The 144,179-nt window shown below is 33.3% G+C and overlaps 8 protein-coding genes and 2 long non-coding RNA genes across 10 annotated transcripts in view; 5 read left to right on the forward strand and 5 right to left on the reverse strand.

Annotated features, from left to right (window-relative positions):
- Positions 1–6,091, reverse strand: part of LOC109817935 (PHD finger protein ALFIN-LIKE 4) — a 7,608-nt gene extending 1,517 nt beyond the window's left edge. Inside the window, exons 1-3 of the mRNA XM_020383288.3 lie at positions 5,907–6,091; positions 5,761–5,793; positions 1,178–1,406 (exon numbers count right to left, since the gene is read on the reverse strand). Of these exons, the coding sequence (XP_020238877.1) occupies positions 1,178–1,406; positions 5,761–5,793; positions 5,907–6,003 (359 nt within the window). The 5' untranslated portion in view covers positions 6,004–6,091. The remainder of the gene's footprint in view (positions 1–1,177; positions 1,407–5,760; positions 5,794–5,906) is intronic.
- A 30,225-nt stretch (positions 6,092–36,316) lies between these two features.
- LOC109817929 (nuclear transcription factor Y subunit C-3) lies at positions 36,317–36,985 on the forward strand. Its single transcript, XM_029268737.2, has one exon. The coding sequence runs from the start codon at positions 36,317–36,319 to the stop codon at positions 36,983–36,985; it is 669 nt and encodes a 222-aa protein (XP_029124570.2).
- An 11,062-nt stretch (positions 36,986–48,047) lies between these two features.
- On the reverse strand, positions 48,048–49,385 carry LOC109817928 (uncharacterized). The gene is made up of 2 exons (XM_083064353.1): positions 48,448–49,385; positions 48,048–48,147 (listed from the first exon to the last, which is right to left on the reverse strand). The coding sequence occupies exons 1-2, from the start codon at positions 49,383–49,385 to the stop codon at positions 48,048–48,050; spliced, it is 1,038 nt and encodes a 345-aa protein (XP_082920479.1).
- Positions 49,386–62,155: 12,770 nt separating this feature from the next.
- On the forward strand, positions 62,156–63,597 carry LOC109817936 (protein BIG GRAIN 1-like B). The gene has a single exon (XM_020383289.3). It carries the CDS (start codon positions 62,168–62,170, stop codon positions 63,509–63,511), a length of 1,344 nt encoding a protein of 447 aa, XP_020238878.3. The 5' UTR covers positions 62,156–62,167; the 3' UTR covers positions 63,512–63,597.
- Positions 63,598–71,961: 8,364 nt separating this feature from the next.
- Positions 71,962–75,799, reverse strand: LOC114914949 (uncharacterized). The gene is made up of 2 exons (XR_003802787.2): positions 75,139–75,799; positions 71,962–74,745 (listed from the first exon to the last, which is right to left on the reverse strand). It is a non-coding gene; the product is annotated as an uncharacterized LOC114914949 (long non-coding RNA).
- A 2,518-nt stretch (positions 75,800–78,317) lies between these two features.
- LOC109817927 (uncharacterized) lies at positions 78,318–79,337 on the forward strand. The gene has a single exon (XM_020383281.1). It carries the CDS (start codon positions 78,318–78,320, stop codon positions 79,335–79,337), a length of 1,020 nt encoding a protein of 339 aa, XP_020238870.1.
- A 13,148-nt stretch (positions 79,338–92,485) lies between these two features.
- Positions 92,486–98,331, reverse strand: LOC145951631 (uncharacterized). The gene is made up of 3 exons (XR_014429453.1): positions 98,167–98,331; positions 93,424–93,632; positions 92,486–93,204 (listed from the first exon to the last, which is right to left on the reverse strand). It is a non-coding gene; the product is annotated as an uncharacterized LOC145951631 (long non-coding RNA).
- Positions 95,229–102,496, forward strand: LOC109817926 (serine/threonine-protein kinase STY17). Its single transcript, XM_020383280.3, has 5 exons — positions 95,229–96,322; positions 97,711–98,013; positions 98,536–99,046; positions 99,865–100,007; positions 100,160–102,496. Exons 1-5 carry the CDS (start codon positions 96,089–96,091, stop codon positions 100,337–100,339), a joined length of 1,371 nt encoding a protein of 456 aa, XP_020238869.1. The 5' UTR covers positions 95,229–96,088; the 3' UTR covers positions 100,340–102,496.
- Positions 102,364–102,913, forward strand: LOC109817934 (uncharacterized). Its single transcript, XM_020383286.3, has one exon. The coding sequence runs from the start codon at positions 102,417–102,419 to the stop codon at positions 102,765–102,767; it is 351 nt and encodes a 116-aa protein (XP_020238875.1). The 5' UTR covers positions 102,364–102,416; the 3' UTR covers positions 102,768–102,913.
- A 1,325-nt stretch (positions 102,914–104,238) lies between these two features.
- Positions 104,239–109,300, reverse strand: ACL5 (S-adenosyl-L-methionine-dependent methyltransferases superfamily protein). The gene is made up of 10 exons (XM_020383285.2): positions 109,044–109,300; positions 108,752–108,818; positions 108,162–108,256; positions 106,939–107,041; positions 106,286–106,374; positions 105,956–106,112; positions 105,667–105,742; positions 105,491–105,549; positions 105,031–105,167; positions 104,239–104,617 (listed from the first exon to the last, which is right to left on the reverse strand). The coding sequence occupies exons 1-10, from the start codon at positions 109,193–109,195 to the stop codon at positions 104,539–104,541; spliced, it is 1,014 nt and encodes a 337-aa protein (XP_020238874.1). The 5' UTR covers positions 109,196–109,300; the 3' UTR covers positions 104,239–104,538.
- Positions 109,301–144,179: the final 34,879 nt, after the last annotated feature.

The following is a 144,179-nucleotide window of genomic DNA, read 5'->3' on the forward strand; positions in this document are numbered from 1 at the left end:
TCTCTCAAGTTCTAACCTCATAACTAGTACTTTAAAGTTTTAACCTATCGTATTCATATGTTACAACCTAGCAAGTATTTACAAGAGTAACAGAAAAAATTAAGCCTCCTACATCTCTTATGGAAACCCGCACATTTATGATATCCAAATCCTTTCTCCACTATCCTTCCATTTGATTTTTGTTAAATCCGATAGTGAAACCAACAGGACTAACATGTAATCATTCTCTCATGATTGAATACCCAGATAAATTCCATATTACCATCCAGATATTCCATTAAATCAAACATTATGATTGCAGAATAGATCAAGGGAAAGAGGACTACGATTCAAAGGATTGAAGGAAAGAGGACTTAAACAGTTACAGTTATGCCAGAGATCCCAAGTAGTCGTGGTAACCCTATTATAATGCCAAACCACAGATCATAAGCCATACAATATGAAAATTTTATAGATTATTAGATATTTGCATGCAGCTCTACAGTTTTATCTCTCACCAAAACCTTAATATCCAGCTTTTCTAGTCATGGTATAAACTCCGGTTCGGTTTTCAACTAAAATTGGAACTGAAATTGAACAGACCCCCTGTTCATTTATTCTTCATTTCAGAATGAGCATGCTGACTTTGCTCGGCCTTGCTCCGAGCAATATTCTTTTGTCTACACCGTCAAAACTCAGAAACACTATGTACTAAGAATTATAGTTTAATTTTAATAACATCTTCAAAATATTCAATTGAGTTGCATAAATAACAAGACAAAAAATAGCTTGTGCATAGCATGGGTTCCACACTAGTAACATTACAAGAGGTAATTATGGACATTCAGTAGCCCATACTAGGGAATCAGATACATCGTACTACTTTTATCTTTATTGCTTATGCAAGCACCTCTTTTATGTCTAATCATTTATTTCTTATACCCTAATATTCCATATACTAATTACACATGCGAACAAAATACCGAGATAAATTTGTTCCTAGAATATGTTCAAAGTTCAAACAATCCTATTCTAGTAAGTTTAAAATTTAGAAATAACATGAAAACAAAGTCCAATATCCAAACAGTTGGACCAAGCCAAAGCTACCTCAGATCAAAATACATGCACCATTTAAGAGAAAAAAATATATATATTATCAGCTAAATCCATAGATTTATTGGAGAGAGAAAATATGTACCTATCAGCCTTATCAAATCCAAACCTAGCACCAAAATAAAAAGCCACAGCAAGTAACCAAGCATCACTGTGTACAGCAACCAAAGATAGCCAGTCCTTTTCTTGCATCCCATCTCTGGCAAAGTTAATGCCCAATGCTGGCTCCGGTAGCTCTGGGGGCACCTCCTCAGCAGGCAGATTGACTTCCCACAGCTCATTAGGAAATCCATAAAGGCAAAGATTTTCCTTCTCTGCATGACAAAAGCTCAAGTAAATCGACTAAAATATCTCAAGTTTAAACCCAAATTTTCAACAATACAAAGAAAATCAAATGCTATAAGAACAAAACTATAATCAGCAATTGAATTATGGCAATATGGTAGCATGGTGAAACATTTTATGTCCATCACTCAGGAGATAAAATATCCAAAAAGAAAATATTTTTATTAGGCACTATATTGGACACGAAAATGAAATCTCACAAAAGATGTCTGAAATTTGTTTCAAGGAAAACAGATAACCTCAATATAGATCCAGTATCATAAGTGAAAACTGAAAATGTCCCCATGGAAAATTAATTATGAAGATGCAAATAACAATTTGAAGTTTCAAATAGAGAAAGAATTTGCCATGGTAACATACTACTATTGCAATCCATACTACATTAAAACCATAGTTGTCAACCAGAATATCAGAGCAGAGCAGTCAAAGCACAAAAGTGGGATAGCGGATAGCAAGATGACCACTATTCTAATATTATATATATGTGTTAAATAATTATAATTAATAATTAATAATTAATAATATATATAAGCTCAAAGACAGAAAAAATACTCAAAATTCATGCATTATTCATTTGGTCAGGCCGTGATTTTGCTGACCAACGAAACCACACAAGTAAAAAAATATGAAAAGAAGGAAAGAAAAGGAAAAAAAAAAACTACAAACAGGAAAAGGGAGACTCACTGGAGTCGCAGCAAGAGGACCTGTCACATAAGAAGTTAGGGCATGCACCCACTAGGTCGACACACAACAAGAGAAAAAGGAAAAAAGATTTGAAAGTGGAAAGACAAAAATACTCTCATTAAGGCTTTGTTTGGATTTGAAGATAGAAAAGGGGGAGTGGAAAAGGAGAGATTTGAAGGGAAAGTGAGTAGAAAGTGAGGTTGTTTGGATTAAGGGAAAGTGAGTGGAAAGTGTAGAGAAAGTTTGTGAAAGTTTGTGAATGAAATGATTGATGTGATAGATAAAAATAAATTTTTTAATTGATAATTGTGAAAGATTACTATTTTGCCCTTAGGCTAAAAAAAGTTTATAATTATTATAATTAAAAGATAAATATATAGATTTTAACTAAAAAAATTATAAAAAATTAATTTAAAAATAAATTAATTTAAATATTTGGTTTAAATTTAATGATAGATAAAAAATAAAAATTTAAGAGATGAATATGTAATTTACACTTTTACCCTTGGATTAAAAATGAGTATAATATTATTTATTATAATTAATAATAATTACAATAAAATTATATTAATAAGTATAATTTATTAAAAATATAATAAATAATGATAAAAATAATAATAAATATTATCATAATAAATAATAATGATATTAATTATAATAAATAATAATATTAATATTAATAAAAATGAAAATAATAATAATTATAATAATAAATAATAATAACAAAATATATTATGATAATTATATTTTGTAACATTATTTTATTAATGTTTATGAAAGTGTTATTATTATAATTTTATAAACATGTATTACTTTATTTTTTTTATATTTCCACTTTTTAATGTTAATATTTAATATATAATACCTAAATTAAATATAATTATTTAATATTAATATTTAATTTATATATATATATATATTAAATATTTAATATTTAATATATATATATCAATTAAATAATATTTAATTGATATATATATATATTAAATATTTAATATTTAATATATATATATATATATATTAAATATTAATATTAAATAATTATATTTAATTTAGGTATTATATATTAAATATTAATATTATATATATATATATAAACATATTAAACATTAATAACAAATTAATGTGCCCAGAACGGCCCGTTCCGAAAGTGGAACGGCCCATTCTGCTTTCGCATTTTTCTCATAACATGCATTTTTGGAACGGGCCGTTCCGGGGCCGTTTCGGATTCCTGCATAATCGATTATGCTTAGCCACATAATCGATTATGGCCTTACATAATCGATTATGCCTCACCCATAATCGATTATGCAAGGCCATAATCGATTATGTGGCCAACCATAATCGATTATGCTCCTTCGTTTTCTTTAAATGGAAGACCTCCTTCCACAATCACTCACCACCAACACCCACCAGCCACCACCAGCCACCCAACGTCGAGAATCAACACCAGCCCGTGGAGAACGTGAACGTAAATCCTCTGCTGCATGGCACATGCATGGAAGGGGTATTTTCGGATTTTTACAAATCCTACGTGGCTTTCAGCTCCTTTCTTCCCTTTTGTGCGAGGAGAGCAACAGTGCTTCTCCTCGCTTTTCTTCGCCTTTCTTTCGTTCCAAATCACGGGAAACAAACACACACAATCCACGCCTTTCTTTGCTCGTGAACAGTATTTCACCGGAAACAAACACTACCTAAGTGAGGATACTTTCAGAATTTCACAGACTGCCCTAGACCCGGTCCACTCTGCTTCACCAATTTGGGTTGCTTCAGCCACAATCACTGTAGCAGTAGTTCTAGGCTCTGCTCTGCCATGATTGTGGCTGCTACAGTCACTATTGACAACATGGATTAAAACTATAAAAACTAAAAGGATAGAATAATTTATGTATAAAAATGCCTATAACGAACATGATATATAATTTTGTTTGTTACATAAAAAGCAAAAAAAAACTTCAAGTAACCTAAACAGCACTCTTCTGTTCGCACTCTCTCAGGTACTGATGGTAGCTGATATTGGCACACAAAAGCATGTAGCTATAATATATGAAGATATATCATACTATCATACGCAATCAGATGTAATTTTCTTTCATAATAAAGTGAGATTACACATTTTGGGAGATATGAGAAGAAAAAATGCAGTTGTGCTGTGTGTGTTGTCATTGTTAAGGGTCCAAATAGAAAAGCCTAGGTGTATGCGTACCAATTTAAAAGAACAGATTACTATTTATTAAAAATATATTTGAAAAAGTAGGTTTGAAAAACCAGGTGACAGCGAACACTCATAATCTCATCCATAAGCTAACCGCAAGCTCAAATCCAATGCACTCTGCTCTGCAGAATGATGAAGACACCTACCGTCCATCTCTGCAGAACAATCCTGCTACCAGTGCAGTAGCTGAACTGCGGTGCAACATATATCACAGCAACAATGACGGTTATGATGACCTCTTTTGTGGACTCCACAACACAATGGCATCGCGATAGCATTTCTGAAGAAAAAAGGCGAGGCAATAGTGTTATAGCAACACTACTGCCGATATTTAGTAACATTGTTTTTTCAAAAATATTACTTTTGAAGTACATCCATATTAATTTTATTTTAAGATTTGTGTCAAGAATACCAATGTAGAAATATTATATTAAAAGGCATGTTTTAACTTGTATTGAGTTCTTTCCCGGATTGTGCATCCTATCATATGTCCATACATTAATAGTTGTGTATGTTTATCCTTAAAATATATCAAAGGTTTTCCATATAATGTGTTCTGGCTCCAACCACCTCATATCCCATCAATTTTAGAATTTTCCATATAATGTCTTTGGTTCATATTATTTTAGAAAAGTAATTGTTTTTTTCAATACCTTTTTTAAGAGAGCTTAAAAAAATTATTTCTACAAATTTAAGCATTATCAAACATGCATGCACTCATTCAACATCATGTCATATTCATGCTACCCGGGTGGGGTAAAGAATTAGGACAAATGATCCTGAAAGAATCTAAAGTGGGGAAAAAAACAAGCTCCCTGTTTTGACCCAACAAATGAAATTCATATGAATGGACCGATGGAAAATTAATAAGAAACAGCAAAATGAAGCCATCTAACATAGACCCATTCTGCCGTATTTTAACTAGTGTGAAGTCCAGAAAACCAAACAAAATCTGAGTCATGTACACTTAAACAAAACGATGCAAGCTAAAATTGAAAGCTAACATCTGAACAATTCAATTTGAGATTCTTCCCATATATAGCAGCAAATGCCTACTTCAGCCATGCTACATTAAAGCTATAATAACAAAAATAGTAACAGAAACATAAACCCACAAACAACCGCATCGAACATCAAACAAACACAGTCCCGTTATTATTAGATAAGAAGAATAAAAACTTCAAGCACCCATTCACAAAGTCACGAAAGCAAGCAAAGTAGCAGCTACACAGCGTTTATTCCGAACTTCCAAAAACCAAGTTTGAAAACCCACAACCCCAACACTCGACAAAATTCAAAATTGAAACAAACCCAACAAGATTCTCACTTTTCACTTCAGAAATCGGCTCAAGGAAACAAGATAGGGCATAAACACGGACCCAAAAAAAAAAAAAAAAAAGTAATTTTTACGAAAGAAACGTTACCGGGATCGCACTGCTGATAGAATTCTTCAACATCTGGAGCGGAAGCACAGAAAAGTGAAAGAAAAAGAAAAAGAAAAAAAGAAGGTCGGAATTAATTAATGAATTAATTAAAGAAAAAAAGAATTGGAATGGGAAAAGATAAGAACCGGAGGTGAGGGCTTTAATCAAGGCAGCTCTGCGACCCTTGAAATCCCGGAAGACCTCTTCGACGGTACGAGGATTGTAGGGAGCAGCAGCGTCCATGGTGATGGCGGTGAGGTGTTAAAGGAATGGAGGGAAAGAAGAAAGGTAAACTATTTGACCTCTTTCTCTTTCTGGCACACACTGCAGCCTTTTTATTTACATGATTTCAATCGGAACCAAATGGATTTCATTAACCGGATTTCATAAAAGCCCATCCAGTCCGTTACGCTCACAATTTCACAAAAGCCCCTTTTTACCTTTATCTTTTTTTTTTTTTGAGTCGGGTACTGCAGCTACTGGTCCGGGTTAGGCCTTTATTATAAACCATTTTTAGTTCAATCACATTCACATTCAACAATATAAATAGTTAGGTTTATGAAATATTACTGTACTTTTTATTTATTGTTAAATATTTATGGAAGAAGCGAAGGTATTATTTTGTATTAGAACTTACACATCGATACAATAAGATTAATAATTGATGATTAGTAAGCACATATTGTCACAATTTTTAATAGGGTAAAAGATAAATAATAAAATTAATATTTTGCAAAAGTTGTAAAGTGCCTTATAAAATGTCCATTATGTTCTTTAAATTGGGTTTTATAATAAAGACCAGATGAAATGACAATTTGTATATGTTATATATATAGAGGATGAAATTACATTTATGTAACTTTTAACAATTATTAGATTATTCAGTAACTTTTAATTGATCAATTATTTTTTAAAATTTACTACTATATTATATTTTTATTTCTCTAAAGATATATATACAAAATTTTATATTAATTTAAAATTGTTTGATAAAACATTTATATATATTAAAATTGATGTAATATATATTTTAAAATATATTAAAATATGAACAATTTGATTATCTTTTTAATTATTGTTTAATTTTAATAAATTTTAACATACATATTCAAGATAATATAAAGTTGTAATCCAACAGTTGGATCAATAAAATTCTCTTTTTATTTAAAGTTATTAAATAGTATAATAATTGTAAAAGTTACACTACTATAATTTAATATCTCTCCATATAATAAATTGAATATCTATACACACACACCACATACATAATTATTATTACAACTCTTAGATCTTCTCAACTCCTACTTGCATTATACTTTTTTCAATCCCTCTTCCATATCAATTACTGCCAATTATTCATTCACATTACCTATTTCTTACTTCTCAATTCACAAGTGTTTGAAATCATTGAAATATACTCTTATTTGGATAGTAATCATGGTATGATTGTGCTCCATTAGGCAATAACGTGCTTCACTCAATAAAGCCACAACACAATCATGGCGACTCCCAACACGGGCATACTTCCTTAAGCATGGGTGTGCTCACTACAACAAATGTGCTAAATAATGGAGATTATTTTTGTGTTTAGTGGAGGTTTTTACCCTTCGCAAAATAAATCGCAGAGGTTTTCAAAAACCTCCACATGTAGTTACATTCGCCACAAGCAATTAGCGGCGATTTTTAAAAACCTCTGGTATCGATAGTATTTTGCAGAGGTTTTTTTGTGGAGGTTTTAAACCTACACTAACTGTGGAGGTTTTCTAAAGGAGGTTTTAAACCTATGCTAACTATGGAGGTTTTTTAAAGGAGGTTTTAAACCTACACTAACTATGGAGGTTTTTTAAAGGAGGCTTTAAACCTAACTATGGAGGTTTATTAAAAGAGGTTTTAAAACTATACTAACTATGGAATTTTTTTTAAAGCATTCTAACAATAGAGGTTTCACGGTTGAGTTTCTAATTCTCCTTATTTTCTTGATTATGAAAATTTTTTATACTCATTTTAATTTCATAATCTACATGTATTACAATTTTCCACTTTCTTATGATATCTCTAAAAAAAATGTAATAAAAGAATACTCATAATGTGGACATAGAAATTATATTTCGAATAATAAAAATAACAGCGTATAGTTCAAAAATTTATAATCCAAATTTCTATTGTAAATCAAAGTATGACATAAAATCCATAACAAAGTAATATTAGTCTTGTACTAAACTTTTAAATCCAAAATACATTATAAGCAAACTAAGGGTTGCTAGCACCAGAAGATCCTCTTGCATCCAAAAGTGTATTAGGAACACTTGAAACATCATTTGCCTGAAATAAGAAAAGAAAAAGTAGTTAGTTATATATATTATATACAAGGGTGTATCACACATACTATATCATAATGACAATCAATAAAAAAATAATCAATTCTAAACAATTATTTTAATATTCCAAACTTATGCATAGTTATTACTTTGATCATGTATGTTTACTTATAGACCTAACTTGAGATAAAGAGTATTAAGAACTAGCCAAAATGAAAAAAATTAGACAATGATGTTAATGAAGAGATGCGGCTCAATATTGTTGGTTAACTATAAAATCTACCTACAAAACTATATATTAGCTTAATAAGCACCTCTACCAATTACAAAATATATTTCCTTAATAATATGAATAAATTAATTAACTATAGACTTATGTAAAAAAAAAAAATTGTTTTAAGAGAACATTGTGTATTACACTAAAGTTTTAGGGATACCTCACATATACATAATGCACATTAATTACTTACATGTGTTTCAGGAGTGAAATAACTAGCTAATTCTTCAGGGATCCTTCCTTCCTTCATTATCATGTAGGCCTTAAAAGTTGATTCTAAATTGTTGTATTTCTCTTGCCATTGGTTTGAAGATGGAAAGGCAACACCAGATGAAGAAGAGCTCAAGCTAGAAACTCGAAGTCTTGTATTCCTGAAAGTATTAGAAGGAACAGCTCCCAATCCCATGCATCGCACTTTCCTAGAGTGCTCTGACCTTAACACTTTACCAACAGCATCAAAAGGACAAACTTCATATTCATCAACTGTGCTTTGAGTCAATCCTACTTCAATTTGTTCCTATAGACATGTAACAAAATCAAATATAAAAGTTTTAATATTAGGCACAATCCTTGAAAATAATGTTTCTAAAGAAAAACATACCACTATAATCTTTGCTATTTCATTTACAAATGATCCATCTTTCCTTTTATGAGTTTTAATATATAATTGTCCACGAATTAGTACCTTCCCAGTTTCTAACAACTAAGATAAATAAAGAGTAAGTAAACATTGAACTTCTTTAAATAGTAAAAGTTAACATTTAGTGTCATTACCAACTCATTTATTCTTCTAGGATTAGCTTTGGATCCACCAATCTGTGGAATAACTTGCTTGCTTTGAATTTCTTTATTTCTCCTACAAAGTTCCTATAGGCTAAGTAATTTGAAGGTTACAACTTGTAATAGTAATCATATAATTAGCTATAAAAAAACAATTTAATAATTAAAATAATCTAATTGTTCCAATGTTGATGGTTTTTGACGATAATGAACAAAATGAGCCCATTGATCTTTATCTATGCCTATTGGCACATTTCTTATGATTTCATCTCTTATTTTGGATGGATCATTGAATTCATTCCATAAGCTTTGCCTATTTGCAGCCCATTTTCTTCCCATACTCAATTTACAATACTGTTTTGCACTAGCTTCATTAATCTTAAAATAAAATCGAGGCTTAAAAAAAACAAAATTGTCAATATCATATGCAAAATAATAGAGATATATATGAAAAATAGTAAAGATAGCAAAATATAAGCAATGTAGATATACAAAGTTATATATAACTAATTAACATACCTTTAAAATTGTTTCAAAGCAATCATCAAAATAAGCTTTAGGTACGCCTGAAGGTCCAGACCACCTATCATAATCCATAGGAAATAACTTGCAATCAGATGCCAGTGTTCCAAGAAATCCTGCAAGCAAGGCTTGTGCTTCACCAATTGCTTGGCCTTGTGATGGAATCATGCTTTGGAGTGCAAGAGGTGACATACTCAAAGATCCAAGAGGAGTTGGCTAGACATGAAGGTTTGGGCCAGTCAGGGCCCAATGGGCCCGATGGGCCTGGGAAGGCCCAAGTTGAACTTTTCATGGGCCATATTTTGTTATAGCTATTTTCATATGTTTTGTATACATCATGTTAGTATAGGTATCATATATTTTGGTCTTGTATTTTGGACCACATAGAGTAGCATTTTAGGTTTTAGGCTTGTTGGGCCTAGTTTTGGGCTTCATGGGCCTTTGGGCTTTTGGTACCCAATATTGGGCTCATTTTCATTCTTGTAATTTTTCCTTTCCATTGTATTTGTTTGACCATTGTATTTAGGTCATTAGATTAGGAAAATACAAGAAATACTAAAGTAGGCTAACTAGGTTAAATTAGGTTTAATTTGGAAGCCATTTAAGTTACATTTGAGTCACATGTTTTGCACCAATTGGTGGCTGAACATGTGACCCTCAAATTAACCCTAAATGACTCTCAAATCAGACCTAGATGCACATTAGGTACCTAAAATTTCGGAGTAGCACATGGGAGCCAAAATTTGAATTCAAATTTCAAATTTGAATTCAAATTTTGGGCGCCACTTGTGAGCTTTGACTTAGGCGCCCAAATGTTTGCAAAATCGGATGCTACTTAAGTGTTTCTTCTACTCTTTGTATTCACTTTTGAATATATGAGATTTCTGAATACATTTCAGCCATCTTTCAAGAGTCACCGAAATCCAAGAGAGAGCCATAGAGAGTGCCTTCAAAATTTCTTAGGAAAACCTAGTTTTCTTCTCTTTGAAGTAAGCAATCCCTTGAGTTCTTGAGCTTGGATGCTTCCCTCTATCATTTCCGCGAGTGTTCTTCCTTTCTAAGGTGTTCAACATCTCGGTCTCATCTCCATTGAAGAGGATCCGTGCCTAGAAGGAGCTTGGAGGAGTTCATTCATCACTTCTCCTTCTTACTTCTATCATTTTTGGTATCAAGAGCAAGGTCTTCTTGCTTGTGCTTATTTTGATTTAATTTGAGTCTCTCCATTCTTGTATGTGTCCGTGATTGGACCTCATGCATTTGCATTAGTTTCTGGTTTTTAATCCTTGTTTTGTCTTAGAGTTTGTGTTTAGTCATTATATGTTCAAAAATTCCTTGAATAGCATGTTGACCTAATTTTCTTTTGTGCATTGTTCATCAATTTATTGCTCTCGGTTTGAGTTCTAATGTACCTACCTATATGTGCTTTTTATTTTACCTTATTGTGTTCATAATTTGTTATTAGTCCTAGCAAGTTTCTTTAGAGTTAGGTTTCCTTTATGTACTTAAGTTTTCAATTCACTTTCCTTTGAAAATTCTTAAGAAAATTTGTGTTACCTAAAATCTCAAGTGCTTAATCTTACTTCTAGTGCTGAAAACAGAGATAAAACAGAGCCTAAAACAAAAGAAAAGTTCTAAAGTTCAAAAGAAAAGTGTGCAAAAAGAATTCAATACAAAAACCTAAAACTAGTGCACTAGTTTCCTAGTTTCACTTGAATTTTTGACCTAATTTTGTAGTCACGGTTTCTATAGCTTGGAATCAAAGAAAAATTTGAAACAAAAGGCAAATACCTTCTCTGGAATCTTAATTTGAATTTAGAAAAATAAAGAATAAAAAAAAAATTATATCGAGCAAATTAAAAGGAAAAAGTCGAGAGGTGTACAAGCTGAAAAATCCACTTGATTCCTTGTTATTGTTTTGACTACTATTTGTTCTATACTTATCCAATTGTTTTCAAAAAAATTTTGTTTTGTTCATCTACTCTAGTACCTATCTAGGAACCTTCCTAACTGTGTGCTAGCTTTATTTGGAGTCTTAATTTTCAGTTTTACTTTGTGAACCTCTTTGAGTCTTGTCTTATACATAATACTCTTTACTTTGGTATAAGTTTTTCAAATTGTGATTTTGTTGCTTGTCTTGTTTTCTTTCTTTAAATTCCCTGTGCTGGAAGTGGCCTCAAATCCTTGCTCAAGGATCAAGCATTGCTCAACAAAGAGTAGGAAAAGTTTGGACACTAAGAATACAAAATTTTGACCTAATTTAGTGACCTAGCTTTTCCTAAACTTCCTTCACTTGAGTGACCATTCCTTTCACCTTGTGAGGCAGCCACCATTAATCTCTTTTGCTGTGTTTCTTTTGCAGGTCCAGGAGCATCATATTTGAAGGATTAGTGGCGGATTAAACACTTGAATAAGTGTTAGAAAATTTGAACAACAAATCCGTCACTAATTGGTCACAAAAGCTGCCAATATTTGCTTTCTAGTTTAGTTTAATTTTTGTCAATTCTCTTGTATTTTTAAACCAATTTGTAAAGCTTGGAGGGAGTATTAAGAAGCTGGTCAGGTATATCTAATTCCTTGATAGCCTCTCACGTGTAGTACTAGTGAAAGTGGCTTGGAAATTTCATATGTTTCAAGCTTCCACTTAGGGTATACGACTAGTTGCTTATCTTGCTTCTTCTAAGTTTCTTATTCATATTTGTGCTTACTTTGTTGTCCTAAAACGTCTAGTATTGTGTAGTTTTAATTGCTCACGCTTAGTTTAATCTCAAAAACAAACAAATTGTGAAAATCATACAAAAAAATTTTGTGAAAAGTTTTGGGGAATTGGAAGTACCACAAAGGAGTTTAGTGATTTCCACTTGAAAAGGCTTGGTTATTAAGTGGCTCTTTGTAGCTCACCTCCCTTGATAGTGCAACTTGTACACTTAGACTTCCAAGTGCTATTTTTGTTCCTAGAAAATCCCAAAAACATTTTATATCTTTTTGCATAGCATATAAAATTCTCCTTGCTTAATCATGAGTCATATTTCTCAAAGTAGTAGTGACTTTGAATCTCCTAAAAGTTTTAAAAGAATTGTTAAGGAGGTTGAAGCACTAAAACTTTTGAAGCAACAATAGGTACTTCAAAAAGAAAAAGAAAAGATTGAAAGAGAAGTACAACTTATTGCTTTAGAGGAAGAGATAAACAAGATTAAGCAAAGAGAAGAGAAACTTTTAAAAAAAATCCATAAAAATAAAAGTCAAAAAAATTCTTCAAAGAGTTCTACCAAAGGTTCCAATGTCTCTTCTAGCCAAGAAGATATGGGTAGTTTGAAAATTGATGATTATTACCAACCCATACCTAGAAAAGTCATTAAGGAACCCAAAGTGAGGGAATCAAGGGTTGATCTCCCTTACTTTCATGGAAAAGAGGATGTGGATACCTATTTAGATTGGGAGATGAAAGTGGAGCAAATCTTCACTTGTCATCAAGTAGGCGAAGAAAGAAAAGTTGCCTTGGCCACCCTAGCTTTCCAAGGACAAGCTATGTATTGGTGGACATCCTTGGAGAGAGAGAGAAGACTTCACAATGACCCTCCAATCACTTATTGGAATGAATTAAGGAGTGCTATGAGAAGAAGGCACATACCTTCTTATTATAGTAGGTGTAGACCCCTAAAATTGTCCGGGTCGGAAATAAGACTCGAAGACTCTCGAAGACCGAAGGAAAGTCAGCCGAAAGGACTCCTGGAAGACCCTGGAAGACCCTAGGATGATTCTTCATAGGTTTAGAAGTCTTAGAGTAGCTTAAAATAAGGATGTAGGAGGATTGGAGCTCAATACGGCCTCCTAGAAGTTCAGTACGGCCGTACTGAACAATTTGAACTACAATACGGACGTACTGAAACCAATACGGTCGTACTGAAGTTTTTGAACTTCAGTACGGCCGTACTGAATTCAATACGGCCGTACTGTAATTCAAAACTTCAGTACGGGCCGTATTGATGTCAGAGGCCGTACTGCGCCTCACTCCTATATATAGGACGTCATTCCACACTTTTCCACACCTTTTCCACCCTCTTGCTGAGTATTCTGGGGTTTTTGAGCAGTGTTCTGCCCTAGAAGTCTCTCCAAGAGCCGATCCGACAAAGTTCTTGAGTTCTGAGCATTTAGCTTGAGGATTCGAACTAGTCGAAGGAAAATCTTTTTGATTTCCATAGTAAAAATTATCTTTTAGGAGAGAAGCGAGCGAGCTTGTAGTGGGAAGGAGCGCCAAAAAGCCTCCTAGACTTCATCCGAATATATAAAAGCACGCTTCAAAGGTTTCTTATCCAAATCCTTTCTTTTACCGCTTTTATTTACTGCTTTCTAATTGTTGCATTACACGTTTATAGCTTTCCATCATGTAAATATTTAATTCGTAATCGTTCATAATAAATAGGGGTAATTTAGTAATTTTACACTGTTATTTATGAAATAATCCGTCATAGGGAACCCTAAAGGGGCGTTGTGGGGTGCTAACACCTTCCTCACACGTAACCGACTCCCTTACCCAACTCTGGTTGTAATGGCCGAAGTTGATTTATAAAAATCAATTGCCTTATATCTTTTTCCAATGTTTTGAGTAAAACATTGGTGGCGACTCCAAGAACCCTTCTTTTGTGAAAACCACTAGCCCATGGAAGGTCCCGCTTGGGATTAACATGGATTGGTGAATCATTTTAATAAAATTGTTAGTTCGATGAGATCTCAGTTTGAGAATAAGTCGTTCTAACAATCCACCACTTTTAAAAATTAAAAAGAGTCCAACCATCGTCGCGAATGCCATAGTCCGTTTCGGCGGGTGGCGACAGATGGCAACTCCACTGGGGAAGCCTCGAGAGTGAGTCCCATTTAGTGATGGATTATTTCTAAAATAATAGTTTAAAATTACTTCATTACCCCTCGCTTGTATGATAATATGTTTTATCTATGTGGCTTTTAATAACTGTTGAATGTTTAAATTTTTGCAATTGTTTGAAATAAAAACTGCACACAAACCTTTGCACACAACAGTTCCCTCTATACCCGGGGGCATGAGTGGAAAGCCATAGGGAGTGGATGTTAGTACGGCCGGTTGTCGAATGGGACTATAGGTGCCCGTAGACCGTTGTCGGAAAGCATCACTCAAGGTGATAACCATGAACTCAAGTCCGACAGTGCGTTGGAACTTTCCATCGACTTACGACGAGAGGAATTGGGTCCCTATAATGGGGGCACTTTGGGGGCCTCAGACCAGTGAGAACAGTTAGAACCTCCTTGAATATGCACTTTTCTGCAGAATACCCCTACCTCGTGATTCGCTCGTGACTGTTCGTGGATGAGTGAATTGTTTGTGCATTGTTTATGTGACATTGTTTGAGCATACATTGCATTATTTAAACATACAATATTCCCTTTTAAAATAAGAATAAATAGGAATAAGAATCTTCCATTACATGGTGTTAACATCTACCTTCATCACATTCATATAGGTAGTTTCCCTTTTCACCCAAAAAAATACAAAAAACAAAATATCCCAAAAAAAAAAGAAAAAGGGTTATTTATCCAAACCAAGCAATATCATGCATCATCTTAGGAGCATCCCGAAAACATGATAATGCTTAGTTGAATAAACACAATGCATGCATATTCAACGTCATCATCTCATATCATGCATTCTTATCAAAGATCATGGAGGGATCTAGGTTTACATTTCATACATCCCTCCTAGTAATTCATTAATAATAGTAATAAAAAGAAAGGATTAAGCGATGCGTATGTTCAGAATGGATCGCACGCCATTTGTTATTAAGTGTAAGCCAACAACCGCGCCAAGCGAACGCACATCAACTCCGTTGTTGGTAATCATGACAAATAAAGGGGAAGGTCCGACACCGTTAAGGATCACTGCTCCAAGACCTTTCCCCTACGAATCAAATAAGGCTGTGCCGTGGATATACGACATCCATTCTTCTGCCGACAGCGATATCTCTAACATCGCTGGACTTGGGGGCATGTCTAGGAGTGGCAGGATCTACACTCCCGAAGATCTTCATGATAAAGCTCCCAAGAATAAAGGAAAAGAAAAAGAAAAAGACAAAACCGAGGAAAATAAAGAATCCGAGGAGGAGACTGACGAGCTGTTAAAGTTTATCCGACAGAGCGAGTACTCCATCGTGGATCAACTTCATAGGACACCAGCAAAGATTACTCTGTTGTCGTTGATCCTAAGCTCCGAACCGCATCGGCAAGCTCTGTTGAAAGTCTTGAACGAGGCATATGTGTCGCACACTATCTCCCAAGACAAGTTTGAGGGGATTGTTAGTCACATCACGGCTAGTGATCACCTCACTTTCACCGATGAAGAGATCCCCGCCGAGGGACCGAATCACAACAAGCCCTTGCACATCTCTGTAAAGTGCAAGGAGTATCACATCGCTAAAGTCTTGGTGGATAACGGATCTTCCTTGAATGTGATGCCAAAAAGAACGTTCGATCAAATGGCAATCAAGGGAGTCCAAATGCACCCGAGCAACATGATCGTTCGAGCTTTCGACGGTTCTAAAAGAGAAGTGGTGGGAGAAATCAATCTTCCAATCCAAATTGGACCCACCGTCTTCAATGTCGAATTTCAAGTGATGGATATTACTCCCGCATACAGCTGTCTCCTCGGCCGAACTTGGATTCATGATGCGAAAGTTGTTCCCTCTACGCTCCACCAGAAAGTCAAATTCATAGTGGGTGACAAGCTGGTGACCGTACAAGCTGAAGATGACATACTCATCAGCAAGCCATCCGCCATACCTTACGTGGATGCAGTAGAGGAAGCTCTAGAAACCGCCTTCCAAGCATTGGAGATCGCCAATGTTGAAACGTTTCCCCGAGAAATGAAGAAGGTAGCCCATATGCTCACCAAGAATGGATACTTGCCCGGACAAAGACTTGGCAAGGATCCCCAAGGGATTCCCGAGCTACCCATCATCAAAGATAATCCGGGGAAACAAGGGCTAGGATACAACCATAATAAAGATCAAAGGACGAAGAGGAATCAAGATCCTTCTCGACGTTCTTTAAGCCAGATCTTTAGGAAGGCCGGTTCACAAGCGTCAAGGCCGGTCGTCGTCATCAAGTACTCTTCTCCTTCCGATAGGGATGTATAGACCTGATGACTGTTAGAGATTACTCCTCGGGGACAGCCCGACCCCCGAGCCTCGATAGGGCACATGTTTCCGCTAGAATTATAATAAAATCATTCTTTATTATTTCTTATTGCTTCTTTTCTTGCTTGCAATAAATCTCTAGACCACATTATTTTAACCCTGTTTGAATAAGCATGAACAAGGTTAAAATCGTCTTAATAACAATAAACTCGCATCATTTTTATGTGGAAGTGTGCGTGACAACTTGGAGCACCTTTCCTTGGCCTCGACAAATGCCATCATGGATAAAAAGAAATCCTTTAAAATAAAAGAAGCTCGGCAGGAAACCCAAAAAGGGGGCTGCGCAAAAATAAGAGCAAAGAACCCGCTAGGAATCCCACAAAAGGGTGACCTAGGCAAAAATTAGGGTTGCAAAAATAAACAAAAACAAAGGTCCGCTAAGACGCCACAAAGGGGTGTTTTAGGCAAAAATAAGGACAATCAAAAAAGCAAAAGAAACCCATGATGGTACCATGAACCGAATTCAAAAAGAAAGGTTCAAGGAAAGCTATCTAAGTTGTCAAATCACAACGTCAAATAACAAGACTTTCTTAACTTCATAAGTGTTTAATCAAACAAGCCTAAACACATGAGCCTACCTTGGCCAGCCATTCTTACAAAAACCATTTTCAAAATAATAATAATCCCCTCTAAAACACAAACTTTTGAACAAAAAGAATATCTTTCCTTTCTTTTCTCTTGTCCCAAACGATTTTAGAATAATCTAGTGGAAACATGGAGATATAGTGGTCAATAGGAGGGTTGACACATCTTCTAAAGGAAGGGAAGGATCACTTGGTTGATGACACCAATCTCGATATAACACGCATCATTCCTCGGTTACAGAAATAGGCAGCGCACAGCCCGTCTAGAGGAATGGCAAAATCCAAGCAAAGAAACGCATCGGTTAATTCTTTTGAAAAAATAAATCAAATAGAATTAGGTGCATCATACCGCATACATGCATACAGATGATAGGTGTACTGGAAGATCACTTATTCTCTGTTTATATCAAAAAAAAAAACTCAATACGGCCGTATTCCATTCAATACGCCCGTATTGAAACTAGGGTTACGGGCAACCCTTCAGTTCAATACGGGCGTACTGAACTGAATACGCCCGTATTGACCCCAACGGTCACACCAATACGGGTGTATTGAATCCAATACGGGCCGTATTGGTCTCCAATTTTGTACAATAACGGCACCGTCAGTACGGCCGTATTGAATTCAATACGGGCCGTACTGACGTAAACTTTTCTATAAATAGCCCATTTCCCCTCTCATTTCTGCACAGCATTCTTCATTCCTCTGCATATCTTGTCTGTGAGTGAGTCTGAGATCTTCCCAAATTCCGAGAAATGGCCGAGTCATCGAGAAAAAGGCAGAGGGTTCCCGCTCAACGCGAAATGACCGCGCGGCATCTAGAGAGGCTGGAACTTCTTGAGTCGTTTGTCTTCATGCCATCAAGGGTGCTCGATTTCAGCATCCTCCAAGCAATGGAGTGGGAAGACGAGGTCCGGGGCTACATCGCCGCCATAGGATGGGGGTTCCTCCTTAACCCCCATCCTAAGATCTTCCCGACTGCGACAAAGGAATTTTTGGCTACCGTCGGCGTCACAGAGTCGACGAACAGCTTTGGAGAGACGGTCTACTCGGTGGACTTCTGGATGAATGGAGGATACCGATCCTTGTCGTTGGACGAGTTCAACGTCCAAGCCGGCTTCTTTCCATGAGCCGATCAGCTGGAGTATCGGGACGCCGTCTGCGAGTACCCTGATAGTCCGACCCAGACTAAGATGTGGAGAGAGATTACGGGTCAGACGGATTACCATGCTGGGGTGAAGGGTACTCGGCTCCCGACCGCACTCCGAATCTGCCACAAGCTGATCACCGGCTCCATTCACGCCAGGCCGAAGAGTCCAGAGTCAGTGACGCGGCAGGATCTGCTGGCTCTGTATTGCATGGCCACTGGACAGAAGGCCAACCCCGGATTCTTCTTCCTCGAGCACATAAAGAATCTGGGGGCAAGAGAGGGAAGTGAAGCTCGGCGAGGATACATTATGGTCTCCACGCTCCTTTCACAACTCGCCGAGATTTGGGGGTGCCCCGATGGCGTAGACGCGGGGGAGTTGGCGCCCAAGCCCATCAATGCTGCCACCCTGATCAACATGAAGATCATCGCCAGGGCAGGGAGGCAATACGTACGGGCGACCACCCAAGACACCATCAGCGAGCTCTTCGCAGATATCGAGCTCCCGGGTGATGTGGACCCGCAGCCAGAGGCCAGCACCTCGCAGCAGGACAGGGCCTACTTCGATGCTCGCTTTGACGCCTTGCAGCAGAGCATCGACGCTCGATTCGATACTGCCCAGCACAGTATCGACGCCCTCAGACAGGATTTTGACAGCCTGTCAGTCTGGCTGCATCGCCGCTTCCTAGACCCTCCACAGGACCCGCCGGCAGAGGAGTGAAGACCGGCTATTTTTTCTTGCTTTTTGTGTATTTGTTTGATCGGGCTTTGCCCCACTTTTTCATTATCATTGTACAAATTTAATTTCATTAATGAAATTTTCCACTTTTGAATTCAAATTCTTTAGCACTTTAATTTCTGTACAGAAAAAGCCGAAATCAACAAAAAGGCAAAAATACAGAAAAAGCCAAAAATCGACAAAAAAGGCAAAATATAGAAAATCCACAAAATCGTACAGAATAACTGAGCCTGGAGAGGCTTGCCGAAATAATACTCCCCAGAGACATCTCAGCTTCCACTCTTGGGCCAAATTCCCCAGTAAGAGCTATCAGAACACGATCAGCAAGATTCCCCAATGGAAGCTTGACCATCCAAACTACATATCCGAGTCAAAGGACTTTGACTTCCTCAGTGGAAGATAGCTTTCCAACTCAAGCGACGAGTGAAGCTAAGCCTGAAGAGGCTTCCTAAATAATACTCTGGGATACATAAAATCCTCAATCCCCATTCGCCTACTCAGAGGCACCCCTTCAAAAAAAAAAAAAAAAAAATCCAAAAAGATCAATAATCATTCCCCAAGTGGAATTCGGCATTCAGCCAATCATTGAACGTCAAGATGATCCGCCTAACAGAAGAGGCTAATCAAAATCAACGACAAAATCCCCCAGCGGATAATAGCCTACGCAGAGACAACAAAACCAGAAAATCAAAAAGAGTCACCCGAATAAGGATAACCGGGATACTCCACCAACGTCGAAAAGACGTCAGCCAATCATAAGGCACCGCTCATCTCAGAACGAGCATCTTTGTGTCTGCACCCCAAGGAATCAGAAATTCCCCAGTGGGCACCAACTACGCAATGGAAAGTTGGGACACAAGAACCTATGAGTAACTGCACATCCCCTAGACGGATCCCTGCGTTATCCAGCCCTCAGCGGCACCAAAATCAAAAACAAACCGTCGAAGCAGTATCGTGGACTGTGGAGACAAAACCATCACAAATCCCTGGAGAGGGCAAACTCACACTGCCAACGTCGTCAAAAACACGGAGGCAGACCCTGGGGAGGGCAAACTGTAGACCCTGGAGAGGGCAAACTCACGCTACCAAAGTGACCAGAAACACGGAGGTATGCAACCCTGGGGAGGGCAAACCGCAGACCCTGGAGAGGGCAAACTTACGCTACCGAGGTTGTCAGAAACACCGAGGTATGCACGAGCCTGGAGAGGCGACGACTAATACTCAGCTACCCCGTCGTCAGAAACAACGGAGGTATGCAACTGTCAAGGTTGTCAGAAACATCGAGACAGAGCCTGGAGAGGCGGTACTCAGCTACCGAGGTTGTCAGAAACACCGAGGTATGCACGAGCCTGGAGAGGCGACGACTAATACTCAGCTACCCCGTCGTCAGAAACAACGGAGGTATGCAACTGTCAAGGTTGTCAGAAACACCGAGACAGAGCCTGGAGAGGCGGTACTCAGCTACCCCGTCGTTAGAAACAACGGAGGTATGCAACTGCCAATGTCGTCAGAAACACAGAGGCAGAGCCTGGAGAGGCGGTACTCAGCCACCAACGTCGTCAGAAACACGGAGGTGTGCAACTGCTAACGTCGTCAGAAACACGGAGGCAGAGCCTGGAGAGGCGGTACTCAGCTACCGAGGTTGTCAGAAACACCGAGGTATGCACGAGCCTGGAGAGGCAACGACTAATACTCAACCTGGAGAGGCTACTCAACAATTTTCCACCGGAAGACACTACAAGTCGGAAGGATGGCTTATTCCCTGGACAATTGGGTCAACTCCTTTACTTGTCAACCGGTACACCAAAAAGCCGTTTGACTAAGTAAAGGGGGGGCAGCTGTAGACCCCTAAAATTGTCCGGGTCGGAAATAAGACTCGAAGACTCTCGAAGACCGAAGGAAAGTCAGCCGAAAGGACTCCTGGAAGACCCTGGAAGACCCTAGGATGATTCTTTATAGGTTTAGAAGTCTTAGAGTAGCTTAAAATAAGGATGTGGGAGGATTGGAGCTCAATACGGCCTCCTAGAAGTTCAGTACGGCCGTACTGAACAATTTGAACTACAATACGGCCGTACTGAAACCAATACGGCCGTACTGAAGTTTTTGAACTTCAGTACGGCCGTACTGAATTCAATACGGTCGTACTGTAGTTCAAAACTTCAGTACGGGCCGTATTGATGTCAGAGGCCGTACTGCGCCTCACTCCTATATATAGGACGTCATTCCACACTTTTCCACACCTTTTCCACCCTCTTGCTGAGTATTCTGGGGTTTTTGAGCAGTGTTCTGCCCTAGAAGTCTCTCCAAGAGCCGATCCGACAAAGTTCTTGAGTTCTGAGCATTTAGCTTGAGGATTCGAACTAGTCGAAGGGAAATCTTTTTGATTTCCATAGTAAAAATTATCTTTTAGGAGAGAAGCGAGCGAGCTTGTAGTGGGAAGGAGCGTCAAAAAGCCTCCTAGACTTCATCCGAATATATAAAAGCACGCTTCAAAGGTTTCTTATCCAAATCCTTTCTTTTACCGCTTTTATTTACTGCTTTCTGATTGTTGCATTACACGTTTATAGCTTTCCATCATGTAAATATTTAATTCGTAATCGTTCATAATAAATAGGGGTAATTTAGTAATTTTACACTGTTATTTATGAAATAATCCGTCATAGGGAACCCTAAAGGGGCGTTGTGGGGTGCTAACACCTTCCTCACACGTAACCGACTCCCTTACCCAACTCTGGTTGTAATGGCCGAAGTTGATTTATAAAAATCAATTGCCTTATATCTTTTTCCAATGTTTTGAGTAAAACATTGGTGGCGACTCCAAGAACCCTTCTTTTGTGAAAACCACTAGCCCATGGAGGGTCCCGCTTGGGATTAACATGGATTGGTGAATCATTTTAATAAAATTGTTAGTTCGATGAGATCTCAGTTTGAGAATAAGTCGTTCTAACAATCTACCACTTTTAAAAATTAAAAAGAGTCCAACCATCGTCGCGAATGCCATAGTCCGTTTCGGCGGGTGGCGACAGTAGGGAGCTTATGGATAAGCTCCAAAGACTCCAACAAAAGAACATGAGTGTGGAGGAGTATAGGCAAAAGATGGAGTTGTATCTCATGAGGGCTGGAATAAGGGAAGAGGAAAGATTGACCATTGCTAGGTTTTTAAGTGGTCTAAATTTTGATATAAGAGATAGAGTTGAGTTACTGCCTTATAGGGACCTTGATGATTTGGTCCAACTTTGTATAAGGGTAGAACAACAAAATTTGAGGAAAAATTCTTTCAAAGGTAAAACTCAAACTAGCTCTTATATCAAGAAAGAGGACAAAAGGGAGGGTCAATATGACTCTTCTAAAAACTCTAGTAAGGGTCAAGAAAAAGAAAAAGAAAATGATAAAAATAAAAATGTTGTCACTTCTAGTAGTAAAACTAGTGACATCAAATGCTTTAAATGTCTTGGGAGAGGCCATATAGCTTCTCAATGTCCAAATAAAAAGGTCATGATTTTGAGAGGACAAGACATTTATAGTAGCCTTGATGAATCTAGTTCTACCACTTCAAGTGATAGTGAGACTAGTAAGGAAGACCCTCAAATTGAAAAGCTATATCCTGTTGATGGTGATCTTCTTATGGTCAAAAGGCTTCTTGGAAGTCAACCTTGTCCCACTTCACTATCACAAAGAGAGAACATCTTTCACACAAGATGTTTAGTTTCTAAAAGAACTTGTTCTCTCATTGTTGATAGTGGATCATGTTCAAATTGTTGTAGTACAAGGTTGGTTAACAAGTTAGCACTTATCACCATTCCTCACCCTCACCCTTATAAACTTCATTGGCTCAATGAAGGTGAGGAATTGGAGGTGAATCAACAAGTGAAGGTCAAGTTTTCTATAGGGGATTATAAAGACAAAGTTTTATGTGATGTGATCCCTATGGAAGCTTGTCATATTTTTCTTGGTAGGCCATGGCAATTTGATAAACAAACTATACATGATGGCCTCACTAACAAAATATCCTTCACTCATAAAAATAAGGAAATTATTTTTAATCCTTTAACACCACCCCAAGTGTTTGAGGATCAAAAGCAAATGAAAAAGAAAAGAAACAAAGAAAAGAAAGAAGGAAAGAGTGTGGATAAAGGGGACTCCACTAAGACCTTTGTGACAAAAGAGAGTTATTTTATGACCAAACAAGACTTGAAAAGAACTCTCTTTATTCATAAAAGTCTTGACTCTTATCCTAATGCTGCCACTTATCTTAAAGTTGAGAATGAGGAACAAAATGAATTTCAAGCAAAGAATTCTTCTCAACTTCGAGATATAGTGAAGAAGGAATGGACTATACCTAGTGTTACTCCTTATACTACTTCCTTGAAGGTGCACAAGGAAAGAAGTATTTCTTTGGATTTCATAAAGCACCCAATTTTCGGTTTACATTGTTTAGTAGATATAACTTGTAATAATCTATATTCTATGTTTGATCTTATGGGAAGTTCTTACTCTTTTGAACTTAATATGTTTCCTTCCCTACAAGATAAATATAGCTTATATGATTATGAGTATCTAGTAAACAATCAAATCCAAAATTGTCTAGGGCGTTTTCTAGTAATTTTTTCTTTATATTTTAGGAAAAGCTTAGGTTACCATTTAGGGTACTTTAGGCAAGATATAGTAGTGTTTAAAAATCATTCTTTTCATTGTTTTAGTTATAATGTCCTTACATTTTTAGGGTTTACTTCTAGGTTATGCTTAGAAGAGGAGCCTATTTTTAGGGATTCTAATTTTGATAGTTTATTTTTTCTTAGGCTAGATAGAAGGACTCCTCCTAGGATTTCTGAAAGTTTTATCTCTTATCCATTGTATGTTGTACATGTAGGTGTTGAGTTTTCTTCCATTCATCCTCGAGATTTGAGGACAAATCCTTTTCAAGAGGGAGGGGATGATGGAATCATGCTTTGGAGTGCAAGAGGTGACATACTCAAAGATCCAAGAGGAGTTGGCTAGACATGAAGGTTTGGGCCAGTCAAGGCCCAATGGGCCCGATGGGCCTGGGAAGGCCCAAGTTGAACTTTTCATGGGCCATATTTTGTTATAACTATTTTCATATGTTTTGTATACATCATGTTAGTATAGGTATCATATATTTTGGTCTTGTATTTTGGACCACATAGAGTAGCATTTTAGGTTTTAGGCTTGTTGGACTTAGTTTTGGGCTTCATGAGCCTTTGGGCTTTTGGTACCCAATATTGGGCTCATTTTCATTCTTGTAATTTTTCCTTTCCATTGTATTTGTTTGACCATTGTATTTAGGTCATTAGATTAGGAAAATACAAGAAATACTAAAGTAGGCTAACTAGGTTAAATTAGGTTTAATTTGGAAGCCATTTAAGTTACATTTGAGTCACATGTTTTGCACCAATTGGTGGCTGAACATGTGACCCTCAAATTAACCCTAAATGACTCTCAAATCAGACCTAGATGCACATTAGGTACCTAAAATTTCGGAGTAGCACATGGGAGCCAAAATTTGAATTCAAATTTCAAATTTGAATTCAAATTTTGGGCGCCACTTGTGAGCTTTGACTTAGACGCCCAAATGTTTGCAAAACCGGATGCTACTTAAGTGTTTCTTCTACTCTTTGTATTCACTTTTGAGAATAATGAAATTTGAGAGCTTATTCAGCCAAATTTCGTTCAAGAGTCACCATGAGAGAAAGCTTCACCTTAGAAACCCTACTAGGTTTTTCCTCCTCTTTGAAGTGAGCTTTCCCTTGCACCTTAAGCTTGGATGCTTCCATCCAAGGCTTAAGCCTATTCCAATCCGTGTTTCATCCTACATCAAGTGTTCATCACGTTGGTCTCCATTTCCTTGAAGAAGATCCGTACATAAGGAGAGCTAAGGAGAAGAACAGCATTCACTCCTCCTAACCTCTTCCATCACCTTGGTCATCAAAATTCACAATGATGCGTAACTCCCTAGGTAAGCTATTGACTCCTCTAACTTTCACCTTAATCTTCTTGATCGTTTCTTCAGAGTCTTTGACAATAAAAGAATTTCTTAATAAGAAAATGTAATATACTTCATATGATGATAATTACAAAAAAAAAATACAATACTTATATACCTATTGCCTCAACAGTCCAACATTGTGTAGACTCACGTCCAACATGAAGTCTAGTTGTTTCATCTTCTTGTGGAACTTCAAAAGTTGATACATGAGAAATACGAACATTAACAGTTGGGACTTCAGGAGCTTGTGAGGAATCACTAGGCGAGGAAGAAATTTCAGGATTCATTGTTGGAACAAAATGTGTTGGAGCTTGTGTTAGAGGTGCATCACATTATGGTTGAGGTGCTGATTTTTGTGGATTTCTAAAACGCTTCACCTTTGGCATGACTACATATTCATGACAACAATATTATGAGAAGAATAAATAAAGAACAATAAAATTAAACATGACATACTATCAAAATTAAAATAATATTAAAATAATTAATAAATGAAATAATAAAAACATTTATAAGTCAAATTATTACCTTTAAAGAAGTGCAACAATAAATAATAATATTTAGACAAGTGTGAACTTCTTACTATTTTAGGAGTCAAACTTCAATCAACTATATCATCATTTAGATGGTCTGTAGCCAATTGTACATACTGATCATCAAGCCTAGAAAATTATTAAAAAATAGCGAAATAAAGAAAAATATATAGTATTTTCACATTTTGTTAGTACGTATCTTCGGTGCATATGAATATGACTATACATGTTTAGTGATAAAACATTTGTTATTCGTATTATTTAAATATTAATATTTTAATACAACTTATTAGAAAAAGGTAAGAAATTGAATTAGATTTAATTTTCTAAAATAAGATTTTGAAATTAAATCTTATGGATTGATAAAAGTCTACATATATCATTATTCCAAGTTCCAACCAACTTAACAAATGAAATATCTTAATCAAGGCTGATTATCACATGAAAATAGAAGAAGAAAAATTGTATAGGTCATGATATATTAACAAAATTAATCATGCTCTAACTTAAATATGGCCAGTTTAGTAATTTCATAAAATATAGAGATAGATGTAGACTTACCACGCAACAAAGTTACCATAGACTAATGCAATGCAAGCATTCCACCCTGAGGCACAGTAGACATGAAAATGTTTTAATTACAATAAATAGCAAAAAATTCAGAGCATAAAAAGTGGACTACAAATCAAGATGACTCCTAGATACAACAGATTTTCAAGTGAAGTTAAGGATGCATGCCAAAATTAAATGACCAAATGAGGGTGACCCAGATGGGGGATAGAGGTGAATTTGGAAGACTAAACTTAAAGTGACATATTCCAAAACAAGCACCCTACAACAAGAGAAAAAGCACAAGCTTTATACTAAAAAATCAATTTTTGGCAGCAAACTTTTTTAATAGAAAAAGGGTTACGAATTGAGAGTTTAAAACAGTCAATTATAATGTATTATTTATGTCTAATTTGTTAAATTTTACAATTTTATCTTCAAAGTTCTATCAATAACAAATTTTTTTGGTCATCAGTATAAAAACTTTCACACTAACAATGACATATGACCATAACTTATTTATTAACTAATATCACTAAATATTGTTAATTCAATCAACTAATTTATAAGTTTGTAGCTTAAAACAAAAACTAATTTTATCTCATAAACTAAATATTATTTCTTTTAGTATACGAAAACAAACAGAGAAAAAGAAAACTGAAAATTACAATCTCAGATAGAATGTGCCAATGCATTAGGTTGCAGGAGAAGCCCTGAACTCTGAGGAGGCCTTTCATGAACACAAAGTAAAATAACAACGAATATTACAAAGAGGAAATTAAAAAAAGAATACAAAGACTAAAAAAATTGTTATCTTTATCCAAACTTCAAAAAGATATATATTAATAAAATACAAGTCTCGTACTTATTTCGTGGGTGAAATTATGATATTGATGGAATAGGTTATCTAGTGGCAGCTTTATGGGATTTGAAAAAGGAGGAATGAGTCAAAAGCATTGTGATTGGCCATGTATTCAAATGTTAAACAATCACCACATTCTTCCTGATTCCATTGAGGCCAATATATGAATAGTGATTTAACGTTCCAAATAAATCAAATATCATTGCAAATGAAGCTTGGAAAGGTGAAGCTAACCTTGTTGAATTGCACGTGCAATAAATACAAAGCAGAGGAAAAGCATACAAGGCAGAAGAAATCAAAATGATGCAAGCGGGATTTAGGGTTCACTTTGGGGGCACTTGGAATCATTACGAGATTTTAGGATACATTAAGGAGCTATGTACCAGCAGAAAGGGTTTAGAGATTTCCTTTTCTGATTTCTTTTGAGAGGGAAATGAAAAGTTTTTTTTTTATCTTTTGAAAGGGAAGTACTGGTAGAGCCACATACTAATTTTTTTTTTGTTTAATTTTTTTAGAGAAAAAATGTTTAAGCGGAAAAATATTTTTTAATTAGAGGAGGTTATAAACCTCTATAAATTAAAATAATATTTTAATTAGAGGAGATTATAAACCTCTACAAATTAAACAAAAAAAATTGCAGATTTTAATAATTTAAGGAGGGTTTTGAAACCTCCGCAAATAACCTCCATTATTTACCATTTTTTTTGTAGTGTCAAGTCTCACACAATACAACAAACCCAACACACTCAAGCTATGGTTGTGTTACTTATCAAGGGCATACTCAACCATAAGCATGGTTGTGGTTCACCCAGCACGAGTGTGTTCTATAGCAAAAACAATTATGGTCCTTTTAGCACAAGTGTGCTCCTAAACAAACACAATCGTACTATTAGAACAAAATTTGATCAAACAACATTGAGACTCATCTAATAGGCATTAAGTCTCTTCCCACTCTCTTTGATTTTCAACTATTTGTAGATTAAATATATTCTAACATCTCAACAACACATAGTAATCAAATAAAGCCAAACCAATTTAAGCATGCAAGAACCCTAATGTTCATACACACATGACATAGCCAAATTATGTTAATCAATTAACAATTAACTCAAATCTCAACAATGACAAGTAATTCATACCACTAGCACTTTGTTTTCGAGGTGTTCGTAGCCCCTCTATACATACATCAACAAACCTAAAGAAGTTTAGATAAGGTAAGCAAAGTCATTATTCTCCAAAGCTCTTGAATACATCGCAGGCGAACTCTCACCGATTCCTTATAAGTTGAGTCACATTGATACCTTTATGGAAAGATTATCTATTAAACTCACTTTTCTTTTTCAATGGTTTAAAAATCCCTCAAAGTTCTCATTATTTTAGGAACTTTTACATATTCAAATAATTAATTATGGAGGATTTTGAGAGTTCATGATTTTTTTTTTTCCACTTTTCATTAATTTTATAGCAAATAAGGTCAAGGTTTAATAAAAATATTTCCTTTTCATCCAAAAAATTAAAAAAACTCATGAAATTTTTTTACCTGTGAAAAAAATTATGAATATAAAATAAAATATCATTCAATTCATTCCAAAAAAACATCTTTAATATACCACTAGTTAGGTTATGCATTAGAAAATTTTAAAAATTCAATTACTATGGCAATGGTGACAACGAAGGCAACAACGACAACAATAAAAATATTGTGATGGGTAACAACAATAATGGTAATGGGTTGCAACGATTGTGGTAGTGATCAGGGATAATGATAGTAGGAAACGATGATGGTGGTGTTGGGCGACGATGGTAAGGGTCGAAGTGGCATTGGTACATCATGATAGTGAATATTTTTGTACTTTGAACAAAAATTTGTCCCTTAGTTTATTGAATAACAAAATATAGGGTTTTTATCCTTTCCTTCTTCCTCATTTTTATCTTGCCTTATAACTCTTTTATAAATCTAATGCAGAACAATTGTAATTATCCTGTTCAGTAACATGATTTTAGTGAATCAAGTAGACATTTAAGCTTGTTTCTTTTATATAACTTCTTATTTAAATAGAGTAGTTAGATTCCTTTCATTTATAAAACTCTATATTTTGATAATGTATTAAATTGAATTTTCTTAATTTAAAAAATATCCACTTTAATAATCAATTTGGATAATTGTTTTACAAAAATACCAACTACTTGTTAGTTTAAATGATATTGGACTCGATTTTCTTCAAAAATACCAACTACTTGTTAGTTTAAATGATATTGGACTCGATTTTCTTAAGTAAAGTCTCGAATTTGATTATTTTGTGTATGGAAAAAAAGTGATTGATAAGAGAGACCCTACTAAAAATAACCACCAAGATTTTTTGACAGAGATTAGTCACCAACAAAATCAATAAATATTTTGTACCAATATCATATGTACTAAAATTAATTATCATTATTTGTTTACCTATTTTAAATTTTATAAGTGCAACGTCAAATGATATATAATCTTATCACTGAATACCATTCAAACATATTTTAGTAAATTTACTTGGATACTAAGAGAAAACTTATTTTCCTTTTTGTCATCATTTTTATACAATATTAATATAACCTTCAATAAAAATTAAAAATCAAGATGAAATTAACCAATAATTTTTTACTTTGGGAACATATCACCATAATAATTAATAGAGAAATGTTAGCATATTTTTTCTTCAAAACACTTTGTATTTGTTAAAATTTATTAAAAATCATAAAATTTTGATAGTTTGCTTTCTACTTAATGAAATCCATTTATGATTATGTGATTTTCAAACAAAATTGAAAAAGAAAATGAATCAAAGTATGCTGCTGGCTAGTCTAATATATATATATAGAAATCTAGACATTTTTCATGCAAAAGGCACATGTATCTATCCATAATTGGTGAAACTCACATTTTATGACCAAATTTCCAAAATACAGGATTTAAAAAAAAAACTTATAGAAACATATTTTAAGTACATATAATAAGTTGTTAAAACCAAAAGATTACACAATTTATAACCATATCTGGATTTTTTTATTAGGAGTTTTTCAGTTTTTTTTTTACAAAACATTTATTGTGATTTAATGTCATCAATGATAAATGAATGGAACAAATTTATTAAATAAAAAAAAGTAAAATTAAGTATACATAATAATGTAAAAATGGAAAACATTTATTGTAAATTAATGAATATGTTGATTTTGTTGTTTGTTTTAGAATTTAATATTGAAATTTAAAATAAATTACTAAAAGATATAATATCTATTTATTTGAACCATGGTTTTTAAAGTTGGATCAAATTGACCGATTCGACCAATTTGATCGAGAATCGGTTCAAGCCAGCTTCATAAAACTGTTTTGCAATGAATGTGTAGAAATTTGGTAGAATCGATCTAGAGAAGTGAAATTGGTGAAAATCAACGATTCAACCAATCTTGGCAATTTTGCAGAAATGAGCAATTGTTTTACTTTTTATTAAATGCATTGGTTTTGAATCCACAATGTAATTCTTTAATAATGAAATGTATTTAAATAATAATTGTAATATCTCTTGTAATATAATATAATGATAATACCAATAATATAATATATCAATCATTATGTATTATTATGTGACAGTGGAGTATTATTATCAGATAAAAGAATGGTAGCAACACACTTCTTTTAATATATTTATTTTTATTAATTAAAATTTATTGAAAACTACAAAATTATTAGGAGAGAGAGAAAGAAAAAAAATCATTAAATAAAATGTGAAACCTATCAAATTTTGTATTGTTTAATAAATTTTGACCAATAAAAGAGAGTATGTTTAAAAGAGCATGTTAGAGGGTGTCTTGCTAGCATTTCTCTTATGAAATATTATCGGTGATGTTATATATTATCTTCTTTGTTTTTGTATCATTTTTTTCTCTTTTTTTTTGTTACCATGATATTGATACAAAATGTTCACCACTAAAAGTAGTGGTTAAATTCCTTTAGAAATCATGAACACATATAAGGTGACACTCTTTTTGGGAATTGTGAGTGCTTATAAAGTGATTATCCCTTTCCCAACATAATCTATTTCATATTCATATTAAAGATTTAAACTATAAACAACTTAGTTATACAAGTCTCTACTACTAATGTTAATCGGTGTTGGTTTTCATATACGTACTAGAATAACATGCATGAATGAAGGCATTTTTTTAATAGTTATTGTTCAATGTGAGAGTTTTTAGAAGATTTTGATGAACAAGAATGTTTTAAAGATTTTCTTTAAACTTTTTTCAATCTTTCCTTTAATTATTTCAAAATTTGAATCTCAATATTTAAAAGTAGAGTTTACCAATATTTAAAAATAACAATGAATCACAATGTAATTTTTTTTTATCAAATAAAAAATACAATTTATATAAACAGTTGTTTACTATATATTTTAGTTATAATATAATTTATTGATTATGAAGTATTTATATATTTTAAATTTAATTATAAATAAATTATTTATCTTTTTTTGACTAGTAGGAATCAAACTTGATAGCAAATGGGTTACAAGCAATGTTTTAAAACTCTAACAAATAATCGACTCAATCAATATACTTGATCAATGGTTCATTGAACTAATCCGTCATTAATTGATTTGCATAAATTAATATTTAATTAAATATATAATTTTAAAATAAATATATATTATAAAATTTAATTAATTTATTAGTTCTATGACAACGAAATGAGTTAGCTGTTGTCGCAACCCGAAAATTTCTGATCTTGCGACCTATGGTTTAAACGTCCTTTTAAAGATCTCATCAATTAAGAAATGCTCGGACACCAGACTAATCCTTAATTAATGATTTTGAAAATAGGTTCTTGGAGTCCCCACCAATGTTTTACTCAAAACATTGAAAAAAGAAAAAGTTTTTAAAAATTCAATAATGGCCTTGATAACCATAATTGGGTTCAGGGGTCGGTTACGTGTAGGTAAGGTATTAAGCACCCCTACAGCGCCCTCAATCGGTACCCTATGATAAAGTTAATGTGATACGAAATAATAAATTAAATATTAGATCCCCTTTATGAATTACTATTTACATGCTTGAAATTTAAATTACACGGTTGACCTTAAAACGTCTACATGATTGCTTTTGTTATAACAATGTATATTAAAAATAAGAAATAAAAGAAAGAAAAGAAGATTAAATGAAATACCTCATGGCAAGCTTTGTTAGATCTTCAGATATGGAAAATTTAGGTGCTTTGTGACAACCTTTCACACTACAATTGCCTCACAATACTCAAAAAATACAATAGGAGAGAGAGAGAAATTTCGAGCTCTAAAAAGTCTTGGACAAAATTTTTGGAGCCCTCAGAACTGTGCTCGAGATTTCTATTTAGAGGCATTAAATGTGGGTCGTTCCGGCCCGTTCTAGATTCGGAACAGCCCGTTCCAGATCCGAACGTTATGTGTTAATTTTGCACCCTAGAATGACCCGTTTTGAAATGAGAACGACCCGTTTCGGGGTACAAATTAACACTAAATTTCCTTCCCAGAATGGCCCGTTCCATACAAGGTTTGTTAGGTCTTTTAACCTTTTGGAACGACCCGTTCTGGTTTAGGAACGGCCCGTTCCAGACCAAGTTTTTTAGGCCCTTTGATTGGTTTGGAATGGCCTGTTCTAGTCTGGAACGGCCCGTTCCAACCTACAATTTTTAGACCTTTTAGGAGTCTCAGAACGGCCCGTTCCAATTCAAGAATGGCCCGTTCCAATTCAAGAATGGCCCGTTCCAGACTTGGGAACGACCCGTTCTAATTTTGGAACAGCTCGTTCCAGGCTACTAAAAATAGTTGATTTGGGCTTTTGGGCCCTCTGATGTCCTATCTTGTTGTTTATATGCCCCCGGACAAAATTGGGTGTCTACAGCTGTCACTAAGTCTTGTATTTTTTTCTTATAGACTTTTTAGAGGCTTGATGGCAAATACAAAGTGTTACATAGGACAAAACAAAGTGTGTGCAGTGAAATGTACATGGATAAAAGTGGAAATGTTTGGATGGGAAAGTGTAACATACTTCAAAAATAAAAACCAAAATAAATCAATCTAGGTGGTTATTGTAACACCCCTCAAGTTTGATGTCTCAACAACTACATTCCACAACATTTTACATAGTAATATTTCTCATAATTTTTTGTTGGTTAAAACCCTTCACCAATCAAAACCTTGCGTGGATAGCACTTTCTGAGATGTTTTGTCACCTTTAGGATTAATGGCTATCTTCACAGACCAACACAAGACTTTTCAACATGTTTTATCCTCACTTGCACTTTCTGAAAAGCCTCCTAGAAGATCATTCATCCCTAAATCGCTATAAGTCAAACATGCCTAACTATAGAGTTCTTAAGTGGTAATCTATCAAAAAGTAGATGTCTTGTTAGTATAGATAGTACAAATTAATTTTTTTAAGTTATCCTCAACTACAGAATTTCACATTTGTACAAATCTCTGAATTTCTCTCATTCTGGTGTGTCCAAGTTGTTACAATTATTGCCCAATTCATAGGTTTGTTTGGAAAACTGACCATATCAAATCAATTCTTACCAGGTTGTTCTAATATTTGATATAATAAGATATTTGATCTGTTTAAACTACTAATTTCCAGTTCAACTAGCCAATTCGAACTAATTTTTAAAATCATGGTTACAACAACTCAAATCGAGTTAAACCCACTTGATAAAAATATTATATTTTACATTACATAAACTAAACTACTTGCTTATATATATATATATATATATATATATATATATATATATATATATATATATATATATATATATATAGGAGAATTATAATAATACCGACGTAACTTTTACTAAGTATTATACCGTTCAATAACTTTATATTAAATATGAATTTTGTAAATCCAACCGTTAGATTGAAAGTTCATATTATTTTATATATTTATATCAAATTTTGTTAAAATTGAATAACAACATAAATGTAATCAAAGTCTTCATATTTTAATATATTTTGAAATGTATATATTATGTCAATTTTGTTTTATAAGAATGAAATATCAAATCATCTTGGATTAATATAAAATTTTGTATATATGATCTAAGAGTAAAGAACTTTCAATCTAACTGTTGGATTTACAAAATTCACATTTAATATAAAATTATTAAACGATGTAATACTTAATAAAAGTTACAATTGTGTTATTATAACCCCCATATATATATATATATATATATATATATATATATATATATATATATATATATATATATATATATAAAGAATGAAAAGGATTTAAAAAATTGCCAACTGGTTTCAACAGTGCTATTAAAAATATTTTATTGCATGTTTAGCTCATCAAAGATTGTTTGTTTTAAATTTGGATGCTTGCTGCAACTTGACTTCGGATAATACGGCATGCTTGCCAATTTTTATTGTAATTGTAAATGTATTTATTAACTGATAACTTATAAATGTATATATTTAATAATAACAAGTAACAGTTTTCTAATAATGAATGTGAAAAACATTATTAAGTTCCAGCAATGCTAATAATATTATTTAATTGCGTGTTTGGATCATCTAAAAGAATTTGTTTTAAAGTTGGATGTATATTGCAACTTGCCACCGGATAATATGGCATGCTTGTCAATATTTATTGTAATTATAAATGTATTTATTAATTGATAACTTATAAATGTATATATTAAATAATAATAAGTAACAATTTTTAATATTAAATGTAAAAAATATTAATAAAGTTTCTTTTGATAAATTATTACAATGTTTTTATGATTTCAAATGTATAATAAATATATGTGTAATGGGGTAGAAATATTTTGAGAGTTTATTGAAATATTTAAAAGATCATATATATATATATATATATGCCCTTTAACCTTACAAAAAAAAAAAAAAAAGAAGAAATAGTTTCATACATTTTATATATTTAATTTTATTTAGTCATTTAGACCAATAATTCTGCAAGAGATTCCATTACACATTGTGATAATATTTTCATACAACACATTTGATATTTTACTGGTTTTTAGGAAATAGATTATTTTTTTAAGAAATTTATGTTTTTTTTTTCAAAATTTTTAGGTTAAATTAAATAGATTTTACTTAAATTTTGTAATCAGCTATAAAAAGCTTAAGTGAGGGCACATTCTTCATACGAAAAACAATACTGTAGTGTGAAGACAAACACAGGTGCTTCTTTCTTTTACTTTCATTACCACCTTTATATTCACTTTACCTTTCTTTTTTCCTCTTTAATTTAGAACTAAAATCCTAATCTAATCAAAATCAAGATGAGGTATATCTTCTCTTATATTTTTTATGTGTGTCTAAGTTTTTTTCTTGCTTTTTAACGATCAAATGAGATTTAATTTCATACATCATATTTGTGTTTATGTATAATGTATATAATTAGTTTTTTTTTCTTGTGACATTGGTTTTTTTCTTCTTCTATAAAACTATTAAAGTTTTGCAAGTTGCACATATAAGCCCACATAACAATATAAAGCTTTAGTTTTTAATTGAACTTATCAAATTCTCAATTTTGTTAGTTGGGGTTCTGGTTGTGGATAGTGAAAAAAATCCTTCTAATCTAAATCAAGGTTAGACACTTTTGATTTGATTTACACAAGTCTCAAATGGTCATGCAATGGGTTTGTGGATAGGGTTTAATCATGTTCGAACTAGAAACATAATGTATGGATCCAACTTATTGTTCTACTAATTTTATTTTTCTAACAGCATATATGATGTTTCTATTTTATGATTCTTTTTAGTTACAAGTATTTGAGGTGTCTTCTTGACCTATAGAACTATAAAATTGCAGTACATGTGCTCTCGCTCTATATGACATGATTTGGACCAATGTCAATTTTTATCTCTAGCACTTTCTGTTTAAGTTCCACAATTAGTTTTTCATGCAACATATATATATGATATTCATTTTTCACAAATCCTTTTGCTTATATTGTGAATGGTTGGAATATTTAGAAGCATGGATCAAAATCAACATGGTGAAGCAACAAGAGAGGTTGGTCCACCAGCTCATACCAATCCTCCAACTCGAACCGCTGGTCCATCTAACCCTTCATTCTACTCTAGAGAGCAACAATATGTTCCTCCCCAATACATGTACCAGCTACAACAAAACCAATTGCAACAACAACTTGATAATGTATGGGCAAAGCAGTACAAGGAAATTGAGGAGACCACTAATTTCAATACTCACAGCTTGCCTTTGGCCAAGATTAAGAAAATAATGAAGTTTGATGAAGATGTGAGGATGATCTCAGCTGAGGCTCCTATAGTGTTTGCCAAGGCCTGTGAAATGTTCATTCAGGATCTTACAACAAGAGCTTGGGCTAATGCTGACAATAACAATAGGAGGACCCTTAAAAAAATGGACATTACATCTGCAATCTCAAAGATTGATGTGTTTGATTTTCTTCTTGATATTGACCTTAATGATGACATAGCGGAGCATCAAGTGTTTGCAGGTATACCAGCTAGAATGAGCACTACACCAATTGAGAGTGCTCCAAGAATGTCTATGGGAAGGCCTGTTGTTGATCAGATTAATCATGGGCTGCAAAACCATCCTTTTCCATCTCCAATGGGGCCCATCCCTAATCACCAAAACCATTCTTCCAGTTCAGACAAGTGAACATCAGATAGTTACTTAGTGAAGGCTCTAGCAATTAAGGATGCAATGCATCATCAATTAATATGTTCAGATTTAAGTAATGCATGCAATTGTTTGTTTATTTATTTTTTTCCATAATAGTTTGTAAAAGTGAATTTAATAGTTGTGACGTGGACTAAATATTAATGTATGGAACTATTTTCTTTGTCAAATACTTCCAATGTTCACTACAACAAAATTGTCATATAATGACACATACCCTATAGTGACACTATATATGTCACTAAAAATTACTTTTACCTACACAATAACTACAATATATGTTGGTATATTATTAAAAAATGTGGGTATAGGCTATAGTGACACACAAAATATATTGTTAAATCTCATTCAAAATCAACACTAAAATTGTGGGTAACTATATGTCAAATAGACATATACCTACATATATTATACCTATAGTGACACTTTTTGTATGTCACTATATGTAACATTTCTTGTAGTGGTTGTTTTTATTTATTTATTTATTTTTAATTTATAGATTGTGAATACAAATATAAATCTAGAGAAATATGAATACTAAACTTGCAGAATATGCCTAGAAACTTGCTAGACATGGCCAAGGACTAGAAAAGTTATTTGCCATGCCCAACCATGGAAGGACCGAGAGAGAAAGAAGAATTACTCAATGAGTTCACTACTTGCTTTGATATATATGTTTATAATAAAAATAAATTAAATCAAAACTATTTTATACATGATTAAAGATATTTTTAATATATATTTTTAAAGTGTGAATATTTGTGAGTGCAAATACTTTACTACTGTCCTTGCACTATTATTAATTAAGTAATCACCTATTTAATCATCTATTTATATAATCTATAGCAGATTATATCCGAGAATACATGTTTATATTTCATCCTACTTACTACACGCTTTGATATTTCACACGTAGTATAACAATTAAGGCAATTTCTTGGTTCTCCTATAACCTTTCATTACAAGTAAGCTCAAAATCTTTCACTATATGAAATGATACATTGGGTTGGATGTCTTGACTTTAGACACCCCATAAGTGCGATTACTAGTTTTTCATGGAGACTCACTAATTTGTTGGCATTCTAAGAAAAAAATCGCATTTGCTCAATCATCTTCTAAAGCCAAATTAATGTGCCACATGTAGGGCAATGGCTTATACAACTGGTGAACTTCAATGACTCCAATTTATACTTAATGATTTCCATACAAATAGAACCATAAATGAACTAGAAGACAAGACTTCTATGATGCAATACAAGTTGATCAAGGAAGACAATGGTGGTCACCTGTAAAAACTACAACGCCTAAGTCACCAAGAATTTCAATAAAGTAACAGCAAGTATAGAACGTGAAAATACCTAAAGATGATAACGTTTATAGGCGTAAAATGTGACATAAAACATGAAAATTTGTTTGAAATTTATTAGGATATTTAATACGTAACGCATGTTTAGGCACGTAAAGTGTTAACTGGTCAGTTTCTAGGAGTCGATCTTGGATAATATATCAGGCAATGTTTCAGGGCTTATGTCATTTGAGTGTTGAGTCTTTAAGGTTACAAAAAGTGTCAGGTGTCAATCATCAAAAAGGGATATTCCAATCATATTGAAACTTTTTTCATAACATATTGGTTGTGCAATGTTATAATCAACATGCAGTTTCCTATGACAGCCAAAGTGCTTTTGATATTGCATCCAACCCTGAATTTCAATGAACACACCAAGCACCTCGAATTCATAAATATTAGTTCATTGTTGTTAAAAATACAAAGTAAATTATAAAGCCAAATAAATAAATAAAAGCCTGGAACTAGGATATATACTACCACTTCGAATCACAAAAACTGAGCTTATGATAGTTTCACTATTAGAATTTCTCTTATTATATACGATTTTTATGTGTATTTTGCATAAAAAATTTTAAATTTTTCTACAAAATTTTATCTTTAGGTATTACCTTCGTGGATAATATGTTTTTGCAAATTTTAAAATTCGTAAAAAAAAAATTCTGCAAAAAAAAATTCACAGGAAAGTTTCCTACGAAAAATTTGCAAGAAAGTTTCATGTGAAATTTCCTACAAATTTTTTTGCAAACAATTCTAAAGGAAAATTTCTTACGAAAAAAAATCAAAGAAATTACTATTTGAAGGTAATTTTTGTATAATTTCTATTAATAATTTTTTAATTTTTAAATGCTTACAATGAAGCCATATGAAGCATTAAGAAATTTGCTTCCATGTCTCTAACATCTGATAGATAACCTTTTAAACGCATTGTAAATTATAAGTCTAATACTCAACCATACAAAATCAACTTGTAAGGTGGATGTTGCCCCAACTTATATACTCTTTAATTGTTTTATTTCTAATTGGTGTGAGACTTGAGAAAAATCTTTTAATTCTTAAACTTATAAATTTATGTATATAGTTTTTTTTATTTTTCCTGCGGATTAAAATTGATAGGAAAATCTGCAAGAAAAGTTATCTGCGAGAATTCGCAAGAAATAAGATAAAATTCTTATAACATTTTCTGCAAAATTTTATCATGGAAAAAAATTTCTATAATTATTAAAATTGTAGCAAAATTTACAAAAAAAAAATTATAGATTATTTTTCATAAAAAAATTTGTAAGAAATTTTTGTAAATTATTTTTCACTAATAAATTTACAAAAAAAAATTGTAAAATTATTATTGCAAGAAAACTCATAAAAAAAATCTACAAATATTTCTTTATAAAAAAAATTACAGGAAAATAACACTTTTTTAATAATGTTTTTTTTCATTAGAAATTGTTTATGCAAGCACGAAAGTAATGTTGCTATGTAGCCCAATTGGTTTTTCATTATTAATTCACAAGATCTCTTTTAATTTAACAATGAAGGACTCGGCCCAATTTGTTTTGCTGCTCCATTTGTACTGCTCCACTTGTGTTTTACTTACCCCTTTTGTGTTTTTTTAGGCTCATGATATGTACATCTCATTTTTTTTTTATAAGTACACCTTCTTTACACTTTTTTTTAAATTATAAAATATTATAGTTTTTTTTTATTTATAAATTTTATAATTTTACACCTTTAACTTTCAATTTGTTATTTTTTTCTGTTTTTTTCACACACTTTTTTTTCTTTTAATTTTTACATGCTACCAAAATAGGTGGGGTGAAGGAAAGGTAAGGAGGTGCATGTAAAAATTAAAAAAAGGAAGAAAGATGTATGAATTTTTTTTACTAAATTAAATGTTGTTAATATAAAATTAAAAAATTAAAAATTAAAAATTAAAAAATTAAAAATATTTTAAAATTTTAATTTTTTTTTAAAAAGATGTGTACTTATAAAAAAAAGGAAGTATATATATCATGAATTTTTTTTTACTATTTCTTCGGCCTTGAGCCCAATCTGCAAATCATTTTTATCCTTTGTTCATTTTATTACTTGGCCAAAGTTTTTGGTGTGTGCAAAGAATAAAAAGTTAAGCTCAAAATCTTGTTTATTGTAATAAATTATTAATCTCATCAATGATAAAACCCATTAATTGATCCTTAAAATATAGTTAATATTAATCAATCTTTCTTCATGTTTTACTTTTCTTTTATCCTATCATTATATTTTGATAAAATTTAATATTAATTAATCTCATATTTATTGTATCTGTTTAGTCATTCATATATATATATATATATATATATATATATATACTTTTTTCATACTCTCATATGATTTTCTACTACTCAATCTTTAGGTCACTTGGACAATAAAATTTTTACTAGTAAAACCCATTTGGCCACTATTCTTCTAGAATATCACTCGAGCTGATCTTCATATTTCACATATAAACAATACTAAAATAAGTTCATAAAAAAAGAAAAGAAAAACTAAAAAACTAACACAATGTTCTGGATATTTTGCCATATTTCTAGAATTATTATAATATTTTTAATCGACTATTTTAGTTTTGTTTATATAATTAGATTATGTTGGTAAAGGAAAGGGAAATATGATTTGTCCCAAGATATTAAATGTGATCCATGAAGCTACTCTGATGCGTATCCATGTAACACCACGTGTCAGTGCCTAACAACTTCACTTCACGTGCCAATTTGTGGTCCAATTCAAAGATATATATGGTTGTATCTTATAGCAACACGTGTCAGGACCATTTGCAGAGTAAATGGTTGACGACTTCACGTGCCAAATCGTGGTGCACTGGTCCTAGACCTAGTTCCCTAGAGTGAAAGAGCTACCTGTTTTCTTTTCACATCATCTTATTGTCCAATCTGTTCTAACTTCTAAGAGTATCTCCGACCAACTCCCCACCACTTTAAATGGGTCCCACTGTATCACGTCACTTATAAGCAATTCATACTATATTTTTATAATTTTTATTTCAATAGAAATTGCTTATAAAAACTCCTATTTTTTTACAACTCATACTACACTTTTTGACATCTCATACTATATTTTATAATAAATTTTTATAAAATTAATTATTATAAATAATATATAAATATAAATAACTAACAAAACAAAAATTATAATAATATTTAATTTCAATAATAAAAAAATATTACATAATAAAAAACTATAAAAAATTACAATAATAAAAAGAAATATAAAAAATTATAATAATAAAAAAAATACAAAAAAAAAAAAATACCAACGTCTCTTGTCTTTTTTTTTTTTAATTTACGTCCCTCTTTCTCTTCACATTTCTCTTTCTTTTTCCTTTCACTTTCTCTTTCTCTTCACTCAAGCTTTCACCGGGGGTTAGTCGTGCGATGAGGCGCGCGCACGGAGGGGTTAGTCGTGCGAAGCCGCACGCGCGGAGGGTTCTGTCGTGCGGAGAGGCGCGCGCGGAGGGGTCTCTCGTGCGGAGCTACGCGCTGGAAGGTTCTGTCATTCGGAGGTCCCGCGCGGACTGGTGGGTTCTGTCGTCGGAGGTCGCGTGCGCGGAGGGGGTTAGTCGAGCAGAGGTGCGCGCGGACTGGGGGTCTCATCGGGCTGGTCAGGCGGTTCCGCACCGGTGAGGTCTGGTTCAACGGAGTTGCGCGCGCGGAGGTACTCATGACGGTGGAGTCGCGCGGGTTAGGGGGGTTGCTCCATGGCCTGGACGGCTAAGCACGGCCGGAGACGCGCCGCCGGCGACGCGCGACCGGCGACCGGTTGCCGGCGTCGACAACCCTTCCTCCAACGTCCAGCAGCCTTCGCACATGCCCAATGTAGGAAGAACCTGAAGATGGAGGTTTTATTTATTTTATTTATTTTCAAAACCCTTTTCATATTCCACTTGGATTCCTATCAGCCAATCACATTTCTCTTTTTCAAATTTGTCAGTGCTAAGCACCGTTCCTTGGACAAGCAACTGAAAAAAAAAATTAAGCAACCAGGTTGCCACCTAGATCCACTCCAATGGAAAGTTTTTATAAGCAACGTTGCTTGTTCTTAAGCAACATAGTAAGCACCCTCCGTTGGAGGTGCTCTAAGAGCTAAAACTTTTAATTATGTAATAATTTATAATTAAATAACAATATAAAATACTTTCATATTATTAATTTCTTTATTAAAAACATTCTTAAGTCATGTTTATACAAATTCATTTTAATTTTTTTATTTTCATTAAATAAAAACCATATAAACAAATATTAAATAATGGTTAATTGTTAATATATGGTGTTCTTACCGGAATTTGGTCGTAGAGGTGACCCGTCCAGTAAGATCGGTGAGCCTCCTTTGTCTGATGTATTGGTGCTCCAAGATGGGGGAGGTACCTGCAAAAGAGACTCCGATGCCAAAGTTAGGGTTTGCCTGAATAATGGTCTCATATATATAATGCACGTACCTTGAGGTGATCTAGGTTTTCCTTGGGCTTTGGGCTTGAGATAAGATATATCATGATATAATGTAACGTGATATAATATGATATAGCTGAAGGGTGGATCTGACCTGGGGCGAGATCCTCGGAATCAGGTGTGATTCGCCCAAATACCGGGTTGACGTCGCGCAACACGTGCCCGAGGCCGCCCTCTTGTATTGCTAATCCGGGCTCGGAGCCCGGGTGCGAAGTACGGATAGTACACTAGCCCCCCGAGCTCTGAAGGCCGTAGGTCGAGGAGTTAAGACCGGGCTCGTTGGAGGGGGGTGGCTTTTCATGTACGCTATCTGAAGGTCTGCCATGTGTCACAACTGTTCGTTTCCCGAAGACGTTCGAGTGACGCGTTAAGAGAAGTGGCGGTTATGCAATGATAATTTTGCAATAAATGTGTCGTCAGGCGTGCTCCTGGGTCGACACGTGTCGCGTCGGTTTTGAATTTTGGGGGAAAGCTTTTTCTTTTCTTTTACTCGCGCCTCTTCGTCTTTACTCTTTGCCTTCCTTCTGACTTCTCGAGTACGCGAGTGTTTCTTGCTTCCTTGCTTCCTTTCATCTCCCTTCTCCTTCGTGCTTCCGTCGTCGTTTCCGGTAACCCCTTTCTTGTTAGGGTTATTTTCTGAGGAGGAGTACCAGGTACTTCCTTTTTATTTGTTTCTTCTCTCCTTTTCTCGGATTCTTTCTGGGAGTTCCTCTCTCTTTTTTCTTTTTAATGGCTGGTGGAAGTGGTGTCGGATCTTCTGCACCTGCCGGGGGTAAGGCGCGTGGCAAGGCGGTGGCCGCCGGAAGGGTCACTGTTGAGAAGAAAGACCCGCCGCTGCCTAGGGGCCCGGAGCCGGGCGTTCCAGGTTATGACTGGGTTAAACGCGAGGTGGCTGAGGTTCAGAGCATTTTTCGCTCTTTCCTGGAAGTAAATGCGCTTCGGAGGATGCATAGGGTTTGCGATTCTTCCATCTCCCATATGATTCGGCTTGAACCCTGTCAGGCCGATGAGGGTGTGTACATGGGGAGGTCTACTGATCCCCCCCATTTCTATGTGTATCAATGCTTTTTCAAGGATTTGGGTGTCTGTCATCCCTTCACTCAGTTTGAGTGTGATTTTTTGAATTTTATCAACTCGGCTCCTTGCCAGTTGCATCCCAATAGTTGGGGTTTTTTGAGGGCTTTTCAGGTCCTGTGTACAGTTCTGGGTATAGAGGTGTCTCTTCGCGTCTTTCTTCATTTTTATCAGTTGAAGATAGGCGCTCCGCCTTACGGTATTTTGTCTTTGAGTGGGAGTAGGGATGGGGGTTTGTTTACTCCCTACTCCCAATCGTATAAAAATTTCAAGCAGGAGTTTTTTCGGGTCGTCCTTGTGGGTGTTGACCCTTTGGAAGATGAGGTGTTCTACTTCGGCGGTTTGCCGAGGTTTCCGTTCTATTGGTGTCCCAAACCGTCTAGGTTTCACGGTTTGAGGGATCTGAAGGTGACGGCCGCGGAGGCGGCCGCCGTTAAAAATCTTGTCGCGCTTCCTCGTCCGTTGAATTGCAAGCTCGTTTTGTCGCTTGCAAATTCGCCTTACAGGGAGAGGGGCCTTGAGAGTGAGTATTGCGCGTTTTGGTAGGTTATTAGGGCTTGTGTGGTTGCCTCTTATTGATGTGCTTCTGTTTCTTCTGTGCAGGCATTATGTTGAGAAACTTGTGGCGTCAGCTTAAGCACCGCTACAATGTTACTGAGCTCAAGGTTCCCGAGCCTCCAGAGGAGGATGTCACCCCCCTGAAGATACACCGGAAGAGGAAAAGGGGGGAGAAGGAGGTTGGGGGGACCTCCGCCCCTCGCAATGCCGAGGAGCTAACCTCCAGGGTTGTGGACGTAGTGGATCTCACCGAGAGTCCTCCGGCCAAGGAGGCTTCTCCAGTGGTTATGGGGGAGGCGGCGCAGAGTGTTGGGCCCACTGCGCGGGACGCCGAGGTAAGTATTCTATTTTATTTTTTTCTGCTTGCGTTTTCCGTGTTAGCTTCGTTTTAGCTTGCTGAGGCGGGATGGGTCCCCTTGTAGGGCGGGGCTGGCGTTGCCGAGGTGGAGGCCCGGACTACCGGGCAGGCTGTCCGAGCTGCCAAGGTGGTGAGTATCGTCTTTCTCGGACTTTCCCTTTGCCTTTTGTTATGTTGTCCGGCTGTCCGATCTGGGTGGTTTTTTTGCAGGCAGGAAATGCCGCTGAGCTTGAGGTGCAGGCGGGAAATGCCGCTGAGCCTGAAGTGCAGGCGGGGAATGTCGCTGAGCCCGAGGTGCAGGTTGCTGGGCTGGTTGCCCAGGCTGCTGAGGTGGGTGGTGTTTGGTCTTCTTGTTTCCGTGGTTTCTCGTACGTCACCTTGTTTATTTTTGACGTGGGACTGGTTTTTGCAGGCGGGGCCGGAGGTCCCTAAAGTGGACTCTTTAGGTGCTGAGCAGGGAGCGCCGACCTCTGCCGCGGATTCGGCGCCGCAGGCGGGTTCGTCGGAGGAGCCTGCCCGGACTCGATACCTATCCGATCGCTTTGGGAAGGGTATAGATAAGGTGCGGCTGGATCACGTGAGCACCTCCGCCGACATGGATTCATTGTCGAGCGCGGGGGGTGACTGCGGAGGGGTTCTTCCCTCAGGGTTCGCTGAGCTTCGAGGACCGGGGATTGATTGACAGGGTCGGTCTCGAGGACAGCTTTGATGTTGTCCAGGTCATGCTGCAGAGGGTGATGGGCATAGTGAGCCACTAGAAGCCTAAGTGGGGCCAGCAGTGGGAAGATCTGGCCAAGCAGCAAGAGGAGCTGGCTAAGATGAGGGGCCGCCTTCAACCGTGGAAGGAGGCGAACAAGATTCTGAGGGAGGACAACAAAGCTCTGAGCGCGGCCCTCGATGAGGCGAAGCGGCAGGAGGCCGAGCTCCAGACTGCGCGTGGCGACCTTTCACGGGTGCAGAAGTCTCTTGAGATTGCGTTGCGATCTAATGAGACTTATGTTTCTCAGGTGGGGGAGCTGCGGGAGCTCGCCGCCTTCTCCCGGGTGTGCGCGCGCTCTCTGGAGGATGAGGTGACGTCTTCCCGTGACCAGGTGCGGGCCCTGGAGGATGTTGTAACCTCTCTCAAAGGAGAGTTGGCGGCGGCGGCTGAGGAGCGTCTCCGCAGTGAGGTCGTTCTGGGCGGCCGGGAGGATGAGATCGCCACCCTGAGGGTAGAGCTCGCGGAGCTGGCGGCGGGGAAGGCGATCGTGGAGGGGAGGCTCGCCGAGGTGGAGCGCTCCGTCGTGGCGGAGCATAAGAGGGGCTTTCAGAAGGCTGCTCGTCAGGCACGACTTCTTGCTCCTGGGTTCGACTTCTCCTCCACGCATGTGGAGAAGGTGGTCCGCTTTGGGAGGCTGGTTCAGGAGGACGATGTCAACGACAGTTCTAGTGAAAGTGCCTCTGCCTAGGCTGCCTTTGTAATTTTTGTTTCCTTTTCTTGGATTCATGTATTGAACTAGTTGTGAATTTATGTATATATGTGTTTTTTCTTCCTTCGCGGCTGTGTTTGATTTTTCGACACTTGTGTGTTCTAAGGCTTATGTCCGATGCACCTGGTGTGCTCTGGACCTGTCTTAGGTTTTTATTGTTTGTCTGCTTTTAGGCCTTCGCTTGGCGTCTGTTGTGTGTTTTTCGTGCATGGTGGTGTCTTTGCCTTGTGTTGACTGGGTCGAGGTTTGAGATTGACCTCGGCTTTAAGTGAAGCGGGTTGGTGATGGCTCTATTCTTTGCTTTAAGTGCACTTATGGCTTGTATTCATTTTCGAATATGAGTGAGGTGACTTCATTAAGGTTCGTATTCGACTTTTGACGTGATCGTCAGGGTTCGCACTCGTTCTCAGCTTTACTTGCCTGAGGTTCGCATTCGACCTTGTATTTGCGTAAATGGTCTTGACCGTTCATGAAGGTTCCGAGGTCCGTGCGCGACCTCGGTTTTGGTTTGTGCTCGACTTGGAAATGGGGCGTATCGCAATTTGGGCTTGGATTTGAGTAGACGATTCAGCTATGGTTCGAACTCGACCTTAGGTGAGAATATTGGGGTTCATACTTGACCTTGGAGTTACATACTTAAGGTTCGTACCCGAGCTCGGATTTACATGCTTGAGGTTTGTGCTTCGACCTCGGTGTGAGGTGAGCGATATAGTGAAGGTTCGAATTCGACCTTTAGGTGGGGATATTGAGGTTCATGCTCGGCCTTAGACTCAGATGAATGAAGGTGTGGACTCGACTTTTTACGAAGGCGTCGAGGTTCGTTGTCGACCTCAGCCTCGGGCTCTCAAGCAAGTTGATTTGGTTATGGTTCGGACTCGACCTTAGCTAAGAATATTGAGGTTCATGCTTGACCTCGGTTTTACATGTTTGATTTGACCTCGGGTTTACGTGAAGGATTTGATCAAGGTTCGTATTCGACTTCTAACGAGAATGCCAGGGTTCGTATTCGACCTCGAATGAGAATACCGGGGTTCGTATTCGACCTCGGGTTTACGTGAAAGATTTGATGAAGGTTCGTACTCGACCTGTAACGAGAATGTCGGGGTTCGTATTCGACCTCGAATGAGAATACCGGGGTTCGTATTCGACCTCGGGTTTACGTGAAGGATTTGATCAAGGTTCGTATTCGACTTCTAACGAGAATGCCGGGGTTCGTATTCGACCTCGAATGAGAATACCGGGGTTCGTATTCGACCTCGGTTTTACGTGAAAGATTTGATGAAGGTTCGTACTCGACCTGTAACGAGAATGTCGGGGTTCGTATTCGACCTCGAATGAGAATACCGAGGTTCGTATTCGACCTCGGGTGTACGTGAAAGATTTGATGAAGGTTCGTACTCGACCTTTAACGAGAATGTCGGGGTTCGTATTCGACCTCGAATGAGAATACCGGGGTTCGTATTCGACCTCGGGTGTACGTGAAAGATTTGATGAAGGTTCGTTCTCGACCTTTAACGAGAATGTCGGGGTTCGTATTCGACCTCGGGTTTACGTGAAGAAGGGTGGTTCAATTTCGATTTTTACCATAGGTAAGAAAGTAATAAGTAAGAAGATGGGTTGAGCAAAATGGAGAATATTATTAATTAATTTTGTGTGCCTCGTTAAAAACCCTCTCAGTTTGGGACTAAGGCGGGAAAAGAGTGCACGGTTTCGTTTATACATAGAGGGGGAACAGAATCTAATGGGGCGCGGTGGGGGGATTCCCCTTGCTTTCCTTACCGGACGAGGAGATCCTCAGGCTCTCGGCGTAGCATTGCCGAGCTGTCTTTTGGTTTGCTCTGACGGAGATAATCTTACCGTCATTCCCTGGGAATTTCATGGTGAGGTGCGGAGTGGATACCACCGCACCGAGGTGGTTTAGGGTCGGCCTCCCGATGATGATGTTGTAGGAGGTGTTGGCCTCCACGACGAGGTATCGAACCATGACCCTCCTTGCATCCGGAGGTGTTCCGAAGGTTGTCAGCAGATCCACGTATCCGCGGGTGTGAACCCGTTCGCCGGCAAAGCCAACTAGGGGCTCTGTGTGTGGTTGGATGAGAGAATGGGGGACGTCTAGCCTGAGGAACGTTGGCCAGTACAGGACGTCGACCGAACTCCCTTGGTCGATGAGCGTCTTTTGTACTTCCCAGTTGGCGATCTCTACCACGATGACCATGGGATCATCTTGGTTAGGACTGATTCCTGCATAGTCCTCATCGGAAAAAGAGATCGGTGGCGAGCTCTTGTGCGAGATCGAGGCGGTGGAGTGGAAGCAGTTGATACTTCGAAGGTGTCTTTTCCGGGCCGAGCTGCTGGCGCCTCCTCTAGCGAAGCCGTCTGCGATTGTGTTGATTATTCCCCGCAAGGGGGCTGATTCTGTCTCCTGACCTATTTCAGCCTGTACTGCGCCATTGGCATTTTGATGGGACCCTGTGGATAAGTCTGTGCGAGTTCCTGACCCGCGGCCTCTCCCGCGTCCCCGGCCTCCAAAGCCTCCTCGGGAACCTTGCTGTCGCTGGACGTACTGGCCGAGGTGGCCTGCCTGGATGAGTTCTTCGATGCGATCCCGGAGCGTGCGGCAGTCATCCGTGGTGTGGCCATAGTTCTTGTGGCACCGGCAGTGCTTGGACTTATCGGCGCTGTTGGGAGTGTGGCCGGGTGGTGGGAGGGCTAGTAGGTTACTGTTACTGGCTTCCTCCAGAATGTGGACTCTTGGGGCGTTCAGGGGAGTGTAGAAGTCATACCTCCCGCCTCTGTTTGCCCTGGCCGACTTCTTGAATTGGCTGTCATTATTGACTTTTACCTTATCTTTGTGACCCTGTTCCGGTTTCGCAGGGCCCTTCCCGCGAACTTGGTCGCGGAAGGCCATCTGAATGTAGCCGGCGGCGCGGGCACGCAGTTCGTCCATGTCGCGGGGGGCATCACGACATAGACTGTCGACGAATGATCCGGGTTTCAGTGCCATGAGCATGGCGTGCAGGGTGACCTCCAGGTTGAGATTTCGGATTCGAACCGAGATGTTGGAGAAGCGTTCCATGAAAGCTCACAGAGGTTCATCGTCGTTCTGCCTGAGATTGGCCAAGGCGGTCGAGGTTGTGTGGTGAGGTCGACTAGTGGCGTATTGTGCCATGAATCGCTGCACCAGGGTGCCAAAGCTGTCGATGGATTCGGCTGGTAGTTGGGTGTACCAATGGAGCGCGGGTCCCTTGAGCGAGGTCGGAAAAACCCTACACAATATAGCGTCACTGTTAGTGTAGAGGTTTACCTGAGTTGTGTACGAGTCGATGTGCTCGTCGGGGTTTGTGGTGCCGTCGTAGCGGTCGAGGTGGAGGGGCTTCCACCCGCGGGGCAGTGGGGTCTCCATGATGCCGTCCACAAAAGGATGACGGCGGAAGGGTTCTTGGCCCTCGGAGACATGGGTGGGGGCCCTGCTAGTACCCTACCCTGATCTGTGCGTTGATGCATGAGACCGGTGCGTGGCGGGCCGTGAAGTCGGTGCCTTGGTCGTCGCTCGGGATTGGGAGGCCGAATGTGCCTCTTCCTCATGAGTGTCGCTCTCGTGTGGAGGTTGTTCGGAGTGGTGTCGAGGGAGCTGGGCGCGAATGCGCTCATTCTCGGCACGTAACGCTGCGAGGTCTGCTTCATTAGCGATCTGCATCGCTGCAAGGTCGTTTTCGTGCTGGGTGCGCATGTTTTGAAGGTCGGCGTCGTGCTGTTTTCGCATCTACTCAACTTGGTCGATCAGCCGCCTTAGGGTTGCAGCGTCGCTGTCCATGGTGATTGAGTGGCTTGTGTCGTCTGTCGCTTGTTTGATATGGCTTCTAGTAGAAACCATGCAGGTGGCCGATAAGAGCTGTCTTGATCGGTCCCACGGTGGGCGCCAAATGTTCTTACGGGAATTTGGTCGTAGAGGTGACCCGTCCAGTAAGATCGGTGAGCCTCCTTTGTCTGATGTATTGGTGCTCCAAGATGGGGGAGGTACCTGCAAAAGAGACTTCGATGCCAAAGTTAGGGTTTGCCTGAATAATGGTCTCATATATATAATGCACGTACCTTGAGGTGATCTAGGTTTGCCTTGGACTTTGGGCTTGAGATAAGATATATCATGATATAATGTAACGTGATATAATATGATATAGTTGAAGGGTGGATCTGACCTGGGGCGAGATCCTCGGAATCAGGTGTGATTCGCCCAAATACCGGGCTGACGTCGCGCAACACGTGCCCGAGGCCGCCCTCTTGTATTGCTAATCCGGGCTCGGAGCCCGGGTGCGAAGTACGGATAGTACATATGGTATTATTTTAATATACATAACATAAAAATGCCTATAAATAGGAATATAAACATTATTTTTTTTTGGGTAGGTTATCTATCTACCAAGAGACTAAAATAACTTTTCAAAATATATAGATCTATATTTATATTTTATAATAATTTTTCACATATATAAACCTGAGAATTAATTCCTAATACATGCTTAATATATATGATTATGTATCAACCACACCGCAACATATTGGTAAAGGAAAAAAAAGTTATGCAAGGAAAATATGAAATAATTTTATCCTGTTAATTAATAATAATTACATATGAGTTTTTTTTTATAAATATTATTTTAAAAATTATATTAATAATAATTTGATAATTTATTAATTTTATGAGGTATACTAATGATGACTTGACTTTCTATTAGTACAATGTATGTTTCAAAACACGTTTAACAAAAAACATGGGGTTTAAAATGAAAAAAAAACAAATATAACTTTTCTTTATATATATATATATATATATATATATATATATATATATATATATATATATATATATATATATATATATTGTTGGTTTTCCGAGCAAGCGCACTCAATTCTCTGAATATAGTATAAAGGTTGTCGATCTTCAGGGACTTGTGAAGTAGATTTTGATTTCTATTATACTAATTGTTACTTGTAAAATTAAAGCTTCAATGATCACACATGTTAAATATTTGATGTGAGCGGTACATTAAACTAAGTAACGAAAATCAAGTTAAATTTAAGAAAAACAGATATGAGAAACAGTTAGGATTAGATTTCATCAATCTCCCTCCTATGCATTCCTATTGATTCTTTCAAATGATTCCATTACTCATTGCCATTGAGTTCTCTATATTCATTCAGACCCAACTCCTTGGCATAAGAAATTCTAAGATATTTAACTCAATGAATGATTCCTCACTTCATTCAGTTAAATGTCTTGCATTATGAATCAGAACTTGTTGCAACTATTAATTTCGAAACCATCCCTGACTTTCAAAACTAATAGGTGATTTGTTTCAAATCTAGATTCATAAAACATTTTCCAACCAAATTCCAAATCCAAGATCAAAGATAAATGATCGGTTTATCAAAGCATTAAGAACAGAATACAAATAACTAACATTGAGTAATAGATGAGATATATATATATATATATATATATATATATATAAATCAAAGAGAAATACAGAGGAGTTTGATGACTACATCAATCCCAACCCTAGAGATTTAGCTCTCCATAGAAGAAGAAAGCACAAAATAACAAGAAGAAAGGTAGAAGAACAAGATCATCCGAAGAACTGCGTTTCCACAAGCTCCAGGGTGCTCTATTTCCTTTTCTCTGCTATGTTCTTTCTCTCGTGCAACTTCTGATCTCTGTTCTCTCTCTCCTCTGCCCTTTTATAGGTGCTAGAATTAAAACAGAGTAGACAGGAAAGAGAAGAAACTGCTCAGCGCCTTGAAACGGCTGAGCGATTTGGAGAATTCTTCAACATGAAGTAATCTGAAGAGTTAAGCCCCTCAGATCCGCTGAGCGCCTGAGATGATTCTTCACCATTAAGCAAGCAAAAGGGGTTGGGCGCTTCAGATCCGCTGAGTGCCTAGGAGGTAGAGAGCACTCATTCTTCCAGGGCCAAAACCGCTCAGCGCTTGGGAGTGGCTGAGCGCCTCTCCTTTGGTGCACTTGTTGAGCTCTTTGACTTAAAAGCGCTCAGCCCTTTTAAAGGGCTGAGCCGTTTGCCTCCAGACTTCAAAACCTACAAAATAAGCACAAAATTTGATCAAAAGACTCATCACTCCCTATAATAACGTAAATTAAGAGTTCCTCTTTGATTCTAAGTATATTGGTCAAAATAATATTAATATGTACAAAAATTGTGCTAGATAAGTGTCTCAAATTTATATTTCATCAGACTAGTTATACACTTATCATATAAATATATATATATATATATATATATATATATATATATATATATATATATATATAAGAAGTGTTATAATAACACCAGTGTAACTTTTATTAAGTATTACATCGCTCAATAACTTTATATTATATGTGAATTTTATAAATCCAACTGTTAGATTGAAAGTTCATATCACTTTATATGTTTATATAAAGTTTTGTTAAAATTGAAAAACAACTTGAAGGTAATTAAAATGTTCATATTTTAGTGAATTTTGAAATGAATATATTACGTTAATTTTGTTTTATAAAAATGAAGTAACAAATCATCTTGGATTAATATAAAATTTTGTATGTATGATCTAAGAATAAAGAAATTTCAATCTAACGGTTGGATTTTCAAAATTCATATTTAATATAAAGTTATTGAGTAGTATAATACTTAGTAAAAGTTACACTAGTATTATTATAGAGTTAATCATCCATAAATTGCTAGTGTAAAGTTTTTTACACTGACAACTAATCACATCTTTTAAATTATTTTATTTATTTATATTTAATTAAATAAGCAAATGACATGGTACTATTAAAAAATATGATTAGTTATCAATATAAAAAAACTTTACATTACTAAGTGATTAACTCATTAAATTTTAATAAATATTCCATCGTTAAATGTGTAAATTTCAATCGTTATATTAAATATTGTTTACTTTATATTAATGGTCATGATTACCATTAATTGAAACTCTTAATTGAAATAGCAGTGCGCATGCCCTCGGTTTAATATAGATCACAATAATTGCATATAATTTTTTTTCCTTTTACACAGAAAAGGTCAATGCTATCACGATTTTAGGTTCTTATTATATTATTGGTATAGGATTAACTTACCACTTTTTGAAACAAAATTATCAAATCCGTGTGAGCACTTTCTATCACAATGAGCACCCTCGAACAATTATATCCCTATCTCATTGACAAGTACAAGATCAAATGAATAAGATTTGTGGATACAGTCTGTAAAAAAAATTTAGGGATCCACACCCTTGGCCATGTGTTTTAAGAAATAATAATGAATAAGAAATACTTAATAAATTAAATTTAAATATATTCTTAATAGTTATTTAATTGATCAAAGACTAATCTCACTTATATATAATATTTAACTGTTATTGATTCGACAAATTTTCATATACATTAAAAATCAAAATGATTTTTTACTAAATAAAACATTATCACAAAGTAAAATTATTAGGAAAACCAAAAGAATAAAAAATCTAATTAAGTTTTGTTTTATTTGTTTTTATTAGAAAGTATTAAATAAACTTTGAAATTTATAATAAATATAATAAAAAATAGTTCAAGTGGTAAGTATTTTATCTCATAAGTCAATTGCTACAAACTTGAATTTTATGTTTCATTATAGATTCAAAATACTAAAAATATTTGGCTAAAACCCTATTTTGATCCTTTATATTAATTATTTGTTTCAATTTAGTCCCACTTTTATTTTTGGTTTCAATTTGGTCACAAACTAATTAATTGATTTCAATTTAGTCCCAAATTAATTAATTGGTTTCAATGTGGGACTTCCGTTCAAATTATTTAAACGGAGTTAACTTTTGGCCACGTGGATGCCACGTAGATGCATACGTGTATGTCACGTGAATGACAATTTTTTTGAAATCACCTGGATCAGGAACGACACGTTCTGAAACCAGAACGTCACGTTCTAGTTGCACTTTTGGTATGTTAATTTTGCAACTGAAACGGCCGTTCTAGATACAAAAAAATTAACACACCACTAATGCAGCAGAACAGACTATTTTGAAACCAGCACGGACCGTTATAGTTTCAGAACGGGCTGTTCTGATTTAAGAACGGGCCGTTCTGGACCGTTCCAAAACTGAGAATTGAACGGCCCGTTTCATACAATATTACAACCAGTAACTTTAAATTAAAAACTACCATCTTTTCTTTCTTGTAATATTTCACTTTATTATATTGATTTCTTGTCCTATTATATTCCTTTCACTAATCTTTATTAAAATTTATTTTTCAGCACAATACAACAGTTATATAATAAAAATGACATTGAAATATAAATTCTAAACTAATAAATAAAAATATTTAAAAATATATAAAAAATAATACTAAAATTTCTCTTATTATATGCGACTTTTCATTTAAATTTTGTATTAAAACCCGCAACAAACATTATTCCTACAATTTTTTTGTGAAATTCTATCTGCAGGTAATACCTTTGTGGATAATATGTTTTTGCGAATTTTAAAATTCGCAAGAAAGTTTCCTGTGAAATTTCTTGTGAAAAAATTCGTAGCAAAGTTTCTTGTAAAAAAAATTCGCAGGAAACTTTCTTGCGAAAAAAAATTCGCAAGAAAGTTTCCTACGAATTTTTTTGCAAGAAATTCTGCAAGAATATTTTTTATGAAATAAATTAAAGATATTATTACAAATTCTATCAATAATTCATCTGAAGCATTTGTTTCCATGTCTTCAACATGTGATACATAATCTTTTAAACTCTAAGATTGTAGATTATAAGCCTAATACTCAACCACACAAATCAACTTGTAAGGTAAGTGTTGTCCTAACTTATATACTCTTTAATTTATTTATTTTCAATCGATGTGAGAGTTGAAGTTTTTTTAAAATATTAAACTTATAAATTTAAATATTTTTTCCTGTAGATTAAAATTGGCAGGAAAATTCGCAGGAAAAGTTATCTGCAAAATTTTTCTACCATTTAGTAAACATTACTTGTGAATTTATTTTTGTAAGAAAATCTGCAAGAAAAAAAATAAAATTCTTACAATATTTTCTGCAAATTTTTACCATGAATTTTTTTTCTATGATCATTAAAATTGTAACAAAATTTGCAAAAATTTATTGTAGATTATTTTTCATAAAAAATTTTAAGAAATATCTGTAAATTATTTTTCGCAAATAAATTCGTAAAAAAAATTTGTGAAATTATTATTACAAGAAAATTTGTAAAAAAAATTTGCGAATATTTTTTTGTAGGAAAATTCGGAAGAAAATAACACTTTTCTAGTAATGAAATAATTTAGATAACAATTTAATATGAACATAAAAAAATAAATTCCACAATAATTTAACAAATATGTACTAATACAAATATATGATACACTAATAGAAAAAACACTGTTGATGTTGGAGTTTTAAAATCAGTTAACAGAAAATTGATTTAAAAAGTTACACAGTGTTACTTTTATAATTAATGTCACCATTTTTAAAATTGATTTCTCAGTGACTGATTTCAAAATTAGCCACAAAATTGGTTCTTTGCAAATTTTTAAAAATTTGAAAAATATTTGATACCTTATTTTGTTAATTCAAATCAAGATATAAAATACTTTTATAATTATCCATTAATTTAAATTAATGAAATAAAATATCAAATAATTTTTAATTTTTTTCAAAAATTTACAAATTTGATTTATGCATTAAAAATTTTTAATTTCATAATTTAAGTGTGACAATAGGAGTAAAAAACTCTAAGAGTTTGATTACTTAATCAGCATTGTCACACTCTTGGTCACTCCTTATTGTAAATCTCCGAGCGGGTCATGCGAGCATGGGATATGAACTTTCTGAAACTTGCTGCCATCATACCACATTTCATTTAGCCTTATTGTAAATTTCTCAGTGGGTCAAACTTCTCTCGGATGTTGCGTTTCTTCCAACTTTGTGGCCAAATTTAGAACGCAAAAGAACTTTCAAGGGTCAGCCAAAGTCGAGCAGGATTAGAACAGAGATGGACATTAGAGAATAACGTAATCGTGTAAAAAATTGTTCCTATTATCACACTACTGGTCACGCCACCATTGATCTTTATTGTTGTAATGAATTTTAACAAATTTATTTAGTTATATTTATAATGTTAATATTCAATAAATTTAATCACTTGATGATAGTCTCTGAGTTTTGGTATTTGATAAGTGAAAATCGAAAAAAAAACCTGAATCTGTAGGCCTGAACAGCCCGTTCTAGTTCCACTTTTTATGTGCATTTTTTGAATCCAGAACGGCCCGTTCTGATCCATTCTTCATGTATTATTTTTTTAATCTGGAATGGCCCGTTCTGGAATCAGAACAGTCCATTCTGGAATGTGAACAGTAAAAAGTGTTAATTGAGGAAATAAATTTGTATAATTACTATTTAGGTAAATATTTTTTAAAATAGTATTATTTGAGTAAAAAACTCAGTTTAGGACTATATAATTTCTTTAGATAGATATGGGATGGAGCACCTCCAATCATCTTGTTGGATATTTATTGGCAATTTCACAGGAACCTGAAAATTAAAATGATTGAGGTTGTGTGGGTCTCGTGCTGAGAAACAACAATGTTTTCCTTTTGCCACACAATTTGCTTATTGATCAATTAATGAAAATTTCTATTTAATAATGAAGTCCATCAATTTCCACCATCTTTGACTCCATTGCTTGGCCACTCTACCATGTATCTTCAACACTGACCCTACCAAATATTAAATACTCCCGAAGATCCATTGCCATCAAATGTCGAAAGTACATAAGATCATTGTCCAATTGTTGGTGGAAGCCAGCCTCACCTTGCCTTCTTTGGACCATTTTTCACTACAATTCAAATTCGCCATCACACCCCTTGCGGCTCAATTCACAGACCAAATCAAGGACCTTTCTGTGTCAAGCTTTTTCTTTTTCTCCAAAATAGGGTGCACAATGGGTCATGGATGTTGTACATATCATACTTAATGTCTCGAGCCTCATGAACATAGGGGAAACCAAATATTGGGTGCATGTGACCCTGACTATGCTGTGGGTGCAAATCCTTGATATGCATAGACCTAATGCCATGGTGGGGTTTGTTTGATCTTAATATAAGTCCGATATATCATTCTCACTTCTCTTAGTCATTTGGTTTTTACTTTCCATATCTACGTTAGTAGATGCACCAACAAAGTCTAGTCACCTAAACAAATTAATCATGTGACAACAATTGCTTGCTATGATGGACATGGCAATAAATATGTATTGGCTTATTATCGATCACATCCATCCAAAATGGTTAATTAACATGGTTTACCCTTATATCAAAAGTGATAATCAAATATTAATTCATAATTATAGAACATAATTTTTGTTAATCAAATAATATTTTAATATTATAGAAATCAATCCTAAAAACATATCATGTCGGACCTTCCATCTCTGATAAACTCTATAACTACTTAACTTAGAGATTTGGTTTTCTAATTAACCTTTACATGACTTATATAGTCAAATATTCTAAATTTTGTTTCGTGTATTAAAAATAAATAAATACATATAATGATTAACTATGAACACAAATAGTTACTGATTTTAATCTAGTTAATAGCTTCTTCGGTCATCCACGCACACAATTATTGATTTCACTAAATTTGTCAGTTGGGTGGGTTTCTTAGATGGGGAACCAGAGAACTGAGTGACCCAAACATTTTTCTGTTGGTTTCAAACAATTCTACGTGGAGCGAGTTTCATAGCCCTAATTGCATGCCCCCATTGACCCCAATTTTAGCTTTATACATAAGTGAGATAGATGATGGGGGCGTGTTTAATTCATTTTTCATCATGGCCAGACCAGTTTGTAACGACATGGTTAAACACGTCCTCCTACCTTGTCCTATTTAGATATGGAAAAGTCCAGAATGATGCTTACAAATATGTCTACAAAAATTGCTAATAATAAATTAATGCGGTGACTTCAAATCTCCACTAAAAAACTGCTCACATTTAATACACAATTGTGTCTCTAATATGATAGAAAACAACAAACAAAAGAAGAAGAAAAATCTCCGCATAAACAACTAAAATTTTGTTTTTAATAAACTAATTATTTATTCATTAAGAGTTTAAAATTAACTAAAACTAGTTTATATCACAATATTCTACATTAAATTTCCACTTAACATCTTTTCTTATATATGCTTCAAAAAACTTTTTGACACATCTTATGTTAATATATTATTACTGTAAATAAATTGAAATATTTTATTAATTAAACATTAAATGAAATTAAATAATTATTTGTTCATATTTTCTTTTCATTAGAACGTGTTAGAATGAGATTGATAGACAATAAATAAGTTAATAAAAATATTAACTATTTCATTTATTTTTTAATAATGGTTTTTCAATCTAACTAGAAGTGATTTGTCAAGATTTTTCTAAAAAATTTGTTATTGACAAAATCAATAAATACTTTACACTAATAACATAATTATAAAAATATTAATATCAATAAAAAAGTTCAAACCTCATTATCATTATTATATATAATAATAAAATAAACTATATATGAATAATGTGTGTGTATATTGTCTACTATAAGAAAAAAGTTCAAATATCATTATAATCATTTTTATGTGAGAATGAAAATTTTCAATCTCACACATGTTAAATCCAAATAAATAACTTAGATTAGAAGATTACAAATAAAGTTATCACGTATAATTATTACATTGTTTTTTTTATTTATTATTATTATTATAACAATTATTATTATTATTATTATTATTATTATTATTAAAACTATTGTCACTACCACTGTTGTCATGACCATTGCCATTTTCGCTACAGCCACCATTACCAATATTGTTGTTGTTATTGACATTGTTGCTGACAATTTTAACCGTAACAGTGATGGTAATGGTAATAACAATGGTGGTGATAACGACGATGATGATGATAACAATGAAAATAATAATTCTAATAGTGATAGTGATAACGACAATGATATGCATGATATAAATAATATTATGGTAACGTTACATGATAACTTTATTTGTAGTCTTTTAATTTATGTCATTTAAAAAATAATGTACTTTTAATAACTATTTTTATGAACAAATAATATATAAATATTAAAAATAACATAAATAAAATAATTAATAATAATTTAAAGTTCAAAACACTACTTCTCGTTAAACCAACCTCTAGTATGGACAAACCTTCTCTGTGTCCCTACTCAAATTGAAATTTTTGGCCCACTCCATTCCCCACACAACCTCTCCCCCTTCAACCATACAACATTACTCCACTCAATCCGACTGACAGTGAAACAAGTGGTGCATCTATGTCATCTTTTCAACGATGTCCAACCTCACCCATATTTTTATGTTTAATTACAGTTTTTGTCATCTAAGTTTCAAAATTTTATAAATCTTGTCATTTAACATTTGAAATCATACGTTTTTTTTTAATCTAATTTTAAATTTTTTTTGCACATTTTTCACTCAATTAATTGAATGTTTGTTGTTATTAGTTAACATGACATATTTATTATTATTGTGACACTTTTGACTACTAATATATCACGTTGACTTTTGATTTGACACATTATATCATGTCAATAATTAATGTATTATGTCAATAATTAATGTGTCGCATCAACAATCAATTAACAACATTAAATAATTGAGTAACGAGGTGATAAAATATGCAAAATGTTGAAATTGAGTGAAAATTTATACAATTTTAAAACTTAAATGGTAAAATTTCATAAATATTGTCATTTAACATTTGAAATCATACATTTTTTTTACCTAATTTTAAATTTTTTGCATATTTTTTTACTCAATTAATTGAATGTTTGTTGTTATTAGTTAACATGACATATTTATTATTATTGTGACACTTTTGACTACTAATATATCACGTTGACTTTTGATTTGACACATCATATCATGTCAACAATTAATATGTTATGTCAACAATTAATGTGTCATATCAACGATCAATTAACAACATTAAATAATTGAGTAATGTGGTTATAAAATATGCAAAATGTTGAAATTGAGTGGAAAAATATACAATTTTAAAACTTAAATGGTAAAATTCGTAAAATTATAAAACATGAACGACCAAAAGTAAAATTAAGTCTATTTTTTTAGAATTTATATTTTTCAACTTGCACCACCCATGACCAATGCTAATATTTTTTTTAGAAAAAAATATTTATAGTGTTTGTTTGGCTAACATTAATTAATAATTAAAAAAATTAATGAAGAGAATGATAAAGAGCATATGGTTGGCATCTATGTAGTTATAAAATATACATGCCAAATATACAACACGACTTAGTCATAACTTAACACATTAGATTTTGGTTAAAAACATTTTTTAAAGTCATTAGTTGAAATAATTTTGGAACTTAATACAAGGACTTTGATTTGGTAAACTGATGAACCAATTATTAAATTGGGATCTTAGAATTTGTAAAGACAAAGAATTATTTAGAATGTTCTTAAAAAATTCAAAAATATTAACTGATAAAAATCATATGTAGATAATCTTAGAAGAGTAAAGGAGTAAGATAGGTAAAATTTAATCTCTACAACTTCTCTTACTGCCTTCTTTTCGAATTTACACTTGCTTTATATTACTAGTTTACTTATTCAATTTTTAAATGTCAAACAATATGTTATATTCATCTGGAAATTTTTCTTTCACAAGTTTTAATTAGGACATTAAAAATTATAAAATACCTTCTAAGCCCCTGTAAAATCAACAACCTGTACTCTAAAAATACACTATAGTAGACTTGGTGCACTTGTAACAAAAATCTTAACAGTGATGACAAAAGTTGCAAAGGGTGGTTTAGTGAAGGTTTTCAACATGGAAAGGAGGGGGGAGAGGACCGTCGTTGATGAGGACAAACCTTTTCTTTAACCAAACTCATATTAGAATTGTTGCTCCACTCTATTCCTCACACAACCTTTCTCCCTTTAACCCATACAACATTACATCACTCAATCCAACTAAGAGTGAAATAGGTGGTGCGCCTACGTCATCTTTCAACGGTGCCCAACCTCACCAATTTTTTTAGATTTAATTGCACTTTTTATCATCTAAGTTTCAAAATTTCATAAATCTAGTCATTTTACATTTGAAATCATACACTTTGCTATCTAACTTTAAATTTTTTTGCATATTTTTTAACCTAAATAATTGATTGTTTATTATTATTAGTTGACCACTAATGTGATAAATTTATTGTTATTGTGACATATTAATTATTAACATATTATATTACTTTTGACAACATATTATATCATGTCAACAATTAACATGTTATATCAGTAGTTAATGTGTACATCAACGGTCAATTAACGAGTAAACAATTGACTAATAGGTAATATAATATGCAAAATGTTAAAAATTGAGTGAAAAAATATACAATTTTAAATTTAAACGATAAAATTCACGAAATTATAAAACATAAGTGATAAAAATTGTAATTAAATATAATATTTTTAGTATTTATATTTTTCAACTTGCAACAACCATGAACAATGCTAATAACTTTTTTTAGATAAAAATGTTATTAGTGTTTATTTGGCTAAAACTAATTAATAATTAATAATTAAAAAAAATGAATAAAATGAATAAAGAGAATACGGGTGGCATCTATTTAGTTATAAAATATAGGTGTCAAACATAGAGAGCAACCTAGCCGCAGCTTAGCACACCAGAAACCAGATTTTGAGAACTCGATCAACGGCTACCAAATCTAATTTATGGAGCGATCAAAGGAAAAGCGAGAGTAATGATGGAATCAGCCAGTCAAGTTGGTTGCCACGTCACCCCATGGCATGCCACACTGTCATTGGCTTTCGCGACTCTCACTCACTCTCCACTCAACTACCTTTATAAACCCCTCTTCCCCTCTCTCATTCCAATTCCAATTCCATTTCTCAATCTTCAATCCTCTTTTCTATTTCCATTCCCAAACATGCACAATTCACAAAACAAACAAAGGGACCACCACAACATGTTACTTACCCCTTCCTTCTCTTCCACCCTCCTCGACCAAATTTACCGTTCCATCGACACAAAAACCGCCGAAACTAACTTCTACACACACACAACAATCAGACGACACACCCCAGCCAACTCCAAATCCACTCCAACCGACACTAAATCTTTCACCGCAAAATCCGACAGGAAATCGCGCCCTGCTGACGTGGACATCCTCGACCAAGACGCTCTCTTCTTCAGCTCCACCTCCATCTCCTCGGATTCCAGCTTCGGATTCTCCTCCGACACCGAGTCCCTCTCACGCGCCTCGTGTTTCGCCCCCAGGCCCAGGCCCAGGCCCAGGCCCAAGCCCAGGCCCGTCTCCGCCTCCGCCTCCACATCCTTCAGGTCCGACAAACACGGAATGCGCGTGTTCGACGCTTTCTGTCGGAACTCCCACACTTCCGAAGAACAACAACAACAACAACAGCGACACAACGAGGAAGCGCTCATGATAAAGTCAAAATCCAGAGCGTTGAAGATTTACAACAACCTCAAGAAAGTGAAACAACCCATTTCTCCAGGTGGCAGAGTCACGAGCTTCCTCAACTCGCTCTTCGCCAACGCCAAAAAAACCACCCCCCGCACGTGCCGCGCCGAAGTCGGCGCTTCTTCTTCTTCTTCTGCCTCCGCCTCTTCTTACTATTCCGGCACGTGTGATTCCTCGTCGCGGTCTTGCCTGAGCAAGACCCTAACTTCCGAAAGGGAGGCGCTGCGCGACGGCGTGAAGCGAACGGTGCGTTTTTACCCCGTGAGTGTGATCGTGGGCGAGGATAGTCGACCCTGTGGGCACAAACGCTTGGGGGAAGAAAAACAACCTTCTACAGACTTCTTACGCTACACCCACAAGAAGAGGAATAATGATTTGGTTTTCAAGGACTTGTCTTTCAGTGTCCATGATGATGATGTTGATGACGACGACGACGACGACGATGACGATGACGATGATGCTTCGAGTTACGCCAGTTCGGATCTCTTCGAGCTCGATCATTTGGCTGTGTTTGGAAGTGCAAGGTATTGCGAGGAGCTTCCGGTGTACGAAACGACTCATGTTAGTACTAACAACGCCATTGCTAATGCCCTCATAGTGTAATAACTCTCTTCAACAAAAAAATATATAAATCATTTTTGAGGTTTTTTCGATGGTAAATAAAATGACTTCAATCAGATTTTATTTTATTTTATTGTTTGTGTTCATGTATCCTAGAGATTAGTTTCCAACTCTGAGTCAATAGTTAGAGGTGTTGGAGTTCGAGACTAATCTTTAAAGATATCCGGATTTATTCAGAGTGTAGTAACTTTTTTGTGTGTGAATACAAGACCATGTTTGGTTCAGGTAAAAAAGTAATACCTAGATTGGTTTTAGGTTTTTAGCTCGACATGATTGTGGCTGTGGATTGGGAAAGGTTAACGTGCACAAAATTAATAGCCTTTGAATTGGTAACAGACATTATGGAGGTTGGGAGTACTGTTGTATAAAACAAAATCAATTTAAAGTGTGTAAGTTTAGCTGTTCCACTTTTTAATTATGCTTAATTTTATGGCGTGGGAGCAGAACTGATCTAAAATGAAGCCTGAAGCACATAGATCCTCTGTTATGTAAAATAATAATATTTTGTTTTTCCTTGTACGTATGTTGGTACATGTGTATAGTGTGTGTATCATGTATTTAAGTGCCGCAAAATGGGGGAAGAAAATAATGATGGAAAGAAGAGTTTTGTGAAAGCGAATAGGGTGGTTGGTTTTGCCAAAAGAAAGAGGTGGGGATTCGTAAATTCTTGATCACGATCCAGCATTCGGATTGGATAATACTGACAATAGAGTTTGATGAAGAAAAGAAAGGAAAGGAAAAGAAAAGAAGAGGGAAAACGAGAGATTCGAGATGGTAATCACAAGCAAGCAAAGCCTAGAGAGAGGTGTGTGAATGTGATGGTAAAGGCAAAGGCAGATCTTCGTCCATGGGAATAGAGAAAGTGATCTAAGACTAAAGCTTTTGCTTTCTCTGCTTCTTATCCCTCTCACCAATTTCAACATTTTACTTCATACTTTCTACTAATTAAATTTAATTAATCACCTTAATTTTTGCATTTTTTTTAATCTATTCATTCATTGACTCAGATACTAATTCGTTTTTAGTATTGTAACTACAACTTACATATAGACATTATTTTTATGTCATTGGGTAAGATACTAATTTATGTATAGAATGGTAACCATAAGATATTTTGTTGAGTACATTGTGCTCGAGATTTAGCTATAATACATTCGAGAGTAATTACTTAAAGAGTTTCCTTTTTGGAAGAGGAAATTAAATTAACTTCGGCATTATTAATATTGAAAAAGCGAATTTGGGCAGTATATGCTAGCTGTTAATGTAACGTTGAGAATAAAGGTATAATGATGATGACGATGAGTGAAGGAGGAAAGGTTGCAGTTAGTTTTGTAGTCTGTTTTGGGCACTAGTTTGTTGTACATGACTGTAAATTGGCAGAAAATTGCAAGTCAGTGGCGATGGGTAAAGTAGGCAATTATTATGGTGGGTGTTAAGAACATGATTAATCACCGTCGAACAAGACAAGATTGTGTGGTCACAGGCTAACATATGCCACCAATTTCAGTGTGCCCAATACTGCTAAAATTAATATATATACATATATATACATATATATATATATATATTACTAAATATTATAATATTCAATAACTTTATATTAAATATAAATTTTGTAAATTTAACTGTTAAATTAAAAATTCATATTACTTTATATATTTATATTAAATTTTGTTAAAATTAAATAATAATTTAAAAATAATGAATGTGTTCATATTTTAATATATTTTGAAATAAATATATTACGTTAATTTTATTTTATAAAAATGAAATATCAAATCATCTTAGATTAATATAAAATTTTATATATATGATAAGAATAAAGAATATTTAATCTAACAATTAGATTTACAAAATTCACATTTAATATAAAGTTATTTATACTGGTGTTATTATTATAACTCTCTCTCTCTCTCTCTCTATATATATATATATATATATATATATATATATATATGTATATATATATGAGATCCATTTATTCTAGAAGTAAGTCTACCTAAACTTACTCTTTTTAATAATTTATGTTTTATATCAAATTTCAACGATCCAACCATTGAATTTAAATTTTTTGATGTATAGATTAAATCTATAAATTTTTTAAAAATTTAAAAATTATTTAATACTTCATTTCAAATTGACAGATCCCTCCAAATATATATTACGAATATTTATTTCATTTCTTGTATTTTTTTTAATGATATCACTTACTATATGTCTAACATTATTTTATTATTTTCTATTTGTGAATGTCAATTAGTATTTAAGTGTCGATCTATCTTTATTTTCGTTATAGTAAGTGACCACACTATTATATTTTTATTCTTTTGCAACATTTTTTTTACTTATATTTGTTAAAATATTATTATATATTGAATAAATAGGTTATTTTGTAATATTTTTTTTAAATGTTATTATAAATATAATATTTTTTATTTCAATATTATTCTTTTCAATTGTTTTCAAATTAAAGTCTCATATCAAGTAAATAAAAAATGTCACATAAATTATCTTGTAACTTTTTTTTTTTGAAAAATATTACTATAGATAAGTAACATTTTTTTATTTCAATATTATTATTTTCGATTATTTTTAAAATCAAAGTCTTTTATCAAATAAAAAATATTATATAAAGAATACATTTTTCTCATCTCTAATTATTTTTCATAATTAAACCTCACATGAGTCACATCAAGTAAATGAACCTTTAAGAAATATATAGTCATATGTTTATACGATAAATCAGCTTTTAATATTTGATATATTTGATATGTATTTAGTATTTTAAAAAATTCTATAACACCAATCTGTTTTTTCTTATTTTAATATTTGCAAAGTTGAGTGAATCATTCAAAAATACCAAACTATTCATTATACAACGTAATTATACATAAAAAAGACCATTTTTATAAATTAAAATTAAATTTATCTTTGAAGATTAAGTTAATATAGTTTAATCTAAAAGAAATCATGTTACAGTTATAAAGTGTGTTTGGGTGTTTAATATATATAAAATAAAAATCAGATTATATTTACTTTACAAAACGAGTGACTCATAACATGTGCATATATATGCAATTCTTTTTTGAAAAACAAGCATTGAATCTAATAACTGTTTATACTTTTAATCCTATAAAAGAAAATCAAAAGTATGGATTTCAAAGAAAAATATACCTTTTTATTTTCACCTAGTTTTTAAAATAATTTTTTAACTTTTAATAAATAAAATATTACGGTGTCACAAAAAGTAAATAAATATTATGGTTACATAATTATAGTATTTAATATAATATAATTTCTAACTCAGCCCATATACATTACTGAATTAATCCATGAATTTTAATCATGACTTACTGATATGTATAACCTAGTCCTACTCATAACTCATGAAAAAGATCTCTTAACAGAAATTAATTCCAAATTTTTTGAAGTCAACACTATTGGCTATTGTTGAACGAATTAAATTTGATTGACAATAGTTTCACATCACTGTTATATTAGTTTGACTTTTTTGTCACGAATTCGGAAATGTGCGTCCCCATAAATATTCATTTCGTAACATATATCTGATCCATATTAATTGTGGTCATCCCCACTACTCTCAAGATATTAATATAATCATATTCACGTTATTAATTTTAAAGTTATAATTTCATATCCAAGCAAAAATCATCTTAGTCAATAGTACTATTAATTATGTATCTTATGTAAAATGATCCTGTTGTCTATGATGTGCATGGACCTTGTGTGGCAAATATTTGTAGTCAGAAATTGTGTAGTTAGTGGCGTGCGACCATGAGAATGATCCTGTTGGTTGGTTTCACTGTTAGTAGACACAATGACCTACTAACATGAAGAATACGATATAATATTTAAATCTCACTACGTGATGGGCATGCATAAGCATGAGGTTGTCATCGAAATGGAGGAATGGTGGGAGACCCACTTAATTGAAAATAATCGCTTTATTATATAGTCAGAGTCGTATTAACATGACCATATCATAAACTAATATAATTGTTATTTTTTATTATTTATTAGATGTGGTGCATGTAATTTATTCAACAAATGTGGGTGGCTAGGGAACTGCACATGTAATTTAAAGTGCACTAGTTTATATATGATTTATCCAAAAAGAATGCTGTATAAGCATATGTACAAGCTTTAAAAATTGTGAAGCACATGTGATCAAAATTGGTTGGGATTAGGGACATAATTAGCTATAATCTTCGTCTGTTAGAGATTCTGTACTTTGGGTGAGGTGGTGAAACATAGTGCAATGATGAGAGGAATATCAAGGTTTAAATATGATTATTTTTAATTATGTAAATATAGCATATTTTGTTTTAAATTTTTATATTCAAAAATGTTTTTTAATCCATATAATACTTATCATTGTTTGTTTTAGTCTCTGTCATAACAGTAGGATCATTTTACATAAGATGCACAAGTCCATGCACATCATAGACAAAAAAACCGCTATTCACCATAAAAAAAACCGCTATATTTTGAAAATTTAAAGAAAAGGCAAAGAATATTATATTTACGGGACTAAAAATAAAAATCGCTAGATCTGTATTTTGTAGGAACATGAAACCAATTTTTTTTATATCCGCATAGATATAAAACTAGTTAACAAGTTTATAGTGGGAACAAAATAGGAGATAACACACAATTACAAACTGTGGGTTACCATTCTCTAAATCAATGATGTACGAGGCTATAAAGAATTTTTCTATCAAATTTTACATATTGTAATTGACTACTAATTTTAGAAACTAAATTATAAAATATGAAAAAAATGAAGAACTTAATTATATAATTACTTTTAATTTAAAAATATAATTAATTTTCTTTTAAAAAATTCAAAGAGCAAATGATATATTAAACCTTATTCTTATCCTCACTCAAGAAATTCTATCTAAATATTATATTTACACACAATTCTTACATATTATATATATATATATATATATATATATATATAGTAAATCTCTCTTTCATTATGTTGACATATTACATGTGTAGAGATGTAAAAAATTTAGATTGTGTTGGGTTTGGATAATTCTTATACTTAATTAAATTTAATCAAGTTAAAACGAATTGGGTTTGTAAACTATTTTTAAAACAATCTAACCCAATCCAATTATAATTGGGCTAGATTAAATCAAGTCATGTAATTGAAGAATTAAAAAATAAGTATATTTTAAAAAATTGAAACAAATAAAAAAGAAAAACAGAAAGATATACTTAACTCAAAGTACAAACAACATTATAATAATTATAAATCATAAATTATAAATATTTTAAACAAGCAAATATTATGTCTCTAAGATAACAAATTTTGATTTACATAATAAGTATAACTAAATTATTCTTTTTGTTTCAAGTCTTCATCAATTGTAATCCTTTCTTTTATGTACATTAACTCAAAACAAAACTCAATATATAAGTTCATTTAAAGTGTATTATGTGTTTTATTATTGCATGTAGTATTTTTAATTAAATTTGATAATTTATTATAAGTTAGATTTGTTCGGATTGATTGAATAACAATTTTTTTTTAATTTATTATCCAATCCAATTATAATCCATTAACAAAAAAATTATCCAACTTAACTCAACTTATAAAAAATGTAATTTAATTATAATTTAAATTGATCAAGTTCATGGACGGATTATTACTCACTTACAGTACTCCTATATAAAAATAACATAATACATTTTCAGTTATAATTAACTTCATATACGAGTTGTGAATAGAACTTTAATTTTTAAGTTAAAACAGTTGAATCACTTGTATTAATAAGTTTTGATTATCCTATATGATATATTCGTTAGTTTTTTGGTAGACATATAATAGTTTATTTGGCAACAAAACTGACAGGACCAAAAATTATACTTTATACAATGAATGCTGAAAATCCATCTTCATGTCGGCATGAACTGAATTCCGATCTCATATATATCCACCATAAGAATACTTAATCAGGTTGTTCTTTTAAGGAAAATGTAGTGGTTGTTTTATTTGACACACATAACACGATCATAAAAAGAAATAATAGGGGGAAATTAAATGAATGGATTAAACTGATAAAGCAATGAAGGGAAGGGGGAAAGTGTTAGATAAAATGGTGTTATGTATATTTTAGGGTGGTAGCTAGTTGTAAGTAAGCATGTGGTCAAGAGTGTGCAACAAAAAGAGGAAGAAAAGCTGTGTGGAAGATAAACAGTGGGGTCTCTAACGCTATCGCTATGGCTACCTTGTTGTGGTCCACACCCCAATTGGCCCTCTTTAATTTGCTTTGTTACGTTAGGGAAAGACAAAGTCATATGAAGATTGGCGATCCCAATGCGAGTTTCCACCACACTCACTGTGAATCCACTTTCCCTTTATATACTTCAAAGTACAAGCTTAGTGAGACGCTCAAGAGGACCATCATTGTCATATTTGTGTCCAGTTCGATACAAGAATCTTTTCCTTCTTTTTCGCTGTACGTTCTCTCCTTCTCTTTCAAACCCCAGAATAACGTTCACACGCTACCTCCAGGGTTTAGGTTCTTGCTTCACACATTTCAATTGAATCTACATAATACATGTTCACGTTGTACGCTAGCTGCTTTTTGGTCACTTTAATGTGCCCCAACAATTCACCTAGCTAGCTACCCTGAATAGATTATGTGACCAATTAATTATTAGAAAATTAGATCCGATTTGGAGAGAAAGCCATTCAGGAGTTTGATCCATTCAACTCATGATCGTAAAGTTGGATCAGTAAAGAATCGACAAGAAAACATTCGGACACGTCTGGATCGAGGAACATCGATTTAAAAACAAAACTTGTTCAGCCAGTTTGCACTGGGTTTTTTATTGTCCTTTTTTTAAATATTGTGCAATGTTATTTTCGAGGCTTATTTTTTTTAATAATATTGCTCCCGTTTCTTTTGAGATATTTGTAGAAGATCGAGAACTCTCACAGTTAATTTTGTTGGTGGTATTTCAATAGCTAATTAATGAGGTTTCTTTAGTTTCATTTCTATTATTTGGTTAGGCTGAATTTGTATGTTAATAATATGGTATAAGTGTTAACCAGATTGGTTTCGAATGATATATATTAATTTAACATAGATCATTGATTGATTAACCTAACCTTTGTTGATTTTGGATTAATCAATATCTTACCTTAACCACTTCAATTATGAGAACGAAATGTAAATCCAGTTGAAATTAGGTCAAATCAATTATGCAAAATTAATTAACGGCCATAAATCACACTGGTTTTTTAGTGATTTGATGCAAAATTCATGCAAAACTAAAGAAAGAGGATAGGATAAAAATCATGCAAAACAACCATTAGGCATATAAACTCAAAATCCAAACCACACTCCTTGAATACCTTAGATTGATAATGTCTTTAGTCTTTCATGATCATCACGATCGGAGAAGCTTTAAGAAAAATGTAAAAGAAAAAAATGTAGATATACATAAAGAGAGAAAAAAAGAAAGAGAATTTCTTGGATCCAAAGCGTGTGTGTGTCCTAATTAGTAAATGTATTCATATCTCTCATGCATGATGCCAGTTCTAATCCAAATTCAAAGTTCAATTCAAGTTCCAAAGTCATCCGAATTGGCATTTTAGCACTTAATTTGAAGATCTTTTTCTTAGCTTTAGCACATAAAATTCAAATATTAAAAGTCTAAGTTATATACGGTCAAAACTCAAAACACATAAGCAAGGTCAATATGCACCAATTTTTTTTTAAAAATTTTAATTCAACTCAATAATCAAAGTTATTGCTATGATCACTTCATTAAAACCAATACATCATTAATAAGGCAGATATAAGCAAGTGTGGTTAACGTGTAAAACAGGTCTTGATTTCATAATTAAAGTTTCGTCTTGATTTTCTTCAAAGGACAGATCTTAGTTTTCAATTCATCCTCTAGTTAGTTGATAATAATCCTTAAAAGTATCTAAAGTCCTTTGATTATTGTGATATAATTTGGGTCAAATCGATCCACTTAAGTCGCTATAAGCTTGCAGGCAATGGGTCAAATATATTAGGCTAACTAGTTATCGACCGCGAATCTAACTTTATTTGGGCTATAGGCAGGCCATTTCACACTTTGTCTATTTATTTAAATAATTAAAATTTAAAAAAATTAATTTGGAAAATATTTAATGAACTTGTATTTGAAAAGCTTAAATCATTTTTGTTAAAAATTGGCAATTAATTAGCAATTAAAATAAATAAATACTTGTATAATATTTTGATGAACGTTAAAAATAAAAAATAATCTTAATATTTGTAAACACCAATTTTTTATCCCACTAATTTTTCTACTAATTTATTTCCCAAAATTTTCAAATTAATGATTCAAGAACAAATTGTAACGACCCACCAGGTCTCACACTGTCTATAGCGTCCAAATACAAGTATAAAATAAAATCTCACTACTAAACAATTATATATATATTGAGGATACACAACTAAAACAATCTTATACTATATATAACTGAAAGTAGGGAAATAATATCCTATACAACAACTAGGTAGTCAAAAGCTACCAATCAACTAAATACAACGTCAGCCCTCCTCCTGAGTCCCAACCAAAAAGAAGCTCACTCAGTCCAGCAGAGCACCTACTCCTGATTTGCTCGCATATCAAGGTATGGTCATCATAGTCTCAACCACATAGAGAAAACACGCTAAGGTAAGCTCACAACAAACATAAAAAAATAGCATCAACATATAATAAACAGCAATAGAATTCTACTTTCAACTTACAACTTAAAACAACACAACATCTACAACAATAGATATACAATATCAACTACTAGCAACAACATTTTCAACACATCCCACTTTATTCAAATTGGCCGCTTGTAAATCGGTATAGCTCGGCCTGACCCCTATACTGTGGTCGCTTCATACACGTGTGCCTCGACCTTGCCCACACGGGACCAACCAAGTTCTAGAGGAGAACAACACATCATCCACTCCAAGGGACTTTCCAAGGAGGGTTTTCAAACAAATTAGGCTCTCAGAGCACCACAACTATCTCAATCCGCACAATGGGATGAGCAACTTTAAAAACTTCTCTTCTAGTCCTAGTGATCAACAACTCATCACAACACAATCACATAGCTCAACTATCAACTCATTCATACAACATTATATACAACTTGAATGCAACAACCCATGCAACATCAACTAATGCGTCGTCAAGCATATACAACTAGGAGAGCTCCAACAACTGAGGTTGAGCAGTCTAGGTGGCATAAACCCTACCGGATCCAACGTTTGACCTATCTTAACCAGGTCAGGTATAGAACATCGTTAGGAACTCTGAAGAGAACCAGGTATAGACAATAATAGGCGATTTCTCAAGTATGCCACTTAGACTTGGAGGTCCAGTACTACTGTCAGGACATAAGGGTTTGGGTATAAGCCTACCACGGCCTTGGCTAGCATCACCAATCCACATATGGAGTTAGCCCACCCACTATCCTTCATGTACCATTCACCCTCCAGTACCTAGTCAAAGACTACATCTCTAGCTAGATACCTTACTCAAATTGGTCATTCAACCATGACATGGTTCGACTACTTCCATGTCACCCACACAGTACTAAGGGATTCAACTTTAAAACAACTTTCAATTTAATTATCTCCTTAGTACTATGTATCTCAACATAGGACATATATCTTCACCATATGTCCCCAACTTTTCAACTTCACAACAATAAGCAGCTTTACAACTTTACAACAATAAGCAACTTTTTACAACTTTACAACTAAGTATCATAACAACTTCACAACTATAGGCATCATAACAACTTCACAACTACAGCCATCATAACAACTTTAGAACTATAGTCATCTGTCTCAACTTCAACAACTTTAAGGCAACTTTCAACTTTACAACAATAGGCATCTTTATGCTACTTAATTAAACAACTAGAGCAACTATAGTCAACATAATATCAACTTTACAACAATGAACTACTTCAACTTATACATCTCAACTTATTAATAATTCAACAATAAACAACATAAAAATAACTTAGTTTCACCAAATACACAGCATATAGCAACTTTTACAACATATCACATTTTATCAACACACAACATATAAACAACTTAAGTCAACAATTACCTAACTCATCTTCATCAGGCAACTTAGCAACTTAATCACGTCATAAACAACTTCTAAAACACAAGAACAACTACATGCAACCACTAATTTAAATCAATCATCTCTTTTTCTTTCAAACAACAAAACCCAACTTTTTAACTCAATCCACACCAAACAACTCAACCATTGCATGAAGATTCCCTAACCTGAAGATTGGCTCTAAAAGCCAAGAATCTGAGAGGAAGAAGAAGAAAAAGAAGAAATATCTGAGCTCGACTCTTGAACTTCAATCCTCCCAAAAGTAAGCTTTCTAGTATGAAATTCAAGGGAAGACAGAAGAATTAGTGACCTAGAGGAAAAGAAGAGTTATACAGAGAAAGTTGAGTGAGAAACGAGCTCACCGACCCAGGGTCCTTTTTTCTAGAACCTCTCTCTAAAACCTCTCCTCCTCATCTGCACATAGGTCCTATTTATAGAAGTCCAGGAGTGGCCAGAACGGCCCGTTTCGAATCCGGAACGGCCCGTTCTGGACTCCTTCATCATGTGAAAAATTCACATTAGAACGGCCCGTTCTGAAACCAGAACGACCCGTTCCTAAACTAGAACGACCCATTCTAGAGTTAAATTTAACTCACAACAACCACGTTTGGAACAGCCTATTCCAGTCTAGGATTTACAAGCTTATTTAGTAGTCTGGAACGGCCCGTTCTAGGCTACTAAATCACCCTTCTTTTAGTAAATTGGAACGGCTCGTTCCAATTTTGGAACGCCCCGTTCCAATTTTGGAACGCCCTGTTCTAATCTACCAACTACGTTACACAAATAATTTACAAACTAGATTTAAACTCAAAAAATACACATAATGAGCATAAATAATAAATAAAAAAATATAAAAGAAAATCAGAAAAATACAAGAAAATAACAAAACAATCTTTTCCTCTGCACCCAAGATCTCTACCATCCTACACTTCTGTATGGTTATTTCTCCTCCAACAAGCTTGCTGAGCTCCTCTGCCCTAGCCACCAACATGTCCCCAAGAGCATGCTCCTGCCATATATCCTTCCCAAAGCATGAGCTTGGACCAACGGCCAAAGAACAATTAAAAACAATAGTGAGTCTATATATAATAGAACAAAACACGAACAAAGGGGGGACAGGAAAAATTTTGAAATAGAGAAGAATCAAGGATAACAAAAATTTCAAATAGAAACAACTCAAGCAGAAGGCAAAATAAGAGGCCAAAGTAGTGGAGGTATCAATTACCCTTTCCGATTTTTATTTAGTATGATGTTGTTATTATATAGGATGCAAAACAATTTCTAATCAGTAAGACAATTTTATTTTTAGTGAACCTTTTACCATGAAATCGAAACCCTCATTCTCAAACCTCAGTAAAGCATTTAACAAGTAAAAAAATCCAGATAGAAAAATAGATGAAAATAAAATAAAAAGGGTTGATGAACAGTACCAGAAAAACGGTGCTTCCCGTGAACACCATTATGCACCGCTGCCGGAGGCGATTTCTGGCCACCGCAAATGTCACCGTGCACTGCTGCGCGCTGCCGTCGGAGGCGATTTCCGGTGGCGGCATCGTCAGCCTTTAACCTTTTCCGCGGACCTTTACTATGCCCGACCGAGACAAACCGCACACCACCGTCGAAAACGATTTCCGGTGGCGGCCACCACCCTCTCCCTTTCTTCGTTTTCCTTTTTAGCTATCTCCTCCTTCCCTCTGCATAGCCGGCCGTCCACCTTAGCCATGACGATGCCATGGCAGTGTTCGTCGCGCCGTCGACGTCCGTGGAGGGAGGCTGCGGGCAAAAACCCTAGCAGAGCCTCCCCCACTCCTCTCACCCTTTTCTATTTTTAGGGTTTCCATGAAATGGCCAAGTGCCATCTGATCCCCTTTTTTTTCCTTCCATTTTGGGCCAGCATATGGGCAAAGCCCATCCAACAAACAATTAATTAACTTTAAAAAAAAAAAAAGAGTAATCAGATGATATTTTACTAAAATGATATATTTTATAATTGTAATTATAATAATATTATATATGTATATATAAGAAGTAAGTATACGTATAAAATATATATATAAATTAAATCCTTACATAAAGTTATATATTTAATTGTCACATAACTTTAATATGTTTAATAGTTATTATAATAATAATAATAATAATAATAATAATTACTGTAATATTCTCTTATTAATATTAGTATTAATTATATTTATAAAATAGGAGATTATTTGTATATGGTATTTCCTTAATATTAGATGATGATATTTGTTTCTTGTTTTAATAAAATTAGTTTAATTGATTTTATTTGATTAAGTTATTTCTTTATACAAATGTGTTAGATATTTACATGATCTTTTAATTTATTTAGACAACAACAACAATAATAATAATTACCGTCATATTCTCTTATCAATATTAGTATTAATTATATCTATCAAAAAGAAGATTATTTGAATGTGACATTCTTTTAATCCTAAAACTTAAGGATATAAGTTGTGACAACTTATTATTTTAAAGTTTTTTATTCAAAAATGCATAATTAAACATCAAAATATTACCATAATATTCAACATAAATATTTGAAATTATTATATAAAAGAATTTATTTGAAGAATGGTTAATTAGATGTGACATCTTTTTAACCTTTAAATTTAAGATACAAGTTGTGACATTTAGATATCTTTAGATTTTATTTCCCAAACATAAAAATATACAACAAGAAAATCTTTTATGAAAATATCATAGTAACAATAATTTCGATAACAATGATTATAATTATAATTAAAGTTTTATTGAATTGACTTTGGTGTACACCTTAGTCAATTTTATATTTTTAGGGTGAATGGGTTGAGACAATTCAATAATATTATATTTAACTAAAATAAAATTTAATTAAAAAATATCAACATACAAATATTTTCTACAAAGAACTACGTGATTCTGATTCTTCATTACACATGGAGATACATAGGAGCAAGAAAAAAATCTTGTCGAGCCAAAAAAATAAAAAATATATTATCTTCCTTTTTATATAACAATAATAATTTTAACTTTTTTAATGCATTAGTTAAGTTAGTTAAATAATTGATTATTTTAGTGAGATAAATATTTTATAAATTATAAATAATTTGTTTAATTAATTAAAGGTAATCGTCTTAGGACGAACGTTGTGAGGTGCTAATACCTTCCTCACACGTAATCGACTCCCGAACTCAAAAATCATGTTTTCATAGACTATTTTCTTTTTTATGATTTTTCTAATGTTTTTTTTCGTAAAAATAACATTGGTGGAAACTCCCTATTTTTTAATTTATTTTTCATCGTCCCGTCGCGATCTCGGTTACGACAGATGGCGACACCGTTGGAGAATATTTTTGAGAGTCAAGCCTATGATAATTAGTTAAGCTAATTAATAATAAGTTTTATAAAAAATTTTATCTCACTTTTATTTATTATTTATTTCCCTTATTTGTTGTATGTCTTATTTGCGTGAATTCTATAAATATGTGTTGTGTAATTTGAACTATAAGATAAAAGAATTTTATTTTTTATAAAATTTTTATCTCACTTATTTTTTATTCTTATTTTTTTATTTATTATTTATGTCCCTTATTTGTTGTTTGTCTTATTCGCATGAATTCTATAAATATGTGTTGTGTAATTTGAACTTTAGGATAGAAGAATTATATTTTTTATATCATATGTGTTGTGTTTTGTAGATTGGGTAGTGTAGAGTTGCTCCTTTCACACACTTCACTTGCACAATTTCACACACGTTTATGAGTGGGGTCCTATGCCCGCACTTGAGTGCAACTTATAAGTAAGAGGTTGAGTAGTGGTAACCTTCTTGATGCACATCTTGTTTGGTTATTGTGAAGGCCTCACTTAGAGTTTGATCCTTTCAAGGGTATTATCACCTCTAATAGTTTACCTATTATTGTGACTAATATCCTAAGAAGGGTTATTGGCTCTAGGAACCTGTTTTAGAACTATAGCCCCACCCTTTTGAGAGGAACACATATTAGTGGTCTATAGAGCTTTCAACTTAGGAATGCCCTTGTTAAGTGTCACAGGAGCAATATTCTACCTCTATATTTGAATGACGCAAAAAAGAAAGAAATTTGTTATTCCATTCCGTAACAAGTATCATGCATTTCATTTCATGAAAAAAAATTGAAAAAAATAAACTTTTACATCATATCATGCATTTAAAAAAGAATCATATAAAAATGAAACAGATAAATTCATCAATAGCATGTTGCATTCATTTCCAGGTTGTTGGGGAGTCATAAAGACTTAAGTCGCTACGAACACCTTTCGAGAAGTCATGGAATCAAGTTTAAGGAAGACTTTGAAGTTAAAGGTCAGACAAAGGGATTTGAGTAGTTTGAAGACTCTTAGTAACATGTTAAAAGGTGGTCAGCAATGAACTTTTGTTGTTCGATATGGAAGAATCCTTAACCTATTGGAGGTAGACGTACAAGAGGGAGCTCTCACTGCCCTAGCCCAATTCTATGACCCTCCTTTGAGGTATTTTCTCTTTCAAGATTTTCAACTGGCACCATTTCTCGAGGAATTCGAACAGATATTGGGGATTTGCTTAGGAAATGAAAAGCCTTATATGTACATGGGACATTATCCTTCATTAACCAAAGTTGCCACATCCTTGGGGATTGATGCCAGAGAACTAGCAAGCAAGAAAGAGATAAAGGGGGGGATTGAAGGTTTCTCGAGAATTAACCTTGAGCGATGTGCCTTGAGCTTAGCAGAGAGTGGGAAATGGGACGCCTTCATGGATGTGCTCGCCCTCATTATTTATGGGATTGTCTTATTCCCAAATGTTGAAAACTTCATTGACTTTGCTGCGATCGACATCTTCTTGGCCTTCAAACATGAAAGAAAGAGTCCCATACCAGCCATCCTTGCTGATACATATCATTCTTTTACATTGCGCCATGAGAGAAGGGGTGGGATGATTTTGTGTTGTCTGCCTATACTATACTTGTGGTTCACATCTTACATGTTCAAGAGAGGAAGTCAAATTGAGATTAAAAATAAGAGTGAATGGGCTCACAACATAACAAATCTTAGTGAAAAGACCATCTCTTGGTACTCACGAGAGCAAAACATTGATGAAGTGGTTTGTCAATGTGGAGATTTCCCGAACGTACCACTCATGGGTACTAAGGGATGTGTAAACTACAACCCCGCTCTTGCGATAAGGCAACTCGGTTATCCGATTAGAATTCCACCGGTTGAGGATTCAATTACTCCTTTCATGGTTTATGATATGACTAAGGAGTTGGATATGCTTAACAAGATTAGACATTCTTGGGACAGGGTGATCAAGAAAGGGAGAGAATTGGGAAAAAGAAATTGTTATGTGGAGGGGAGTTATCAACAGTGGCTCAGCGAGAGGGTACAACATGTCAAGTTACCATTTCGAGGTCCCATTCTAATTATTGAAGAAACAACAATTCAAGAACCCATGAGTCTAGAGGAGATCGAAAAACTTAAAGAAGAGTTAGCCAAATCTGAGAAAGAAAGAGAAGATATGAAGAGAGAATTAATACAGGCACGCCAAAAGTATCAAGAAGTGCAAAGAGAAATTTCTCAAGCAAGACAACGTGTTGAACTAGCCAATTAGCGAGCAAGAATTGAAGAAGAAGGTAAGTTGAACACCCGCAGTTGTTTAGAGGCTGCTGCCATGGAGTTAAAGATGCAGAGAGATGAACGTGACCAAGCTAGGGTTGATGGTGAACGATGGAAAGAGGCATGTGAAACATCCAAGAAAGTTGAGAGATTGGCACAAAAACAACTTAAGGATTTGAAGCAACAACTCAAAAGGGTAGTGGCTAAGTACGAAAGCAGAGTTCAAGGCGAAAAAAAACTAAATTTCAATTTGAATATGGACTATCAAGCCACATTGGGGGAGAAAAATCATCAGGTTATGGGCCTACAGGAAGAAATAAGGCAATTAAGGGATGTCATCGGAATACATGAAGAAAATAAAAGAATTTGGGCATATAATCTTGTGAATCGAGTTCAGCAAGTTAAAAACATGCTCAATGACACCTCTCACATACTACAACGAGCTGAAGGAATGGCGATCCCACATTCTACTCCCAAAGAAATTTATGACTTCCTTAAACACTGTAGAGATATGATAGCTAAGATGAGAGAGATGGCTATTAGTGGTGAATGATTTGTACTTTTATCTCTGAGTTATCATGATGTATTGCTTCACCTGATGTATTGCATTATTATTATTAATGAAGAAACTTGCCAGTTTCTACTTTGATTTCTCTTCCTTATTCGTTATATATGTCATAATGTTACGCTCTAAAAATGAAAGCTAAGAGAGGATGCTCATGCGAAAACTACTCGTACTTAAAACGTGACGTTCTAAAAGAAAAGTTTAATTGACCATGATCACAAAGATCCACTGATTCCATGACCTAGTGCCTAGAACGTGACGATCTAAGAGACAATTAAAGAAAGATGATTCCACGCGAGTCATGCGATTTATGGCTCTCCAACAATTTAGCATTTGCATATACATGATACATAGTTACATTTTCATAACACCGCATACTCATCAAATTTTCTTATACAGTTGTAAAATTGAAAAAGAAAACAACTATTGAGGCAAAGAAAACATCTGTTCGACACCCTTACGAGACACGAACAAAGACCAAAATCATGGAAGGGATGGTAGACGACTTGGAGCAACAGCATGAGGAGATGAGCGAAGAGGTAAATCAATTTAAGGAACAAATGGGAAAGATTTTGGAATTGTTGCAGTCAATGGAATCTAAAAATAGGGCAAATGGAGAGTCTTCTAAACAGCCTCATGAGACACCTGATTACCCTCCTGGGTTTACTCCAAGCATGCAACCCAACCCAAGTGTTCAAGGGTGCACACCACCTGTCGTCCTAACGACCTCGGAAAATAACCATCACGTTTCCACTTCAAACCTTCAAGGCCAAATCCCATTACCTCCATATGGCTTACCTCCAGGATACATGCCACCTGTGGCTAATATTCCTGAGGGTAATTGATGGAAACTTGGTTGGAAATCCCCATTGATGTTGAATTCCCTTCAAGCTCCTCCCTAGATCTTGGACTCCTTGATTCTTCCTAGGCTTGGTTAAGGTCTCCTAAGGAGGAGGAGGCCTTAAGACCACCACGATTGGTGGAGAAACTCTCCCAAGAGGCGCCACTCCTTGTTGAAGAGATAAGCCCCTTCAATTCTCACCACACTCTTCTATGAAGGGATAAGAGAATTGGATGAACTCAAAGAGGTTTAGGGACTTTTGGAAGAGAGAAATCTGAACTCTATTCAGAATATACAATCTCAATTACATCAAAAGTGTTTTACAAAGAAGGAAAAACGAAAATATAGGAGTAGGAAGCTTGGAGAATAAGCTAGTCTTAACCATGGTTCACTAGGAACCATGGTAAGGTCTAGCTAACCACCCATGGTCTAGAGGCTTGGAGAGCAAGCTTCTCACTTAGCTTGCTTGGTAAGCTAGCTAAGGAGAAGCTTGTGCTTCAAGCTTCCAAGCTTGAGAAGAACCAAGCAATTTGACCAAGTGTGAACACAAGTGTGAACACATCTAGGTGGGCGGCCTTTTGGACTTATTTTACTCCAACCGGTTTTGAAATTGTTAATTTTGGTTTAGTTAGGTTCATCCAATGTGAATGGAACCTAGCTAAATCAAATCTATGAAAAATTAGGAGTAAAATGAGTCCAATATGTAAATTTTAGCCTAGGACCACCTTTTGGCTAAATTGCTAGTAACACTCTCTAGCTTACTAATGGCACTCTCTAGCTTGCTAATGCCACTCCCAATCCTACTACTAGAAAACTAAGAAAGAGTGTATTTCTAGGTTAGGTTAAATGGGAGTCAAAGTGCCCAAGTAACCTACCCTAGAAACAATATACAATAGCTACTAAAAAGGAAATAAAGTGCCTCACAAATACAAAGGCAAAAATACACCTATACAAGTATGTACTATATACAAGGTACAAGAAATCAACTATACAAGTATGTACAATGGAAACTTAAGAGACTAATAAGAGGAATCACAATCAATGCTCATGAAGAGCAAAGGTCTAAGAAGCACCTCCTCTTTAGAAGCCTCCTCTAGTTCCCTAACTATGGACCTAGTTAAAGGCCCAATGGTCTTCAAGTGTGAGCCTCCTTGGATCAACCTTCACCTTTCTTGGTCTTACCTCTTCCAAAGGGATCCTTGGGGATTAGATTTCCATCAGTAATCCATCTACCTCCAACTTAAACCCACCAAATCAAACACAAGCCCAAAACCTAACCCTTGAAGTCAATGACCCACAAATTCCAACCCACTAGTTTGCTCATGCACCATCTACCCATATGTATGCACCACCTAATGTAATTCATGGTGAAGGGCCTCTTAATCACCAAGGGGTAGTTCCTGCACCAACTCTTATTGTACATCATCGTCATTCAGAAGATATTCCCCATGATAATAAGCTTCAATTTTTGGAAGACAGATTAAGGGCCATAGAGGGATTTGACAATTTTTTCAATGTTGTGGATCTGTGTCTGGTTCCTGATGTTGTAATTCCTCCCAAGTTTAAAGTTCTAGAATTTGATAAATACAAGGGGGATACATGCCCAAGGAATCATCTCACTATGTATTGTCGAAAGATGGCTTCCTGCGCTCATGATGACAAACTGTTAATTCACTTTTTCCAAGAAAGCCTTACTGGGACAGCGCTAAGTTGGTACATGAACTTGGAGCGAGGAAGAGTGCGCACATGGAAAGACTTGGCAGAGGCTTTCTTAAAATAGTTCAAGTCCAATATGGACATGACCCCAGATCGCACACAGTTACAAAATATGATAAAGAAAAAGAATGAGACCTTCAAAGAAACCTTTAGAAACCACAAATAAGAGAAAAGGAGGTGAAACAAACGTGGTGATGACAACACCAATCAGACCCAACTACTAATTATAGACCCCGATATATGTATAACCCACAAATAGCAGAGTTTCTTTGCCACCATACCCACAACGTTATCCATCCATAATGCCTTATCGACCACCTATAGTGCCATCACAATTTTTAGTACCCCAAGCAAATCAATCAGCAATTTCACCTCCCATGGTGAGTAATGCTCAAAGAAGGGGTAACAATCAACCAAGGACTCTAGCTCCGATCCCTATGACCTACACTGAACTGCTACCACATCTGGTTCAAAATGCTCTAATTATGCCTTTTCCTATAAAGCCTGTCCAACCTCCATATCTAAGAGGTTACGATTCAAATGTAAAATGTGAATATCATGCTGGAGCGATAGGCCATTCAACTGAGAAATGTTGGGGTTTGAAACACAAGGTACAAGACTTGATAGATGCGGGATTATTAAGCTTTAAGGAAAGCGAGCCGAATGTAAGAAGTGATCCACTTCCAGGTCATGGGACTTCATCGGTTAATGCTATTGAAGAAGAATGTACTCTCCAAGTGACAGAAGTAGAGAAGATCCAAACCTCCATGAGATTCATTTTTTTAGAATTGTGCAAATTTGGGATGATTAAGGGAGAGTCTCGCGAAGCAGGAGTGTGCGATCTCCACCCTTCAGTTGCACATTCTATTGAGGAATGTGGCAAGTTCAAGCAAATATTGCAAGGCATGATTAACTCAAACTTGGTTTAGGTGAGCCAGGTGCGAACAAAAGAGGATGTATTAATGATTCAATCAGACGAGAAGTCCAATATGACTACTTCAAGACCACTGGTAATCACCTTCACCAAAAACACTTTCGCATCAACACCTAGTACCCTTAAGCCACTTGTTGTGCAAATTCCAACTCCTTTTCATTACAAGGACACTAAGGCTGTTCCATGGCATTACGATGTGAAGGTAGAGAGTGACTATGTGAATGCCCAACAAAAAGAAGGCATTAACACTGCAGGAACCAACGTAACAAATATCACGGGGGTAGGTGGAATGACTCGTAGTGGTAGAGTCTATATTCCAGAAGAGTTGAGAGCAGGAGACTGACAAAAAAACCATGAGAAAAAGGAAAATACAATCGTCAAGGAGTTTCGAGTGTTAAGAGGAGGGATGATAAAAAAGTAATGGATGAAAAGAAAAAGGAAGTGTCGGATGAAGAAGTCTCAGAATTTCTTAAGTTTATTTGAAAAAGTGAATACAAGCTCATTGATCAGTTAAATCATACTCCTGCAAGGGTATCTTTGTTATCAGTGTTGATAAATTCTGAGAGTCATAGAAATTTGTTGATGAAGATCTTAAATGAAGCTCATGTGTCCAATGACATCACACTAGACACATTTGGTGGCATCGTTGGTAACATTACAGCTAACAATCACCTTACTTTCACAGATGGTGAAGTCCCAGTTGAAGGAAAGGGACATAACAAGGCTTTACACATTTCTGTGAAATGCACAAATCACATTTTGGCTAGGGTGCTTATTGATAATGGTTCCTCATTGAATGTGATGCCCAAGTCAACATTGGATCGATTGCCTTATGACAGGACATATATGAAACCAAGTTCCATGATCGTGAGGGCTTTTGATGGATCTCGAAGGGAAGTTATGGGAGAGATCGAGATCCCTGTCTAGATTGGACCGTTCACTTTCAACATAACTTTTCAAGTCATGGATATTAAACCTGCATACAGTTGTTTGTTGGGAAGGCCATGGATCCATTTAGCAGGGGTTGTTCCCTCTTCTTTACATTAGAAGCTGAAATTCATTGTGGAGGACAAGCTAATGATTGTCTCGGGAGAGAAAGACATGTTGGTGAGTTGTCCTACTCCCACTCATTATATTGAAGAGGCTGAGGAGGCTTTAGAAACTTCATTTCAGTCATTGGAAATAATTAGTACTGCTTATGTTGAATCTCCAATGGGAAGTCCACAACCATCAAACGTATCCATGATGGTTACAAAGGTCATGATGAATGGAGGGTACCAGCCAGGACTTGGGTTGGGAAAATGCTTGGAAGGAGTTACAAAAATGATAGAATTGCCAGAAAACAAGAATCGATGGGGGTTAGGGTAAAAACCTACTCAAGCTGATAAAAGAAGAATAGTAGAGGAGAATAAAGAGAAAAGGTTGGCTCGTCTAGAGAATCGAGAGCCTAAAGTTCAGAGGATTCCCATTTGCCACCTTTATCAAAGCTTTCGAAGCGGGGGGGGGGGTGGTGCATGTTGATCAAGTGGCTATGATTAAGGAAGATGATGATGATAATCACGCCAACTTCGTATATCTGTGTGACCCATGTGAAGAGCTCCACAACTGGAAGATCGTTGAATTTCCTGTGACTCTTAATTCAATTTCAAAGTAATTGTAGCACAAACTCTATGATTATGCCCATGAGTTTAGTATGACTTTTTGTTAACAGGCGTGCATGTTGTCTTTTAGTATATTGTATGAATGAAATGCATTTTGATATTCTATCATGTGTCCTTTTTATCCCTTTCATCGCAAGGTTGGGTTTTGATTGCACTAACAATGTGGTAGAGTATGAAGCATGTGCAATGGGGGTTCTAGCAGCTTTGGAGTTTAACGCTAGAGTATTAGAGGTTTATGAAGACTCAGCATTGGTTGTTCATCAACTCAGAGATGAATGGGAAACTCGGGATTCTAAATTAATTCCATACCACTCATATATCAAAAATTTGATGGAACAATTTGAGGAAATAACTTTCCATCACATCCCTCGTGAGGAAAATCAATTGGCTGATGCCCTGGCTACATTGTCTTCGATGTTCAAGATTAGTCAAGGAAAAGAGGTTTCAGTGATAAGAATACAGAATCGAGGTCAACCAGCATATTGTCAAGCAATAGAGGAAGAACCAGATGGTAAACCATGGTTCTATGACATCAAGCGCTATCTAAAAGACATAGAGTACCCTCCCGGAGCTTCAGAAAATGACAAGAGAACTTTAAGCAGATTGCCAATGAGTTTCTTCTTAAATGGAGAAGTACTTTATAAAAGAAATCATGACATGGTATTGCTAAAGAAGCTATGGAAATCATGGAAGAGATCGGTCAAGATAGCCTATCTAACTCTACTGAAGAAGATTATAGATGTTGAAGGCTTTGAATTGTACTATTCTAATCAGGCAAGATAGCCTATCTAGCGATGCAATAATTTGACAAGAGGTCGGCTTGAGCTCTCATGCTCGTAAGGGGTAAAACTCAGTTAGGAAGGTTCCTAGATAGGTACTAGAGTAGATTAAAAACACAAATTTTTTTTGAAAGCAATTGAATAAGAACAAACCAAATAGTAGTCCAAACAAGTTTGATGATCAAGTGAATTTTCTAGTTTGTACTCTTCTCAGCTTTTTCCTTTTAAATTGCTTTATTTATATATATATATATATATATATATATATATATATATATATTTTATTCTTTCTTTTTCTGAATTCAAATTAAGATTCCAGAGAAGGTATTTGCCTTTTGTTTTCAAATTTTTCAAAATTCCATGCTATAGAAACCGAGACTACAAGTTGGTCAAAATTCAAGTGAAAAATTGGTGAAACTAGTGCACTAGTTTTTTTAGGTTTTGTATTGGATTCCTTTGTTCACTTTTCTTTTAACTATTTTGATACCATATGCTCTGTGTTTTCTCTGTTTTTCAGTAACTATATTTTTTTTTTATAAAAAATTTGAATCCAAAAGAGATAGTGCACTAGAAGTAGGATTAATACACTTGAAATTTTAAGCAACACAATTTTTAAGAATTTTCAATAGAAAGTGATTTGAAAACTTAAGTACACAATGGAAACCTAACTCTAAAGAAATTTGCTAGAACTAATAGCATATTATGAACTCAATAAGGTAAAATAAAAAGCACATATAGGTAGGAAATAGATTACACAAACCGAGACCAAACAATATAGTCAATGCACTCAAAAGAAAAAATTAGGTTAACATGCTATTCAAGGAATTTTGTAACATATAAGGACTAAACACAAACTCTAAGATAAAACAAGGATTAAAAACCAAAATCTAATGCAAATGAATGAGGTCTAATCACGGACACATACAAGGAATGGAGAGACTCAAATAAAATCAAAAATAAGCACAAGAAAATAGTTCCTAAACATTGATTGTGGAAGAAAATCAAAACAATCAACAATGGATCTATGGAACACAAGTATTCAACACAAAATAGATCCGAAAAGAGAACTCAAGTAAGACACAAGGAACACAAGAACACAAGACCACGGAAACACAAAAAAAATGAAGAAAACTTATCTCCTTGAAGACCTTGCTCTTGATACCAAAAATGATGGAGAAGGTAAGGAGGAGTGGTAGATGATCTTCTCCTTAGCTTCACCTTAGCTCGGATCTTCTTCAAAGAAGATAAAAACCGTAGTGATGAACAAAAGAAGAAGGATGATTCTCGGATTGGAAGGCCTAAGCCTTGGAAGGAAGTATCCAAGCTTAAGCAATCAAAAGATTGCTCACTTCAAAGGGAAGGAACTAGGTAATTCCTAAAGTGTTTGAAGGCACTCTCTCTTGCTCTCTAATTCGGTGACTCTTGAAGAATTGCTGAAGAATGATTTAGAAACTCAATATATTCAAAAGTGAGAGTACAAGACATGGAATATACATTTATAGGTGGGAAGCTAAGCTAAAGTGGCGCCAATCCGAGAAAGTGTAATTGGCGCCAAGTTTGAATTTCAAATTTGAATTTGAAATTCAAACTTTGGCCAATCATGTGACTAATCCGGATGCTACCTTCATTTTAATGTCATTTGGAAGTTATTTGGATTTGAATTTAGAGTTCACATGGCCGGTCCTCACCATGCAATCCATGTGACTCAAATTCAAATCAAATGACTTCTAAATGGCATAGAAATGAATCCTAATGCACCTATTAATGTATACTTCATATAAACCTAATATAATGACCTAAATACATTGGTCAAAGAAATACAATGAATAGGAAAAATTACAAGAAGAAAAATGAGCCCAATATTGGGTACCAAGCCCAAAGGCCCATGAAGCCCAAAACTAGGCCCAACAAGCCTAAAACCTAAAATGCTACTCTATGTGGTCCAAAATACAAGACCAAAATATATTCAAATTATGCTAACAAAATATAATAAGAATGTTCATAACAAGATAGGCCCATGTTGAAACTTGGTTTGGGCCTTCCAAGCCCATAGGGCCCATTGGGCCTTGACTGGCCCAATCTTCCATGTCTAGCCCACTCCTCTTGGATCTTGGATCTTGGAGTGTGTCACCTCTTGCATTCCCAAGTATGATTCCATCACTATCTCACTCGTATTAATGTTTCGAGCCTCCACGCTCACTCTTTTATGCATCGAGCCCCCGCGCTCAATCTGTTCATTCTATTTTTTCTATACTTTGAGCCCCCGTGCTCATTCTTTTAATGTTTCGAGCCTTTACACTCACTCTACTAATGTTTCAGGCCCTGCACTCTTAACTCTCAATATTTTGAATCCCCGAGTCCAATGTTTCACATTTTGAGTCCCCGTGCTCATAGTTCTCGACATTTTGGATCTCCGAGTCCATTATTTTTATACTTTGAGTCTCCGTGCTCTTAATTCTCAATATTTTGGATCCCTGAGTTCACTATTTTCATATTTGAAGTCCCCATGCTCTTAATTTTTAATATTTTGGATCCCCGAGTTCACTGTTTTCATATTTGAAGTCCTCGTGCTCTTAATTCTCAATATTTTGGATCCTTGAGTCCACTATTTTCATATTTGACGTCCCTGTGCTCTTAATTCTCAATATTTTGGATCTTTGAGTTCACTATTTTTCATATTTTGAGTTCCCATGCTCTTAGCTTTCAATATTTTATATCCCAAAGTCCACTACTCTTTTGATATTTTAGGATCCCTATGGTTATTACTTTAAGATTCTTATACTCTCCAATGTATGATAAATCCTCATGACTATCTTTCCTTTAAGTGGCGAATACACGTAACTTTTGCCCAAGACAAAATTGGAGTTTAAGTCTTTACTTATCTTTTACTACAATTATATGAAAATTACTATTCATATTCTTTAGTAAAATTTAAGTAAAGAGGGGCAACTGTAAACACCAATTTTTTATCCCACTAATTTTTCTACTAATTTATTTCCCAAAATTTTCAAATTAATGATTCAAGAATAAATAATTTACAAACTAGATTTAAACTCAAAAAATACACACAATGAGCATAAATAATAAATAAAAAATATAAAAGAAAATCAGAAAAAGACAAGAAAATAACAAAACAATCTTTTCCTCTGCACCCAAGATCTCTGTCATCCTACACATTACTATACGGTTATTTCTCCTCCAACAAGCTTGCTGAGCTCCTCTGCCCTAGCACCAACATGTCCCCAAGAGCATGCTCCTGCCATATATGCTTCCAAAAGCATGAGCTTGGACCAACGGCCAAAGAACAATTAAAAACAATAGCGAGTCTATATATAATAGAACAGAACACGAACAAAGGGGGGACGGGAAAAATTTTGAAACAGAGAAGAATCAAGGATAACAAAAATTTCAAACAGAAACAACTCAAGCAGAAGGCAAAAGAAGAGGCCAAAGTAGTGTAGGTATCAATTACCCTTTCCGATTTTTATTTAGTATGATGTTGTTATTATATAGGATGCAAAACAATTTCTGATCAATAAGACAAATTTATTTTTAGTGAACCTTTTACCATGAATGATGAAGTTTAGGTTGAAGCAATGGATGGATTCTTGCTTCTTGTGACCTTCTCCGAATTTGAAGACCTTTTCCTTGAGCTTGCCACAGATTAGATGATGGAAGAAGATGATTGAAATGATAGGAGAAGATCCCTAAGCTATGGATGGAAGCATCCAAGCTCAAGAACCAAAAGAAAGCTCACTTTCAAGTTTAGGAATGGAGGTTTTCCTAGAACTAGGGAAGGTGAGATTTCGGTGACCTTTGAGAGAATTTGGGCTGAAGTAAAATTCAGAAATTCTCATTCATCAAAAAGTGATTACAAGTTATGAAGGATCATGCATATATAGGCTCAGCTAGGGAAGCATTTTGGTGCCAAGATTCAAACACCACATGTGGCGCCAAGATTTGAATTCAAATTTGAAATTTGAATTCAAATCTTCACTCCCATGTGCAAGTCCGTGGATCTAGGTGCCCTCATGCATCTTAATTTGATTTAGGAAGCATTTAGGGTTGATTTGGCTAAGCACATGTTCAGCCACAAGTGGCACCATCCATGTGATCACAAACTCAACTTAAATGCCTTCTAAATTAAATCTAGTTTAGCCTAATGAACCTATTTAAGTAATCCCTCAATATTCCTAATCTAATGGCCTAAATACAATGGCCAAGCAAATACAATGAAAAGGAAAAATTACAAGAATGAAAATGAGCCCAATATTGGGTACCAAAAGCCCAAAGGCCCATGAAGCCCAAAACTAGGCCCAATAAGCCTATAGCCTAAAATGCTATCCTAAATGGTCCAAAATACAAGACCTAAAATATAGGAATCCTATACTAACATGATATATACAAGACATAAGAAAATAGCTAAAACAAGATATGGCCCATGAGAAGTTCAACTTGGGCCTTCCAAGCCCATCGGGCCCATTGGACCTTGACTGGCCCAAATCTTCATGTCTAGCCCATTCCTCTTGGCTCTTTCAATGTGTCACCCCTTGCTTTCCTAGGCATGATTCCATCAATGAAATCGAAACCCTCATTCTCAAACCTCAGTAAAGCATTTAACAAGTAAAAAAATCCAGATAGAAAAATAGATGAAAATAAAATAAAAAGGGTTGATGAACAGTACCAGAAAAACGGTGCTTCCCGTGAACACCATTATGCACCGCTGCCGGAGGCGATTTCCGGCCACCGTGAATGTCACCGTGCACCGCCGCGTGCCGCCATCGGAGGCGATTTCCGGTGGCGGCATCGTCGGCCTTTAGCCTTTTTCGCGGACCTTTACTATGCTCGACCGAGACGAACCGCACACCACCGTCAGAAATGATTTTCCGTGGCGGCCACCACCCTCTCCCTTTCTTCGTTTCCCTTTTTAGCTATCTCCTCCTTCCCTCTGCATAGCCGACCATCCACCTTAGCCATGACGATGCCATGGCAACATTCGCCATGCCGTCGACGTCCGTGGAGGGAGGCTGCGCGCAAAAATCCTAGCAGAGCCTCCCTCACTCCTCTCACCCTTTTCTATTTTTAGGGTTTCCATGAAATGGCCAAGTGCCATCTGATCCCCTTTTTTTCCTTCCATTTTAGGCTAACATATGGGCTAAGCCCATCCAACAAACATTAATTAACTTTTTTTATAAAAAAAAGAGAGTAATCAGATGATATTTTACTAAAATGATATATTTTATAATTGTAATTATAATAATATTATATATGTATATATATGAAGTAAGTATACGTATAAAATATATATATATAAATTAAATCCTTACGTAACGTTATATATTCAATTGTCACGTAACTTTAATATGTTTAATAGTTATAATAATAATAATAATAATAATAATAATAATAATAATAATAATAATAATAATAATAATAATAATTACTATGATATTCTCTTATCAATGTTAGTATTAATTATATCTATAAAATTGGAGATTATTTGTATATGGTATTCCCTTAATATTAGATGATGATATTTGTTTCTTATTTTAACAAAATTAGTTTAATTGATTTTATTTGATTAAGTTATTTCTTTATTCAAATATGTTAGATATTTACATGATCTTTTAATCCATTTAGACAACAAAAATAATAATAATAATTACCGTCATATTCTCTTATCAATATTAGTATTAATTATATTTATCAAAAAAGAGATTATTTGAATGTGACATTCTTTTAATCTTAAAACTTAAGGATATAAGTTATGACAACTTATTATTTTAAAGTTTTTTATTTAAAAATGCATAATTAAACATCAAAATATTACCACAATATTCAACATAAATATTTGAAATTATTATATAAAAGAATTTATTTGAGGAATGGTTAATTAGATGTGACATCTTTTTAACCTTTAAATTTAAGATACAAGTTGTGACAACTTGATATCTTTAGATTTTATTTCCAAAAAATAAAAATATCCAACAAGAAAATCTTTTATGAAAATATCATAGTAACAATAATTTCGATAACAATGATTATAATTATAATTAAAATTTTATTGAATTGACTTTGGTGTACACCTTAGTCAATTTTATATAGGGTGAATGAGCTGAGAAAGTTCAAGAATCTTATATTTAACTAAAATAAAATTTAATTAAAAAATATCAACACACAAATATTTTCTACAAAGAACTACGTGACTCTGATTCTTCATTACATATGGAGATACGTAGGAGCAAGAAATAAATCTTGTCGAGTCAAAAAAATAAAAAATATATTATCTTCCTTTTTATATAACAATAATATTTTTAACCTTTTTAATGTATTAGTTAAGTTAGTTAAATAATTGATTATTTTAGTGAGATAAATATTTTATAAATTATAAATAATTTGTTTAATTAATTAAAGGTCTTAGGACGAATGTTGTGAGGTGCTAATACCTTCCTCACACGTAATCGACTCCCGAACTCAAAAATCTTGTTTTCGTAGACTATTTTCTTTTTTTATGGTTTTTCCAATATTTTTTTCTCATAAAAATAACATTGGTGGCGACTCCCTATTTTTTAATTTATTTTTCGCCGTTCCATCGCGATCTCAGTTGCGACAATATTATTCATACTTCTTCATCAGTTCTGACCCACAATGAATTAACTCGAATTGAGTGGACTTGATTTTATTTTACTTTTATTTTACATGCAAATATGATTTGATCAAGTTAGGTCACCTTTTGTTATACCAAAATTATTTTACTTTTAGAATGAATTATATTGACACTCCATGAAGTTATATGAAATTATAGTAATATCCTCTACCTTTTAAAGTTTAATTACACTAATTAAACCCCTTATAAAGATGATAATATAATATTTTTTATATTAATTAAAGAGGGTTAAAATAATGTATAAGAAATGTTAGTGTAATATTTTTTAAATAATTAAGATAGGTTATTGTAGAATAGAAAACTAAAATTTATTTATGTAATTTTACGAAATTTTAGGAAATATGAATGTAATTTAGTCTTAATTTTATTGATACATAATACTAATCGAATTCACCCGTTTTCGACACCTCAACCACGAGATACTAATTAAAGTTGTTGTATTTATTCAGTCAAGAGCCACTCGGGACTTCTCTTGAATTTTACTTGGTTAAAATTGCCATTTGCGTTTTCTTGTAATAAATTACAACTTAATTTATTTCTTTATTATACATTTCTTATTTCTATTATTTCTGTATAACAACACTTTTTACTAATTTCCTATTTAATTTCTGTACTTGTCTGAATAACGCACTAGTAATCTTCTCGTATTTTGAGGGCTGAATGAGAGCTCCAAGTGAATATTCTCGTGAGAGAGGATACCTGCAGAAGACATTCCGACGCTCAAGTCAGGACAAACGTGAATATCGATAGTAATTAATGAACAGTGACGTTACTTCGAGATGTGAACTATTTATAGTGACATTAATAAGCCCTGTACTAGGGTTACCTAATTAGGTAATACGTCCTTAATTAACTTATTCGCATGATTAACCCTTAATTACTATTTAGGGATGATTACTGCGTTCATGACTTACTTACCTCAAGGCCTTTTGGCCATCCAGGATGTCGATCGGGTGTCGGCTACCAAGTACAATAGGTTTTGCCGACTCGTTGCGATTCTTCTTGGCCTCCAACTGGGTCGATCCGATGTGGGTGGCTGATATGCTTTCGCCAAAATGATCCGAGCATAGTCAGTTCGGCCACATGTGCTGAGGGATGTGCCGAAGGGTATGACTGAATGACCCTACCTGTACAATTTCTATTACTTTTAGTAGGTAAAGAATTTTACTAGAATCAATATAAAGAGAATTGATGTACTTTAATTAAAAATAAAAATGAAAAATGAGGAGCCTTTAACTACCAAAAATGAGGTGCCTTGAATTAATTTTATTTATCCTTTGGATGATGCATAATAGACGCCATTTAGTGCATGAAATAAGATGCTTTTGTTTGAGTTATGACATAATCAATGAACATCTACTACATATTTTGTAACCCTAAAAAAAATATAATCTACATATCTACTGTTCCGTTGTTGTATATATGTTTCCAGCTCGTGAGAATCTTTAATGTCTGAAGATTACGCTTCACAATATATCATAGGATATTTTCCTTCATACAACAAATAAGTTATGCTTGTAGACGCAGACAAGTGGGGTCTATTCACAGATATACTAGATTTTAATCTTTTAGCAACATTTTCTTGTTTACATTTGTTAAGATGTTACTATATATTAAATAAATGTTATTTTGTAACACTTTTTTGAAAAATGTCATTATAGATAAAGTAATATTTTTTATTTTAATATTATTCTTTCTAATTGTTTTCAAAATCAAAGTCCCATATCGAGTAAAATTTTTTTACATAAGTTATTTTGCAACATATTTTTGAAAAATGTTACTATAGTTGCTTCTAAAATCAAAGTCCCACATCGAGTAAAAAAAAGATATTTCTCTTATATCTAATTGTAGTCCATAATTAAAATCCCACATCGAATATATTAATGACTTATAAAGAGTATATATACTCATATAGTTATATGTAAGATAAATGAAATTTGATATTCTATATATAATTAATGGTGACTAACTAAAAATGTATTTCCCTAAAAACTTAAAGAACTCTTAGAAGTTTAGGAGACATAAAAATATAATAATTGATGGTAATATTTAAATTAAAATTAATTATTATTTTATAAGATTAACAAAATATTGGCAACATCATTAAAATGTTACAAAAAATTATTAAAATGTTACAAAAATATTACTTTGGTAACATTTAAAAAATGTTACCTAATTATGCAAAAATGTTATTAAAAGTCTTTAGTAACATGGACTATATATAACATTTGAGAATATGTTGCTAAAACAAATTAGCAACATTTATACAGAATTAAGTAACATTTTTCAAATGCTGCTAAATACCATTTGTGTTGTAGTGATGTTTATTAAATGCAATAAAATAGTTTTTTTGTTATAAGGGCTCGATTTTCTTAGTTAAGTCCACCGTCGTTAACTACTAATTAATCTCATTAAATGTAACTCTTACCCTTGTTGCTATATTCTACCTGGTGTTTTGTCTTGAGAAAAATAATTCTGATTAGTGGGTGTTTGTACTTTAATTAATCTTAAGATCTGGATGAAGCTCAAGGTGGATGAATCTCTCACAAAGGATCTTAAGATTCATCATATGCCCCAATATCCTTTTCTACTAGTATAACATTTTGCAAGAAAATAATTTAAACATATGGCATATATTTTTCTTTTATCTACCATAATTATAATAATGAAACTAAAATTCGAATATTTAGATTAACCTAGTGATCATATGATGTATGATGGCTACTACGAAGAAGATTTATATAATTAAGCTTTATACCATTAAACCTATGCTCTGGTATATTTTGTAGTAACGTCCGCCAGAAGTTGTCGCTCATGCATGCCACCCATCACCTTGCCATATATTTAGCATTTCTTCTCCCATTACATCGTTTTTCACTCTTAAATTTTCTTGTTATGCATACATCGACTCATGCATGTCCTTGCTTATTCCGAAATATTTATACTGCACACTATTATTTACGGTTTCAAAGGCAGAGAGAGAAGCTATGACAACACAAACAAGGCATGTGAAAGCAACCCAACCAAGCAAATTAATTTGGCTTACTAAGTGTGTGTATTTGGATAAATTTTTCATAAAAGAAAAAAATAATATATTTTTTTTCATAAACTAAAACTAACTTATAGTTTTATATATAAGTAAAAAAAATGTTTCTAGATAATTTAATATTTTTTATAATTATGTTAATAGTATATAAAATATCACCAGATTCGTTAACTCATAATTAATATTCATTAAAAAATTTGACAGATCATTTTTTATAAAGTAAACTAAAATATGAATTATGAAAAAAGTTATACAAATTAGTCTAAGTATAGAATGACTTTAGATTATAAGAAACTTGTTTTAATTTTTGTTTATTATTTTTTACTGTACATTCCGAATACTAATATAAATTGAATGTTCTTCACGAAATCCGTCCAAATTGTTGCCAGCTATATACATGTGCTAAACAACAAAAAGGGTTAGAAAACTATATTAAGGGACCCTGAAGAGTCCATTTTGGGTTTGCCCTTCCACTCCATATTATATACACTATCATTAATTTGGTAGGATAAAGAAAGTTGAATTAAATTAAGAAAAATGAGTTTGAAGAAGAACAGCCCTCAAATTCATGATCACAAGGGAGGCTCTCCATACCTGTCTCGCCAATCATCCAATAATTCCAGTAGTTTTAGGGCAAAGCAACAGAAGAATATCATTGTGGAGCCACCAAGCCCTCTACTGGTTGGGTGCTGCAGAGGCTTCAGCAATGGCAAGACCACAGCCTCCACATCACACCAACAATATCTGCCATACCAAAGGCTGCAACAAAAGGTAGTGTATGCATTCTATTTGTATCTCTTGCTTTTGTTTGAGGAGGAGTGTCCATACATGCATGAATGCTTCTAGTTGAATCAAGAGATTAATTTGAAAAAACTAAATTAATATACGCGTTAAATTAGATTATTTTTGGATATATTAATAAAAATTTAATGTGAGTATAAAGGTATAGCTTAAGAGATTAATAATAATACTAATAATAGAAAAGGTAAGGCTTTAATAAATAAACGTGTAACATAGAACTATTATTTTTACTTTGTATGCCGTGGACGAAGTGTTAATTAAGGTTGGGGTACTTGGAGAAGAGTAGTGCTGGAGAGGATATTGGGTCCAATATGAGAAGGCTTTATTGGAATAACACAAACAGGGTTTTTAATGGGCTAGTTTAATGCTCTACATGGGCACTTTCCAACACACTTAACTAATATCTTGAGTTTAAATCTTATAAATAGGAGAAATTTTCTCCTTCAACAAATTCATATTTCATCCGATTAAATGAATATACATTTATCTAGCCACCTTTAATGGTGTGTATCCTTTCAATCATGTACAAAATTTGAAACTAAAATCTTACCTGAAGAGATAAGTCCAAAAAACCACTTAGACCAATAATTTATTTTTACTCTAAATGCAATTTTACATGCATGTTACATATAAATACGAAATTTACTCATTATCTTTTTTAGCAATAAAACAAATGGCTATACCTGATTCAAAATTGAAATTTGACTTTATTGTTTTATTTTTAAAAACTGAAAAACAAATTACTAAAAGCAACAAATAATCGTTAATATTATTATTATTATTATTATTATTATTATTATTATTATGTTTCTTAAAGGTGATTTAAATTGTTATCACACAACCCACCAGAATCAATCAAACAGTAAAATTTGAGATAATATCCATAAACTTATAAATTTCAATATTAGTTCAACGATTTTACTAAAAAAAAAAGGTAATTTATCATCACACAATTTTCTTAATGAAAAAAAAAACTTTTTTTTTGATAATTGAATGAAGAAAAAAACATTAATAATGCTCATGATAAAAAATAGGATTAAATATATTTTTAGTCTATGAATTCTTGTCAATTTTTTGTTTAATCTTTAAACAAATTTTAATTGACTTTAGTCCCATAAATTTTTTTACATGAGAAAAAAAAAATTAATACCAAAGACCAAAATGTGAACGAAAAAAATCTAAGAATTAAAAGTGAAAATTAACAAAAGCTCAAATATTAAAATTAGTAAAAAATTATTCAAGAAAAAAAATTAGCAAAAGTTTATTGACTAAAAATATTAAATCTAATAAAATAAATTTTGTTTAGTATGATATTAAGAAATATGTTGAAAGGAGATCTGAAATATGTGTCCACACAGGTGGAAGATTTGGAAAAGGAAGTGCAAAAACAGACAGAACTACGACTGATGTACAGGAAAAGAATGGAAAGGACACAAGATTATTTGAGGTATTGCCTTCAAATAGCACAAGAAAATGGAATATTGGATCTCATTGTTCACTCCAAAGGTGAACTTCAACAATCTCCACTCTCTCTCAGCTCCACTGCCAGCCCTCAAATTCAAATTCTCACTCCACCACACCACATGCATGCTCACCACCCTGATCTAGCACCCATTATTGATCAAGCAAAAATTAATGGTTGGTATATTGATCCAAGTGAGGTTAGTACTATATACATTAATTTCACTTCATCAACATATATATTCCACTCCCTAATCATGCATGCATTATGGATTATGCATTATGCATTATGCATTATGCATTGTAAACATATTTTTCAATTAATTTTGATTGAATATGTTTACTGTTCTCACCTGAGATCGGTTTGGGGACGATCATTCCGATGAGATTGGTGAACCTCTTCTCCTGAGCACGTTGATTGTACCGAGATGGGAGCAGTACTTGTAAAAAAGACTCCTCTAATGCTAAAATTAGTCTTTAATAGTGTAGATGTCTCATATTTATAACAGACGTACCTTGCTGATTTTAGGATTTTCTCTCTTTAGACGAGAGTTGGTTTAAAGTCGGCCCAACATTGACCACGAATCCCAATGACTATGGGGCCGCGCACGAGGTCAATGTCGGAGCATAATTAGGGCTGATGTAGAATCCGGTATTTCCAAATTTACATTCCTTGCACATAACTTATTAAAGTAATTACGAGGTTAAATTGTGATGCATAGGTTGAATTGGAAGAGAAAATTGGGCAAGGAAGCACCGCAGAGATTCACAAAGGAACATGGCGTGGATTTGAGGTGGCAGTGAAGTGCATATCCGAAGAATTCTTCCGCACAAACGAAAACGGCGTCGCATACTTCTCTCAAGAGCTGGAAACGCTCTCGCGCCAGCGCCACAGGTTCGTGCTTCAGCTGATGGGCGCGTGCATCCACCCTCCCCGACGCGCGTGGCTCGTCACCGAGTACCTCACCACCACGCTCAAGGACTGGCTGCATGGGCCTGGGAACAGGCGCAAAGACCGAATGGCGCCACTTCCACCCTTCAAAGAGAGACTGGGCCGGGCCTTGGAAATAGCCCAAGCCATGCAGTATCTCCATGAGCAAAAGCCCAAGCTCATTCACCGCGACTTGAAGCCCAGCAACATTTTCCTCGATGATGCCTTGCACGTCAGAGTCGCTGATTTTGGTCACGCGCGCTTCTTGGGCGACGACGAAATGGCTCTCACCGGAGAAACAGGTAAACACTATATTTTAAATATAATTAACTCATTTTAGTCTTATATTAATTAACCTAAATTATAATTTGCGATATTTTGTGAAATTAATGATGAAATTAAGGTTTTATAAAGCTTAAACCGGACTAAAGCGCAAATTTACTTCAAAGAAAAAGTTTTGATGGTATTATGGTAATCTTTGAAACTTAAAAAAAAAAAAATTACCTTTCAAAACTTTTCATAGTATACACTTTATATAAAATTTAAAAAGGTGAAAAAAAAATATTCTAAACTAATACCATCCAAAGTTAGATAGTTATTGTAACTTTTGATTTTTTGAGTGTTTGTGTTTAATAATTAACTTATTATATCATTTTAAGTCTTTAATCGCCTAAGTTAAATAAAAGAAAAGCAATGTGATATATCCTCCAAAGTAAAAAAGGTGAATAGTCCACTATTCATTAACAAATTGACACTTATTAATAATTTTATCGTACAACATTCATTTCCAGTAAAGATGTTAATTATATGTGTGGTTCAACTACTTTTTTTAGCTAATATTTTTGGAGAATTCAACATTTTTCATAAAAGAATATTCATTTTATATGGGAAGGCTTGAGATCAAAGATTGTGTATCCCCCAAGTTTTCAATTGACCAATGACTAACTGACTTAATAGGTATGATCGGTCGATTTTCAAGTAAGATGTTGCCAAATGAAAATAATTATAAGTATATTGTTGTGTATTATCTTTATTTGAATTGTGTAAACTAGCTAGATTCTTTTTATTTTTTGAGAATGTGACTTTGTAATAATATTGATTTTGTTTGTGTTACTTTTAGGAACATATGTGTACATGGCACCGGAAGTAATTTGTTGTGAACCTTATGACGAAAAGTGTGATGTGTACAGTTTTGGGATTATATTGAACGAACTACTAACAGGAAATTACCCATACATTGAGACAGAATATGGTCCAACCAAGGTATATACCATCACACTAATCTTGAGTTACCCAGTTAATTTTATTGAATCTTCATATAAACATTTAATCGACTAGTTTAATGTTAATATCAATCATATGACAATTTAAAATGTCACTTTATTTTGATGAAATGTTTGATGTTATATTATTAGATTGCAATGGAAGTTGTGGAGGGTAAATTGCGGCCTAAGCTTGTAGACGATGAAATTAAGCAAATGGGAGAGCTTATTGACCTTATTTGCCTTTGTTGGGATAGAAATCCATCTACTCGACCATCCTTCGCTACAATCACCTTTTGCCTCAAAAGTTACACCACAAAGAATCTCCTTTAAACCTCATCTTAATACATTCAATTAAGTAAGTATGAGATAAAATTTAAGTAAATTCTTTAAGTATCAAAATTAGAGATTTATTTTAATAATATGCATAAATATATATTAATGAGATCTGCATTAAATATAAATGCATATTATATAAATAAATTTTTAATTCTATTTAGAGAATATCACGGTACTTGAAAAATTGTACTTAAATTTTACCCTTAATTTTCTTCGACACAATTGCTTTGTTACCTTGATTTCTTGTACACTTGTTTACTCGAGTAGTTCAATTAACTACACCTTTGAAAAAAGAAGATTGGAAGAGCTTAGTAGGATACAATATATGCATGAAAAGGTGCTCACAGATTTCTAATATATGGGCCTCAGTACTACTGTTTGAAAGAAAGATTGAAATTCTTGTCTAGATTAATTTAATTTAATTACGTCATCGGATGATATGAATTTCTGTAAAGGTAGTCTAACTATATATTGGTTATTAAGAGTTAATCACCTATACACTGTTAGTGTAAAGTTTTTTTACGCTCGCAATCAATTATATTTTTTAATTGTGTCATGTCACTATAAACACATTTACTTTAACAGTGACATAACACAATTAAGAGATATAATTGGTTACCAGTGTAAAAAATTTTTATACTGACAATATATAGATGATTAACTCAAATTTAAATAATATTACAGTATGGTCTTCTTCTTATATTGGAACTTCGTTTCTACTGACAAATTTTCCGATGCATATGATATGAATTTTAGCATAAATTAAATAATCAAAATTGATTTTTATTGTAGTTGGCATTCCTTTGCTGCCATTAATTTGTAGAACTTATCTAGACTTTGGTGAATCAATTAATTAATGATCAGATTCAGGGTAGGACCATTTTGTTTTTTGTTTTTCATTTTTCCTTCCCTTACAATATAATCCATCTTGAGCTTCTGATCTTTGTGCATCATCCTCATCTTTTTTATTTTTTCCCTTTTGGATTAAGAATTTCGCAACATGGATGATCCTACCAACTCATTATTCCTCCATCACTCTGATGAGCTGGTTTGGTCCTTGTTTTTCATCCTCTCAAAGGCTCAATGTGGGTTGGCCCATTAAACCCATAGTCCATAGGCCCCAACTTGACGAAGTTTGACTAATTTAGATGCAACATTATAAGTTGGATCATCTAGCTTATGCATTGAAGATCCGCATGGCAGCTTTTATATTCTCTCAGTTACATAATAAGTATCTAATAAGAATAAAACTTAAATTAATTTTAAAAATAAGTGTTATTTTAAAATTTTAATGTAGTATTAATTGTCTCTTTTTTACTTATACTCCTAATAATATCCTTTGAAAAGTTGTTGTATTACATTATTTCTAATAACAAAGATTAATAAAAAGATTATTAGTTTTGTAAAATATTATTTTCTTTTATCCACTTATTATTATTTTTATTTATGTAAAACAACTTAAAATTTTTTTTATTAAAAAGAAATAGTACTTCTTAATTCTTAACCATGATAATTGAGTCTTATAAAAAAATCAGAGAGTATCTATTAAATTAAGACAACTCATTATTAAATAAAAAAAATGTTATCATTAACGTACAATTTCTATAAAGAATATAATATTTTTTTTTAAAAAAAAAGACAGTTGCACCGAGATGAATGAAAGTCTAATTTGAATTTTCTTTATAAAATCTAAACCCATCAAAATTATGTTCAGACTAATTCAAACTAATGAAAACAAGAACACTCCTAATCTTTCCTAAAAATTCAGGCCACCAAAAAACTTTATAAATTTTATCCTAGTTGATCCAATAATACAGTGTTGAACAATTGACACAACCCATAGGCCATAATCCATAATCCATATAGCAAGAAAGCTGCATCACTTAACAGCATAGGGACCCAAGTGATGAGTCCCAGATAAGCCTATCCCCATTCCCAAGGTAGAACATCTGCCACGTCATCCGAAAATCTCCATTCTCCACCTCACATCTGATTCCACATACCACTATCTAAAAACCTTAATTAACTCCAACAAGTCTCAGAAGCAAAACGACACACACAAACAAAAGAAATGGCTTGTGTTTGTGTTTCAATGGCTTTGCCTCTTCGATCCACCAAAACCCTTCCATCCTCATCAGAAGCCTTCTTGAAGAGGAGTGTGGTTAAGAGTTCTTCATCAGAGGCAAAAGCACCGAATAGCATTGAAGCGTTGTCTTTGAAGGAAAAAGCAGTGAAGGGTCTCACAGCTGCAGCGTTAACGTCCTACGTGGTGATGCCAGAAGTGGCTCATGCAGCTGGAAACGACTTCTCACCTTCCCTCAAAAACTTTCTCCTCAGCATTGCCGCTGGTGGAGTTGTGCTCGTAGCAATATTGGGTGCTGTCATTGGAGTTTCCAACTTTGATCCAGTTAAGAGAACTTGAATAAGTGCTCTTTTAATTTGCTCTCCTTTCACTGTTTCAACATTTCCATGTAGTTTGTGAAACTGTTTATGATACATTATTTGCTATATGTTTGTCTATATCGCAATCCAACATCATGTGACTTTGGACGACCAAGGTTTTCTGTAGCACTGTGTACTGTTTATTGCGTACGTGTCTTGGATGTGAGAAGTTGAAGAAACTTGGGATTTCTTTATATGCTTTTAAAACAATTCTATATTGCTTAACAATTTGAGAAATTCTACTGTATCTATAAATTTGAGGGCTTAATATATAAAGTATGAATCAAGTTTGTGAAAGAGTAAATAAACAATGAGATTAGAGCATCTCCACAAGCAACCCCCGGAGATGTTCTTAGTAGAGAAAGATTTATGGTAAAGGATTTTCATGTTTTAAATGGTCAGCTTTATAGGTTTTTTTCGCTTAGAAAAAAGTTTATCATTATGGTTTCATTGATTGGATTAATATGAGAATTCAATAAATCTATGAACATGGATATGAATCTAATGTTCATTTTGTTCTTATTAGTTTTCAAAAATTGAAGTTTTGAAAAATTCAATAAACCTATAAATTGAAGTGTTTCAAAACACTTCGATTTATAAAATTACCGTATCCTATCTAGCTAATATTTATTATGTTTTGAAAATTATTTGTAAAATAAGTATTTAGAAAAAAAATCTCATTTTCTTCTTATGTTGTGATCTTAGTTGAAAAGTAAGTCATAAAAAGTGGTGAGGTATGAATTGCCTTAATTTTATTTTAGTTTTTTTAAAATAGAAATCAAACACACACTTGACTAAGGTAAAAAATATGGGTATTTTTTCTTATCATTAGAATGGTAGAGATGGGATGAAACTATATGATTATCAAGTAAGAAGTATATGACATGCTCATAATCCTTGAATCTAACACTATTATTCATTTTTTTTGGGTAATCAAAGTCAAAGTAAGTGTTGAATTTAATTTAAAATTTTATTTGTCAAATTAAGAGTCGTTAGATATCCACCAAGGACTTGATTTCTATCTTTGGAATCAAGGGATCTCTTTTAAGAAACATGTTCATCAAATGATGTTTTAATGATCTTGAAAAATGTCAAACCCATGTCATGACAAATGTAAGTTTGAACTAGATCTCTCTCCATTTATACTAATCACCACATAATGGTGAGTGTGAATTCTGTCTTTACACTAGAATTTTATGAAAATAATACTATGTAGAACCCAAGTTGAATAGGAGTTATTAGTTTTTATATAAATGTCATTTATAATCTCTTTATAAACTTCCCTTCAACTCATTTTAGCAAGCTTATAAAATTTATGAATACCTTCATATTAAATTAGTGTTCAAGTTAATTTCTTTATCGAGTGCGTCCTTTATTTTTTGTTCAACTTATGCGTGAATCAAAATAAGAAGTTTGTTTCATGAGTTCATTACTTGGAAATCCGAGAAGCATTATTGGAATAACAATGGTAAGATGTTGATTGAATTTATTTGATTGATGTTCTTATTGTTTTGAATGTCCAGTCCTCCCAATATTTGTATTCTATACAGCAAATTCCCACATACTCTAACACCAATATACAAATGAAATCACGCACGCATGATGATATTATAATATGCGTGGATTACAAAAATTGAATGTGCCATCTCATTATTATTAACTTTGGAGTTAAATCTGGACTGTACGGCGCAATGCTTTTGATGTGAGAGTCAGAGTATGCAAGAGTTTCCGTCATTCTATGGCTTCAAACCTTAGAGACGAAAAGCCATGCCATGTCCAGGAACAAATCTAGCATTTTCTTCCGTGTACACGTGAGTTTCATTCTGTAGCCTGAATCAACGATTCAAAATAATTGATGTCAATAAAATTACCATGTTTAAATTAACATCTCAATTGATCAGGGAAAGTTAACTTGGTATACATGATCTTAAGTTTTATTTGAGATTATTTTAAAATGTAGATTTTAACTTAATTCATTTCTATAAAATTCGCACACTCCCCACACCGAGAACTAAACATCGTAAATATCAAATATGCATGATTAAACAACTAACAAAAATTATTATAATAAATTTTGATATCATGGTATTAAAAAAGTAAATTTGGACTTAACTTATCTTTATAAAACTAATTTATAAGATTGAAATCGTCATCTACTTATATACTTTTTTTTAGCTATATTACTATAGATTTGAGATTTTCAACAAAATTCTTGGATTTGGGTTTGAGTTGGAAGTGCTTACGATTGGTAAACAGTTTTGTTCATGGTGGTAGATGAATGGAACCAAGCACCATTGAGATAGAGAAGTTCCCCATCTATTCTTGCTTCGATTCTTCTGTCCATTTCTTCAGCGCAAATCGATAGTGGTTGATCTGAAGCCTGAATTGAAGCACAGAAATTCTTATGAACAATATTTAAGAGTACTTCCTTTTAGTCTCTCATATTACATATAGTTATTTTTATACATCAGATACTTTAGGACTAAATTTATTAAAATCTTATTTTAATTGCTGGCTTAAAAAAAATGTAATTCATGGTTTTTTTTTTTGTTTTTTTTTTTTATCAACATTAAGAATTATCGCGATTCATGTTTTCTAAAGTCGGAATTTTAAGTAAAATTTTAATGTCAATGACTAGAACAAGACTTTCGTGGTGTATTTAATTATAAGTACAAAAAGAAACACGGCTTGGTTTTCACATACCATAACCCATCCCCATGTGTCGGCAAAAGATGGAACATGAGTCGTATATGCAATCACATCTGCACCCAAAAAATATCTTAGTTTCAGTTCAAACACTATATATCCTTGTGCTCTGTTAACCCTGTTAATGATATGTGAAGTTCAATCACACAAATGGTTGAATTAGATAGTCTTACATTTGAAGACTTGTTTGATTGTGTTATATATAGAAGTGAAGACCTCCTTGTGTGTGAATATACCTGCTGGTCCAGCCTACAAATTATGCAAAAGAAAAAAAGTTGTCAAACTTTGTTGAGTTGGTGAGTAGAGAAAAATGATTTAGAGCCTATTTGAATGAAAATTAAAAACATTTTTTAGAGTTTCTCTAGAGAGTATCTTTTTATATATAAATTCTCAAAAATATTTATAAATTTGTATTTAAACATATTCTTAAAAACGAGTTTGATAATATGTCATATAATCTACCTGGGTCACAAAAATGCCATTATCATTGAGTTTGGGCTTCAGGATTTTCTCATAGAAGGACTTGGTGTAGAGTTGATAGCAAGGCCCATCTTCAAGTGGGTCTGCCAAATCTCCAATGATGATATCAAACTTCTCCTTTCTCTTCTCCAATTCAGCCCTTCAAAATGAAAATTTTCATTCTTTGTAAGTGTTGGACTAAAGAATATACAATTCATTAAAGTCTGACAAAATTCATATTATCCAATAATATAGTTTTATGGTTGAAAAAAAAATCATAAATGAAAGGTAAAATGTCAAAATCATTTTTAAAGAAAGCAAGTTATTACTTACTTGGCATCATTGATGACAAGGTCGAGCTTCTTATGAGAAAATGCCTCCCTATTTGCAATCAAGTATTTTCGACAGAAATCCACCACCTCCTGCAAGAATTAGCAGTCAAAATTTCATTGCCATTATTATTTGAGCATCTTCATCATTCTTTAAGAGTAGCTAGGTTATCATATAAATTCTTGTTGTAACGTTGACATCTTACTAACTTATCCAACATTCACTTGTTATTATAATACTTTATAAACTTGCCACATTTGTTGTGCAAACCAACAACAGTCAATAATATTTTATAATTGAGTGCCCATATTTATATATAAAATAAAACAAAACTTAAATGCAATATTATAAATGATGTCAATATTGTTGTCCAATAAAAATCAAAATTTTATTTTGATAATATATATATATATATATATATATATATATATATATATATATATATATATATAATAAATGATTTTATTAGATGTTAACTTGTATAAAAGAGGAAAATTATAACTTTGATTAGAGAATGGTTGTATAAATTCTGTATTAAGAAGAAAAAAAAACATCCTTAGTCTCTGGTCCAAATCATTATATATGGATGTAATTAACGTTTGAATTTGATGAAGGGTTGAGGAGAAAATGAATAATATTAAGGTATAGTAACCAACCTTGTCTATATCGCACATGACTACTCTGTCCATTGACCTGTGCTTAAGGGCTTCCCTAGCTGAAGAACCTTCACCTCCACCCATTATAAACACGGTTTTGGGGCTGCCACAATTAGTAACATATGTCTCTTCATATTAGTCAAAGGGTTCATCAAGCAAAACCCCAATCGAGTTACCAAGAAGCATAATCATGTAGCATATATATGTGTAATCTCTCACCTAGATCTTATGAAGTAAGCATAAGAAAGACGATAAGTGGTATGTTATTATTATCCAAGATGTGTTTCCAAGCAATAATTAGTTTATGACTTTATTATAAGAATATCTATAATAAAATATTCAACAAGATTCGTGACTCAACTTAAGTACAAGTAACATTAAAAAAATCATATGGGTAAGAGTAGCATATTAGACTTATAACATACCAAGAGAAATTGAAGTATAAGTATTTCGTACTTCTAATATTTATATACAAGAAAAATATTATAAGATTGTGTTTAATTATTTAGAGAAAATATAAAATAGAGACAAAAAATAGTTACATGCTTATATTCTTTATAATAGGTATATATACGCTAAAATTGGTTGTTAAAACAAAGTTTGTTTTAAGTGTTTCTTATACAAATTTAAAATTGAATTCTAAACAATAAAAATTAAATAAATTGACCGAATTAAAAAGATTTCAGCGTATTCTCTCAACAATTTGGTGTAATAACTTTTCGGAAAAAGGGTTTTATTTTTTCATTTTTATTTTTTTTATTAACCGAGAGAGTAATACATGTGTGAATAGAGAAAAAAAAATGTTATAAAGAGCAAAACAATGTATCCTTTCGTGTTGTTCAGAAAAAATTATCTCTTGCCTTTTAATTTTTTTAACTTTCCAAAATTTCCCACAATTATAATTTATAAATACGAGATAGAGAGAGACATATACCAAACGGTCAGTGAAATTGTTTATAATATTTAACAAAATATTGCATGCATTTACAAAATCATAATTCAATATTATAAAAATAAATTTGAATTTATAATATATAGTATTTTCGCAAAGCCTTGACTCCAAACATTATGTCATGATCCCACAAGAATGATCTTAATAATGAAGGATTTGGATAATTTGTATAACGTTCTAAATTTATATTTCATTACCATTAATCGGTTATTATATATAGAAAAAGTTGAATGAATAAAACATAATGTGATAATAAACATTTTGAACTTACTTGGGGTGGCATAAAAGAGGGGGATGAATCAAGCATTCGTGATAAATGAATTCATCTGTTTCAGCACTCTGCATCTTTCCATCAAGCACCAAGGCCTGTATGCAACATTAATAAATAATTATCATTGAGTTAGTAACTAATACAATTTCTAACACATTTTTTTGTTAAAATTTATTATAAATGATAAAATTATGTGTAATACTCGTTAAATATATTGTGAAACACGTTAAATATATTTATTATATATATATATATAATTATTTATCAGTTTTACGATTCTATCATTTTTCTTCTTCTTAAATTTAATGTAAATTGAAAAGTATGATATAAATTACATGATTTAAAAGAATGATGTGCACTTATTTAATTATTATAACTTAATATTTATTATTAATTTTTTCAAGCCCCTCTCATAAATTTCTGAATCGTCCCTGTTTTGTGTCAGTATTTTAATAACATTTCTGAATGTTATTTAAAACCTTTTGTTCCCTCTTCTTCTCAGTACTAGAATAGAAGAAAGAAATTCAGAATCTTGTATTTTTATTCTCTTTGTTCTGCCCTTAGGACAAGCAACAAGAGAGCTTGCAAACCTTTCCAAAACGCTTGGTATCTAACAGGGCAATATCCTGGTACTCGCTAATCGCTTTATGAAGCACACTGTTGAAGCAAAAGAAGAAGAAAAATGAATGAAAGAAATTAGTTAATGTAATCAAACAAAACAAACATTATGTTATATCTTTTTTGAGTGAGAATTATAACATAAAATCACTTAACTGTCTCTAACTAATAGTTATATAATACAAGAGAGAGTAGAGAAAGAAAAAAAATGATGGCAATCTTTTGTTTGATTTGGAGAAGTGAGTTGGTGAAGCAATGAGGAACCTGTTGAGTTTAAAGGACCATTTTAAATCCTCATCGATGAATTCCTCGTACCAAGAAGAATCATGGTTCTGATCATTGACGTGGTTTTGTTGGGTTTCATGGCCAAACTTTGAGAAGCCATTAATGTAGAACACTTCTGGAGCTTCACCCATGCTTGGAAAAATAATAGACAAGAGTGATTTGTGATTTCACAGAATTGGATGATGCTATTGTTACCGATGCAAATTGCAATGTAGCTATGGAATTGCAGTGTGGCAATAGTGGGCAGCACTTGCTTTTATAGCTACCCCATCATGAATTATTAATTAAATAATCATTTTTTTTTTTATCAAAAGTAAGTTATATTATTCATGCAACAATTTATATAGCACATTTTTTTTTTATCTTTTCATACCATCAATTATATATATACTTTTAATTTCTTGTACAAATTATTGAATTTTGTGTTTATCAAAATCGTCATGAAAGAAATATTAAATGAAAATTAAGATTAACCTAGTAATTTGAAATTGAGATAAGTGTATGATAATTTAAGTTTAATGTTTATTGTCAATGTTATAATATTTTATCGGATAAAAGAAAAAGAGAAATAATAAACATATTATATTATATAATTTTGTTTGATTTAAACATTATATTTTTGATGAATTAATTTTTAATATTTTAATTTTAATTTATTTTTATATATAACAAACATGATTGACACATAAATTTTGTGTAAACTATCTCAACTATATTAAGTGTATGTAAAAGTGTCCTTAAGTGATTGTTTAAAAAAAATACGATACATTAAGTATTTTTAATTTTATTATATAAATAAATAATTATTATTTATTGTTACAAGAAATACTACATATAGTAATATACAGAATGTCATTATAAATATAATATATGTAGGTATCTATTTATTTGACATATAACTATATATATATATATATATATACACAATTTTAAATGAGATTTAATAATATATTTTATATGTTATTATTATTTATACCTACACTATTTAATAATATATTAATATATATTGAGGAAGAATCATTTTATTCCAGGAGTAAGTTTACTCTGTTTAATAACTCATGTTCTACATTAAATTTTAACGATTCGACTGTTTAATTTAAAGTTTTTAATGCATAGATCAAATCTGTAAATTTTAAAAAAATTTGAAAATCATTTGATACTTCGTTTCATTAATTCGAATTAATGTATAAAATGATTTTATGATTATCCGTCAATTTGAACTAATGAAATGAAGTATTAAATAATTTTTAAATTTTTTAAAAATTTGCAGATTTGATCTATACATTAAAAACTTTAAATTGAACGGTTGGATCGTTGAAATTTGATATAGAACATGAATTATTGAACGAAGTAAGTATATGTAAATTTATTTCTAAACTAAAAAGATCCCTTCTCATATATATTATATTTATTATTTAATTAAAAATAACTTTTTAGTAATAATTATTATGTCATTGTAAAATGTATGTCATGATTACCAATTTTATCTTAGTGTGTTTTTAACTTTGTGGCGTAATACTCATTACTGTGTACATGCTTATATACACGTCTCTAGCTAATAAAGTAATACATACATATTGTATAATATTTTACGTACAGGCAACTGCCACATTATGTGTCACTAATGTAGCCTCCAAATTCAACAACTGGACCTCACCATTTTCGTCACCGTTTTGATATATGATTTAATTCAAATAACATATATCAATATTTTGTCCTTTTGTTACAGTTATTTTTTATACGTGTGTTCTGATTTGGAATGGGCCTTAAAAAAAAGACTAAATTGATATGAATGAACTTTATTCAATAAGTGATCGCAAGGTTATCCACAGTATATATAATTATGTTAAATATTTAAGAAAATAATGTTATTGGCATGATAGTCTTATTTAACTTAAATATGATTATCTTTAATAAAAATACATGTGATTTATACTTTTAAAAAAAATAAATTACAATTGATGCTTAAAATCTTTCAAATCAAGTTTGACCTTTAGTCATACTAAGGCATGTTATAGAATTTTCAAAACTACATCTCGGACAATTTTATTTATTGTGTAATATATGAATCTATATGGGTTGCATCTTGTTTTAAATATGTGATATTGTTTATAAAATATAACAGTTTTATTAATTTTATTTCAATGATGGTTATACATGAGATACTCTTAATCACTTACCTTACTTAGAAATCAAAATAATTCACCAGCTCTAACAGCAGATACTGCTTGTGTTGCTTTTCCTAGAAGTTTCTAAGTGAAATAAAACTACATTCACAAAAAAAAAAAAAAAGTCATTTGTCTACTCTTTATTCTCGACGCTAGAATTTAATCTATGCTTAAGGAATTGTTTGACTTAGGTTGACACCCTTCTTTGATTGTCAAATGCAAGTGTAACTATGAAACCACTTGACGATTCACCTAGAAATGTATAAGTTGGAGGGGAATTCTTAATCATATGCCTACTACACAATATAGAACTTAATTAGGACCACAAAGCAATAATTGATTTCATTTGTAGGAAATTGTGAACAAAGTCCCACATCTTACATGAATGGCATGGCTTACACCCTAGAGTAAAAAAGGTGAATTGCACCTAATTAGAGATACCATCCATCTATAAGGCCTAAAAACGTTTCTCAACTTCACCATTGATACTATAAGAATGAATGTAATTGAGTAAATTATTGTTGGTGTAGTAATTTCTAAATGCTAATACTTTTATTTTTGATTTACATTTGTATATGTTTTAGTTTCATTAATAATTAATAGGTTTAAATATATTCAAACTATCTTCAATTAGGTCAATTTTTAGATTACTATTTATTAAATTTTTTTTTTGTTTTAAATATCTAACTAATTTTTTTTTCAATTTAGTATCTGACGTTAGTCTCCATCTGTAAAGTGATGACAAGGCTGACGAACTACCACATCATCACCCAACAATCCCTACCATGTTTAGGGTTTGGGCTGCCACCCAACAATGTCGACCGCTCCATCAAGTTCAGCACCTTCCTCTCCAAGCTCGTCGTGCTCTACAACACGTTGGCGCAGGACCTCACCTTCAAGCACCAGCTCTCCGGCAAGGACCTCGACGCGCTCATCACTGTCACCAACGACGATGACCTCAACGAGCTCATCTCTGTCACCACGACGACCTCAAACACACTATGCACGAGTACGACCGCCTCTACCGTCCTAACTCTAAACCCATCAAAATGAGACTCTTCCTCTTCGCACTTTCTACAAACCCTAATTCCTCTTTCTCCTCCAATCACGATCCTGTCAAAACCCCTCCTTTCCTCCTTCCACGTCGATTACCTTTTTAGCCTCGACAAGGCCGTCGCTCCTCCTCCCATTGTGCCTTCCTTCACCGCCATCAGGTTCCACAATCCCGTCCCGGAGCTCGCCGCATCGTCGCCGAAATATCACCCCCTGCTCTCGTTTCGCCTTTACCTCTCGTTTCTGATCCCAACGTCAATACACTCAAAATTCACCAACGGTTACATCAGGAGCGTTGGGTGATGTGGCTGTTGGGTGGCAGCCCTTTAGATGACATGACAGACACTATTGAGTGATGACGTGGTAGTCCATTAGCCACGACATCACTTAATAGAGGGAGACTAACGTTAGGTACTAAATTGAAAAAAAAAATATTAGTCAGGTAATTTAAACAATTTTTTAATAAGTAGTATTTCGAAAACTAGCCTAATTTGAAATAGTTTAAACATATTTAAGCCTAATTAATAATATGACATGTTTTATTATGTGCATATTGAAATATAATAAAGTTCATAGAATTTTTTATTTAATATTATTTTAAAATATTATTAGTTAAGTATTATTCATAATACAAACAACAATAATTCATTAAGACATGTATATTTTGGCCGACATTCATTGACATTATGTTCAAGTCTTCACATTTTTACAACGATCATAGGCCTAAAATATTTTTACATTTTAGAAACCCAAGCTCGATATAAAAGTCATTAAGACAAGTATATTTTGGTCGATATTCATTAACATTATACTCTAATCTTCACATTTTTACAATGATCATAGGCCTAAAATATTTTTACATTTTAGAAACCCAAGCTCGATATAAAAGGAGAGAAACTACATGTTTGGGGTTATCTTTTGACTATTTTGAGGACCGAAAAGAAGGAAGAATAAAAGGTTTATCTCTGTTTGTGGAACTTGGAAATTGACATGAAGTTCTCAAGTTTCATGGCTTTTCTTGGTTTACCTTGCTTTTGTGCTTAGTAACACCATGAGTTGCTAAGCCCTTTTTTTGTTTGATGAAGATGAACTTCAATTGAATTCTTTTGTAATTTCCTTTCTATTTATGTCTATTGATTGTTAAAATAATTATTTGTTGATGAATTTATGCTTAAAGCTTGTTTTTGTGATTAACACCCATTAGAACTCATTCTATAACCTATACTTTGTTAGTGTGATTAGTTAATCAGTTAATCAAATCTTATTAATTAGCTAATATGTTAACCAAATCTTATCTTTTATTGTAATATCAATTTATATTCTAGTACTTTTTGATATGGTTGTTAAAAATAACCTTTTTCACTATTATATTAGATATGTATCACAAGCATTGATAATCAATTCATAAAACTATTATTCTGCACATGCGTGCATATTTGTACATGGTATCAGATTTGCCAATAGCTTAACAACTTGTTCTGATCCCAAATTTCTTCTGATGGCTTCCGCAAACACCACCCCCTTGTGAAAATTTCTACTACAATCACCCTTCCTATCAAATTAAACTCCAATAATCATCATATATGGCACACCCAAATCACTCATCTCCTCCAAGCCCATGATCTTTATGGATATGTTATGGAGATATCGTTTGTCCTTCTCCGATGGTTAGTACAAGAATTGACACCACTATCAATCCTGCTCACACTCATTGGAAACGTCAAGATCATTATGTATTTCTTGCTCTCCTTGGCTCATGTGGTCCTAATGCTCAAATTTTCATGACCTCTGCAAGGTCCTCTACTAATGATTGGACACGACTCAATATGCATTATGAAAATTAGTCTCACACTCGTATTATGTCCCTGAATGAGCGCCTTTTATCTATTACCAAAGGCACCTCTAATGTCATTGAGTATCTACATTCACTTCGTGTCATAGTCGATGAATTGGCTTGGTCATCCTGTTGATGACCTCGATCTTGTTATTATTGCCCTTAACGATTTAAGGCCATCGTTCCACGAATTCATAGCTGCGATTTTCACTAGAGACACTTCCTTGATGTTTGATGAATTATTTGACAAATTAATAGATTTTGAAATATTCATGCAGCGGGATGATCGTCAACAACAATCCTTCCCTGCAATTGCCAACTACACGACCCACTCCCACAACACCTTTCGTGGGAAGAAGAAAAATCACTCTCACCTTGGTAATTCTTCAAGTCGAAATCATTTCAATGACAACAGTGAGGGCTCTAAACATCCAATTCTTGTTTGCTAGTATTGTGATCGTAGAGGCCACACAGCCAAAACATGTTATTGTCTTCATGGCTACCCAGCTGATCATCCTCGTCATCAAGCTAATCATCAGGCCAATGTTGTCAATTGCAGCGATCAAGATGATACTCCATGCTTCTTGACTCTAGAGCCTCTCACTATGTGACAAATGATATTAATCGTCTCTCCATATCTAGTAATTACATTGGCTCAAATCAACTACATGTTGCCAATGGTAAGGGTATTTCCATCAAACATTTTGGCTCAACTAATCTTGTCACACCCAAAATCTCTCTTCGTCGTTCCAATATCTTGCATGTCCCATTTGTCACTCAAAATCTTAGTTTTGTTTCTCAACTATGCAAGACTAACTCAGTGTTTGTTGAATTTTTTCCTTGGCACTTTGAGGTAAAGAGCCTGACAACAAGAGCAGTTCTTATGCAAGGAAAGACTGAAGAAGACATGTACAAGTTGCAACTCCCTTCATTTTCTCCAAAACTTCATCATGTCCATAGTCATCCTTCCATAAAATTATGGTGCAATCATCTTGGTCATCCTCACTTTCAAGTTCTCAAACACATCTTTCCCTTCAAATTTACTCCTACATCTTTCACATGTTCAGATTGTTTGTCAAATAAAAGTCATCAAATTCCATTTTTTAAGTCAACTTTGTCTACTACTAGGCCTCTTGAAATAATTTTCTCTGATGTTTGGGGTCCGACCTCCATTGAATTAATAAATGGAAATTTTTATTATGTCCTTTTTATTTATCACTTTTCTAAATCTATATGGCTATATCCCATTAAGTTAAAATATATGATGTATCAGTCATCTTTCCTGTTTTTAAGTCCTTAGTCGAAAACCAATTTGATTGCAAAATTAAAACCTTATATAGTGACAATAGTGGTGAATTTACCAAACTAAGATATTTTCTACAAAAACATGGCATTTCCCACTTAACCACTCCTCTATACATCCCCAACATAATGGTTTGTCTGAACATAAACATCACCACCTAGTTGAAACTGTCTGTACCCTTCTTTATCATGCATCACTACCACTCACCTTTTTGGTCATATGTATTACAAATTGCAGCCTATTTAATAAATCGTATGCCCACCCATATCCTCAAAATGAAAACACCCTTTGAAACTTTATTTCGAGCACCCCTAAACTACTCAAAGTTGCGAGTCTTTGGATGCTTGTGTTTTCCATGGCTTGCACCATACACAACAAATAAAATTCAACCAAAATCTAAACCGTGTGTCTTCATTGGATATAGCAATACACAAAGTGCCTACCTCTCGTCATGTTCAGTTTCTCAAAAAAAAATTTCCCTTAGCCACCGAATTGACTTCCTTCTCTGCTACCACCTATGTGCAACAACCTTCCTCACTTATATCTAGCCCAAATACTATCACCACACAAATAATTCAATCTCCTTTAGGTCCCACTCATGTGTCACAACCCACTGTCCAGCCCAACACTCCAATTTTAGATTATACCACTCCACTACTAGAAGTTCCTAATTCCTCTATTATCCAGTCAAGTTTACCAAATCTTATCATCCCACCAACCTTATCAAGTCCACTTTTTGCATGTCCAACCCCTTCTAACTTCACCATCCTTGAGTCAACGGATTGCAACTTGCCCACTTCTTCTGATAATCATTTTCTTGTAGATGAATTGCATCCCCGTTCAACCCATCCCATGATTACACATTCTAAAAATGGGATTTTTAAACCCAATCAAATTAGTATAGCCACCAAATATCCAATGCCAGAACCTGTTAAACCTTCTTGCCTCACTCAGGCTCTTAAAGTCCCTAAATGGAAAGCTTCCATGTTTGATGAATTTTGTGCACTAATGGAGAATGACACATAGACTCTAGTGCCCAAGCAACAACACTTTAACATCATTGGTAATAAACGGGTATATTGTCTCAAGCACAAGACAAATGGTTCCATTACTCGTTACAAAGCCCGTTTAGTGGCTAAAGGATTTCATCAACGACCTGGTGTTGACTACACCCAATGTTATTAAAATCATGATTTAACTCGTAAAATCGCATGACTCTACGTCTCAAGGAATGGGTTTTGCGCTAAATCAGAGATAGGATCGTTGGGAGGCAAGATCGTAGCAAAATCGCAAAGCTACACCGTCACCACTAACCTGCCATGAGAGACAATAGTGAGTTTTGTTCCACATGATGTCTTTAAGAAAATGTTAGGGTTTAGAGAATTGGGTCAATGGGTTAGGGTTAGGGTTAGGGTTTAACTTCTTTTAATTGTTTTTGAAATTAGTATAGCATATAATGTATTAAATGTAACAAGAAAAAATTAAATAATAATAATAATAAAGAAATATAATAAATTATGTAAAACATAACACTAACATATATATAGTAAACTAAATAATAGTAAATTAAAAAATTAAATAAAATGTATCATATAATTATAAATTTTAATTCTATTAATCTATTATAAAATTTTGATTATGAACTTTTAGTTTAAATTTGTTTAATATTATGTTTTATTGATCATTTTCTTTATCTATTTTATTTTTTATTTATATGTATTATAAGTATTTTAGATAGAAATGTAAGATCTTACTATCTGAATTACGATCTTTGAGTTACTAGTTTTTACCTCCTTTTTATCTTAGATAAATCTATCATCAAGCCCCGAACAATCAAGTTGGTCTTATGTGTGGCTCTTTTGAAACACTGGCCCTTGTCTCAAATGGACGTCAACAATGCATTTCTTCATGGCACTATTGAGGAGGATATTTACATGTCTCAACCACCTAGCTTCATTCATCCCTAGTTTCTTGATCATGTGTGCAAGCTTCACAAAGCATTATATATATGGCCTTAAACAAGCCCCTCGGGTGTGGTTCCTTGCTCTAAAACAATTTTTGGTTAGTGTTGGATTCACCAACTCAAAATCTGACACATCCTTGTTTGTGTATCGTCGAGGGCCCATGTTGGCTTTCTTTCTCAAATATGTTAATGACCTCTTGCTCATAGGTAATGATCCCACATTTCTTAATTCATTCAAGTTATCACTTGGCCACCAATTTTCTCTTAAGGATCTTGGGTCACCAAGTCACTTTTTTGGTATTGAATTGATCCCTACACTAAATGGTCTTTTTCTCACCTAGCATTACTACATTCGTGATCTGCTACACAAACACAACATGCATGACGCCAAGACAATTACTACACCAATGTCTACTTTGATAAATCTTTCTAACTACGGTGACACCCCATCTTGTGATGTGCATGAGTTTCATTAACTTATTGGGTCTCTTCAATATCTGTCCTTAACATGACCTAATTTTGCCTATTGTGTCACCAAGTTGTCTTAGTATATGCATGCTCCAACTACCATTCATATGTAGGCAGCCAAATGACTCCTTCACAACCTCAAATCTACCTTGGATCATGGCCTCCATCTTCGACATTCCTCTGATCTTCATCTACATGCCTTTTATGACTCTAACTAAGGTGCAGATTCTACTGACATGAAATCTACTACTGCATACATCATTTACCTAGGACCTAATGCTATCTCTTGGTCTTGTAAAAAGAAATTTTTTTTTGGCCAAATCCTCCACAGAGGCAGAGTATCACACATTGGGTCAACCACAATTGAACTTCTTTGGTTTCGTGAACTATTTAAAGAACTTCATTTGCCACTCTCAGGTAACCTACATATTTACTCTAACAACATTGGAGCCACATACCTCTGTGCCAATTTCGTTTTCCATTCTCGTATGAAGCATATCGCAATTGATTATCGTTTTTTTAGACTTGGTCAACAAGAAGGAGCTTAATGTTTCTCATGTTCCTTCCAACCACCAATTAGCAAATCTCCTCACCAAGCCTCTCATTTCTACCAAACACCAGTGGCTGACATCCAAGATTGGTGTTGCTTCCTCCACCACCATCTTACGGGGGTGTGTTTGTGTGATTAGTTAATCAACTAATCAAATCTTATTGATTAGCTAATACATTAACCAAATCTTATCTTTTATTGTAACATCAATTTATATTCCAGTACTTTTTGATATGGTTGTTAAAAATAACCTTTCTCACTATTATATAATATATGTATCACAAGCATTGATAATCAATTCATCAAACTATAATTTTGCATATGCGTGCATATTCGTACATACTTTACAATTGGAAAATTATGGTTTAGTTCATTCCAACTCAGCAATCATGTATTTCTTAAGGTTAAGGACACAAATAAATTATAAGCCTTCAAGTTAATTTCTTTAGCTTTATGCTTGTAAGTAATTCTAGTTCACTAAAGGGATTATGGTTCTTGATTAGAAAGAAACGAGTTTATCACTTAATGAATTAGGGATAAATTAATTTAGAGAAATTGAAGATAGTTGAATTGATAGGAAAAGGAACAAGGATTACATTAATGATGTGTTTGGATAAGGAATTTTACAAATTCAAGGAATTTTAAATTTCTTGGTATTTGAATTACTTTGATTTCAATTTCTATCATTCTTAAAAATTTTTGTTTGAATAAGTCAATTCAAATTTCTTAAATTTTAAATTGTTAGGTTTAAATTGATAATTTGATTATACCATGGTAGAATTGATTTTAAAAATATATTTATATGTTGAGATTTTTAAATTAAATTTTATAAATATAAATATTAGATAATTTTAAATATTTAATAATTTTGAAAATTAGTATTAGATAATATTTAATAATTTTAAAAATATTATTGAATCTTCAATAATTAAAAACATGAAGAGATAAGAAATAAGATAAAAATATATAAGTGAAATAAGAAAAAAAAAATATGAGAAATTTCAAATTCTTACTTTTTTGGAAGAATTTGAAATTCTACTATTTCAAGAAATTTCATAAATGCTTGAATTTCAAATTCTTTATAAATTCTTCATCCAAACAAGGTATTTCACCTCAAAGAATTTGAAATTCTTCAAACAAATAAATTACTTCATTTAAATTCCCTTTCCAAACACACTATAAAGGGAAATTGAGGAAATTGTCATACCTAGCCATTTTTTATCATTGAATTTGTAAATACTTTTTTTATTGCATTCTTTGTCTTGTTTCTTATTTTGCAAAACCAATTTAAAAAAAAAATACATAATTTTCATTACTCTTTAATATAGAATTAATTTTTTTGAGTTGTTACTAAACCACAAATCCTGTGAAGACAATAATTCTATCACAATGATTCCTATATATAGATGTTATAGACTTTAAAGCTATCAAACATTGCATGTAATAGGATTATCATAAAGGTGGTTATTGAACTTATAATGAATCATGTTAATGAATGTGAATGATGTAACTTATAATTCATTCTTTCTACACACAACAAGAGTTATGTCTTAATTCTCACAATAGAGTAAGACACAAGATAAGTATGTCTACTTGAGAATGAGCCATAAAATATGTAGGCATATTCATGATTGAAGGTTTGCATGTGTATCGAGACATAAATGATCCAACTAAACTAAATTACACTTTTATGTCTCTTGTTTGATCAAGACATATGAAAAATGAGACAAATTACATATGAAGCATGATCTTTGATAGCAGACTTTGTTTTTACTCCTTCAGTTCTATCTCCAAAGATTTGATATTGTGGATGATAATTGACGAACTTTGAATCTTTGTGAGATGTGGTAATTTCATCTAACGATTTTGTCTATTCTTTAAGTTCAGTTATCATCTAACTGGTTACGTCTGTCTCCTTCATCTTCTCAAAGTTTATTAGCAAATTTTGAAAATGCTATTTTAGATCTAATAGTTTCTTATGAGTCGTTAAAGCATCATTGAAACTCACATAGGTTGATAATTCTTTTACTACAAAGGTTTTAAAGTTAAAACTTTTTATGCCTTTGAGGTATTGATGGAGGTGAGTAGGAGAAGTGATGAACAAGCTCCTCCTAAGCTCCTCCTAGGCATGAATCCTCTTCAATGGAGATGGAACTAAGTTGTTGAACTCCTTGAACGAAGTTCTCCAGCTGAAGACAAGGTCAAGACCTTGAAGGAAGCATCCAAGCTCAAGAACTCAAGGGATTGCACACTTCAAAGGGAAGGAAACTAGGTTTTCCTAAGGGAATTTTGAAGGCACTCTCTAAGGTTCTCTCTTGGGTGATTCGGTGACTCTTGAAAATGGATGAAGCAATTCAGATTCTCATATATTCAAAAGTGTTTTAACATGGTAGGAAAAGTTACATTTATAGGAAGGAATTAGGTTAAACTTGGCGGCACCTTTAGCAAACCTAGTTGGCGCCAAGTTTGAATTTCAAATTTGAATTTGAAATTCAAACTTTGGCCAACTCACATGCTCACATCGGATGCTACCATCATTTAGGTGTCATTTAGGAGTGATTTGAGGTGAATTTGGAGCTCACATGGCCGGAACCACTCCATGCCATCCATGTGACTCAAATTCAACTCAAATTACTTCTAAATGATGCATAAATGAAGCCTAATTCTCCTATTAATGTATTCTTCATATGACCCTAATCTAATGACCGAAATACATTGGTCTAATGAATACAATGAATAGGAAAAAATATAAGAAGAAGAATGAGCCCAATATTGGGTATCAAAAGCCCAAAGCCCAAGAAGCCCAAAATTAAGCCCAAGACACCTAAACCCTAATCTATGGTCAAAATACAAGACCAACATCAAAGTAAATTCCTATACTAAGAAAATACAATTATTCATGGTGTTCAATCAATCAAAGCCCAAGTGAAAAGCACCCTAGGCCCACCAAGCCCATTGGGCCCACTAAGCTCTGAAGCAGTCAAATCTTCAAGTAACCTCCTGGCCATTGCTCTAGTGGTTGGGCCTTTAGCCCATGCTCTTCCATCAGGTATCTGAATATCCAAGAAAATTTTCCTTATCCACTTTGGAGTCAAACTTTCCATGATGATTCTTAATGTTTAAGATGTAACATTCACACCCAAAAGGATGGAAGTAGGATATGTTGGGTCTTCTTTCCCTCCACAATTCATACGAAGTCTTATTTAACAAAGGTCTTATCAATATTTTGTTTTGAATGTAACATGCAATGCTTACTACTTCTGTCTAAAGGTATTTTGGTAAATGATTTTTGCAAAGTAAGGTTCTGGCCATTTCTTATAAAGTGTGGTTTTTTTTCTTTCAACTACGTCATTTTGTTGAGGTGTTATTGGTGAAGAGAGGTTATGAAAGATACCATTTTTTTCACAAAACATTTTGAAATCAAAATTTTGAAATTTAGTTCCATGATCACTTCTAATGGAAAATATACAAAAGTATTTTTCATTTTCGACTCTTTTACAAAATATTTCAAACACTTTGAAAGACTCATGCCTATGGACTAGGAAGTATACTCAGGTGTATCTATAATAATCATCAACAATGACAAGTTCATACTTCTTACCACCTAAACTCAGTGTCCTGATTGGATCAAACAAATCTATATGTAACAGTTCTAAGGGTCGAGAAGTGTAAACAAACTTTTTGGGTTCAAAAAAAGTTTTGATTTATTTCCTTTTTTGGGTTTAATTTTTGAAATATGTTTTAGATTGACATGGCCAAGCTTTTTATGACAGATCCATCTTTCACCTTCTCTGATAGGCACCTGTCAAGGCCCAATACTTTAAAATACAATTTTCAATTAATGGAAGGCCCAATAAAAGGAAGTTCAAAATCTTATCATTCTCTATCGAGACCAAACATGTTATATTTTGTTTGTCTAAGCTTTCTAGATTAATCTCATATAGATTATTCTTTCTATAAGTAGTAAAAAAACACACACTCATTATCTTGCTTGACTATGCATGCATATTTGTTAGTCCTTCAATGTATAAAACATCTTTCATAGTAGGTATATAGTTTTTACCTATCTTACCTTTACCTTTGATCTTTCCTTTGTCACTGCTTCAAAAACGAGATTGATCCTTCATAAGGTTGGAGTTCTAGGAAGATAAACATGTCTCCTGTCACGTGTCATGAAGAGCCACTGTCCAAGTATCAATGTGAATTCTTCCTTTTCCCTACCAAGGATATCTACAACATGAATTATTTGAGATTTTGGTAGTCAAATCTTTTTGGGTCTTGATTTGCTTATACCCTTGATCTTATATTTACTTCTCTGTTGTTTTTATACTTGCTAGGAGGATGACCCTTTTCTTCCACAAACTTTATAGAGAGTAGTCTTAGATCTGAAATGAGGTATTTGAGAGTTAGACTCAAACCTAAGATCATTTTTGTCAGATAGGAGTCTTCTATATTTTAACATATTTATTTTAGAAGATCTATCCACAAACTTTGCAAGATCCTTTCTGAGTTGTATGTTTCAGCTTCCAATGTTGTAACCTTAAGAGGTTTACTAGTGATCTCTTATTTTAATGTATGAACCTCTTTAGTAGAGTCTGACAGATTTATCTTAAGCTTATCATTTTCTTTCTACAAGACTTTGCATTTTTCTTCAATTCTTTTGTACTCAAGAGAGAGATCAAGTGAGAGAGCCAAAAAAGTTACATAAGACATCTTTTCCACATTGGAATTTTTAGAAGAATAAGAACATGAGTTAAAAATTACCTGTAATTTTGTATTGTCTGCATCTGTCATAAGACAGTTGTTGGTTTTTTCTTCATCTGAACTATTATTACTGCTATCCAAATCTTCCTAAGTGGCTATAAGACTTTTCTTTCCCTTATTTCTATTGGTCTATCGCTTTCAGGATGTAGGACATTCAACTTTCATGTGTATAGGCTTCTTGCACTCAGAGTAGATGACCTTCTTATTGTCATCCTGAATATGCTTTTTGAGTTTGTCCTTCTTATGGAAGCTTCTTAGTCTTCCCTTCTTTTTTTAACATGTTCTTAAACTTTTTAGACATGAAAGATATTTCATTGTCTATCGAGTTTTTAGAACTATCATTTGAGTTGTTGAGCTCATATTTCACTTTTAGAGTTTTTTCATTTTCTCTTCTCTTGCTTGATTCACCAGTCTTAGAACAACAAAATCATTTGTCTTGAGATGTTCTATGTTTTTCAAATGAATCTTGTGAATTCTTAGTGCCCCAAAAGTTCATCAAGAGTAAGAGTTTCGAGGTCATGAGCTTCTGATATCGCAATGACCTTTAGTTCCCAAATCTTTGTAAGATTATCCAAGATCTTGTGATTATTCTAAGCTTTGGTGAAGTCAGTTCCTAGAGATTTTAGCCCATAAAAAATTGGTTGGAATCTTCCAAACATTTCATTAATGGTTTCGATCTCTTTTATAGAGAACAACCTATAGTGCCTCTAAAGAGTAACAACCCGTTTGAACCTAACATCTTTGGTACCTGTCGTAACTCAAAATTTCTGATCTTACGACTAAATGGTTTAGACTTCTAATTGAAAAATCACATCAATTAGGGAATGCCCGGAAACCAGACTAATCTTTAATTAATGATTTTGTTAATAGGTTCTTGGAGTCGCCACCAATATTTTTCTCAAAACATTGGAAAAAGAAAAGGTTTTGAAAATTCAATAATGACCTTAATAACCAAAATTGGGTTTGGGATTCGGTTACATATAGGAAGGTATTAAGCACCCCTACAACGCCCTCAATTGGTGCCCTATGATGAAGTTAACGTGATAAGAATTAATAAATTAAATATTAGATCCCCTTTATTAATATTTATTTACATGCTTGAAATTTAAATTACACGGTTGATCTTAAAATTTCTACATGGTTACTTTTATTATAACAATATTCAAAAACAAGGAAATATGGGAAAAAATAGATAATTGACTGAAATACCTCTTTAACAAGCTTTATTAAATCTTCAAATAGGGGAACTCTTAGGTTCTTTTCGGCAACCTACCACACTACAAGGTACCTCACAGAATCTCAAGAAATATAATAGGAGGGAGATAGAGAATTTTTGAGCTATAAGGAGTTTTGGAAAAATTTTTCTAACCACAAGAGTAGTGCCAGAGTCACTATTTATAGACTTCAGACCTGACCAGAATAGCGCATTCTGGGTCATTCATTTATAAGTTAAATTTGAACCTGGAACGGCCTGTTCTGATGATAGAACGACTCGTTCCAGATTTGAACGTGTCTCATAACAAACTGTACTAGAACGATTCGTTTTGGCCCATTCTCAATTAGGGTTTTTGGACTTTTTTAGTAGTTTGGAACGGCCCGTTCTAGCTTGAGAACGACCCATTCTGATTTTGGAACAGCCATTCTAGGCTACTAAACCAAGTTTGATGGGCTTCAAGTCCCCCTTGTCATATGGTGTTGTCTCCATGCTTTGGAAGCTCCTTCTTTTCATAGTAGAAGTCCATTTCATTGTTTATGGGTATGGACAAAATTGGGTGTCTACAGTTGCCCCTTTTCACTTGTCCTTTGGAATAACTAGGTGTTTTTTTTTCAAAGGCAAGTAAAAACGTAGACATTTCATCCGGGTCTTCTCTCTTACTTCAATAGTATAGATGTCTCCACATTTCTTCCTTCGGGTAGATGGTGTTTACCTGTGTCCTCATCCCTTGGAGTAGCTAAGTGTGGGATTGTGTGCTCCGTTGGGTGACAAGGATGGTAAACTATACCATCTAGGCTTCTAGCTTGATGTAGATATCCCATGCTGCTTTTGCTTGCCTCCGAGTAGTGTGGTCTTTATTTGTAGCTTGCTGAAGAGGGAGTATGTTCTGAGCTTAGCCTCTCCAAGCTAGACTGATATTTGGGGCTTCAGTTGGCCCAAATGCTAGTTTGGGGATCTAGCAACCCTTACCGATCTTGTACTAGTTTTTGGGATCTAACAACCCTTATCGATCTTGCACTAGTGGGATCTAGCAACCCTTACCGGTATTGAACTAGTTTTGGGGATTTAGAAACCCTTACCGATCTTGATGTTGGGTATTGTTGTGTCGATCTCCCCAAGTTGGATGTTGAGATGGTGAGTTTTATTATGTCTGGCCTCTCCAGGCTGGCTGTTGATTTTGTGAGTATTGTTATGTCGGTCTCTCCAGGCTGGTTATTGATGATGGTGCCCTTGTGTTGGTGGCAGTAGATCATCCTTTTGTGGTGAGTATTCTTTGTAGCCTTTCCAGACATCTTCTACTTAGGTGTTGTGGCTGTTCCTCTATTGATGATCGATCATCGTGATGTTAGCGTGGATTTGCTTGACCCTCGTTGGGCTGTCTAATCTGATCGTTCTCGTGAGGGGACCTTGCCCCTTATTTGGATCTCTAATATCCAGTATCCTAGACGGTTTTTTGTCTTTGGATGGCTTGGTCGTGATATGTTGATTTTATTTTCTTAGCTCCGGCTTTTTAACATGTTTGAAGCTTGCCTTTTTATGATTTTTTTTACTATTGATGAAAATATTCATTTTCTTTGATGATGGTGCTTGTTTACTTGATGAGTATTATTTTGAAGCCACTCTTGTCTTTTGTCTTATAATCCATTCATGTAGGCTTGCTTATTCCTCCTTGGCGAGTTTTGTTATGTCTTGTTGTTCATGTGACCTTTTTCTTGGTGGCTATATGAAACCACTTGTATTGAGTGCCCTTGTAGAGTTAGGCTTCTAAGGCCTTCTTGTTGACACGTGGCCTTACTTGATGGTCGAGCTTTATGGCGCTTGCGGGTGCTTTTGGCTCAAGGGTTCCCCATGACAACAACAAACAAAACAAGGATGCAAAATGAAAAGAGAGTACAAAGTAAGAATGGATTGGATGATCTTTTTGTTGTTGTTGTTGTTTTTGTTTTTTCTTTTCTTTTTTTGTTTTTTTATACCCTTTTGTACATCCTTATGCCAGATGCATGTTATGCAATGATACTTCTATGCTAATGCTTAAAGTGCAAATTTATTTTCTTTCAAGAAATTAATCTATGCACATTGATCAATGACGTGGATTATTAGCCTTTAGCTGTGTCAAATTTATTCCAGGTGTTGTTTCTTGAACCTAAGGCTTGTGTAGTTCGACCCTCCTACCTGTATCGAACATGATTTGTTAACCCTCAGATTAAATGTTCTCAGACCCTGTTCCAGGACACCTCCATTCTCTCTTTGTAAGTATTTACTATGCATATTTCGTGTATCTCTCAATACTATCTTAATGCCATGTCGATCAAGAAAAGAGAAAGAAAGGGATATTTTTTTTTATTTTTTAGAAGGATTTTTTTTAGGTTGTTTTTAGAAGAATGGCTGGCCGAGGTTTGCTGGTGTTTTGGCTAATGAACAAGCACATTCAAAGTAAGGAAACCATTTTCCACGTTATCTTAGTATTCCCTTCAAAGTTAAACGATGACTTGGGATTGTGTATTGATTAAATGATCTTCTCGAGCCATCTCTCGATTTTCAGTTCGGGATGTTGCTTTGTCCTAACTTTTGCCTAGGTAACTTGAGATGTGTCTCCTAGCAGACATTTTCTTTTTGATCCTCACTTTTGCCTAGGTTACCCTTTTTGTTTGCGGGTCTTCTAGTGGACATTGCCCTAATTTTTGTGTAGCCCCCTTAGTGGGTTTACTATCGAGCTTTTGTTTTTACAACATTTGTGATCGATCACTCTTTAATTAAAAGGGGACACCCCTTACAATGATTTTGTTTGGGCTTTTATCCTCAAGTCATGCCAAATTTGTCTGATGTTATTTTTCCTTGTCGTGCGTTAAGATATTGTTTCCAACTACATCCCTATTTGAAATTTACTTTTTCATATAAGGTTTGTCAACAAGGCTTAGAGTAGATTAAAAGGAAAAAAGGAATAAAGTATAAAAATGTATGGCATTAAAATAGAATTTTCAATTTACACGTGCCCATTTAATATAGCTCGAGGGCCCGGACATGCCTTGAGTTCGTGATTCGTACATAGAGAAAAGGAAGGAGGGTGCCCTTTAGAGAGGATCGATACACTTGAGCTTTCTTCTAATGTTTGAATGCCAACACTTTGAAAATTCTTCATGTAAAGGCAGATATCTCGGCTCCTCTTCCCTTAAAGATATGGCTGGTAGTATTTGTGCTACTAAGCTTCCCTTACTCGAGTTCCTATTTGCGTGTGTGATCTTAGGGTTTCCTCTGTTATATTCATGTGAGAAATGGTGAACGATTTGTTGATAAGTAGTTCTTTCTTAGTTGGAATCTATTATCGGCTTGCCATCCATCATGAACTTGATTTTTGGTGGAACGAGGAAGGTATAACTTGCGGTTAATGCATCTATGGCCTTTCTTATGAGGTGATTATAGGGAGGAGTGATAATAGAGCTATGATGTAGAATTTTCATGGAGTCTTGCTTTTTGGAAAGGATACCCGAGCTGCCTTTCGATTTTCAACTCGAGAAGACATTGCCCCCTTTTTTATCCTTAACTTTTGCATAGGACGTATCCCATCAGGACTTTTGATTTTTTTTTCCACCCTAATTTTTTCCTAGGACGCCCTTTGTGAGTTTTCATTCTAACAGGTTTTTAACATGCAATGCCTTCAAACATGATACTCCTTTTCCATGTTGAAATTATCTTGGTAAGAAAATTCTATTCACTTCACCCTATGCGTTTGAGAGATTTTTTTTTCTCCTTAGATTCCTCTCCTTTATTCTTTGAACTTTTTTTTTTTAGGTATCAGTTTCACAATTTGCTAAGTCTTGGCCACTCTTGGCCATTCCTCCAATCCCAGTGATTTTGGACAGGTCCTTTGATGATGATGTTTGGATTTTTGCAGACCCACGACACAACTTCATCCTTGTTGTATGGGGAAAGGCCCAACATCTGGATAGTTAATTTTGGCATTCCTTCCCTTTGCCCACTTGGATAGTAATTGGTTTCTCCATTGAGCGTGTCCCGCTCCAGAGTGTGGGCTTGACTACTAGTGTCTTACTTTCCATGATTAACGCGCATATATTCATTTCTCTTTTTATTTTATTTATTCTTTTATAAGGAAGGATATGTTCTAAATGAATGTGATGCATAATGCAGAGAAAGTTGAGAATTGATAAATATCAGTCTCATTGATTTGTTTACCGGTGAATGCTTAAATAGATTTTGATAGTGTCAAGTGAGAATCTAAAGAAATTTTTAAGTGGTTGATGTCTATGTGAAACACGTCTTATTAATGTCTAAGTCTGCACTTTTTGTACCAAAAATTTTGTCTTAGTAGACTCATAATGTGCCCCAAAATTTTTATTAATAAAACATTTTTGTCATAGTGGGCTTTTTTTTTGTTGCAAAAAGCGCATATTAGATTCTAAAAAGGCTTGCTTCAATAGACATATCAAAGTAAGGGCTCAACCATAATATTTTCAAAATCGATTTGGGTCTTTCTTTAGAGTGTAGATACTATCGTATATTAGAGCATTAACTTTTCTTAATTTTCTCTACATGTTGCTACCTAATCCTTCCTTAACTAATAAAATAAAATGAATATAAATTAATGAGCTAATCTAGAATGCATGTCGTTTTTCTTTTTTTGCCTAAACTTTATCATGTTTCTATTATCTAAGAGGAGATGATGCATGGTAAAGATAAAGATTTTTTTTTTCATTTCTTTTAAAAGGAAACTACCTATATCATGTTAATGGAATAATGATCTAAGAATGTACAAAGGGGTATAAATTTCTTTTTTTTTTCTTTTTTATTTATTTATGTATTATCTATTTGCTTGTTTTAAAATTCCAATCCACTCTTATTAGAACAAATAATACAAATAGATGCACACATACATGCTCAATCAACATACACCCACGAATGATCACATTCAAATCCTTGGTCTGTGGTCCCTATCAAGAAAAGTGTGTTGTATAGGACAGTTCTAATCTCACTAGTCTTTAAGGCTCCCAAGGTGCCCCCATTATAGGGACCTAGTACCTCTATCCCCATCACCTGACAAACTTTAAGGTCTGTCGCAGTATTTTGGGTTAGAGTAACTGATTATCACCTTGAGTGTGATTTACGACAAGGCTTACAGACTCTAAGGCCGTTCTTGGGACAGTCGTATGGCAACTACTCCCTATGTTTATATGCTCATGCCCCCGAGTATAGGGGGAATATTGTGTTATGGTTTGTGTATAGTTGTTTATTCAAGTAAATGCATAATTTAAACAAACAAACAAATATTAAAGCCACGCAAGTAAAACAACAAGTAAGGGGGGAAGATATTTAAACTCTTATTCTTATTATGCTAACTTCATCATTTGTTTGGGTCTGAATCTCTTTAAACTTCTCTAGTGGAGTCGCCATCAATCGTAACCTAAAAAATTTTGATCTTATGACTAAATGGTTTAGACTTCCAATTGAAAAATCTCATCAATTAGGGAATGCCCAGAAATCAAACTAATCCTTAATTAATGGTTTTGAAAATAGGTTCTTGGAGTCTCCACCAATGTTTTGCTCAAAATATTGGAAAAAGAAAAGGTTTTGAAAATCCATTAATGACCTTAATAACCAAAATTGGATTCGGTGGTCGATTACATATATGGAAGGTATTAAGAACCCCTACAACGTCCTCAATCGGTACCCTATGATGAAGTTAACGTGATAAGAATTAATGAATTAAATATTAGATTCCCTTTATTAATATTTATTTACATGCTTGAAATTTAAATTACATAGTTGATCCTAAAATGTCCACATGGTTGCTCTTATTATAAGAATATTCAAAAACAAGGAAATAGGGAAAAACAGAGTTGACTGAAATACCTCTTTAACGAGCTTTATTGAATCTTCAAATAGGGGAACTCTTAGGTTCTTTTCGGCAACCTACCACACTACAATGTACCTCACAGAATCTCAAGAAATACAATAGGAGAGAGAGAGAATTTTTGAGCTATAAGGAGTTTTAGACAAATGTTTCTGACCACGAGAGCAGTGCCTAAGTCTACTATTTATAGACGTCAGACCTGACCAAAATGGTTCGTTCCGGATTTGGAATGGCGCGTTCTGGGGCATTCAATTATGAGTTAAATTTGAACCTGGAACGGCCCATTCTGATGATACAATGGCTCATTCCAGATTTGAACGTGTTTCATAACAAACTGCACTGGAACGACCCATGTTGGCATGTTCTCAATTAGGGTTTTTGAACTTTTTTAGTAGTTTAGAACGACCCGTTCCAGTTTAGGAACGGCCTGTTCCAGCTTGGGAACGACCTGTTCTAGTTTTAGAACAGTCCGTTGTGGGCTACTAAACCAAGTTTGATGGGCTTCAAGTCCCCCTTGTTGTCATATGGTATTGTCTCCATGCTTCGGGAGCTCCTTCTTTTCATAGTAGAAGTCCATTTCATTGTTTACGGGTTTGGAAAAAGTTAGGTGTCTGCAGTACCCCCATGAGTTATCCTGATAGCTTCCCACATCTCCTTAGTAGTCTTGTAGCTACAAAAATTGTAATATTCTATTTTGGATAAGGACCAAGCTAAGATATATCTTGTTATAGTGTTGAGTTGTAGGGTGTTGTAATTAACTTTTGTGTACTTGCTCTCAACTTTCTTTACTTTAACATTGCCTTCTATGATGATTCTTTAGAGTTGATATTGGGTGGACTTAATGAATATTTCGATTCTATCCTTCTAATATGGATAGTCTTTTTTGTTAAAGGTTGGAGGCCTTACAAGAGAAGCCCCTTCATATAGGTATATATTGACCTTCACTACTTCCCATCTCAAGATTTTTTTTTCTTTAGCACTGTTAGATGCTCAACCCCATCAAAGGTTGAGCTCTAATACCAAATTGTGGAGAAAAAAAGAGATACTAGAGGAGGGGTTGAATAGTATCACTAAAAAACTCACACTTTTTGCAGAATAGTGAAGTAATAACGTTGTGGTAAGAAATGCAAACGAAAAGGTAAGTAAAAAAGAATACAAAGGGTTTTTATAGAGGTTCATCTCAACAGTTGAGACTACGTCCAATTCTTGATCCAACTAAATCAAGTTTCACTATCTTATTTAAGTTACAAGTATTCTTTACCAAACCACTTCTGACTTAATCCCAAGTGTTTTTTGACTTGTCTCTTCAAGCAATTATCCAAGTATTCTTTTAACACAAAGCCTTTCTAGGCTTCAACACCAAGTATACTTTTACAGATAAGTCTCTCTAGGCTCATACCCAATAACTCAAAGTTACAAATTAAGATTTTTAAAGTTATTTCGTTTTTCTTTCAAGACATGATACCACAAATTAAGTATAAAATATTTTTATTAAAAGAAAGAATATAGATTTTACAAATCAATGATCTCTCTCTTCTTTCTGAATTTTAAACTTCCTTTTACAGGACTTTAGTGAAGATGATAGTTGCAAATCTTTGAGCTTCTCTCTCATGGCTTACTTCATTGTCTTCTTGTTTTGCTTCTTGAGGAGAGAAGTGTTCGTTGGTATAATAAATAATTGCATTAAATATACTTTTACCAAATTGTCACTTCTTATCCAATCAAAAAAGTTACTTATCACATTTTAGGTACCAAGTGGATAGAACCATGCACGTGTTAGGTTGACGTGGTGTTGAAACAACTTCAACTGCAACTTTTCATGTTGACCGTCTCACTGTTCCACTCATACCTTTATCAAAATATCATTTTGTAATCATTGTGAGACATTAATAAGCATTAAATACTGAAGATATCCTCTTAGGGAAAGACGATATGTGAGAGAATATCTATATATATATATATATATAATATTCATCAAATTAATGAGTTAGATGATATCTCCATGTAAGCATAAGATGATGCATAACAAACAATATTAAGAGTAAGACGATGAATGCTTAGTCTCATAATCATCTAAAATGAAAATGTTCTCTAATACATCTGAAGCAATCCTCAGCTAAAACTTTGGTAAAGATGTCAGCCTATTGATGATTAACATCAATAATTTTATATCAAAAACTCATTTTTGTACACAATCACAAATGAAATGATATCTTATATCTATATGTTTTTTCTTTAGAAAGTTGTATGGCATTTTTAGAAAGATTAATAACACTAGTATTGTCATAGAAAATAGGTATATGATACTTCATCCATAATAATTGTTAGTGACATCCTCCACTTGTACTTTTTCTCTCTCAATCTTATCCTCAACATAGTCTGCATCACAAAATCTTACTAATCTAAAATTATTATTTTTTGTCAAAAAAAAAAACTAAGGTTAGTAGAACCTACAAGGTATGTGAATCTATGTTTAACGACTTTAAGATGAGACTTTCTAAGATTAGATTGAAAACAATTACATAGGCATACACTAAACATGATGTCAGGTCTGATAGCAGTCAGGTAAAGATGGATTTGACATAAAAGGCTTCCAATGTTTTACCCTTAGGAGGTTTGTTACTAGTGATCTCTTATTTTAGAGTATGAACCTCTTTAGTAGAGTTTGACAGATTTATCTTGAGTTTATCATTTTCTTTCTGTAAGACTGTATTTTTCTTTAATTCTTTTGTACTCAAGAGAGATCAGGTGAGAGTTAGCCAAAAGAGTTTCATAAGACATCTCTTTCTCATCAATTTTTTTAGAAGAATAATAATGGGAGTTAGAAGTTACCTCTAATTTTGTATCGCTCGCATTTGCCATAAGATAGATGTTGGTTTTTTCTTCATCTAAATTATTGTTGTTGTTGTCTAGATCTTCCCAAGTGGTCATCAGACTTTTCTTGGCCTTCTTTATGTTGGTCCATCGCTTTTAGAGTGCAGGATATTCAACTTTGATATGTTCAGACTTCTTGCACTCATAGTAGATTACCTCCTTGTTGTCATCTTGAACATGCTTCTTGAGTTTGTCATTTTTCTTTTGGAAGGTTCTTAGTCTTCCCTTATATTTCAACATGTTTAACTTCTTAGACATGAGAGATGTCTCATTGTTTATCGAGTTTTTAGAACTACCATTTAAGCTATTGATCTCAAATTCCACTTTTAGAGTTTTTCCTTTTTATTTTTTTTCCTCTTGCTTGATTCACTTGAATTGAGATGAAATAAAGAACCTCGTGAATTCTTAGTGCACCCAAAAGTTCATTAAGAGTAAAATTTTTGAGGTCGCGAGCTTTTGATATCGTAGTGGCCTAAGGTTCTTAGATCTTTGGAAGACTATTATCCAAGATTTTGAGATTATTTTGAGTTCTGGTGGACTTAGTTCCTAGGAATTTTAGCCCATTAAAAATTGTTTAGAATCTTTCAAACATTTCATTAATGGTTTCGTTCTCTTTCATAAAGAACAACTCATAGTGTCTTTGAAAATTAACAACTCGTTTGAGCCTAACATCTTCAATATCTTCATAAGTTACCTTGATAACATCCCACATCTCCTTAGTAGTCTTGTACCTACAAAATTTGTTATATTCAATTATAGATAACAAGCAAGTCAAGATATATCTTTCTTTAGTGTTGAGTTGAAGGGTATTGTAGTCATATTGTGTGTACTGGCTCTCAACTTTCTTTACTTCAACATTACCTTTTGTGATGATTCTCCAAAGTAGATATTTGGTGTACTCAATGAATATTTCCATTCTGTCTTTCCAATATGGATACTCTTGTCTATTAAAGGCTAGAAGCCTTGTAAGAGGAGCTCCTTCAGGTAGGTATTGACTTTCATTACTTCCTATCTTATGATCTTTTCCTTTAGCACTATTATATGTTCAACCCCATCAAAGGCTGAGCATTGATACCAAATTGTGGAGAAAAGAGATACACTAGAATGAGGGTTGAATAGTATCACTCGAAAACACACACTCTTTGTAGAACAGTGAAGTAATAATGTTATAGTAAAAAGTGCAGATGAAAAGGTAAGTCAAAAGAACGCAAAGTATTTTTATACTAGTTCATCTAAAAAATTGAGACTATGTCCAATTCTTGATCCAATTAGATCAAGTCTTACTATCTTATCCAACATACAAGTATTCTTTACCAAGTCATTTATAGCTTAACCTTAAGTGTTCTTTAACTTGTCTTTGCAATTAACTATCCAACTATTCTTTTCACACAAAGTCTTTATATTAAATATCGAGTATTCTTTTATAGACAAGACTCTCTAAATTCAAACCCAATTATTCAAGGTTACAAAGATTTACAAAGTTGTTTCATCTTTCTTTCAAGACGTGATACAACAAATTAAGTATAAAAGTATTAAAATTTTATTTTTGAATTTGATATGTTAAGGAAATATTAAGACACACTACTAGAAAATTATTATTTTCCTGCGAATTTTCCCAAAAAAAAATATTCGCAAAATTTTTTAATGAATAATTTTGCAATAATAATTTAAAATTTTTTTTTTGCAAATTTATTTGCGAAAAATAATTTACAAAAATTTATTACAATTTTTTTTTATGAAAAATAATCTACAACTTTTCTTTTTCTTTTTTTTTTTTCAAATTTTGCTACAATTTTAATGATCATAGAAAAAAAATTTCATGGTAAAAGTTTGTAGAAAATATTTTAAGAATTTTATCTTGTTTCTTACGAATTTTCTTCTAAAAATAAATTCACATGTTACTAAATGGTAGAAAAATTTCACAGGTAACTTTTCTTGTATATTTTCCTACCAATTTTAATCCACTAGAAAAATAATATATATATATATATATATATATATATTTATTTATTTATTTATAAGTTTAAGAATTAAAAGATTTTCCTCAAGTCTCACATCGATTAGGAATAAAACAATTAAAGAGTATATAAGTTGGGGCAACACTTACCTTACAAGTTGATTTTGTATGATTGAGTGTTAGACCTATAATTTACAATCTAAGAGTTTAAAAGGTTTAGAATCGTGAAAGCAAATTTCTTAATGCTTCGGAGAATTCATTATAAACATTCAAAAGTTGAAGAATTATTAATATAAATTGCACAAAAATTATCTCCGAATAGTAATTTCTTTGATTTTTTTTCGTAAGAAATTTTTCTTTAGAATTTTCTGCAAAAGAATCCGCAGGAAATTTCACAAGAAACTTTCTTGCGGATTTTTTTCACAGAAAAATTTCTTGTGAATTTTAAAATTCGTAAAAATCATATTATCGACGAAGGTATTACCTAGAGATAAAACTTCATAGAAAAATTTGTAGGAACAACGTTTCCTACAAATTTTTATACAAAATTCGTATGAAAAGTCGTATGTAATAAGAGAAATTCTAGTAGTGACATAATCACTTCCTTTTTAGAGATCATAAATGATAAATATTTAATGCATATCTCTCTTTAGAACTAAAGTTTCATCTTAGTGCACTTTTCGTCTTATACTTAAATTCGTCTCACAAAAAAGATTGCTTCTTAATGAAAAGTTGTGTCTTTTCAAATTAATTTAAAAAAATATTCTATTAATCAAAAACTTCCTTATTAACAACAAAACTTTAAATTAAAACGATTTAAAATTGTCTTTTGATCTAATACCAATAAAAAAAATTGTTGCTACAAACATGTTACAAGAAGTAAACCTAATTGATTTTTAACATTATATAGTATTATTTTAAAATTTTATAGTAATAGTATGTGATCTACAGTGTGCTTTCTATAAAAGGCTTACAATATGTGATTTTTATTGTTTTATTAATAAGAGTAAGTATGAAACTAATTTATAACATTCCCTCTACTTTGTAATTGAGGCGTTCGTTTTAATTTTGTTATAAAATAGTGTACCATTATTATCAAATAATAGTGCTAAATATTAGGTGGTGTAAAATTTACTTTTATATTATAGAAAATGTGTTAAAATTATTAAAGAATAATGTTAAATAGTCGAAAAAATATCATGTTAAATGATGAGTGTAAAATTATGATAAAATGTATTAAAAAACTACTATTTGTTACTTTAGAAAATCAAACTAAATTGACCAACATATTTATTTTATGTTTAGTTTATATGACTATTTAAAAAAAAAAAAATTGAACCAAATCACATTGCAACACTCTTTGTCTAATGGGAGAAATTATTAGACAATTTTGAACTACATAACCTCTAATTAATCTCTACATAACATATAACTAAGTATTATGTAATATTTTCATAAATTGAAAATCTTAAAATAAATGTGAGATAGAGATTAATTAGGACAATAGATGTCATGGAGAAGCTAGATCCATAGTTATTCCACGACAAAAATATCAGACTATTCGTGTGAATTTTACAAAACAATCAAAGAAAATCGACTGAAACACATTAGAATTGATCTATTGTCACGCTCTAATCCACCTTATCACGCTATGGTCGACCTTATCATGCATGATGTTCATTAACGTAAGATAAACAATTTTTTGCCCTCCTTTTTTGCTTGCTATCGTTGATCAAAGAGTCTCATGTGCTAGATATATATAATTTACTCTCTGCTCATACAATTTACATGTGTGTTTGAGGCAACACAGAGTTGACATTTGCAAAGCACTAGGTGAAGACTGTTCGAACAATAGACCCTTAACTGTAACTTGTAGGGAGAGGGGGCCTTTACCTCACTAGAGAGGATTAAAAATGAGAGAATTGGTGTGTGAAAAAGAAAGAAAAGAAAGTGAGGCTCCGTGGGGTTGGTGGTACCATTGGCGTACTGTGCGGGTGCATGGTTTGTGGTGGGGTCCACTGCATTTAGAATTTAGAATTAGAATTAGCACGCGCGGAAAGTTGGGGGTTGTGAGAGATACACGTGGGCCCCACACGTACACGAGGGCACCAAAAGTGACACGCGGAGTACAGTTGTTAGATGTTCATTCAGTCCAAAGGATAATGTGGTGGGGACCTTATATCCATTCATCATTTTCATATATATTATTTTTTTTTTAATTATTTGTGAATTAAACTACCCATTCACTTATCCCTTGCTTCTGTTGAGGATGGTCAATCCAATCTTTGATAATACCACCCACCATGTCTTCATGGCTCTCGGAGGCTAGTGGGGTGTACTATACTATATATGTACGTGACTTTTTATTCCAATATTCAAAACGTGTAATTAATTAGTTTCACTGAAATTGGGATCAGATTTCAAAAATATATAGATGGGAGAAGAAGGTGGTTGGTTAGATTTTGTTTTTGACAAGGAATAGTCACTGAAACAAAAATATTTTACCTTAATAATAATTTATGTAATTAATGAAATTTTTTAAAATGTGTATATTGCTTTAAAAGATAAATAATACGAAAAAGGTAATAATTCATATAAAAATATATCGAAAAAGCAAGCAACTGCCTAGGCAATTACCATGGATGAAAAAGAAGAAGTACTTGGAATGCACCACCAACAAACGCGTCACCCTACATTTGTAGGGGGATAAAATCGAAACGTGGGCATAAAAAAATCTAATTGTAATAAAAATGTAAATAAAAAAAAAATATATAAATATAACTTGTTGTATGTGATCAATAGCAATAGACCATTAAAATAAACATGCTCAATATGGAATATGTCATGTGTAGGTCCATCAAGCCAATTGTTGGAGTGGCAGATTGAGGAAGGGCTTTATGGTTGAGTTGAGCGTGGGTAAACTCCACTAAGGGTTTTGTGGAGAATCCACTCTCTTAAATTTGCATGTCCTAGCTAGTGAGTACTTACTCACTTCTCAAGTGTCCTTATTTCTCATGATGGGAACCTAGTCTTTTATGTGCCAAAAGAAATTCGTTTTGTTCACCTCTTTGTGTTTAAAAGGAGATACACGAGATCGACATATTGTTTTTGGATTTTAGATAATTATATCTCTTGAGTAAGTCATTAAGGATTCCATTTTTACATCTATGTATAATAAAACATGTTATTATGAAATATCAATTTTTTAAAATAGATATCAATACCTTAATAAATTAAATATTTGATTTCTATATGAAAAAAAAGAATGATTAGAATTAATTTAACGTGGAGAATTGAAATAATATATATAAGATCTTAAATTTGAGCTTAATTATCGTCATTATAATTCTTAAAAAAATGGCTATTAAAAAATATCATTGTTTAAAATGGATATTTACACTTATCTTAACAAATTAGTTTTTAGTTGTCCACAAAAAATATCGTAATTTTAAAACAACTAAAAAAATGAGATATAGAAAAGAAGAAAATATTGATGATAAGTAACTACTTCACGATTTAATGCTTGAAGAATCTCTCATGTACACGTTTCTAGATATAGTTGTTGGAAGGGAGGTATTTGTGGAATCTAACAGAGAAGATTGTAGTAACGATGACAGCAACAAGATATTATTAGTTGCTACGTTGGTGGTGAGGACTTTATCAAGAGATAACAACGATAATAATCACAAAAGAGAAAATGGTAGTGGAGAGTGTTAATCCTAGCAGACAAAGTGACAATAGTGAAATACAAATAAAGTAGTTTAATTGAGGTAGTGTCATTTAAGATTCGTGATGAATTTGAATTGAATTTCAAACCCTTCTAGGGTTAATTTGTTTTAATTTAAATTTGAATTTCAAACGCTCTAGGGTTAATTTGTTTTAATTTAAACTTGAATTTCAAACTCTTCTAGGATTAATTTGTTTCAATTTGAAATGAATAATTATAATTGACCGAAGATAGATATAGTGAAATAGACTAGTTTTCCAAGTCAAGGTAAATCAAGATTTAAAACATTACTAAAAAAGAAATATAGTATTCTACGCACATATTTAATGTATATTCAACAAACATATCTTAAATAAAATTGTAATTTCTAAGTTTTAGTCTTGTCGTTCTCATTATAATTTTTATGGATGAAAAAGAAACTTATCTTCAAAAATTAATATATTTATCGGAAATATAAAAGCTAGTAAATTATGATCATGATTCATATTTAAGAATTAAATAAATCTTTGTGTTCGATTAAAGTAGTATAACACATAAGCGTTGCAAAAGTCTAAAAAAAATTCATTGCTAAAAATATAGGCAACAATTTTTTCACTTATGGTGATCATACAATCCAATTTAAGCACTACAATAAAAAATTATATTGCCTAGAGTAAAAAGAAAAATGTTAACAGTGAAATTAATCTTCTCGTGATTTTTAATTGTACACCAATATTTTTTTTGGTATTTAATTTAATTTATAATTTTAAATGTTATTAAAAAAGGACGTGTACTACTTGATAATAATAATAATAATTCCAAAAGCGCTTAGGACGTGGAGTTTTTAATGAGGGTTTCTTCCTTATTAATGTAGGGAGACAGAATTTCAAGACAAATCCACAGAACACAAAAGGTGTTGTGGTTTATTTGAACCTTGTAGAACAGCCTCAGGATCATTTTCATGAACTTTATGCGCAAATTTCTATTCAGATGCAACATACTTTTACACAATGTCTCCATAGAGTCAATGGGTTTCATCATCATACATACATAGTTTGGGAAATTGCGATCTCTCTACCCTTTATAACTTTCGATAGTCAAACCTTTTTTGATTTCACTTTCTTTTGAAATTTCATCAAAAAAGTTGTATGCATTAGAGAATATTAATTGGTGGCACTAGTCATCTTATGTGCCGTCCTATATATTTTATGTGTATAATTTCTCTTATTTTGCAAATTGTACCACGATATTTAATTCAAGTTCAAACAGATAAGATCAAATAGTACATAAGCTTTTTCTCATACTTGGTTTCAGATATTAAGAGAGATATTGTGTATGCACCCAGCCCTAGGCTAGTCTTCCCCAACAAATTAACGGCCAAATATTGCTTTCTTAGAAGTATACGGATAACTGTTGAGAACCAGATATTATCACACACATATACATGTCGATATTGTCCGTTTTAAGTCTAAGTCCTCACAGTTTTATTTTTGGACATCATTTAAAAAACCTTTAATTTCAACCAATAGAGACAATTATGTGTATATAAACTCATGATCATCTTCTTGTTTGAATGATGTTCCCAACAATTATACTAATCTTTTTTTATGGATAAATTTACTAAAGATGTCTCTCACACCTCATCACCCAAGAAACATTATTGTTGTTAGATTTCAATTTAAAAACTAATTAACATTAAGTGAAGTTACCAATAGATATATAAACTGCACCTGAATAATTAAGACAAACAATATAGGATAATTTCCCAATACCCTTCTCTATAAATGTATGTTAAATTAGACGATACCTATTATAATAGATAAACTACGAATATGAATATTATAAATTTTAATATCATATTAAATTTTATCTTAAAATCAATTGACATTAAATAAAATTATTTTAAAGATATATAAATCACATGCAATTAATTGAGATAGACAATATAAAACTTTTCAAGAATAATATAACCTCCTCATTTAAACACTAACTTGAGTGTTAGAATCTTACAATCAAGTGCGTATGACTTGAAAAGTATCCAACAAACTTTCACTTATTTCAATACATAAAATGTAGAAGGATTAAATAAAAGTAAGTTAAACGAAATTCATTTCCAAATACACTCTCCAAGATTTTGACCCATGCAGATGAAGCAGAATGTAAATATCCGACCCTCCCTGATTGATACTGAACACTACATATTAAAATCCGATATTGATTAAATGTGAAAGAAAGAGAATGTAAATAACATTGAATAAAAAACTAGTATACTTAGGCCTTGTTTGTTCATTGTGGTAAAAATATATTTATTGTTTTCTAAAATTTATTTGTATCCTTAACACATTTGGTAGCATATGTTCCTTAGACTAGTTTGTTTGAAAAGAACACTCAAAGAAAATGGAAGAAGAAAATCAGAAAAATATCTCCTAATTATTTGTTTTTAAGTTTTCAACACTTGTTTTGAAAGTTATTTTTAAATAAAGTTTGGATGAAAAATTATTTGGTGCTATATTATAACCAGACTGAAAATGAATAGAGTTAAGTTGAATTTGGTTTAGCTCAACTTGATTTGATAACATTTGGTTTAGCTTGTAGTAGGAATAGGAATAGACCATGCTTAAACATGGGTATATGATTTGATCTTTTTAAAGTTTGATCTGACATACCTGTTTAATAAAAAGACTAAGTTTAGATTTTTAAAAAAATCTATTTATATAAAATGGCCAGACTTAGACTTATAGAAAAATTTATTGAACCTGATAGATCAATCTATTTATTTATGAGTTAATCACTTATACACTGCCAGTGAATTTTTTTTACATTGGCAACCAATCATCTCTTTTAATAGTGCCATGTTATTTACTTATTTAATTAAATTAAAATAAAAAGGCATTGTTAAAAGATATGATTGGTTGTCAATGTAAAAAAACTTTATACTAGCAGTATATAGGTGATTAACTCTTTATTTATATAATATAATAAAAAATTAATAAATCATTAAAAATATAAATAAACAAATAAATTTTATAAAATAAATATAAATTATCAGTATTTAAAATATTTTTTTATATAATTATTCTTTTCATTGTAGGTTTATAAGTTTACGACCTGTTTATGAGTGTACATCAACATACATGTACGCATGAATTTTCCCTTAACAAAAAATATTCAATTTTCTTATATTTCTTTTAAAATTTAAAATTTAATAATATTGAGTAAACTATATTTTAAAAATAATTTTGTTGATTTTTAAAAATTAAGTTTATTAGTCTGATTAATATTAATAATTTAAGTAGGTTTTTAAACAGACTAATAGGTCATATTATACTTTAAAAATGTAAGACTTATAAAAAAAGTCTATGATAGATAATAAGTCAGACTTAAACTTTAATTTTGCAGAATAGGCCCAACCTATATATTCAAAGTCTGATTTATTTTCATCTCTACTTGCAACTCGACTCAACTTTGACATGAAACTTTTTTTCTAACTCAAACTCGATTCAATTCAAGGTCGTTGATAACTCCGTTCAGCTTATTAGTTTAAATCACATGAACCAATACTTAATTTTTTTTAATCTTATACACTTCAAAATTTTAATTTAATAATAGATTTTGGATAAAATAATTATTTATTTTAAAAAAATAACTTATTTTTATTAATTTTGTAAGATTACAAGACATGACTCTAAAAAAACATGATTACCACTAATTAAAGTCTGTATAAATTAAAATTACTCAACCTTGCATAAAATAATAAAAAATTCAATCCTTAATTATGAAATTTTAAAGTACTTACTTCTTTTTATTAATTATTAATTTATAATTAAGTTTTGAATGCTCTTTCATATTTTAATAAGTTAATATTAAATAAAAAAATTAATTATATAAATTATATATTCATATGTCAAATTATTTCATGAACTAAATAAATCGAAGTATGTATAACTCAAGTTTAACTCATTTATTTATTGAGTTCATTTTTTAATTCAAGTTTAGTTCTTTTAATTCATGAATCAAGTTTAGTAATTAAATTAATTATCAAATTTAATTTCAAACTATTTTTAAATTTTCGTATTATTGTTACTCCTAATTAGAGCAAAAGATAAAAATGTCAATTTAAAACAATAACGAATTGAATTGTCATTAATTTGACTTCTAGCTTGTAATTCGTAGTGCTAAAAGCTTGCCAATACCATCCATTTTCTCACCTTGACAACAAAGGCGCAGAATCGACATTAACTTATTTCTTTTGTTAAATTAAACAAATAAAAAAACAAGAATTAATTGTTAAAGTACGATTGAACATTTCGACTCGCGCAGTACCGAATTAATTATAATATAAACTAGAGAATATGCATCAGTCGGTATCTGCAAGTTGATAGTTTGACATGGAACTACAACAACTTTTGATTATTCGAGTATAATCTTGTTAGTACTTGAAAATTGAATATATCATTGATTTTCGTATCTTGGTTGATGTCAATGTATGACATTATGAATATCACATTCATGGTTTATCTTGCAGCCAAAACAGACATTTAATTATTCCTTATTTATTTTTCCCTTTCTATCCAATCCTCTTTGTCAAGCAATATCAATCTTATAATCAAATCCTCCCAAATTGGTTGAATATTTCATCTGTTATATCAATTGGCAAACCATATCAATTGAATATTTTAAAATATTAAAATCTAATTAATAGATAATTATGATAAATAAAAATTATATTAAATAGAGAGTTAAAAAAATTTCTCAAAATCTTTTTGTCAAAAAATAAATCTTAAAAACGTTCTTATGCAATATAGTTATTTTTATTTAATATGTAGAAATAATAATTGATTGATCAAATGTATCAAATGAGAGAACTTATTTTATGTGAGAGAGAACGAAATAAATATTAATATTGTACATAAGGATTATTATGTACATTTGCTTGTTTTTTAGAACAAGTGCAACTTAGTAACTTACATGACACTCGGATATATTCGAAGAAAATTCAAGTTATAATTACTAATATACTCTTAAAAATAAGTTTATTTTAGTGATATATATATATATATATATATATATATATATATATATATATATAATTTTATCAATCCATATATAAAATACATTGATATTAACTCAATCATAGTGCCTATCAAATCTTAGATAAATTAATCTTAGTTAGTTAATACTTAATATTTACTAATATTTTTAAATAATTATATTGCAAGTTAAATTGTATATTTTATTTATTCATTAATTTTTTTTAATTTAATGGTTAAATTAATAAAAATAAATATGTAAAAAGAATTATATTGAATTAAAGAAATAATCTTACTAAGAATTATTTTACAATAGCTTCACCTATTAATCTATCCAAAGCATTTCTAATCCTATATTACAAT

This window comes from Cajanus cajan, chromosome 9, assembly GCF_000230855.2.
Source record: "Cajanus cajan strain Asha chromosome 9, NIPB_CcT2T_4, whole genome shotgun sequence".
Classification (NCBI taxonomy): Eukaryota; Viridiplantae; Streptophyta; class Magnoliopsida; order Fabales; family Fabaceae; genus Cajanus; species Cajanus cajan.

What these genes read in the sequence shown, in the direction of transcription:
- LOC109817929 (XM_029268737.2), top strand. Translation starts at nt 36,317, where the DNA reads ATGGATCAAAATCAACATGGTGAAGCAACAAGAGAGGTTGGTCCACCA.
- ACL5 (XM_020383285.2), bottom strand. Translation starts at nt 109,195, where the DNA reads ATGGGTGAAGCTCCAGAAGTGTTCTACATTAATGGCTTCTCAAAGTTT. An exon ending in TGGTCCTTTAAACTCAACAG is followed by an intron (nt 108,819 to 109,043) that starts GTTCCTCATTGC and finishes TTGCTTCAACAG; the next exon opens with TGTGCTTCATAAAGCGATTA. An exon ending in ACACATGGGGATGGGTTATG is followed by an intron (nt 105,168 to 105,490) that starts GTATGTGAAAAC and finishes GCTTCAATTCAG; the next exon opens with GCTTCAGATCAACCACTATC.
- LOC109817927 (XM_020383281.1), top strand. Translation starts at nt 78,318, where the DNA reads ATGGGACATTATCCTTCATTAACCAAAGTTGCCACATCCTTGGGGATT.
- LOC109817926 (XM_020383280.3), top strand. Translation starts at nt 96,089, where the DNA reads ATGAGTTTGAAGAAGAACAGCCCTCAAATTCATGATCACAAGGGAGGC. An exon ending in GGTATATTGATCCAAGTGAG is followed by an intron (nt 98,014 to 98,535) that starts GTTAGTACTATA and finishes TGTGATGCATAG; the next exon opens with GTTGAATTGGAAGAGAAAAT. An exon ending in CAGAATATGGTCCAACCAAG is followed by an intron (nt 100,008 to 100,159) that starts GTATATACCATC and finishes TTATATTATTAG; the next exon opens with ATTGCAATGGAAGTTGTGGA.
- LOC109817928 (XM_083064353.1), bottom strand. Translation starts at nt 49,385, where the DNA reads ATGGAACGCTTCTCCAACATCTCGGTTCGAATCCGAAATCTCAACCTG. An exon ending in GGGAGTTCGGTCGACGTCCT is followed by an intron (nt 48,148 to 48,447) that starts GTACTGGCCAAC and finishes TATCTCCGTCAG; the next exon opens with AGCAAACCAAAAGACAGCTC.
- LOC109817936 (XM_020383289.3), top strand. Translation starts at nt 62,168, where the DNA reads ATGATGGAATCAGCCAGTCAAGTTGGTTGCCACGTCACCCCATGGCAT.
- LOC109817934 (XM_020383286.3), top strand. Translation starts at nt 102,417, where the DNA reads ATGGCTTGTGTTTGTGTTTCAATGGCTTTGCCTCTTCGATCCACCAAA.